This window comes from Strongylocentrotus purpuratus, unplaced genomic scaffold (assembly GCF_000002235.5).
Source record: "Strongylocentrotus purpuratus isolate Spur 01 unplaced genomic scaffold, Spur_5.0 spur5_scaffold_1, whole genome shotgun sequence".
Classification (NCBI taxonomy): Eukaryota; Metazoa; Echinodermata; class Echinoidea; order Camarodonta; family Strongylocentrotidae; genus Strongylocentrotus; species Strongylocentrotus purpuratus.
Window position 1 is genome coordinate 32,792,196 of NW_022145594.1, and position 111,097 is coordinate 32,903,292.

Sequence of the window (111,097 nt, forward strand, 5' to 3'; positions counted from 1 at the left end):
TCTTGGTATTTTTTGAAATACCTCTTCTTTTAAAATTCACCCTCCCACCATAGCCCAATACACACACACAACCTTCACACTTCACTGAGTTACACTTCCATAAATTGTTGAAATAAGAATGAGATGTTGTTGAAAATTCCAGAAGGGTAAGAACAAAGACAAAGATATAAATGAGATATTATTTAAATGAGATAAAAACAATTTCATATGATTAAAATGTGCATCTTACATTCTGATATAAGTATTGAAAACGAATAGTGCTACATGGACATCGAGACTTAATAAATAATTAATAATTATTTCATCATCAATGTGTGTCCGTTAAAATTGATGACTAGTAGATTGACTGTTACTTTATATGCAGGAATGCAAGAACTGTGTTCGTAAAATATCTATCTAAAACATTTCCGACATATAGGTTCTTCTTTGAAGTACGTTTTCTGCAATACATTAATGATGGTAATAATAATACTAATAACAATATGAGTAATGATAAAATTTGTTAAACACGTCAGTTCAATATTCATAACATATGTATTTACAAGGTGCAAAGGAAAAAATACAATATTTGTAGTTTTCTCTATTTCTGCTTCTTTCCTAAATACATGGATATAATTCACTGAATTTTTTTGTTGCTAAAATTCTTGTGGAAAACAATTAAATAATGCCAGACAACATTAAGCAATTAATCTAATGGAAGTTTCCTTATTTCAAACAGACGTAAAAAGCATTACAGCACTTATTCCCCGAATAACCCTAGAAAATGTAGGATTATTATCTCTTTAAGTGAATATTTGTGAACACTTATTACAGCAACGCGGCATCACTCCCTTCATGTTAAACCGATACTAAAAAAAGTAACACTGTTTTGAGGGTGTTGTCTTTATCAAAGGGAAAAAAAGCTGAGAGTCTATTTTTGATAAGATAAAAAACAAAAAAAAGAGGGTGCTCTAAGGTGTGTTCTACAAAACGCCGCGGTAAACCGGCACCTTTATGACAGGCGTTCGTTATTTACGTCGGGCGAAGCTTCATCTCCGTCTTCTTGAGGGAGTATGTATTATCGCGCCATTCAACCCAGACCACACCCTTGGCGTACGTCCCTGTTAGACCATTCAGGTATTGGCCGTTGAGGTTAGCACGATGGCAGATATTGTACCACCAGCCTCCTTTGTACTTGTCGGCGCAGTTTCCCCCAGAACCATCATGATCGCGGTCCAGTGTACTGAACGGATTATCCGCATGATACGACATACTGTCACCTGCATAGAAATGAGAAATTGATATATGGTATACACATGATATAAATCAGTTCAATATACACACGATCTCTCCGTACTCGACTTGAGGCTGCGTGTATGTATTATAAGCCGTCCGTTCGTCCGTCCATCGATGAATGTTGTGTCTTCTGTATTTCAATGTAACAGACAGATGCGTTTGGGAGCATTCGTTATTACGCATTGATACTTTTTCGGGTTAAAGGAAAAAACAAACAAGCAAACAAAAACAATCAACAACGAACCCCCTCCCCCCCAAAAAAAAAAAACCCGCTGTTGTTTACCTCGTCACTGTAAGAGAGCGTTTGATGGTTAATACCGTTTTACCGTCATACCGTATATTAACTGTATAAATGAATTACTGTATTACCCCCATGACACTATTTAACGTATAACCGTTTTATCGTTTAACCGTATAAATGTATGATTATATTACCACCGGGCCTTTAACCGTATCACAATGAACCATATCAAGAAATTACAGTATACAGAATTACCCCTTTTTGTTTTGTTTACTGTTTTACCGAATTAGCCTCCCGTATTAACACACACTGTCGCTCATAAAGTTGGAATATTTTTGTTTTACTCCAATTTATGGAATTATTTTAAGAATAATTTAAAAATAATAGATCTAGATAATTGTATACATTCCCAGATTTTATTGAATAATAAGTTAACAATGTGTGTTTTGCGTGACTGCTAAATCATGCGTATGCTACTATGCTTATCAAATAGGGGACCTACGCCCTTAATTCATAAATGACAGTAATGAGGATTAATGCCCCACAAAAGGGCACTAATATAGCACATCGACACGGTTTTGATCATGGGGCCTCATAGTTACGAGGCCATTGCTTGGCCACTGAACACTTAAACAAATCCTCTGTATGGCCATGCATTATGTCTCAAGGCATGGGCACACAGAGGATTTTTTAATGTTGGATACCGGGGTAAAATGCAATAAATTATTGGAAAATTATTGCATTTTCTTTTCTTTTTTTAAATTTATGGAAACTGCCCCCTACCCTAGCCCCCGCTGCGTACAGTCATGGTTCAGTGACAAAGCAATGGCCTCGTAACTGTGAAACCCCAGGATCAAAACCGTGTCGATGTGCTATACTACTTGCCTTTTTGTGGGGTATTAATCCTCATTACTGTCATTTATGACTTAAGGGCGTAGGTCCCCTATTTCATGAGCATAAAAGCAACCACATGCTTTAGCAGTCACGCAAAACACACATTTGCAAATTATTATTCAATAAAATCTGAGAATGTATACTTTTATCTAGATCTAATATTTTTAAATTATTTTAAAAATAATTCCATAAATTGTGGTAAAACAAATATATTTCACCTATATGAGCGACAGTGTATTACCGTATAGCATATCATATAGTACCATATTACTGTACCTTTGGACGATTCCGCGATTCCGCATTGGTCCAAAACGACATACCCCCATTTATTCCATATAGAGAAAAAGAAAAACAGACACCTTAATTGATTTGGCCATTTAATAATATTAGTGATACCAAGAGGAACCATATTTGTGATGAATTAAAATGAATAACATCATGTACAGGACACATTGCATGGGATCGCCCTATTACATACCTGCGTCTCCGGAGTAGCTGCCAAGGGACAGGATGTACTTTGCGACCTCGTCCGCGATACTGAAATTGCTGTAGGTAGCATAGCGCGTTTGTCCATCGAAGTCTTTGAGGTCGATCCGTAGCTCGTAGGTCTTATTACGGGAAAGACGGTGGATGTTGTCGTTACCGAGCCAGTGCTCGGAGGAAACGTTTCCAAAACCGTTTTTGTACACGGACCAGTAAAGAGAGAAGTCAACAGATCCATCTTGTCTACGCTGGAATACCTACAGAGACAGTGGGTGAGAGGGAAAGGGGGAGAAGGAAAGAAAGATATATATATATATATAGAGAGAGAGAGAGAGAGAGAGAGAGAGAGGCACAGATATAGAAAGAGAGAGAAAGAAAGAAAGAGAGAGGAAGAGAAAGATATCGAGATAGAGGGAGAGAGAGAGAGAGAGAGAGACAAAGAGACAAAGAGAGAGAGAGAGAGAGAGAGAGTGTGTGTGTGTTTGTGTATTAATTACCAATTCAGAACATTAATAACACTTGCGATGATTGAATATGCGATGTGTGTAATATCAAAGTTTATGTAATTACTTTTGAACAGTGTAGCAACACGGAGAAGAGTGGCTGTTATCACACTTCGCTCCAATCATAAGGATACGCAGTCTAGATTTTGGGCCAAGAAGAATGCGATGGCAAAGACTTTAAACAAATCAACCAAATCAATATCAATAACCAATATCGATTCTTTTTATCATGAGGGCCCAGCAATCAGCAGGTACCTGTTGACACCAGGGCGGAGAGTGGGAAAATGTTGATGGATGAAATAGGATACAGGGTATAATATATAGCCCTAAAATTGATTCTTAACACGATCCATTTTCGAAAAATCATCTTAAAGGAAATTGTAATACCCTATGGTATGTCTTATAGATTTTTGTTTATTGTAATTTTCAAAAATATTTAAATGGATGACGCACAAGGCAAGGTTAATTATTCGAAGATACTTGCTATCGTGTTTCTTGAAAATCTTTGCGATCATTTTAAAAGCGGACGGGGCTGATGATTTGAAATTTGAGCTATCTTCATTTCTCACCGTCCACCGGCCACCGTCCGTTTCCATATCACAGTAAACGAAGAGAGGATCATCACCTAATCCACCGGGATAGATGGGATACACCCCACTGAGATGGGATAGTCCACCAGTCTGAATCTCAGCGCAGTCACGTGGGAGTCTAGGAACTGATAGGAAACACAAAGGTGGTGTAGTTGAGAGAATTGAATTTCAGAGGACCGGCCTGTCATAGAAAAAAGGGTCACGGATTGGTTCCTTGCTCGGTATTTGGTGTTATGCTAAAACAATACAGTGTAAAGCTGTACAAAACTTATTAAAGAAAATGACAAGTAAGAGGAGGAGTGATCATACCAAGAGGCGCACTAGGAGGAATTAAAAAAAAAACTTTACATTTCATTAAGTCGATTTTGATCCTGAATGATTGAATGAAACATTTCATTGAGAGAAATAACACGTTTAGAATATAATGGCCTGATAATCTCAATTTTATTATGAACAATAATTGCTGCTATATATAGTGCAACAAAAGATGAGGACTAAAGAGTGTGAGTCAGTAATTCCAAAGGACCCTTGTACTGTTCATATCTTATTCGTTTTGTTGACATTTCCTGAAAGTCAATCTCCCATGGTGCGTCAAACACCGCACAAATCACTGATTCGGCCATGCGTCACAAGAATGACGCTCCGTTTGCAAGAGGCATATAGCGGTTATAACGCCGTCATTCACCTGACGTAGGACTGAGTTAGCGACCTGTGTCGTCTTTGACGCGTCGTATGAATGTGACACCGTATAGACAATAAAAATTATATATTAATAGCCATCATAGAATTGATTTTTTAAAACACAGTCCTACATCAGCAAGATGAAACCTTGCGTGCAACGGGAATGATATGAAATGCTCACCAGCCGTGGCGGTGACTTGCGTCATTTTGGGCGGTATGATCGTAGACATGTCAGTAAAGTTAGTCATAGTTGATGGTGATTCTGCCGTAACATAGGATTCATACAAAGCATTGGAAAATAATGAAGATGATAATGGTGATAATGATGATCACAATAATAATACTACTACACATAATCATGATACCCACAATAACAATTATGATGATAATAAGGATAATAACAACAATAATAATAACTGTCATGATGATGATGATGATGATACAAATCATCATCATAATACGAAGAAGAAGGAGAACAAAAACAAGAACAAGAACGAGAAGGATGAGAAAAATGATAACAACAAAAATATGGCTTTTGATAAAGGATATTTAGGGGGACGAGGGGTCACCTATCGTATTAGGTCCATGAAATGTGAATTAAAAATGCCGCTTGCTGGCAATGATTAATCTGAAATGCACGAAGTGTGATTTCTCCACGACTGTATAAAATATATGGGATATTCGGTTTTATTTGAACCATGATGTAATTCTGAAATCATCTACAGGCCTAACAAATAACCCCACTAGGGGTCACATGAGATTTACAGTTCTAATATAAACATTGTTCCGCCCCTTTGGGTTTCAGCCGCCAGAATTGTGGAAAGATGTATCAAAAGAACAACTTTTACCAAACCAATATCGAAACTTGTATAATGCTGGAACATTTCTGGGGCGGTATACCCCCTTCCCCCGACAAATTATTCAAGTACTAATCCCCATGATCTCAAAACCTCCTCCCGAATGCAAAGGATTGAGGCCCGCTTGGAATGTTTTGATTCCCTTATCGCTTTAAAAATATTGTAAATAGACTGGATCAACCCTCTCATAGTGTTTTACTCGTGATGCCTCGTTGCAATAAACAAAATGTCAACTTGGTGATGAAGTTCATATTTGCCAATTTTGTCTCGTCAAACTTTGTTTCTGATAAATAAAAAAATTTAAAAATCTGTTTGTATTTGTATCGGCAAGTCTACAGGAGATAGAGGCATTTGCCTCCCTCCCTCCCTATCTCCCCTCTCTCCCTCTCTCTTTTCTCTCTCTATCTGTTCCTCTCTCTCCCTATGCCTCCTTCACCTGTGACTGAAGATCACTCAACAACAAAAACGGCTTTTAAAATATCAATTATTCTTTAGCTAATACGCTTTCAGCAGAATAGTTGATAAGTAGCACCGTGCCATTTTCACGAATTACGAGTTTTTAATATTTTGATTAAACGATTATGATGAAGAAGAATATTTTGTTTGACGAATATATCTGTGGTACTGACGCAAACTGTGGGGCGTGGAATCATCGAAAAGAAAGAAATAGTGATAATGATAATAATAATGATAATAGTAATAATAATACTTATACTAATAATGGTAATATTAATAGTAGTAATAAAAATACCTATAGTATGAATATTAATGATATTAATAAAAAGCTCGAATTAGTTCAGCTATTTATAGTTACATGATGAATATGAGGTCAATATAATTATTTTTCATTTATCTTTTTCCGAATCAACATGAAAAGCATGAGAAAGCTTGGATTTTTTGTTATCTCTACAAGAACACGGCAGTCTTGTCTTTAAGAAATGAAATGGAATTCTGGTAATAAAATGGCTCATTAGTAAGCCTTTTGTTTAGGCAGCAGAATGTGATCTAACAAACGAAAACGTACTGGTAGGGCCTAAAAGTTTACATATTCTCAATGCGCGTTTATCTCTTATATGCATGAGCAGTTCGCCACTAATAGCACATAAGGGTGTGTGCGTATGTGCATGTGTGTGTGTGTGTGAGAGAGAGGTGTGGTTGCGTGTATTGTGCGTGTATTGGGATAGGGGTGGGTGGGTGCGTGTGCATGCGTGAAATGGAGTATGTATATGGGAGTGTGCGTGTTTGCGGATTGGTGTTGGTGAAGACAATCATAACAAAGGAAATTTGAGCTAAGTTAGAATTTGAGTTTGAATTACATTCCAATAAATTCCATTAAACTGGACTGAACTTAAGACATAAGTTATGTTTTCTATTCGCAAAAACAAGTAATACATTACTATTCAAGACAGAAAAGTACAACAGAAACACGCTTTATTTCTTGTCAACAGAAAGAAAGGCTGTAGACATTGTTTGATCTGTTCGTTTGTTTTTCCTTATTCATCTTCTTAAACTTGTCTCCTCAAAAATCTATTATTCCGCTACCATTTTATTTTCTGTTTATTCAATTTTATTTAATTGTCCTATTCCTAAGTCCCCTTTTGCTCTTCCCTGCATCTATTTCTACCGTACCAGAAATAATTTCAATAGAAATCCGCAAATTATAATTAAAATCACTTCACTATTAAGCTAAGCTTTGTTTCTCCCCAGCATTTCACACATAGACTTGTAAATTATGTATGTAATTAGACCACAGCCCCATCTACTGACATTTTATGAAACCTTCGACTTTTGGATTTCATATGATAGACAAAACGTTGAATCGTGCCAATTTCCATGATGTTTGAAGAAAACAAATATTAAAAAGGGATACACTCTCTTTATACAAGGGATTTGGCAAGGGAGAGGGGGGGGGGTGGGACAAAGCGAGAAGGCGGAACGAAATTGCCAGTATTAAGAAAAATAAAATCTAAAACCAGGTAAATGACCTAAACTTTCCTTGAGTTCACTAATGTTCTTTCTATCAGACAACAACTCCGAGCCCCAAAATTTCTGAACCATTTACCATCGCTACTATTGGGCCTACTGCTATGATATTAATCAAAACACACATGACATTAAAATAATAGGAAAGGTCACAAAATATTCTTATTATGTTTCCTTTTCAAACCTTTATCAGAACTCCATTTTTTTAATATTATTGTTCTTACGCTCATTGCAATGTTTCCCTTGAAATCCAGCTGAACAGTGGCACAGATAACTTTCCATAGTCTCCTCGCACCAGCTGTTTATACAGAGCTTCTTGTCGCAATCTATTAAAAATAAAGGAAAGAAACTTCGTTTGTGTGTGTGTGTGTGTGTGTGTGTGTTTATGCGTATGTCTGTGAAACGGGTAAGCATGTTTTGGTCTTGCTTTTTGATTGCATGCTCAATCAAACAAAAAAAACCTACGACTTTATATGAACTAACGGAAATGGAAATATGAAACTGCCAGCTTTTACCAGCACAAATTTGTAAAGGGAAAAGAGGGAAATTAACCAGACTTTAACAAAAAAGTCTAACAACTCCTACCAAGGCCTTGGCATCAGGAGGGGCATAATATTTGTTTTCCCGCAACCCAGTACAGACAAATTAGGAAATCACTTATTGAGGGCTATCGGATTATTAAAGGGGAGACTGACTATTTATATAAGGAAGGGTCTTTTGAGACCTTCGGGCGTTTCACAAAATATCGACTTAAGTTGGACTTGAAATATGGCAGGCGTTTCGAGGGACGTAGAAATCGTGGTCACAAATTTATAGAATTGGTTGTAGTTAATTGTTAAAGCTATACAATTATCGATAAATCATAACTTATTGGGTATTTTTCCTCAAATTGTACATCTGGTGCAAGATCTTTTAGGGGCATATACTTCCTATCATCATAAAATAGTATCAGTCCAAATCTTATGTAGAACTTGAAATTACATTAATTTTTTCAATGGACGGTAAAATAAATGTCAATTCTGTAGATTTGTGAGGACGATTTGCACATCCCTTGAGAGACCTATGGTGAGAGCAACCAGTGCATGAACGGCCTGTCATTGTACGATTCCATCTTAAGTTGATTTTTAGTCTTTGTGAAACATCCCCCTCCAAGATCTGTCTTCATTTCATGCCTTTACATGTGCAATCTTACAAGAGCTAACAGAATTATTCCACACCCGGTTAGCTACTAGTATACACAGCATGCTGATTTTTTTCCCATGGTCGAAAATTGTAAGGAGTGACTAAATAATATTATTCTCTATGCTCCTCCTTCACGCTCGCCGATACATACTTTTTGTATTGGTAAGAGGTACAGCAAAGAGAAAGGCTATTATATTAATTTTCTTCCGAGTGCAGTTTGTTTTAATCCTCTTTGTGGCCATGCCTTGAACCATAATGCAAGGCCTTACAATGGAGTTTTTGCTGTTGGGGACCGGGAGAAAATGCAATGATATGTTGGTAATTCATTGTATTTTCTATGTTTTTTGTTTGTGGGGGATGCCTTCTATCCTAGCCCTAACTGCGTACAGTCATGATTCAGTGGCAAAACAATGGCCTCGTAACTGTGAGACCCCAGAATCAAAACCGTGTCGATGTGGTATATTAGTGCCCTTTTGTGAGGCATTAATCCTCAGTTCTGTCAATTACGACTTAAGGACGCAGGTCCCCTTGTTGATAAGCATAGTAGCATACACATGCTTTAGCAGTCACGCAAAACAAACACTAGAAAATTTGTATTCTATAAAATCTAAGAGTGTAAACTATCATTTAGACGTATGTCAAAATCGCTCCATAAATTGGGATGAAAGACAATATTCCACCTTTATGACCAACAGTGTACAATAGTCATCCAATCTATTTGTTAGTAGGTATAGTGTATTTTGTCTTATAAATGCATTTTGGCCGTAAACAAGGCCGTAAACCGTAAACATGAGGTTTGCAAGGTAACGGGGGTTATTCAAAGTTAATATGTTGTTTGATGGTGATGGTAATGAAGTTTTGACTCAAACTTTTATGCAACCCGAGGCCCTTTATTTGCTCTGTACTATACGAAAAAAAAATCTGATATTTTTTATTTTCCCTCAAAGAAATTGTCAATCACACAGACACCCTAAAAACAACTATTGCACATATGTTTCTATTCAACCCCTGTATGGAAAAATATATCCCGTCATCGACAACCAAAAAAGGTTTTTAACATATACCGTGTTCAAAAAGTTTTTTCCGCCCCTATCTGCCAACTCAACTGCTCATATGACTACTTTAGTAATAGCGCAGTCTGTTACCAACTAAATGTACATGTACTGGATGTGTACTAATGCATCCAGCCTGCAGAAATTGACCACACCTTTTGCTGGGCTGAGATACGAGGTCAAACATTGAAAAGGTGGAATTTAAATTGTTTCACAGGTGATCGACCACCAAGGAGAAATACATTTTTTTAATAAATTGGAAAGTGACATCTCTAATAATGCTTAGAAATGAGAAAATTAACAAAATAACCTGAAATGCATGGTGCAAATTGAAATGCTTTGAAATGCTTTTCTGTAAGGGGAGGAACGAACTTATTGAACACCGTATAATATGTGCAGAGCATATTGGTGACCGTGTTTCCTATTTGTGATTGATTTATCGCATCTTCAAAAACCCATAACTTTCTTATGTTTAATCAAACTTTGCTCTAAATATCACTGACCGGTTCATTTCAATGCTGTGCTTTCATTAAAGCCCGTCTGCACTAGTTTGGCTAGGGGATTAGACCTCCCTGCAAGGTCACTGACAGGTGGTTATCTCATCAAATAAGCTCTCAATTAACATAAGAAAAAGGGGATCATGGGGCACCAACCGGCACCGAGTACGCATTGTTTGCTATATAGAGGGCGCAAGTAAGCTATAAGTAGTATAGTCAGGCTTTAAACAAACTTAATACCAGTATTTAGTAGTTGGAGAAAGGTGTATTGTATTGGCGCGGGAGCTTAGAGGAAGAACACCCCCCCCCCGTCATTGTACATGCCGTTTTTCCCAGGCTTCATTAAACCAAGGAGTTTTAAGAGCTTGAGTCCAAACTGGCAACAATTTATTACAAGCAGCTGCTGTTTTCTAAGGTTGCACAATGGAATCTACAGATGTTCCAGGGGCGGCCAAGCGACTTCCAAAGTGTGTGTGTGTGGGGGGGGGGGGCACCAACAAAAGGGCACTTTCTGGAGAAAAAGGGGGCACCTACAAATGGATATCTCAAAGCGAAAATATACCATTTTTTAGACAGTGGTATATATACATTGTGATTACATTACAAAAAACAATATCATCCTTGGAATTATGGATCTTTGAAATTATGAACCCTATTTTATTTCGGAATAATGAAACCTTTCATTTTATCATTTGCGAAATTATGGACCTTCGAAAGAACAAAACATGCGTGGACAACCAAAATGTTTGCGGGAGTTGTGAACCCTATTTTTGTTTTTGGAATAATAAACCACCGGGCCTGGAATTTGTATTCCGGAAATATGAACCTTCTTAGAGTAACATAACTTGGGAAAACAAGTGCCCTTGTAATTATAGCCTAGTAACGAAAAAAAAAGAAAAGGGTCTAAATGATTACCAGGAAATTTGCATATTCTGTATCCGGGAGGAATTCCTAACTTTCCTTTCTGTCTAGGGCAACCGTTAGCCGCCGGCGGAACAGGGATGAGTTTCGGAATCATCTGTACCATACTGCCGTTGGTGTGTTGCTTCTGCAGACACTCGTTGAACATTGGTAAGGTGTAATTGAGTCAAAACACGTTCTTGTGGCAGGTTTGTGTCCTTTCCGTTGCATCTAATGGCACGGGTAAACCTGTGTGCCAGAATGATGATGAAGATAATAATGATATTAAAAATAAAGAAATATCTTTAACGTTGGTTTAAAACTACACGCTACTCATATAGAAATACAGTTTACGGTGTATTTTAGGTGATTAGTGTGAGATAATAAACAAAAAGAAGGCAAAAGGATTTCTTTATGCAAAGGAAAATGATGAAATCCGTTGAAGAAATAATCATCACAAATTGATAATGAGCATATTACAACATTCGGTAAAAACATAAATAACAATTATTTAAATAGGGTTACAAACGGGTTTTAATTTTTATGTTTGAGGAGTAGGGTACATACCAACCGAAAGGAAGATCACCGTGCCATATATGCACTTCCAATGAAGCTTTAGTTTACTGGTCTGTAATTAGAAACAGGTTCACAAAATAAATGTCATGAATTTAAAGTCTTGATGTAAATGTATGAATAATAAATTATCTATGTGGCTTATCCTATCATAGATCATCTCGACTAGTATCCAGATATCGGAAGGTACGTGGCTCCCAAATAACCTAAGTGGGAGGGGCCTACCTTAATTACACAACTTCGAGAATGTGCCATCCTCCCCCCCCCCCCACCGCCCCTTGAGGTGATCATCATTTTACTGTACTTTATTTGTCTTTTGTCAGACGATACTGGGCTGCAGCCCACGGCAAGGCGGTTCCAGTATTAAGGCATACACTCTAATTTGACACTTTACCACGATTCCTTAAGCCTTGGGCAGAGCCTGGTACTACCAGTCTCTGGATGTGTCGAATAAAGAGCAGTCTACTATGCAAACTGCCGTCAGAATAGTCTCAGAGTGCGGACACTGTTAGGCACGGTGACTAACAAGACTTTGCGACTGTAAACTACGGCAGTTCTGTGGCCAGTTTAATAACTAACTGACTATTGATAAAAGTGGTATTCTGAACTCATGTTAAGTTTAAGAGAATAAAAGCATTGGTTTTTCATAGGTTGTAAGCCTTCCAATCGTGAAATCTAGGATTCAAGCTTTTTCTGCAAGATGGACACAACTTCAGCGACTTTTACACTGTAACCCTTTCTTATAGAATAAAAGCAACCTTTAGAATCATCATTGTGATTATTAATCACAAACAAATAGATCATAAGGTCATGTATACAAACATTTTTTCTTTTGTCGTCAGTTCTTACCATTTTTATGAATCCTCAATCATGAAGTCCTTGACGTTAGGATGATTATGCGTAATGGAACTCTGTTCTATCCAAGTGTGACTTATTCTCACGTTTAAATCCAGTCCAGGAATCAGCTAGGTTGCGAACACAAAGCAATGTATGCATTACGTTTTGCGTCGCGTAGCAGCAGTAGGCACGGATCAAATGCACCCCTCACGATGGTCTTACTTGCATGTTCTCTCACATTTCAGAGTAAGAAGGTGTTTCTACCCCCTTCACCCCCCCCCCCCCCCACCACAGTGCCCCCTAAATTCCTGGGACCATGAGACTACGCTATTGCAGTGTTGCATAGCAATTACACGCGCAAGTGCAAGTCGAGGCGCCGCTCATATAATTGCAAAATAAAGTTTAACATAAATTCAATGCAAGGCGCCGCTCATATAATTGCAAAATAAAGTTTAACATAAATTCAATGCAAGAGTCATTGTGAAGAGCTGCAGTACAAATAAGTTCATTTACCTGTTTTACAAATAAATGTATGTTAATATTGAGAATGCGAATTGCATATATCACGTGTTGTTAGGTAAGGTAACCCATACCTTTTCTACCACCTATTAACTTCACTGCCTAGTAGTTTATCTTCTTCGATTGATCTTTCTCGCTCCCCAGATTGTCTGAAGAGTTGAAGCAGCATTTCAATCTTGAACCGGGTCATTGTTTTGTGCTTCATTACAATGATTTCTTTACCAGTTTTACGAATAAATGTTTTTCCTAATATTCAGAATGCGAATTGCACACATTTCGTGTTGTTAGGTAAGGTAACCCATACTGTTTCTCCAACCTAGCAACATGACTGATATGATTGTTAATAATGCTTAGCAGACATCTAACTCTTATACCTTAGGGCCTTGTTAGATGAGGTGAGTTTATAAATACTGTTTCCAATTTATTATTTAAAAAAGAAGAAATAAAAACAATGTACCGATCAAACCAGTTGCAGCATTGTTACTATACCAGTCACTGATTTCAATTACGGTTCTGCGCTTTAAAGGTACCTTCCCCCGAAAAATATATTTTAGCCAGAGCGTGCACATGGTAATCCAATTATATCGAGTCTGAATTTCGGTTTGAGTATCCTTTTTTTTTTATAGCTGAGACTGTGTGAATGAGAACTTAGTTTCACCAATGCAAGTTCTAAATGAGTGGATCTGATGATCAGATCAGATGGATGACAATTCTTTTCTTTTTTTTTCTTACCAGTTCAAGAATAAATGATCTGTATGATCAGCTATCGCGTGACTGGATGATGTGAGAAGTTGTAGTATGATCTATTCATATAATTGTACTATCATTTTATGAAGAATTCCTGCTATCCTTTTTTTCTTTCTAACCACCCCCTTGCCATTAAGGAAGGAGGTACTGTAGTTACGTCCTTAACAAACTGAATCCAGAACACCTTAGACAATTGTCTTCAAGATTACAGTGCAAGAGCTAGTTCTCGTGGCAGATTTGTATAGGTCTCTCCGTTGTTACAGGGGTTCCCCATCAATAAGAGAAGGTCGGCTCCGTTGATAGTTGACAGATATATAGAGACATATCGTGGTTGTGTTGATAACTCACCGAGCTATGTACTACAATGCTCAGATCCATGCCACATAACACTGTTGCCATTTGGGAAGACACCAATCTTCATTTGCGTTTCTCCAACGCAGTGAAAAGTTGAATCCAGAAAACCTTAGACAATCGTGTTCAAGATTACATAAGCCATGTTCAGACGGGGTTTTGCTAGTCGGCGTAAGTTAATCCCTGCAGCAGACCAAACGGCGATTCACCTCTTAGACTTAGGGCTAGTCACATGTGGGATGTGTGTCGTAGTCGAGTGGTTTAAGTACTTGACTGGATATTCGAAGGTTGCGATTTCAAGCCCTGCTTGAACATTATAGTGTACTTTAGTAAGACATTAATATACTTTTGCCTCTCTTTACCCGGATGTTAAATGGGTTCCGGTAGAAAGGAATTCAAGCAATCATGTATAAAGCACCTATAATCGGTAGTCAGGCTCCATCAGCCGGGATAATATAATTCATAATTTGTAGTGATATTTAATAACACAAATTCAAGTTGTAAGAGTACTTTATGAGTGAAACTATTGAAGTATACGGCATTTCCTATACTTGTCTAGTTAATCCACACATTTGTCTATTTATCTTTCTCCGCTATGTAACGGCAAACCGGTGTTTTGTTTTTATTTTATCATCAGGTAATCTCTCTACTTCTCCTTTCATCTCTCTATACTTCATCTAAAATAATGAAGTTGGTAGTTGAAGAAAGTCTCCCAAAAGATGTTTATATAAACATTTAAGGCAATTTTTAGTCCTTTAATTGACACCGAGTAGGTTGATGCTTTTGAAATATACATTTGGAGACTTTGTGAACAGTCCATTTTTCAAGGATAGCTGTATATCTCAGATTTACATACCCATTCAATCTCTCGACTTGATCCCTTTCTTTACATGTATTCACACACACACACACGCGTGCAAACGCAAAAACACACACACCCACCATATCTTGTCTTCCCCTCTCTCAGATTGTCTGATCAAAAACAAAAAGTTTTTGAATCGTTCTACTTCTTTTCCAGAGTCAATCTCGCAGCCTTTTTCTACAATAATAAGCTGTAGAAGTGTTTACTTTACCCCCTTGATCTCTCTCTCTCTCTCTCCTTCTCATTGATATTTTGCTACTTGTTTTTATTGCTTTGATTATCCAGAATCAATCTCGCAGCCTACTTCTTCAATGCTAAGCTGTATAAGTATTCCATTTACCAGTACAAGGGAGCTTTCGAGGTCTTTAAGGTTTTTCTCGGTCCCCTTCATCCGAAATCACAGGAGGCTCGGCAAGGCCAAAACATGCAGAGACCATTCACTTTGGTGCAATGAACATCTTTTCATGCTGACGTCAAAGACGTTGTAGCATTTCAATTGGCCATTGGACGTTTTATAAAGTTCTACCGGAGACGTTTATTCATTGCACGTTTTGTTTTACTTCTGATGTTTTTCGAATGAATTTAAATTTATATTGGACAAAGTGAAACAAGACAATACTATAAAAGGGGGTATTATAATAACTTATCTGATTGGTGCACGTCTATAAAACCCTAATTAAAAAACACACGCACACACACACACACAAACACGCGCGCACACACACACACACACACGTGCACAACACATGGGCTAGGATTGTGTACTTGTCTATATTGGTTTCATTCCATAGCTTGTTTTTCTCTTGGTATTTTTTTTTAATTCCTCTTGCCATTATCGCCGAATACACAAACGATTTTCACACTTTTATTGAGTTACCTTAAGAATTACATGATGAGAACTACAGAAGAGTAGCAACAAAGACGAAAATATAAACGAGAGATTGTTTATGTGAGATAAAAACAATTTAATATGAATAAGATGTGCTTCTTATACTACGTTAAAAGAATTGAAAACGAATGGGGCTGAATGCAAATCGATACTTAATATTAATTCAAGATTCATCATCAATTTGTGTCTGTTTACAATTGATGACTAGCAGATTGACTGTTACTGATATGCAAGAATGCAAGAACTGTGTTCGTAAGATATCTATCTATATATTTCCCTACATATACTCTCTTCTCTGAAATACGTTTTCTACAATACATCAATGATGGTGATATATAATAATTCTAATAACAATATGAGCAATGATAATGTTTGTGAAACACATCAGTTCAATAATAATATGTACAAGGCGGCAACGGAAAAAAGCTGTATTTGTCTCTTTTTCTGCCTCTTTCCTAAATGCATGAATACAATTCACTGCATCAATCTTGCAGCCTACTTCTTCAATGCTAAACTGTACAGGTAGTCCCTCTACCAGTAGAAGAGAGATTTCGAGAAATTCAAGGTTTATTTCGGCCCCCGTTATCCAAAATCATAGGAGACTCGGCAAGGCTAAAAAGAGCTGAGAACATTCACTTTGGTGCAATGAACAACTTTCCATGCTGACGTCAGAGACGTTGTAGCATTTTAATTGGCCATTCGAAGTTTTATAAAGTTCTACGAGAGACTTTACATGCATTCACTTAATTATCGTTTTGTTTTATCTCTCATTTTTTCGAATGAATACAAATTAATATTGGAAAAAGTGAAACAAGAAAATACTGTGAAAAGGAGGGATTTGATTTATTTCCACAACTTGTCCTAGTATTGGGTGCTTGTATTTAACTCTCTATTGGTTTTCTTTCCCTAGCCTTTTTTCTCTTGGTATTTTTTAAAATACCTATTCTTTTAAAATTCACCATCCCACCATAGCCCGATACACACACAACCTTCACACTTCACTGAGTTACCCTTCCATAAATGGGTGAAATAAGAATGAGATGTTGTTGAAAATTCCAGAAGTCTATGAACAAAGACAAAGATTTAAACGAGATATTATTTAAATGAGATTTAAAAAAAAATTGCATCTTACATTTTGATATAAGTATTGAAAACGAAAAGTGCTACATGGACATCGAGGCTTAATAATATTTAACGATTATTTCATCATCAATGTGTGTCCGTTTAAAATGGATGACTAGTAGATTGACTGTTACTTTATACGCAGGAATGCAAGAACTGTGATCGTAAAATATCTATCTCTAAAATTCCCTACATATAGGTTCTTCTTTGAAGTACGTTTTCTACAATACATTTATGATGGTAATAATAATACTAATAACAATATGAGCAATGATAAAGTTTATTAAACACGTTAGTTCAATATTTAAAACTTATGTATTTACAAGGTGCAAAGGAAAAAATACAATATTTGTAGTTTTCTCTATTTCTGCTTCTTTTCTAAATACATGGATACAATTCACACGAGCGGATCTAGTTTTTTTCTAAAGGGGTGTTTGACCAAGTGGCGGATTCAGGATTTTCCAAAAATTGCACTGCTTTACTTTTTTCTTCTTTTTTCCTTCTTTTTTCCTTCTCTTTTCCTTCTTTTTCTCCCCTTTTCCCCCCCCCCTTTTTTCTCCTCTTTTCCCTTCTTTTTCTCCCTTTTTTTTTCTCGTTTGGCCGCCCAAGGGGGGGGGGGGGGGGTTAAACTGCCGAACCCCCTAGATCCGCCCTTGATTCACCGCATCTTTTTTGTTGCTGACATTCTTGTGGGAAATAATTAAATAATGCCAGACAACATTTAGCAAATAATCTAATTGAAGTTTCCTTATGTTCAAACATACGTAAAAAATATTACAGTACTTATTTTCCAAATAACCCTCGAAAATTTAGGATTATTATCTATTTAAGTGAATACTTATTACAGCAACCCGGCATAACTTCCTTCATGTTCAGCCGATACTAAAATGAGTAACACTGTTTTGAGGAAGTTGTTATATGTTTCGTTATCAAAGTGAAAAAGCTGAGAAGCTGTGTGTGATAAAATACAAAATGTAAATTCCGGTGTTTTTAAATGTGCTTACGAAACCCCACGGTAAACCGGCACGTTCTTATGACAGGCGTTCGTTAATTACGTCGGACGAAGCTTCATCTCCGTCTTCTTGAGGGAGTATGTATAACCGAGCCAGTGATACCATACCACACCCTTGGCCGCGTTCTCCGCTTGTGTGGTTGGACCGTTCAGGTATAGGCCGTTTAGGTTGGCATGATGGCAATCATTGTACCACCAGCCTCCTTTTAACAGGTCGGCGCAGTGTCCCCCTAAACCATCATGATCACGGTCCAGTGTACTGAACGGATAACCTTCATGATACGACATACTGTCACCTGCATAGAAATGAGAAATTGATTTATGGTTTACACATGATATAAATCAATTCAAAATAGATACGATCTCCCCGTACTCGATTTGAGGCTGCGTGTATGTATTGTACGAAGCCGTCCGTTTGTCTGTCCATCGGTGAATGCTGTGTCTTCTGTATTTCGATATAACAGACAGATGCGTTTGGGAGTATTCGTTATTATTCATTGATACTTTTTTCAACCCCTCATTTCTCGACTTGATATCCTATTACGAGTTAAATAAAACAAAAACAAGCAAACAAAAACTCTCAACCACAAATCCCCTCCTCTCCCCCCCCCCCCCCAAAAAAAAATACTGCTGTCGTTTACCTCGTCACTGTGAGAGAGCGTTTGATAGTTAATACCGTTTTACCTTAATATCGTATATTAACTGTAAAAATAGATTTTCCCCCATGACACTATTAACGATAACCGTTTTATCGTTTAACCGTATAAATGTATGATTGTATTACCACAGGGCCTTTAACCGTATTACAATGAACAATATTAAGAAATTACAGTATACAGAATTCCTTTTTTTAATTTAAAAAAAAAAACTGTTTTACCGAATTAGCCTCCCGTATTAACATATTACCGTATAGCATATCATGTAGTACCATATTACTGTACCTTTGGACGATTCCGCGATTCCGCATTGGTCCAATACGACATACCCCCATTTATTCCATATAGAAAAAAGAAAAACAGACACCTTAATTGATTGTGCCAGTTAATAATATCAGTGATACCAAGAGGAACCACATTTGTGATGACTTAAAATGAATAATATTATGTACAGGCCACATTGCAGGGGATCGCCCTATTACATACCTGCGTCTCCGGAGTAGCTGCCAAGGGCCAGGATGTACTTTGCGACCTCGTCCGTAATACTGAAATTGCTGTAGGCGGCATAGCGCGTTTGTCCCTCGAAGTCTTGTAGGTCGATCCGTAGCTCGTAGGTCTTATTACGGGAAAGACGGTGGATGTTGTCGTTACCGAGCCAGTGCTCGGAGGAAACGTTTCCAAAACCGTGTTTGTACTCGGACCAGTTAAGAAAGAAGTCAACAGATCCATCTTGTCTACGCTGGAATACCTACAGAGAGAGTGGGAGGGAGGGATAGGGGGTGGGGGCGAAAAAAAGAAAAAAAAGAGATAGAGAACGAGAGAGGGAGAAAGAGAGAGAGAAAAAAAGAGGCATAGAGAGAGAGAGAAAGAGGGAGAGACAAAGAGAGAGGGAGAGACAAAGAAAGAGAGAGAGAGAGAGAGAGAGAGAGAGTGTGTGTGTGTGTATTAATTATTAATTCAGAACATTAATAACACTTGCGATGATTGAAGATGCGATGTGTGTTATCAAAGTTTATGTAATTACTTTTGAACAGTGTAGCAACACGAAGAAGAGTGGCTGTTATCACGTTTCGCTCCAATAATAATAATGCGATGGCAAAGACTTTTAAAAGATCAACCAAATCAATATCAATAAGCAATATCGATTCTATTTATCATGAGGGCCCAGCAATTAGCAGGTACCTGTTGACACCAGGGCGGAGAGTGGGAAAATGTTGATGGATGAAATAGGATACAGGGTATATATTACCCAAAATTTGATTCTTAATACGATCCATTTTCGAAAAATCATCTAAAAGGAAATTGTAATACCCTATTGTATTCCCTAAAGAATTTTTTTTTCTATTGAAATGTTTACATACATTTAAATGGATGACGCACAAGGCAAGGTTAATTTTTCGAAGATACTTGCTTTAGTGTTTTTTGAAAATCTATGCGATCATTTTAAAAGTGGACGGGGTTGATGAAGTTGAAATTCGAGCTATCATCATTTCTCACCGTCCAGCGACCTCCGTCCGTTTCCATATCACAGTAAACGAAGAGAGGATCATCCCCAACTCCATCGGGATAGATGGGATACACCCCACTGAGATGGGATAGTCCACCAGTCTGAATCTCAGCGCAGTCACGTGGGAGTCTAGGAACTGATAGGAAAAACAAAGGTGGTGTAGGTCAGAGGACCAGCCTCTCATAGAAAAAGATCTATCCTTGCTTGGTACTTGGTGTTGTGCTGAAACAATACAGTGTAAAGCTGTACACATAGAAAATGTCAAGTTGACAAGTAACAGGAGGGGTGATTATACCAAAAGGCGCACTAGGAGGATTAAAATAACTTTACATTTCATTAAGTCGCTTTAGATCCTGAATGATTGAATAAAACATCTCATTGAGAGAAATAACACGTTTAGACTCTAATGGCCTGATAATCTAAATTTTATTATGAACAATAATTGCTGCTATATAGTGCAACAAAAGATGAGGACTAAAGAGTGCGAGTCAGTAATTCAAAATGACCCTTGTACTGTTCATATTTTATTCATTTTGTTGACAATCCCTGAATGCTACTGTCCAATGGTGCGTCAAACACCACACAAATCACGAATTCAGCCATGCGTCACAAGAATGACGCTCCGTTTGCAAGAGACATATAGCGGTTATAACGCCGGACGTTGAGCGGAAGGTGTCATTCGCCTGACGTAGGACTGCGTTAGCGACCTGTGTCGTCTTTGACGCATCGTATGAATGTGACACCGTATAGACAATAATACTTATAGATTACTAGCCATCATAGAATTGATTTTTACATACACAGTCCTACATCAGCTAAATGAAACCTTGCGTGCAACGGGAATGATATGAAATGCTCACCGGCCGTGGCGGTGACTTGCGTCATTTCGGGCGGTATGATCGTAGACATGTCAGTGAAGTGAGTCATGGCTGATGGTGCTTCTGTCGAAACACAGGATTCATACAAAGCATTGAATGATAATAAAGATGATAATGGTGATAATGATGATCACAATAATAATACTATAATAATGATACCGACAATAACATTTATGATGATAATAACAATAATAATAATCATCATGATGAAAATGATAATAATAATAATGATAAAAAAATCATCATCATGAAACGAAGAAGAAGGAGAATAAAAACAAGAACAAGAGCAGGAAGAACGAGAAAAATGGCTTTTGATAAAGGATATTTAGGGGGTCTAGGGGTCACCTATCGTAATAGGTTCGTGAAATGTGAATTAAAAATGCCGCTTGCTGGCAATGATTAATCTGAAATGCACGAAGTGTGATTTCTCCACGACTGTATAAAATATATGTGGATATTCGGTTTCATTTGAACCATGATGTAATTCTGAAATCATCTACAGGCCTAACAAATAACCCCACGAGGGATCACATGAGATCTACAGTTCAAATTTAAACATTGTTCTGCCCCTTTGCGTTTCGGCAGTCAGAATTGTGGAAAGATGTATCAAAAGAACAACTTTTACCAAACCAATATCAAAACTTGTATAATGCTGGTACATTTCTGGGGCGGTATACCCCCTCCCCCGACAAATTAATTAAGTATTAATCCCCATGATCTCAAATCCCCCTCCCGAATGCAAAGGATTGTGGCCCTCTTTTACTGTTATGATTACTTTATCTCTTTAAAATATTGTAAATAGACTGGATCAACTTTCTCATAGTGTTTTACTCATTATGCCTAGTTGCCTTGGCGACAATAAACAAAATGTCAACTTGGTGATGGAGTTCATATTTGCCAATTTTGTCTAGTCAAACTTTGTTTCTGATAAATAAAAAATTCATTTTGTATTTTATTGGCAAGACTACAGGAGATAGAAGCATTTGCCCCCCCCCCAGTCCCTCTATCCCCCCTCTCTCTCTCTCTTTTGTTTTTTTCTCTCTCTCCCTATGTCTCTTTCACCTGTGTGACTGAAGATCGCTCAACAACAAAAACGGCTTTTAACAAATCAATTATTTGTTAGCTAATACGCTTTCAACACAATAGTTGATTAGTAATCAGTAGCACCGTGCCATTTCCACGAATTACTATTTTTTTTTTAAATTTGATTCAACGATTATTATGAAGAAAGAAATTTTGTTTGGCGAATGTATGTGGTACTGCTGCAAACTGTGAGGCGTGGAATCATCGAAAAAAAAAGAAATAGTAATAATGATAATAATAATGATAATAGTAATGATAATACATATACTAATAATGGTAAAATGAATAGTAGTAATAGAAATAGTTATAATATAAATATTAATCATATTAATTATAAGCTCGATTTTTTTTTCAGCTATCTATAGTTACATGATAAATATGAGGTCAATATTATTATTTTTCATTTATCTTTTTCCGAATCAACATAAAAAGTATGAGAAAGTTTGGAATTTGTTTGTTATCTCTACCAGAACACAGCAGTCTTGTCTTTAAGAAATGATATGGAATTCTGGTAATAAAATGGTTCCTGAAGATGGAGTATCTTTGAATGGCTTACCATCCATTAGTAAGCATTTTGTTTGGACAGCAGAATGTGATCAAACAAACGAAAACGTACTGGGAGGGCCTAAAAGTTCACATATTCTCAATGCACGTTTATCACTTATATGCATGAGTCGTTCGCCACTAATAGCACATGAGGGTGTGTACGTATGTGCATTTGTGTGTGTGTGTGTGTGTGTGAGGTGTGGTTGCGTGTATTGTGCGTGTATGTGTATTGGGGGTAGGGATGGGTGGGTGCGTGTACATGCGTGAAATGGAGTATGTATATGGGAGTGTGCGTGTTTGCGGATTGGTGTTGGTGAAGACAATCATAACAAAGGAAATTTGAGCAAAGTTAGAATTTGAATTTGAATTACATTCTAATAAATTTCATTCAACTGGACTGAACTTAAGACATAAATTATGTTTTCTATTAGCAAAAAACAAGTAAAACATTACTATTCAAGACAGAAAAGTACAACAGAAACACGCATTATTTCTTGTTAACAGAAATAAAGGCTGTAGACATTGTTTGATTTGTTCGTTTTTTTTTCCCTTATTCATCTTCTTAAAGGTACTATGTCCCTTTTGCAGCCAACCTCAAATTCTGTAGAACTTTGCAGGAATTATGAATATGTCATGTATGTCCTATCTGTGAAATTTAAACGTTAGCAGTGTCCTCATATTCAAATTTTGCAAGGAAACCCGTTTACTTGCTAGACTTCACTGTCAGACACTATTGAGTGACTGACTGGCTTTTTTCTTCTTTGGTAATAACATACATGAAAAGAGTTGTAAAGGGTACATGAGCATTTGTCTACATCAATAACCCACTTCTTGTGATGGCAAGATTAAACTGATTGAATCTTTGCGCAGCATAAAACGTATGACCATTCGGTACAATTGTCTGAAAATCAAGACTATTACTTTTGGGCTCTATAGCCCTAAACTAATAGTCGTTATTTTCCCACTTGAAGACATTTTCAAGCCCCATTTTTTTTAGGGAAGTTCTAAATTAGTATTATCTTTTAAATGCAGTTGGAATTTAACTTTTTTATTTTTTTGGCCTGCAAATGGGACATAGTACCTTTAAACTTGTCTCCTCAAAAATCTATTATTCCGCTACCATTTTATTTTCTGTTCATTCAATTTTATTTAATTGTCCTATTCCTAAGTCCCCTATTGCTCTTCCATACATCTATTTCTAACGTAACAGAAATAAATAAATTTAAAATTTAAAATTTAAAAAAAAAATAAAGATCTCTTCACTATTAAGCTAAGCTTTGTTTCTCCCCAGCATTTCACACATACTTGTAAATTATGTATGTGATTAGACCACAGCCCCATCTACTGACATTTTATGAAACCTTCGACTTTGGGATTTCATATGATAGACAAAACGTTGAATCGTGCCAATTTCCATGATGTTTGAAGAAAACAAATTTTAAAAAGGGATATACTCTCTTTATATAAGGGATTTGGCAAGGGAAAGGGGGGGGGGGGGACAAAGCGAGAAGGCGGAACAAAATTGCCAGTATTAAGAAAAATAAAATCTAAAACCAGGTAAATGACCTAAACTTTCCTTGAGTTCACTAATGTTCTTTCTATCAGAAAAAACTCCGAGCCACGCATCTTCCTAATCAGGGCTCTTTCTTTTCTCCTCAATATACCTTCTTCTACTTTCTGCACATTCAAACTTTCTTTAACCATTTACCATCGCTACTATTAGGTCTACTGCTATGATATTCATCAAAACTCACATGACATGAAAAGAATAGGAAATGTCACAAAATATCCTTATTATGTTTCCTTTTCAAACCTTTATCAGAACTCCATTTTTTGTAATATTATTGTTCTTACGCTCATCGCAATGTTTCCCTTGAAATCCAGCTGAACAGTGGCACAGATAACTTTCCATAGTCTCCTCGCACCAGCTGTTTTCACAGAGCTTCTTGTCACAATCTATTAAAAATAAAGGAAAGAAACTTCGTTTGTGTGTGTGTGTGTGTGTGTGTGTGTGTATTTATGCGTATGTCTGTGAAACGGGTGAGCATGTTTTGGTCTTGCTTTTTGATTGCATGCTCAATCAAACAAAAAAACCTACGACTTTATATGAACTAACGGAAATGGAAATATGAAACTGCCAGCTTTTACCAGCACAAATTTGTAGTTTTTTCTTTACCTTTTCATTCTGTGAATAATTGTGCATCTACTTATTCTTTGATAACAAAAAGAGGGAAATTAACCAGACTTTAACAAAAAGGTCTAACAACTCCTACCAAGGCCTTGGCATCAGGAGGAGCATAATATTTGTTTTCCCGCAACCCAGTACAGACAAATTAGGAAATCACTTATTGAGGGCTATCGGATTATTTAAAGGGGAGACTGACTATTTATATAAGGAAGGGTCTTTTGAGACCTTCGGGCGTTTCACAAAATATCGACTTAAGTTGGACTTGAAATATGGCAGGCGTTTCGAGGGACGTAGAAATCGTGGTCACAAATTTATAGAATTTGTTGTAGTTAATTGTTAAAGCTATACAATTATCGATAAATCATAACTTATTGGGTATTTTTCCTCAAATTGTACATCTGGTGCAAGATATTTTAGGGGCATATACTTCCTATCATCATAAAATAGTATCAGTCCAAATCTTTTGTAGAACTTGAAATTACATTCATTTTTTCAATGAACTGTAAAATAAATGTCAATTCTTGTAGATTTGTGACGATGATTTGCACATCCCTTGAGAGACCTATGGTGAGAGCAACCAGTGCATGAACGGCCTGTCATTGTACGATTCCATCTTAAGTTGATTTTTAGTCTTTGTGAAACATCCCCCTCCAAGATCTGTCTTCATTTAATGCCTTTCCATGTGCAATCTTATGAGCTAACAGAATTATTCCACACCCGGTTAGCTGCTAGTATACACAGCATGCTGAATTGTTTTCTCATGGTCGAAAAATTGTAAGGAGGGACTTAATAATATTACTCCCTTTGCTCTTCCTTCACAAACGCCGGTACATACTTTTCGTATTGGTAACAGGTACAGCAAAGAGAAAAGCTATAGTAATATTTTTTTTCCGATTGCAGTTTGTGGCCATGCCTTGAACCATAATGCATGGCCGTAAAGAGGAATTTTTGCTGTTGGGAACGATTTATTGCATTTTCTATGTTGTTTTTTATTTGTGGGAGATGCCGTACGGTCACGATTCAGTGGCAAAGCAATGGCCTCGTAACTGTGAGGACCCAGGATCAAAACCGTGTCGATGTGCTATATAAATGCCCTTTTGTGAGGCATTAATCCTCAGTTCTGTCAATTACGACTTAAGGACGCAGGTCCCCTTGTTGATAAGCATAGTAGCATACACATGCTTTGGCAGTCACGCAAGACAAACACTAGCAAATTTTTATCCAATACAATCTGAGAGTGTATACTATTATTCAGAGGTATTAGAAATAAATCATTGTATAAATCGTTCCATAACTTGGGGTAAAAGAAAATATTCCACCTTTATGACAAACAGTGTACAAGAATCATCCAATCTATTTTTAGTAGGTATTGTGTATTTTGTATCATAAATGCATTTTGGCCACGTGTTATGAAGGAAAACACTCATCTGACAGAACCGTAAACGTGAGGTTTGCAAGGTAACGGGGTAATTCATTGTAAATATGTTGTTTGATGGTGATGGTAATTAAGTTTTGACTGAAACCTATATGAAACCCGAGGCCCTTTATTTGCTCTGTACTATACGAAAAAAGTCAGATATTTTTTATTTTCCCTCAAAGAAATTTTCAATCACACAGACACCCTAAAAAACAACTATTGCAAAGATGTTTCTATTTAACCGCTGTATGGAAAAAACTATCCTGTCATCAACAACAAAAAAGGTTTTTGAAATGTTATGTGCAGAGCATATTGGTGACCGTGTTTCCTATTTGTGATTGATTTATCACAACCTCAAAAACCCATAACTTTCTTATGTTTAATCGGACTTTGCTCTAAATATCACTGACCGGTTCATTTCAATGCTGTGCTTTCATTAAAGCACGTCTGCACTAGTTTGGCCAGGGGATTAGACCTCCCTGCAAGGTCACTGACAGGTGGTTATCTCATCAAATAAGCTCTCAATTAACATAAGAAAAAGGAGATCATGGGGCACCAACCGGCACCGAGTACGCATTGTTTGCTATATAGAGGGCGTAAGTAGCTATAAGTAGTACAGTCAGGCTTTAAACAAACTTAATACCAGTATTTAGTAGTTGGAGAAAGGTGTATTGTATTGGCGCGGGAGCTTAGAGGAAGAACACCCCCCCCCCCCCCGTCATTGTACATGCCGTTTTTCCCAGGCTTCATTAAACCAAGGAGTTTTAAGAGCTTGAGTCCAAACTGGCAACAAATTATTACAAGCAGCTGCTGTTTTCTAAGGTTGCACAATGGAATCTACAGATGTTCCAGGGGCGGCCAAGCGACTTCCAAAGTGTTTGTGTGTGTGTGTGTGTGTGTGTGTGTTAGGGGGGGCATCAACAAAAGGGCACTTTCTGGAGAAAAAAGGGGGCACCTACAAATGGATATCTCAAAGCGAAAATATACCATTTTTTAGACAGTGGTATATATACATTGTGATTACATTACAAAAAACAATATCATTCTTGGAATTATGGATCTTTGAAATTATGAACCCTATTTTATTTTCGGAATAATCAAACCTTTCATTTCATCATTTGCGAAATTATGGACCTTCGAAAGAACAAAACATGCGTGGACAACCAAAATATTTGCGGGAGTTGTAAACCCTATTTTTGTTTTTGGAATATTAAACCACCGGGCCTGGAATTTGTATTCCGGAAATATGAACCTTCTTAGAGTAACATAACTTGGGAAAACAAGTGCCCTTGTAATTATAGCCTAGTAACGAAAAAAGAGAAAGGGTCTAAATGATTACCAGGAAATTTGCATATTCTGTATCCGGGAGGAATTCCTAACTTTCCTTTCCGTCTAGGGCAACCGTTAGCCGCCGGCGGAACAGGGATGAGTTTCGGAATCATCTGTACCATACTGCCGTTGGTGTGTTGCTTCTGCAGACACTCGTTGAACATTGGTAAGGTGTAATTGAGTCCAAATACGTTCTTTTGGCAGGTTTGTGTCCTTTCCGTTGCATCTAATGGCACGGGTAAACCTGTGTGCCAGAATGATGATGAAGATAATAATAATTAATAAAATGATAATTATATTACACTACGGAGAAGATGAAGAATGATAACAAAAAGGAAGTGTGATTTTTGGAATGGGGTCTTGAGGGGGCACTGACATTATGGGAGCTAGGGGCAACAATCGTATTATGTTCATGAAATGCGAATTAACAACAACACCTTTTGGGGATGGAAGTTGTAATTTCAACTTCTTTTCACGTTTTTCCTCCCTCCCTTCCTTTTTCTTTTCGCCTTTTACGGGCGAAGGGGATGTGGCGCATGTGCCCCTTAGACAGTTAAACCACTGCACGCTACAACGCTCTTTTTCATCTACAATCTTATTTATCTACGCTGCCAGATAAATTTCATACTTCAATAAAAAAAAAATAAAAAAAAACATCTAACGTTGGTTTTAAAACTACAGCTACTCATAAGGTGATTAGTCTGAGGTAATTAAACAAAAGAAGTCAAAAAGATTTCAGAAAACAAAGGAAAATAATGAATTCCGTTAAAGAAATAATCATAACAAATATTAAATACGAGTATAATAATATTACACTACGGAGAAGATGAAGAATGATAACAAAACGAAAGTGTGGTTTTTGGCAATGGGGTCTTGAGGAGGCACTGACATTTTGGGAGCTAGGGGTAACACTCGTATTATGTTCATGAAATGCGAATAAACAACACCACATTTTGGGGATAAAAGTTGTAATTTCACCTTTTTTTCACGTTCTTCCTCTCTCCCTCCTTTTTTCTTTTTTCTTTTCGCCTTCTGTGGGCGACGGGGAGGGGGGGGGGTACGGAGCATGTGCCCCTTTGATAGTTTAGCCACTGCACGCTACAATGCTCTTCTTTCATCTACAATTTTATTTATCTACGCCGCCAGATAAATTTCATACTTCAATAAAAAAAAATAAAAAAATATCTTTAACGTTGGTTTAAAACTACACGCTACTCATATAGAAATACAGTTTACGGTGTATTTTAGGTGATTAGTGTGAGATAATAAACAAAAAGAAGGCAAAAAGATTTCTTTATGCAAAGGAAAATGATGAAATCCGTTGAAGAAATAATCATCACAAATTAAGAATGAGCATATTACAACATTCGGTAAAAACATAAATAACAATTATTTAAATAGGGTTGCAAACGGGTTTTAATTTTTATGTTTGAGGAGTAGGGTACATACCAACCGAAAGGAAGATCACCGTGCCATATATGCACTTCCAATGAAGCTTTAGTTTACTGGTCTGTAATTAGAAACAGGTTTACAAAATAAATGTCATGAATTTAAAGTTTTGATGTAAATTTATGAATAATAAATTATCTATGTGGCTTATCTTATCATAGATCATCTCGACTAGTATACAGATATCGGAAGGTACGTGCCTCCCAAATAACCCAAGTGGGAGAGGCCTACCTTAATTACACAACTTCGAGAATGTGCCACCCCCCCCCCCCCCCCGCCCCTTGAGGTGATCATCATTTTACTGTACTTTATTTGTCTTTTGTCAGACGATATTGGGCTGCAGCCCACGGCAAGGCGGTTCCAGTATTAAGGCATACACTCTAATTTGACAGTTTACCACGATTCCTTAAGCCTTGGGCAGAGCCTGGTACTACCAGTCTCTGGATGTGTCGAATAAAGAGCAGCCTACTATGCAAACTGCCGTCAGAATAGTCTCAGAGTGCGGACACTGTTAGGCACGGTGACTAACAAGACTTTGCGACTGTAAACTACGGCAGTTCTGTGGCCAGTTTAATAACTAACTGACTATTGATAAAAGTGGTATTCTGAACTCATGTTAAGTTTAAAAGAATAAAAGCATTGGCTTTTCAAAGGTTGTAAGCCTTCCAGTCGTGAAATCTAGGATTCAAGCTTTTTCTGCAAGATGGACACAACTTCAGCGACTTTTACACTGTAACCCTTTCTTATAGAATAAAAACAACCTTTAGAATCATCATTGTGATTATTAATCACAAACAAATAGATCATAAGGTCATGTATACAAACATTTGTTTCTTTTGTCGTCAGTTCTTACCATTTTTATGAATCCTCAATCATGAAGTCCTTGACGTTAGGATGATTATGCGTAATGGAACTCTGTTCTATCCAAGTGTGACTTATTCTCACATTTAAATCGAGTCCAGGAATCAGCTAGGTTGCGAACACAAAGCAATGTATGCATTACGTTTTGCGTCGCGTAGCAGCAGTAGGCACAGATCAAATGCACCCCTCACGATGATCCTACTTGCATGTTCTCTCACATTTCAGAGTAAGAAGATGTTTCTACCCCCTTCACCCCCCCCCCCCACCACAGTGCCCCCTAAATTCATGGGACCATGAGACTACGCTATTGCACTATTGCATAGCAATTACACGCGCAAGTGCAAGTCGAGGCGCCGCTCATATAATTGCAAAATAAAGTTAAACATAAATTCAATGCAAGGCGCCGCTCATATAATTGCAAAATAAAGTTTAACATAAATTTAATGCAAGGCGCCACTGATATAATTTCAAAATAAAGTTAAACATAAATTCGATGCGAGGCGCCGCTCATAAAATTTCGAAATAAAGTTTAACATAAATTCAATGCAAGGCGCCGCTCATAAAATTGCAAAATAAAGTTAAACATAAATTCAATGCAAGAGTCATTGTGAAGAGCTGCAGTACAAATAAGTTCATTTACCTGTTTTACGAATAAATGTATTTTAATATTGAGAATGCGAATTGCATATATCACGTGTTGTTAGGTAAGGTAACCCATACTTTTTCTACCATCTATTAACTTCACTGCCTAGTAGTTTATCTTCTTCGATTGATCTTTCTCGCTCCCCAGATTGTCTGAAGACTTAAAGCAGCATTTCAATCTTGAACCGGGTCATTGTTTTGTGCTTCATTACAATGATTTCTTCACCAGTTTTACGAGTAAATGTTTTTCTTAATATTCAGAATGCGAATTGCACACATTTTGTGTTGTTAGGTAAGGTAACCCATACTGTTTCTCCAACCTAGTAACATGACTGATATGATTGTTAATAATGCTTAGCAGACATCTAACTCTTATACCTTAGGGCCTTGTTAGATGAGGTGAGTTTATAAATACTGTTTCCAATTTATTATTTAAAAAAGAAGAAATAAAAACAATGAACCGATCAAACCAGTTGCAGCATTGTTACTATACCAGTCACTGATTTCAATTACGGTTCTGCGCTTTAAAGGTACCTTCTCTCCACTTCCCCGAAAAATATATTTTAGCCAGAGCGTGCACATGGTAATCCAATTATATCGAGTCTGAATTTCGGTTTGAGTATCCTGTTTTTTTTAGCTGAGACTGTGTGAATGAGAACTTAGTTTCACCAATGCAAGTTCTAAATGAGTGGATCTGATGATCAGATCAGATGGATGACAATTCTTTTCTTTCTTTTTTTCTTACCAGTTCAAGAATAAATGATCTGTATGATCAGCTATCGCGTGACTGGATGATGTGAGAAGTTGTAGTATGATCTATTCATATAATTGTACTATCATTTTATGAAGAATTCCTGCTATCCCTTTTTTCTTTCTAACCACCCCCTTGCCATTAAGGAAGGAGTTACTGTAGTTACGTCCTTAACAAACTGAATCCAGAACACCTTAGACAATTGTCTTCAAGATTACAGTGCAAGAGCTAGTTCTCGTGGCAGATTTGTATAGGTCTCTCCGTTGTTACAGGGGTTCCCCATCAATAAGAGAAGGTCGGCTCCGTTGATAGTTGACAGATATATAGAGACATATCGTGGTTGTGTTGATAACTCACCGAGCTATGTACTACAATGCTCAGAGTTCAAATCCATGCCACATAACACTGTTGCCATTGGGAAGACACCAATCTTCATTTGCGTTTCTCCAACGCAGTGCAAAGTTGAATCCAGAAAACCTTAGACAATTACATAAGCCATGTTCAGACGGGGTTTTGCTAGTCGGCGTAAGTTAATCCCTGCAGCAGACCAAACGGCGATTCATCCCTTAGACTTAGGGCTAGTCACATGTGGGGTGTGTGTCGTAGTCGAGTGGTTTAAGCACTTGACTGGATATTCGAAGGTTGTGATTTCAAGCCCTGCTTGAACATTATAGTGTCCTTTAGTAAGACATTAATATACTTTTGCCTCTCTTTACCCGGATGTTAAATGGGTTCCGTTAGAAAGGAATTCAAGCAATCATGTATAAAGCACCTATAATCGGTAGTCAGGCTCTATTAGCCGGGATAATATATTTCATAATTTGTAGTGATATTTAATAACACAAATTCAAGTTGTAAGAGTACTTTATGAGTGAAACTATTGAAATGTACGGCATTTCCTATACTTGTCTAGTTAATCCACACATTTGTCTATTTATCTTTCTCCGCTATGTAACGGCAAACCGGTGTTTTGTTTTTATTTTATCATCCGGTAATCTTTCTACTTCTCCTTTCATCTCTCTATACTTCATCTAAAATAATGAAGTTGGTAGTTGAAGAAAGTCTCCCAAAAGATGTTTATCTAAACATTTTAGGCAATTTTTAGTCCTTTAATTGACACCGAATAGGCTGATGCTTTTGAAATATACATTTTGGAGACTTTGCGAGCAGTCCATTTTTAAGGATAGCTGTATATCTCAGATTTACATACCCATTCAATCTCTCGACTTGATCCTTTTTTTTACGTGTATTCACACACACACACACACACGCGCGCGCAAAAACACACCCACGCTATCTTGTCTTCCCCTCTCTCAGATTGTCTGATCAAAAACAAAAAGTTTTTGAATCGTTCTACTTCATTTCCAGAGTCAATCTCGCAGCCTTTTTCTTCAATAATAAGCTGTACAAGTGTTTACTTTACCCCTTGATCTCTCTCTCTCTCTCTCTCTCTCTCTCTCCTTCTCATTGATATTTTGCTACTTATTTTATTGCTTTGATTATCCAGAATCAATCCCGCAGCCTACTTCTTCAATGGTAAGCTGTACAAGTATTCCCTCTACCAGTACAACAGAAGTTTCGAGTCCTTCAAGGTTTATCTCAGTCCCCTTCATCCAAAATCACAGGAGGCTCGGCAAGGCCAACATGATCTGAGACCATTTATTTTGGTGCAATGGTAATCTTTCCCGGCTGACGTCAGAGACGTTATTGCATTTCAATTGGCTATGCGACGTTTTTTAAAAGTTATGCCGTAGACGTTTTATCTATGTATTCATAATTCATATGTTTTCGAATAAAATAAAATAAATATTGGAGACAATAAAACGAGTCAATACTCTGAAAAGGAGGGATTAGAATTACTTGCACAACATGTCCTAGGATTGTGTACTTGTTTCTCTTGATTTCCGTCCCATAGCCATGTCTTCTCTTGGTATTATTTGAAATACCTCAGAGTTTGTATTTAAAATTCATCTTCCCATTAACACCCAATACATCAAAAAACCTGTACACTTCTTTGAGTTGCCTTTTCATAAATTATTTAAATGAGAATGATATGATGAGAAGTACAGAAGGGTAGCAACAAAGACGAAAATATTAACGAGAGATTGTTTATATGAGATCAAAACAATTTAATATTAATAAGATGTGCTTCTTACACTACGTTATAATTATTGAACACGAATGGGGCTGCATGAAAATCGATACCTGATAATAATCAATGACTATTTCATCATCAATGTGTGTCTGTTTAAAATTGATGACTATTATATTGACTGTTACATTATATGCAAGAATGCAAGAACTGTGTTCGTAAGATATCTATCTCTATATTTCCCTACATATACTTTCTACTCTTAAATACGTTTTTTACAATACATGAATGATGGTGATAATAATTCTAATAACAACATATGAGCAATGATAATGTTTGTGAAACACGTCAGTTCAATAATTATATGTACAAGGCGCAAAGGACAAACATTTGTTATATTTGTCTCCTTTTCTGCTTCTTTCCTAAATACATGAATAAAATTTACTGCATCAATCTTGCAGCCTACTTCTTCAATGCTAAACTGTACAAGTATTCCCTCTACCAGAACAAGAGAGCTTTCGAGGTCTTCAAGGTTTATCTCGGTCCCCTTCATCCGAAATCACAGGAGGCTCGGCAAGGCCAAAAAGAGCCGAGACCATTCACTTTGGTGCAATGAACTTCTTTCCATGTTGAAGTCAGAGACGTTGGAGCATTTCAATTGGCCATTGGACGTTTTATAGAGTTCTACCGGAGACGTTTATTCATTGCACGTTTTGTTTTACTTCTGATGTTTTTCGAATGAATTTGAATTAATATCGGACAAACTGAAACAAGACAATACTGAAAAAGGAGGTATTAGAATTACTTGCACAACATGTTCTAGGATTGTGTACTTAATTTTTTTGGTTTCCTTCCCATAGCCTATTTTTCTCATGGTATTTTTGGAAATACCTCTTCTTTTAGAATTCATCTTCCCGTTATCGCCCAATTCACAAAAAAAATTCACACTTCATTGAGTTACCCTTTCATAAATGATTGAAATAAGAATGACATGATGAGAAGTACAGAAGAGTAGCAACAAAGACGAACATATAAACGAGAGATTGTTTATATGAGATCAAAACAATTTAATATGAAGAAGATGTGCTTCTTACACTACGTTAAAAGAATTGAAAACGAACGGGGCTGAATGAAAATCGATACTTAATATTAATTCAAGATTATTTCATCATCAATTTGTGTCTGTTTACAATTAATGACTAGGGCCATTCCATGAGAAGAAGGACATGACATCAAAAAAAGAAATGTACCTCTCATGTTAATTCTTTGATTTATCACTAACCTTATGCCATGGATGTTCATAAAACATTAGGGCCTTTCAAATTCAATACAATTTTTTTTCCATTTTTGTTGATTTCCTAAGATCTCAAACTATCATCAAAAACGTACATGTGGGACTGTAGCTGAAAAAAACCCAATTTATTGCAGATTACACAGGATTCTTGTAATATTTTTTCCTGAAAATTTCGCTAAATGGAAAAAGATGAATATATTTCCATATTCTAAGGGGTCCTGTGATATTTAATCTATTACATAGGGGTGAAAATGGCCTCCGGACAAAATGTAACGCGAGTTACCGTAACGTGAGTTACCGACATATTTGCTTCCTGCATTTTACTAGTCCATTGTTTCTTATCTTTAATATTGTGATCTTATACTAGTAAGTCACAACCTACTATCAAATTAAAATAGGAAAGATTTTGTCAAGATTGTCTAGTATGAGGAGAAAAGAGGGTCTCGTAGAATTGACCATGTCCTTTCTTTGTAACGCGAGTTACCGAAATTCAATAATCCAAGAATCTAAAAATGTTTGTTCTTCAATTTTCTTTTTTGTTTCATTCAGTTGTTCTATATCTACCCTGTCCATGTTTGAAAAAAGTATCTTGTAGATCCTAGCAGTTCTAAAGATATAGGCACATTATCGTGTCAATGTACCCATTAAGTGTAACGCGAGTTACCATGGAATGGCCCACTAGCAGATTGACTGTTACTGATATGCAAGAATGCAAGAACTGTGTTCGTAAGATATCTATCTCTATATTTCCCTACATATACTCTCTTCTCTGAAATACGTTTTCTACAATACATCAATGATGGTAATATATAATAATTCTAATAACAATATGAGCAATGATAATTTTTAATGATAATGTTTGTGAAACACATGAGTTCAATATTAATATGTACAAGGCGCAAAGGAAAAAAAATAGCTGTATTTCTTTTTCTGCCTCTTTCCTAAATACATGAATAAAATTCACTGCATCAATCTTGCAGCCAACTTCTTCAATGCTAAACTGTACAAGTATTCCCTCTACCAGAACAAGAGAGCTTTCGAGTTCGACAAACATATAAACGAGAGATTGTTTATATGAGATAAAAACAATTCAATGTGAATAAGATGTGCTTCTTACACTACGTTATAAGATTTGAAAACGAATGGGGTTAAATGAAAATCGATACTTAATATGGATTCAAGATTATTTCATCATCAATGTATGTCTGTTTACAATTGGTGACTAGTAGATTGACTGTTACTGTATATGCAATAATGCGAGAACTGTTTTGGAAAGATTTGATTTTATACCTTCCTACATATACTCTCTTCTCTGAAGTACGTGTTCTACAAAACATTATTGATGGTCATAATAACACTAATAACAGTACGAGCGAATGAGTTTGAAAGTATTGCACACTATCCTTCCATCCAAACATGACCTATGCAGATGGAGTATAATGGACAATGACCAGTGTGATATATGTTAAGAATCAGAAACAACTTTTCATGTTTTGATGAAATGTAATAAGGTTCGATTTTGGGGAAAATTATTGATTAAAAAAAAATCACTTTCATGAGAAAATAAATATCAATGAAAAAGAATTAGTTATAGGTTATTATATTGAAGAAAAATATTTTTTTTTAAATAAACTTGATGTAAACTTTAGGCCACTATATTAAAATACATACTGTATATCCCAAATCACTGTGATGGTAGAGAGTATAATAGTAAAAGTCTCTTTATTAATTTTAAATAAAAACTAAGATTTTACATAGTAAATAAGCATAGTTTTCTTTATTGACGAAACACATCAAAATTATTTAAGAAATGTTAAGGATATAACCATCCATTTAATTACCCTTGTTTTTTAAATATATATATGCGTAGAATTTATGTATGTGAAATGTAAGTTTTAAACAGACGTAAGAAAAAGCAAAGTACTTATTCCCCGAATAACCCTCGAAAATGTAGGATCATTTTCTATTTAAAGGTAATACAAAGTTTTGGTATGGGGTCATGAATTTGGTTCAAATGAACATATTGGAAGCATGTGCGATCCTACAATATTCAGTGATTGTTGTCGCGGTTGAAATTGAGTGTACACTTATGAAATTGTAAATAATAAACTCTTTATGTTGTATAGCTCCCTCTCAAGGTCAAGATATTAATTAAACATTTTATTTTCTATTGTACAAAATACGACAAAGATAGACGTCTCTTAAAAGAAAGGATTAAATTGAACAACCCCAATCTGAAACAATTATTGATGTCTAACCCAATTTTTACTCGTGAATTATTGGGTTACATATACGATACTAATCGTTTTAGATAGCTTTTAAAGCTATCAGGGATCCCCTTAACTTATGTCGATCCTGTAATAATATATAAAATGAAGTATTTGCGGTTTTTTCCATGAACAATTGCAACTAACTCCCATCTCGCCTTTTATGTGCATTTTATGCAATTTTAATATTGCAGCTTTTTTTTTATTTTTTATTTTTTATTTTTTTTATAAAACCATATCACTATTAATTTCATTTCACCAAGGAAAGTCGCTCGTGGGCTTGATTTCCGAAGCCCACGCCAAAGCTATACACGAAATTGACTGGCGCAAATAATCTTTGAGATTGAAGAGCGCCATCTAAACGAAGAACCAACCAACCAACTATAAAACAATGTTTCTTGGCTAAAATCGACCGATTAGCTATTCCCGTTTGGAAATGATATATCACAACTACATTTTCTGAGATTTTCATGGTCGCACCTACCATTGTACGGCCATAGGCGCTATTTGAAATTTATCAAAATTTACCGGGAGCACCGGTAAATTTTTATATTCCATTTTTCTCGAAAGCAGAAGTGTTTTAGGGGCTAAATTTTCTAGTGTTTATAATACATCCACAGGGGCATCCAAACATATCAAAATTGTAAAGAATCACTCTCCACCCAATTTTCAAAACTTCCAAAAACTTTGTAATACCTTTAAGTGAATATGTGTGAACACTTATTACAGCAACATGGCGTAACTCCCTCAATATTAAACTGATACTGAAATGAGAAACACTGTTTTGAGGGAGCTGTAATTTGTGTCCTTATCAAAGTGAAAAAAAGCTCAGAAGCTGTGTGTGATAAGATACAAAATGTAATGTGCGGTGCTCTTAAGTGTGCTTTACGAAACCCCGCGGTAAACCGGCACCTTCCTATCACAGGCCTTTGTTATTTACGTCGGGCGAAGCTTCATCTCCGTCTTCTTGAGGGAGTATAAATTACCGAGCCAATCATACCATACCACACCCTTGCCGTACTCTGTGTTTTGACCGTTCAGGTATAGGCCGTTGTACCACCAGCCTCCTTTGTAAACACCGGCGCAGCTTCCCCTTCTACCATCATGATCGCGGTCCCGTGTACTGAACGGACAACCCGCATGATACGACATACTGTCACCTGCATAGAAATGAGAAATGGATTTACACATGATATGAATTAGTTCAATATACGATCTCTCCGTACTCGACTTGAGGCTGTATGTTCGTATTGTAACGTAGCCGTCCGTCGGGGACTGCTGTGTCTTCTGTATATTGATGTAACAGACTTAGGAGCATTCGTTAGTAAGTATGAATACTTTTCTCACCCCTCCTTTTCCCCACTTGCTATCCATTTACGGATTAAATAAAATAAATAAACAATACAAAAAACACCAATAATAAACACCACTATTGTTTACCGCGTCATAATGTGCAAAAGCATTTTATAATAACGTATTTTACTGTACAAACGAATTACAGTATTACCCTATGACGCAATTATACGTGTAACCGTTTTTATCGTATGATTGTAATACCATGCAATGTGGTCTTTGACAGTATTACAATGAACCATATTACCAAATTACGGTATTACTGAATTTGCCGTTTTACTGCATTACCGTATAACTAGCCTACTGTAGGCGTATTACCCTCTTACCGTAAAACGTATCCTGCGGTAGGCCTACCCCCCCCCCGCCCCCCCCCCCCCCCCACTCCTGGGTCGGAATGGCCGCATGCGTGTTACCAAAATGTCCGGTAAAGGGGTACTTTTCACGCACCAAAGTCCGGCTTTTACCCGGCCCGTATTGACTTTACACACCGGACTTAGGGGGTGTTTTCAAAAGGAGGGAACACGCATATGCGTACCCTAAATAACACTGAGTGAGGGGGGGGGACGGGGTGGTTCCTTGCATTGCAATGTGTCCCAAAACGACAACCCCCCCCCCCCCCCATTTATTTCATGTACACAAAAGAAGAAGGAAAAAAACGCCTTAATTGATTTAACTCTTTAATAACGTTAGTGATTCCACGAGGATCATATTTTTGGAAAATATCATGTACACGACACATTGCAGGGGATCTCCCTATTACCTGCGCCTCCGAAATAGTTGCCAAGGGCCAGGGTGGAATTTGCGACCTCGTCTGCAATACTGAAATTGCTGTAGGTGGCATAGCGTGTTTGTCCATCGAAGTCTTCGAGGTCGATCCGTAGCTCGTAGGTCTTATTACGGGAAAGGCGGTGGATGTTGTCGTTACCAAGCCAGTGCTCGGAGGAAACGTTACCAAAACCGTATTTGTATTCGGACCAGGAGAGAAAGAAGTCAACAGAACCATCCTGTCTTCGCTGGAAGACCTAAAGAGGGAGAGTGGGAGGGAGAGGGGGGGGGGAGATAAAGAAAGAAAGATTAGGAAAGAGAGACAGCTAGAGAGAAAGGAAGAGAGAGAGAGAGAAAGAGAGGGAAAGAAAGAGAGAGATAGAGGAAGACGTCGAGATAGAGGGAGAGAGGGAGAGAGAGAAAAGGAGACAGAGAGATAAAGAAAGACGGATGTCGATAGAAAGGGAGAAGGGAGAGAGAGAGAGAGAGAGAGAGAGAGAGGAGAGAGAGAGAGGGGGGGGGGAGAGAAAGAGTAAACGAGTGTGCGGGTGTGTATTCATAAATTTTCATAACATTAATAATACTTAAGAGAGGAAGGATGGAAGATGAAATGTTTATGGGAATTACTTTTGAAAAGTGTACCAACACGAAGAAGAGTGGCTGTTTATATCACATTTCGCTCCAATCATAAGGATGCGCAGTCTTAATTGTGGGCTAAGAAGAATGCGAAGGCAAAGACTTTTAAAAGATCAACCAAATCAATATCATTAAGCAATATCGATTCTGTTTATCATGAGGGCCCAGCAATTATAATAATAATATGGTTATTTATATAGCGCCGGTATCCACCAGGGCGGAGAGTTGGGAAATGTTGATGGATGAAATAGGATATAGGATATATATTGCCCTTAAGTTGATTCTTAACACGATCCATTTTCGAAAAAATCATCTAAAAGGACATTGTAATACCCTATTGTATGTCCTATAGATTTTTTTGTTGATTGTCATGTTTAAAAATATTTGAAATGGATGACGCACAAGGCAAGGTTAACTTTCCGAAGATATTTGACATAGTGTTTCTTGAAAATCATTTTAAAAGTGGACGGGGTTGATAAAGTTGAAATTTGAGCTATCATCATTTCTCACCGTCCAGCGACCTCCGTCCGTTTCCATATCACAGTCAACGAAGAGAGGATCATCACCATCTCCATCGGGATAGATGGGATATACTCCACTGAGAAGGGATAGTCCACCAGTCTGTATCTCAGCGCAGTCACGCGGGAGTCTAGGAACTGATATAGGAAACACAAAGGTGGTGTAGTTGAGAGAATTGAATTTCAGAGGACCGGCCTCTCATGGAAAAAGGGTCACGGATTGGATCCTTGCTTGGTATTTGGTGTTATGTTAAAACAATACAGTGTAAAGCTATACAAAACTTAGCAAAGAAAATGTCAAGTTGACAAGTAAAGCAGGGCTCCCACTTAGCCGAGTTGTATCAGCGAGTTATGGCGAGTTGTGGTGAGTTGCCTCAAAGAGGCACTCGCAATAACTCGCTAACAATTTGGTATGGGTTAGCGTAACTCGTTACAACATTCTAAGACTCTCCTCGAAGTCGCGAGCAGTTCCAAAATTTTGAACATGTTCACAAATTTTCCCCGATTCGTTTTAATTCGAGGTGAACTCGCCTACACTCGTATTATTCTCGCATTAATCGTAAGAAGCTCGCGCTGCACTCGTAGCAACTAGCCACCTTATGAAGAGTGCAGCGCAAGCTTGTAACGAGTAATGCGAGTATCTTACGAGTGTAAGCCAGTTCACCTCGAGTAACAACGAATTCACCTCGAGTTACAACGAATAAGTGAACATTTTGAACATGTTCAACATTTTCGCTGATTCGTTGTAGCTCGAGGTAAAATTGCTTAACACTCGTAATATACTCGTAGCAACTCGCCACCTTATGAAGAGTGCAGCGCGAGCTTGTTACAAGTAATACGTGTATATTACGAGTGTAGGCGAGTTCACCTCGAATTACAATGAATCGGGGAAAATTTGTGAACATTTTCAAAATTTTGGAACTGCTCGCGACTTCGAGGAGAGTCGTGGAATGTTGTAAAGAGTTACGCTAAGCCATACCGAATTGTTCGCGAGTTATTGCGAGTGCCTCTTTGAGGCAACTCACCACACCTCGCCATAACTCGCTAATAAAATTTGGCTAAGTGGGAGCCCTGCTAGAGGAGGAGTGATCATACCAAGAGTCGCACTAGGAGGATTAAACAAAAATACATTTCATTAAGTCGTTTTTTATCCTGAATGATTGAATAAAACATCTCATTGAGAGAGAAAAAAAACGTTTAGACCCTAATGGCCTTATAATCTCAATTTTATTATGAACAGTAATTGCTGCTATATAGTGCAACAAAAGATGAGGACTAAAGAGTGCGAGTTAGTAATTCAAAAGGACCCTTGTACTGTTCATATTTTATTCATTTTGTTGGCAATCCCTGAATGTGAATGTCCAATGGTGCGTCAAACATCACACAAATCACTGACGCACCTATGCGTCAGCAAAATTACGCCCCGTTTGCAAGAGGCATTAAGTTGTTATAACGCCGGACGTCGAGCTGGAGTTGCCATTCGCCTGACGTAGGACTGGGTTAGCGACCTGTGTCGTCTTTGACGCGTCGTATGAATGTGACACCGCAGAGACAATAATACTTATAGATTAATAGCCATCATAGAATTGATTTTTAAAAACACAGTCCTACATCAGCAAAATGAAACCTTGCGTGCAATGGGAATGATATGATATGCTCACCAGCCGTGGCGGTGACTTGCGTCATTTTGGCCGGTACGATCGTAGAAGTGTCAGTGAAGTTAGTCATGGCTGATGGTGCTTCTGCCGAAACACAAGATTCATGCAAAACATTAAATAATAATGAAGATGATAATGGTGATAATGATGATCACAATAATAATACTACTACTAATAATAATGATACCAACAATAACAATTATGATGATAATGATAATAACAATGATAATAACAATTATCATGATGATGATGATAATAATAATGATAATGATACAAATCATCATCATAAAACGAAGAAGAAGGAGAACATGAACAAGAATAAGAACAAGAATATGAAAAACGAGAAAAATGGCTTTTGATAAAGGATATGTAGGGGATCTAGGGGTCGCCCTTCGTATTAGGTTCATGAAATAAGAATTAAAAAGGCCGCTTACTGGCAATGATTAATCTGAAATGCACGAAGTGTGATTTCTCCATGACTGTATAGAATATAATGTTGATATTCGGTTTCATTTGAACCATTGGGGTCACATGAAATTTACAGTTTTAATATAAACATTGATCCGCCCCTTTGCGTTTCAGCCGTCAGAATTGTGGAAAGATGTATCAAAAGAACAACTTTTACCAAACCAAAATCGAAACTTGTATAATGCTGGTACATTTCTGGGGGCGGAATACCCGCTCCCCCCGAAAAAATACTCAAGTACTATTCCCCATTATCTCAAATCCCCCCCCCCCCAAGGATTGAGGCCCACTTCGATTGTTTTGATTCCCTTATCGCTTTAAAACTATTTTAAATAGACTGGATCAACTCGTAGAGGTGTTATGGTCGAGTGGATACGTCGCCGGACTGTCGATCACAAGGTCCGCGGTTCGAGTCCCGCCGCCGCACTAATGTCCTTTGGCAAGATATTGATCTACATTTGCCACACTCCACCCAGGTGAAGTAAATGGGTACCTGGTAGGAATTTATTCCTTGAAATGCTAGAGCGCTATAATGGCAGCATAGATAAAGCCGGGGTAATAATATCCAAGTTTGGAAGCGCTTAGAGAATTATTGTGATTTGTGCTATATAAAAGCTGAATATTATTAAAATATTATTTTTAACTCTCTCATAGTGTTTTACTCATTATGCCTAGTTGCCTTGCCGACAATAAACACAATGGCCAACTTGGTGATTGAGTTCATATTTGCCAATTTTGTCTCGTCAACCCTTGGTTCTGATAAATAAAAATAAACAAAAATTTGTTTGTATTTTTATTGGCAAGGCTCTCTCTCTCTCTCTTTCTCTCTCTCTCTCTCTCTCTCTCCCTCTCTCTCCCTATGCCTCTTTCACCTGTGTGACTGAAGATCACTCAACAACAAAAACGGCTTTTAAACAAATCTTTTTTTTTGTGTGTGTGTAGCTTATACGCTTTCAGCAGAATAGTTTATTATTAATGAGTAGCACCGTGACATTTTCACGAATTACGATTTTTTATATAATTTGGTTAAAGATAAACTTGAGTTCTGGTAAAAAAAAGAAAATTAATTGTCACAGAATCAAACGAAACTTACACTGAATGTTCAAGATTACAAATAAATGACATGTGCCAAACAATTTTGGAAGAAAATGTATACTGGCTGAGTAATGAGCATAAGAAGACAAGGAAATCAAGGTAGTACCAGCCCCGACACCAATTAATGTTGTCCCATATATAGCTTTCTGTGTAAGTGCTTGTTACTTTACCAAGACTCGGTCAAATTTATTATGATTTTGATGAATCCAGAACCTTGCAGTCCACACCAATACTTACATGCTACATGATCAACTGTTTCTGATCCTTTCCACACCTTTTCTTTCACAATGCAAACGCATTACCAGTACTAAAGTTTATCTTTAAACGGTTATTATGAAGAAGAATTTTTTTGGGGAAATGTCTGTGGTACTGATGCAAACTGTGGGGCGTGGAATCATCGGAAAGAAAAAAATAGTGATAACGATAATAATAATGATAATAGTAATAATAATACTAATACTAATAATAGTAATATTAATAGTAGCAATAACAATAGTTATAGTATGAACATTAATGATATTAATAATAAGCTCGATTTTTGTTCAGCTATCTTTTTCCGAATCAACATAAAAAGCATGAGAAAGCTTAGAAATTATTTTCCATCTCTACCAGAACACAGCAGACTTCTCTTTAACAAATGAAATGTAATTCTGGTAAAAAAATGGCTCATGAAGATGGAGTATCTTTGAATGGCTTACCATCTATTAGTAAGCCTTTTGTTTGGACAGCAGGATGTGATCGAACAAACGAAAACGTACTGGTTGGGCTTAAAGTTCACATATTCTCAATGCGCGTTTATCTCTTATATGCATGAGTCGTTCGCCACTAATAGCACATGGGGGTGTGTGCGTGTGTGTGTGTGTGTGTGTGAGGTGTCGTTGCGTGTATTGTGCGTGTATTCGGGGTAGGGGTGGATGGGTGCGTGTGCATGCGTGAAAGGGAGCATGTATATGGGAGTGTGCGTGTTTGCGGATTGGTGTTGGTGAAGACAATCATAACAAAAGAAATTTGAGCAAAGTTAGAATTTGAATTTGAATTAAATTCCAATAAATTCCAATCAGCTAGACTGGACCTAGACTTAAGTTATGTTTTCTATTAGCAAAAACAAGTAATACATTACTATTCAAGACAGAAAAGTACAACAGAAACACGCATTATTTCTTGTCAACAGAAAGAAAGGCTGTAGACATTGTTTGATCTGTTCGTTTTTTCCTTATTCATCTTCTTCAACTTGTCTCTTCAAAAATCTAATATTCCGCTACCATTTTATCTTCTGTTCCTTCAATTTTATTTCTTTGTCCTATTCCTAAGTATTTAAAAAAATAATCGTCATCCCTTATTGCTTTTCCATACATCCGCAAATTATATTGCATGAGGTTTTTTAATCGAAAATATCTCTTCACTATAAAGCTAGGCTTTGTTTCTTACCAGCATTTCAAATTATATTGCGTGAGGTTTTTTAATCGAAAATATCTCTTCACTATAAAGCTAGGCTTTGTTTCTCACCAGCATTTCACTTGTAATTATGTATGTAATTAGACCACAACTCCTCTTCTGACATTTTATGAAACCTTCGACTTTGGGATTTCATATGATAGACAAAACGTTGAATCGTGCCAATTTCCATGATGTTTGAAGAAAACAAATTTTAAAAAGGGATACATTCTCTTTATGTAAAGGATTTGGCAAGGGAAAAGGGGGGACAAAGCGAGAAGGCGAAACCAAATTGCCAGTATTAAGAACAATAAAATCGAAAACCAGGTAAATGACCTAAACTTTCCTTGAGTTCACTAATGTTCTCTTATCAGACAACAACTCCGAGCCACGCATCTTCCTTATCAGGGCTCTTTCTTTTCTCCTCAACATACCCTCTTCTACTTTCTGCACATTCAAACTTTCTGAACCATATACCATCGCTACTATTAGGTCTACTGCTATGATATTCATCAAAACTCACATGACATGAAAAGAATAGGAAATGTCACAAAATATCCTTATTATGTTTCCTTTTTAAACCTTTATCAGAACTGATTTTTGTTGATATATTGTTCTTACGTTCATTGCAGTGTTTCCCTTGAAATCCAGCTGAACAGAGGCACAGATAACTTCCCATAGTCTCCTCGCACCAGCTGTTTTCACAGAGCTTCTTGTCACAATCTATCAAAGATAAAGGAAAGAAACTTAGTTTGTGTGTGTGGGTGGGTGTTTGTATGTGTGCGTTTATGCGAATGTCTGTGAGACGGTTGAGCATGTTTTAGCCTTGCTTTTTTATTGCATGCTCAATCAAACAGAAAACCTACGACTTTATATGAACTTACGGAAATGGAAATAAGAAACTGCCAGCTTTTACCGGTAAAAATATGTATATTTTTCTCTTTTCATTATCATTCTGTGAATAATTGTATATGCACTTATACTTTGATAAAAAAAAAAGGGAGAAATTAACCAGACTTTTAAGAAAGTCTAACAACTCCTTCCCGAGTAGAATTTTGCGATGTTTTGCGATGTTCTGACATGTTACCTGTTGCATATATATTTACTATACGAGAGCTTTTAGACAGTGTTGTTTACATATGACGTCATGTGTCTCGTGCCAGTAAAGTGCGCGCTGGCTAAAAGCTTTATTTCACATTGTTATGTTTAGAAACAGGTTCCTTGAAACTAACATGCAATTGAAATTAACATGCCACTTAGAAATGCAGTGCTGCTGTTCAGGCACAGCTCATTGTTATTCATATTAGATGCATACACACAATGCAAGTATATGCAAGGGTCTTCTGTTGACTACACAGATTGATACATATGTAAAAGCACATGGACATTGAGTCTGGATTAAACTACCAAAGCAACCACACGTGTTTCTGCAGGCTCCATATTGTTTGTCTCTATACTTACATTTATTTAGCTTAATAGTTTTTACTTTCCAACCCACAACACAACACACATCATGGCCGACCAAGCTACCGACGCGCTTCTAAGTGACTGGGGATTCAATGTCTTAATTGAAATCACTTTTCTATTAACCAATTTGAAGTTTTTAACTTATAGCGTAAGTTCACAGTTACAATTTTCAGTATCTGTACGCAAATGTCAGAATAAAGGTAGACTTAAAATCGTCGCGTCATGCAGTGCGGCACTGATCGCGCACTCGTTTATAACGTGTGCTAAATTCCTTGCCATATAGATTGCATGTATCCCTATATATGCAGTTTATACGTGCGTGCATGCGCGCTCATGCAAAATGGGCACTGTTTTGGCGCTAATTCATTAATTGCAGAATTACCCTACCATATTGTAGTCTTGTAGTCTTCATATACCTATATAGAGACCCAGAAGTAGTGGTGCACTTATTCAGAGTATCAAACCCAAATTATACCCCATTATACAACCCTTTTGTTGTAAACAACCCCCACTGAACAACAGCTCCTTTTTAAACAACTTTCTTTAAACAACCCAGTTGGTGTAAACAACCCCCACTGAACAACAGCTCCTTTTTAAACAACTTTCTTTAAACAACCCAGTTGGTGTAAACAATCCCCACTGAACAACAGCTCCTTTTTAAACAACTTTCTTTAAACAACCCAGTTGGTGTAAACAACCCCCACTGAACAACAGCTCCTTTTTAAACAACTTTCTTTAAACAACCCAGTTGGTGTAAACAATCCCCACTGAACAACACCTCCTTTTTAAACAACTTTCTTTAAACAACCCAGTTGGTGTAAACAATCCCCACTGAACAACAGCTCCTTTTTAAACAACCGTCTTTAAACAACACCAGTTGTTTAAATTGTGATTTTAAACAAGTTGTTCAAAATGTTGATCAACTAAGTGTTTAAACTTTAAACAACTCGAGTTGCTTAACATTTTAAACAACTCTTAGATCAGGTCACCCGTTAATCAAGAGTTGTTTAAACTTTTAAACAACTTGTTCACAAAAATTTTAACTGTGTATCAAGGCCTTGGCATCAATGGGGCGTAGTATTGGTTTTCCTGCAACACAGTATAGTTCACTTTATAGGAAATCTCTTTTTGAGGATAATTGAAGGTGACACCGACTATTCACTTAATAAGGAGGGTCTTTTGAGACCTTCGGGCGTTTCACAAAATATCGACTTAAGTTGGACTTGACATATGGCAGGCGTTTCGAGGGACGTGGAAATCATGGTCACAAATTTATAGAATTTAATTTTGTTCGTAGTTAATTGTTAAAGAAATAAAATTATCGAAAAATCTTAACTTATTGGGCAATTTTCCTCAAATTGTACATCTGGTGCAGGTTCCTTTAGGGGCATATAATGCCTATCATAATAAATCATAGTCCAAGTCTTATGTAGAACTTGAAATTACATTAATTTTTTCTTCAACAATGAACTGTAAACAAATGTCAATTCTGTATATTTGTGACGACGATTTGCACATTCCTTGAGAGTCCAATGGTGAGAGCAACCAGTGGCATGAACGGCCTGACATTGTTCGATTCCATCTGAAGTTAATTTTAGTCTTTGTGAAACAGCCCCCTCCAAGATCTGTCTTCATTTCATGCCTTTCCATGTGCAATCTTACGAGCTAACAGAATTATTCCACACCCGGTTAGCTACTAGTTTACACAGCATGCTTTTCCCATGGTCGAAAACTGTAAGGAGGGACGAAATAATATTACTCCCTTTGCTCCTCCTTCACAAACGCCGATACATACTTTTTGTATTGGTAAGGCCCGGTCACACAGATGGGACGCATGGGGGACGCACGGCCAGCGCATTGGAAATTTGCAATTTGGGCCAGTGCGTTGTCGTTCGCTAGGCGTGCGTCATCATTCGTTACTCGTTCGTCGAGCGCGCTGGACCCACGCTATGCATTCGTCGTTATTCGCTGTGTGCGTCGGGATTTTTGAGTATGCTCAAAAGTGTGCGTGGAGCTCGACGCATGAATGTACACGCCAAAGGCACGCCAGACATGCGTGGAGCGCGCTAGACCAGCGCCAGACATACGCGGAGCACACGCCCTGTATACGCACAGCGCGCTAGCTACACGCTGTGCATTTTGTGTCAGCTCGCTAGCTTTTCCAAAATCATGACAAAAGTTAGTCACACGGCTTTTTCCGATTTCCAAGGCGCGGGCCGTGCGTCGTCTATGTGTGACCACCTCTGTTGAGAACGCGGTGCATGCGTGGACCATTTGTCCAGCGCGATAGCAACACGCTGTTCATTCGTGGAAGTTGTTATCATGTGCGCTCTGTGTGCGCCCTGTATGCGCCCTGTATGCGTCCAGCGCGCTAGCAACACGCTATGCATTTGGTGTCAGCTAGCTGTAGCTTCGACAAAAGTTGGGCGCACGACAACGCACTGGCCAAAATTGTAAATTTCCAATGCGCTGGCCGTGCGTTCCCCATGCGTCCCCTCTGTGTGACCGGGCCTTTAGAGGAAGGAGCCAACTGTTTTTGTTGGTGCTTTGAGGAACACCAAAGAAGCCAGGACAGTGTTATGTAGTCCTCGAGAGAAGCACCTATTCATGCTCTTCATTGACAACAGCAGTTGAATACTGCTACAAGATGTTTCAAGTACTACAGCTGGATTACCCTGCCCATGCAGCTGTCATATGGGACTTCTTTGATCGTCTCATTTATGGAATTCGTACCAAGGATTTTATTAAACCATGGACCCTAGTACAGATGGACTAATAATGAGAGTCTTTCTTTGATCACATCATTAACACCGCCACCTGATAATGTGTATGTTGATGAGGACATTTATTTGACGCGACAATGTTTATTATGTGATCACGCATCATAACAGACAAAAGAACTTTTACATTTCTTCAGATTCTTTTCGCTAGTCCAGGGCCCAGAGTGTAGTTTCAGGATAAGTATCGTGATTTAAGACCAGTTAGAGGAGCAGTGAACCCCAAATTATGACAATTAATTTGTGTGATATTAGATTGATTATTAAAGAAGTGGACACTGCATGGTGGACATACATCTGGACTTCCAAAACTTTGAAAAATACATATTCTTTACTGTCCCATTACCTTCTATTCCTTGAAAATTGATAGGATAAGTTTTAAAATGAAGTTTAAAATCATTGTGTTACATCCAAATTTACAGGTTTCTCTTGTAAACTACTTCTAATTTTCTATTGAAGATGTAAAGTAACATTGTTTTAAAATTGAAATTTTTAAACTACATACTTTTTAATATAATGTATGATGAGAGAACTCTGAGTTTGCACTGTCATTCAAACTGATTTTGGAAAATAAAGTCAACAAATTATGTTACTGAATATAAAATGTCGTGGACTTTATATGATTTGCATAGTGTGTGAGTGAAGAACTTCAAATCAATGCTAAATTTAGAAATCAGCCAAAATTATGGTTTATATTCTCTATTGACAAATAATGATTACTTAACAGCTATTATAAACACAATATTAATCAGCGGTTTAGTTAAACCCTTAGTCGAATCCACCTTTGTTTTTAATCAGTATTGAGTAAAAACATGTACTTAAACATGTACTTAATAACTTAGTACATGTTTTTACTCAATATTGATTAAGCAACTAAGCGTTACCCGGAAAACATCATACTCAATATTTGAGCAAAAAATTGCTCAAAAAATTTGAGTCAATACATGTACTCGTTAATTGAGTAAAATTTGGCTCAACTCATGAGCAGTTTCTTACTCGACATGAATTGATTACGTTTCTACCCAGATACTGAGTAAAAAAGGGAACCGCTCAACAAAGGAGTAAATATTGAGTAAAGGTTGACTTATTCAAACAGAGTAGATATTTAGTCTTTTATTGAGTAATATTTTTACTCAACAGATGAGTAGATTTGTTACTCAACACATGCTGAGTAAAGTTTACTCAAAATTGGGTGGTTCCCTTTTGACTACTTAAAAGAGTAAAATTTTTACTCAAATTGAGCAGTTTTTATTTAGAGTGTACGAAAATGGGGATCATAGGGCACGAACCGGCACCGAGTACGCATAGTTTGCTATATAGAGGGCGCAAGTAGCTATAAGTAATACAGTGGGGCTTTAAACAAACTCAATACCAGTAAGTAGTGGTTGGAGAAAGGTGTATTGTATTGGTGCGGGAGCTTAGAGGAAATTCCCCCCCCCCCCCCCCCCCCCATCATTGTACATGCCGTTTTGCCCATGCTTCATTTAACCAAGGAGTTTTAAGAGCTGGAGTCCCAACTGGCAACAAATTATTTCAAGCAGCTGCTGTTTTCTAAGGTTGCACAATCGAATCTACAGGTGTTTCAGGGGCGGCCGAGCGACTTCCAAAGTATGGGGGGGGGGGAACACCAGCAAAGAAAGACACTTTCTGGAAAAAAAGGGCACTTACAAATGGATATCTCAAAGCGAAAATATACCATTTTTTAGACAGTGGTAAATATACATTGTGATTACATTACAAAAAACTATATCATTCTTGGAATTATGAATCTTTGAAATTATGAACCCTATTTTATTTTCGGAATAATAAACCACCGGGCCTGGCATTTGACATTTGTATTCCGGAATTATGAACCTTCTTAGAATAAGATAACTTCGGAAAACAAGTGCCCTTGTAGTTATAGCCTACTTCTGTTTAACGAAAAAAAGAGAAGGGGTCTAAATGATTACCAGGAAATTTGCATATTCCGTATCCGGGAGGAATTCCTAACTTTCCTTTCCGTCTAGGGCAACCGTTAGCCGCCGGCGGAACAGGGATGAGTTTCGGAATCATCTGTACCATACTGCCGTTGGTGTGTTGCTTCTGCAGACACTCGTTGAACATTGGTAAGGTGTAATTGAGTCCAAACACGTTCTTGTGGCAGGTTTGTGTCCTTTTCGTTGCATCTAATGGCAAGGGTAAACCTGTGTGCCAGAATGATGATGAAGATAATAATAATATTAATAAAATGATGATAATATTACACTACGGAGAAGATAAAGAATGATAACGAAAAGAAAGTTTTTTTTTTTATTGAGGTCATGAGGGGGCACTGACATTATGGCAGCTAGGGGCAACAATCGTATTATGTTCATGAAATGTGAACCACCTTTTTATGATGAAAGTTGAAATTTCACCTTCTTTTCACGTTCTTCCTCTCTCCTTCCCTTTTTCATTTTGCCTTCTTTGGGCGAAGAGGATTCGGCGCATGTGCCTGAATAGTTTAGCTACTGCACGCTACAATGCTCTTTTTCATCTACAATTTTATGTATCTACGCCGCCAGATAAATTTCATACTTCAATAAAAGAAAAAAAAATCTTTAACGTTGGTTTAAAGCTACACGCTACTCATATAGAAATACAGTTTACGGTGTATTTTAGGTGATAAGTCTGAGATAATTAAAAAAAAAAAAGGCAAAAAGATTTCTGAATACAAAGGAAAATAATGAATTCCGTTGAAGAAATATTCATAACATATTAAGAATGAGCATATTACAACATTCGGTAAAAACATAGATAACAATTATTTAAATAGGGTTGCAAACGGGTTTTAATCTTGTCTGAGGAGTAGGGTACATACCAACTGAAAGGAAGATCACCGTGCCATATATGCACTTCCAATGAAGCTTTAGTTTACTGGTCTGTAATTGGAAACAGGTTTACACAATAAATGTCATGAATTTAAAGTTTTGATGTAAATTTAAGAATAATAAATAATCTAATTATCTATGTGGCTTATCTTATCATAGATCATCTCGACTAGCATACAGATATCGGACGGTACGTGCCTCCCTAGTAACCCAAGTGGGAGGGGCCTACTTAATTACACAACTTCGAGAATGTGCCACCCCTCCCCCCCCCCCCCCTGCCCCGTGAGGTGATCATCATTTTACTGTACTTTATTTGTCTTTTGTCAGGCGATATTGGGCTGCAGCCCACGGCAAGGCGATTCCAGTATAAAGGCATATACTCTAATTTGACACTTTACCACAATTCCTAAAGCCTTGGGCAGAGCCTAGTTCTTCCAGTGTTTGGCTGTGTCGAATAAAGAGCAGCATATGCAATAAACCGTCAGAATAGTCTCAGAGTGCAGCCATTGTTAGGCACGGTGACTGACAAGACGTTGCGCCTGTAAACTACGGCAGTTCTGTGGCCAGTTTAATAACTAACTGACTATTGATAAAAGTGGTATTCTGAACTCATGTTAAGTTTAAAAGAATAAAAGCATTAACTTTTCATAGGTTGTAAGCCTTCCAATCGTGAAATCTAGGATTCAAGCTTTTCCTGCAAGATGGACACAACTTCAGCGACTTAATACACTGTACCTCTTTCTTATAGAATAAAATCAACCTTTAGAATCATCATTGTGATTATTAATCACAAAAAATAGATCATAAGGTCATGTATACAAACATTTTTTTTTACCGTCAGTTCTTACCATTTTTGTGAATCCTCAGTCATGGAGTCCTTTACGTCAGGATGATGATGCGCAATTGAACACTGTTCTATCCAAGTGTGACTTATTCTCACATTTGAATTCAGTCCAGGAATCAGCTAGGTTGCAAACACAAAGCAACGTACGCATTACATTTTGCGTCGCGTAGCTGCAGTAGGCACGGATCAAATGCACCCCTCACGATGGTCTTAACTGCATGTTCTCTCACATTTAAGAGTAAGAAGATGTTTCTACCCCCTTCACCCCCCCCCCACCACAGTGCCCCCTAAATTCCTGGGACCATGAGACTACGCTATTGCAGTGTTGCATAGCAATTACACGCGCGTGGGGCGGGATGAAAAATTAAAAGGAAAGATATGTATGCAACCTTTTACTGAGTTTAGTATTGGCTTCATGGAGACGAAAGTATATGACCTTGACTAAGCTAGACAACGTATTGCAAAGAATGAAATATCTAAGGAGATTTAAAATGATGTCGTTTACTACTCGAGACGTAGCATAAGTACTTCAAATAACATTTAATGATTATTGCTTTGACATAATAACATTCTTAATAAAATGTTTGCAAGTCGAGGCGCCGCTCATACAATTGCAAAATAAAGTTAAACATAAATTCAATGCAAGGCGCCGCTCATATAATTGCAAAATAAAGTTAAACATAAATTCAATGCAAGGCACCGCTCATATAATTGCAAAATAAAGTTAAACATAAATTCAATGCAAGGCGCCGCTCATATAATTGCAAAATAAAGTTAAACATAAATTCAATGCAAGGCGCCGCTCATATAATTGCAAAATAAAGTTAAACATAAATTCGATGCGAGGCGCCGCTCATAAAATTTCAAAATAAAGTTAAACATAAATTCAATGCAAGAGTCATTGTTAAGTGCTTCAGTATAAATGATTTCATTCACCTGTTTTACGAATAACTGACAGTGGTTTAATATTGAGAATGCGAATTGCATATATATAGGTAACCCATACTTTTTCTACCACCTACTAGCATCACTGTCTAGCAGTTAATCTATTTCGACTTGTCTTTCCCGCTCCCCAGATTGTTTGAAGAGTTGAAGCAGCATTTGCTGTTAATTTGTTATGTTTTTTTATTTATTTTTTATTTTAATGGAAAATAAATGAAATGAAATGAAAATTTCAATCTTGAACTGGGTCGTTGTTAAGTGCTTCATTAAAAATTATTTCCTTCACCTGTTTTACGAATAAATGTTTTTTAATATTTAGGACCCCAACATAACCAAATCTTCTGTGTGCCCATGCCTTGAGCCATAATGCATGGACGTACACAGGTTTTTTGTGTTGGGGACCGGGGGAAAATTAAATGAATTTTTTATAATTTATTGCATTTTCTTTGTTTGTTTTTTATTTGTGGGAACTACCCCCTACCCTAGTCCCCGCTGCGTACAGCCATGGTTCAGTGGCAAAGCAATGGCCTCGTAACTGTGAGGCCCCAGGATGAAAACCGTGTCGATGTGCTATATTAGCGCCCTTTTGTGGGGCATAGTAGCATACACTTGCTTTAGCAGTCACGCAAAACAAACACTGGCAAATTAGTATTCAATAAAATATGATAATGTATACTATTATCTAGATCTATTAGGAATATATCACTGTCAAAATAATTCCATAAATTTGGGTAAAAAAAAAAATTCCAACTATATGAGCGACAGTGTATATGAGTGAAACTACTGAACTATACGGCATTTCCTATACTTGTCTAGTTAATCCACATATTTGTCTATTTTATCTTTCTCTACTATGTAACGGCAAAACGGTGTTTTGTTTTCATTTTTATCATCGGGTAATCTCTCTACTTCTCCTTCCATCTCTCTATACTTCATCTAAGATAATGAAGTTGGTAGGTTGGAGAAAGTATCCCAAAAGATGTATATCTAAACATTTTAGGCAATTTTCATTCCTATGTAGAGTAGAGACTATCGTCCTTTAATTGACACCGAATAATCTGATGCTTTTGAAATATACGTTTTGGGGACTTTGCGAGCAGTCCATCTTTTTTGAGGATAGTTGTATACCTCAGATTCACATACCAATTCAATCTCTCGACTTGATCCCTTTCTTTATCCATGTTTGTTTTTTTCCTGACACACATGCATTCACAAACACCCACACACGCACACGCACACACGCACACACACACGCACACACACACACACACACACACACACTTGTACAACATGTGCTATGATTGTGTACATGTCTATTTTGGTTTCCTTCCCCTAGCCTTTTTTATCTTGGTATTTTTTGAAATACCTCTCCTTTTAAAATCACCCTCCCATTATTGTCCAACACACACAAAACCTTCACACCTCATTTATATGCCTTTTCATAAATGATTGAAATAAGAATAACATGATAAGAACCACAGAGAGATTGTTTTTATGAGATCAAAACCGTTTAATGTTAATAGATGTGCTTCTTACACTGTGTTATAATTATTGAACACGAATGGGGCTGCATGAAAACCGATACTCGATAATAATCAATGATTATTCTATCATCAATGTGTGTCTGTTTAAAATTGATGACTAGAAGATTGACTGTTACTTCATATCCAAGATGCAAGAACTGTGTTGGTAAGATATCTATCTCTATTTCTCCCTACACAATATACTCTCTTCTCTGAATTACGTTTTCTACAATACATCAGTGATGGTAATAATCATTCTAATAACAATATGAGCAATGATAATGTTTGTGAAACACGTCAGTTTAATATTAATATGTACAAGGCGCAAAGGGAACAAAAATTGTTGTATTTGCTCTTTTTCTGCCGCTTTCCTAAATGCATGAATAAAATTCACTGCATCAATACTGCAGCCTACTTCTTCAATGCTTAGCTGTACAAGTATTCCCTCCACCAATAGGCAGTGATGCTAGTAGGTGGTAGAAATAGTACGGGTTACCTTACCTAACAACACGTAATATATGCAATTCGCATTCTCAATATTAAAATACATTTATTCGTAAAACAGGTGAATTAAATAATTTGTACTGAAGCACTTAACAATGACTCTTGCATTGATTTTATGTTTAACTTTTGTTTGCAATTTCATGAGCAGCGCCTCAACTTGTAACATTTGATAAAGAATGTTATAATGTCAAAGCAATAATAATTAATTTTTATTTAATTTAAGAACTGATAATACGTCGCGAATGGTAAACGACATCATTTTACCTCCTTAGATATTTCATCTAGCTTAGTCAAGGTCATATATTTTCGTCTCCATTTAGTCAATACTAAACTCAGAATAAGGTTGCATACATATCTTTCTTTTCAATTTTTCATCCTACCGCACGCGTGTAATTGCTACGCAACACTGCAATGGCGTAGCATGGGCCCATGAATTTAGGGGGCACAGTGGTGGGGGGAAGGGAGTAGAAACCACGTCTTACACTGAAATGTGAGAGAACATGCAATAAAGGCCATCGTGAGGGGTACAGGTAACCCGTGCCTACTGCAGCTACGCGACGCAAAACGTAATGTGTACGCTGCTTTGTGTTCCCAACCTAGCTGATTCCTGGACTGAGTTCGCATTTGAGAATAGTCACACTTGGGTAGAACAGTGTTCCAGTGCGCTTCATTATCCTGACCTGAAAGACTCCATTACTGAGGATTCACAAAAATGGTAAGAACTGAGGGCAAAAGAAGAAAATGTTTGTATACATGACAATATGATCTATTTTTTGTGATTAATAATCACAATGATGATTCTAACAGTTGTTTTTATTCTATAGGAAAGGGTTACAATGTAACAGTCGCTCAAGTAGTGTCCATCTTGCAGGAAAAACTTGAATCCTAGATTTCACGATTGGAAGGCTTACAGCCTATGAAAAGCTAATGCTTTTATTCTTTTAATTTTAACATGAGTTCAGAATACCACTTTTATCAGCAGTCAGTTATTTAACTGGCCACATAACTGCCGTAGTTTACAGGTGCAAAGTCTTGTCAGTCACCGTGCCTAACAATGGCTGCACTCTGAGACAATTCTGACGGCAGTTTGCCTAGGCTGCTCTTTATTCGACAAATCAAGAGACTGGTAGTACCAGGCTCTGCCCAAGGCTTTAGGAATCGTGGCAAAGTGTCAATTTAGAGTATGCACCTGTATAGTGGAACCGCCTTGCTGTGGGCTGCAGCCCAATATCATCTGACAAAAGACAAATAAAATACAGTAAAATGATGATTACCTCAAAGGGCGGAAGGGGGGCACATTCTCGAAGTTGTGTAATTAAGTAGGCCCCTCCCACTTGGGTTATTAGGGAGGCACGTACCGTCCGATATCTGCATGCTAGTCGAGATGATCTATGATAAGATAAGCCACATAGATACTTAGATAATGTATTATTCATAAATTTACATCAAAACTTTAAATTCATGACATTTATTGTGTAAACCTGTTTCTAATTACAGACCAGTAAACTAAAGCTTCATTGGAAGTGCATATATGGCACGGGGATCTTCCTTTTGGTTGGTATGTACCCTACTTCTCAAACATAAAAATTAAACCGCATTTGCAACCCTATTTAAATAAGTGTTATCTATGTTTTTACCGAATTTTGTAATATACTCGTACTTAATATTTGTTATGATTATTTCTTCAACGGAATTCATTATTTATCTTTGTTTTCAGAAATCTTTTTGACTTCTTTTGTTTAATTATCTCAGACTAATCACCATTTATGAGTAGCTGTAGTTTTAAAACCAACGTTAAAGATGTTTCTTTCTTTCTTATTGATGTATGAAATTATCTGGCGGCGTTGATAAAAAAGATTGTAGATGAAAAAGAGCGTTGTAGCATGTTAACTATTCAAGGGGCACATGCGCTGCATCCCATTCGCCCTCAAAAGGCGAAAATAAAAAGGGAGGGAGAGAGGAGGAACGTGAAAAGAAGTTGAAATTACAACTTTAATCCCCAAAAGGTGGTGTTGTTTATTCATTTTCATAAATATAATACGATTGTTGCCCCTAGCTTCCATAATGTCAGTGCCCCCTCAAGACTCCATTCCATAAATATCCACTTTCTTTTTGTTATCATTCTTCATCTTCTCCGTAGTGTAATATAATTATCATTTTATTAATATTATTATTATCTTCATCCTCATTCTGGCACACAGGTTTACCCGTGCCATTAGATGCAACGGAAAGGACACAAAACTGCCAAAAGAACGTGTTTGGACTCAATTACACCTTACCAATGTTCAACGAGTGTCTGCAGAAGCAACACACCAATGGCAGTATGGTACAGATGATTCCGAAACTCATCCTTGTTCCGCCGGCGGCTAACGGTTGCCCTAGACGGAAAGGAAAGTTAGGAATTCCTCCCGGATACAGAATATGCAAATTTCCTGGTAATCATTTAGACCCCTCCCTTTTTTTTCGTTACACAAAAGTAGGCTATAATTACAAGGGCACTTGTTTTCATAAGTTATCTTATTCTAAGAAGGTTCATAATTCCGGAATACAAATGTCAAATTCCAGGCCCGGTGGTTTATTATTCCAAACATAAAATAGGGTTCACAACTCCCGCAAACATTTTGGCTGTCCACTCATGTTTTGTTCTTCCGAAGGTCCATAATTTCGCAAATGATATAAGGATTCATTATTCCGAAAATAAAATAGGGTTCATAAATTTTAAATATTCATAATTCCAAGAATGATATATTTTTTTGTAATGTTATCACAATGTATATACCACTGTCTAAAAAATGGTATATTTTCGCTTTGAGATATCCATTTGTAGGTGCCCCTTTTTTTCTCCAGAAATTGCCCTTTTGTTGGTGTCCCCCCCCCCCCACACACACACACTTTGGAAGTCGCTCGGCCGCCCCTGGAACACCTGTAGATTCGATTGGGCAACCTTAGAAAACAGCAGCTGCTTAAAATAATTTGTTGCCAGTTTGGACTCAAGCTCTTAAAACTCCTTGGTTTAATGAAGCCTGGGAAAAACGGCATGTACAATGACGGGGGGGGGGGCTGGTCTTCCTCTAAGCTCCCGCGCCAATACAATACACCTTTCTCCAACTACTAAATACTGGTATTAAGTTTGTTTAAAGCCCGACTGTACTACTTATAGCTACTTGCACCCTCTATATAGCAAACAATGCGTACTCGGTGCCGGTTGGTGCCCCATGATCCCCTTTTTCTTATGTTAATTGAGAGCTTATTTGATGAGATAACCACTGTCAGTGACCTTGCAGGGAGGTCTAATCCCCTGGCCAAACTAGTGCAGACGGGCTTTAATGAAAGCACAGCATTGAAATGAACCGGTCAGTGATATTTAGAGCAAAGTCCGATTAAACATAAGAAAGTTATGGGTTTTTGAGGTTGTGATAAATCAATTACAAATAGGAAACACGGTCACCAATATGCTCTGCACATAACATTTCAAAAACCTTTTTTTGTTGTTGATGACGGGGTAGTTTTTTGCCATACAGCGGTTGAATAGAAACATCTGTGCAATAGTTGTTTTTTAGGGTGTCTGTGTGATTGAAAATTTCTTTGAGGGAAAATAAAAAATATCTGACTTTTTTCGTATAGTACAGAGCAAATAAAGGGCCTCGAGTTTCATATAGGCTTGAGTCAAAACTTCATTACCATCACCATCAAACAACATATTAACAATGAATTACCCCCGTTACCTTGCTAACCTCACGTTTACGGTTCTGTCAGATGTGTGTTTTCCTCTCATCACACGTGGCCAAAATGCATTTATGATACAAAGTACACTGTACCTACTAAAAATAGATTGGATGACTCTTGTACACTGTTTGTCATAAAGGTGGAATATTTTCTTTTACCCAAAGTTATGGAACGATTTATACAATGATTTATTTCTAATACCTCTAAATAATAGTGTACACTCTCAGATTGTATTGGATAAAGATTTGCTAGTGTTTGTCTTGCTTGACTGCTAAAGCATGTGTATGCTACTATGCTTATCAACAAGGGGACCTGCGTCCTTAAGTCATAACTGACAGAAATGAGGATTAATGCCTCACAAAAGGGCATTTATATAGCACATCGACACGGTTTTGATTCTGGGGCCTCACAGTTACGAGGCCATTGCTTTGCCACTGAATCGTGACCGTACGGCATCTCCCACAAATAAAAAACAACATAGAAAATGCAATAAATCGTTCCCAACAGCAAAAAATCCTCTTTACGGCCATGCATTATGGTTCAAGGCATGGCCACAAACTGCAATCGGAAAAAAATATTACTATAGCTTTTCTCTTTGCTGTACCTCTTACCAATACAAAAAGTATGTACCGGCATTTGTGAAGGAGGAGCAAAGGGAGTAATATTATTTCGTCCCTCCTTACAATTTTTCGACCATGAGAAAACAATTCTGCATGCTGTGTATACTAGCAGCTAACCGGGTGTGGAATAATTCTGTTAGCTCATAAGATTGCACATGGAAAGGCATTAAATGAAGACAGATCTTGGAGGGGGGCTGTTTCACAAAGACTAAAAATCAACTTAAGATGGAATCGTACAATGACAGGCCGTTCATGCACTGGTTGCTCTCACCATAGGTCTCTCAAGGGATGTGCAAATCGTCGTCACAAATCTACAGAATTGACATTTATTTTACAGTTCATTGAAAAAAATTAATGTAATTTCAAGTTCTACATAAGATTTGGACTGATACTATTTGATGATGATAGGAAGTATATGCCCCTTAAAGATCTTGCACCAGATGCACAATTTGAGGAAAAATACCCAATAAGTTATGATTTATCGATAATTGTATTGCTTTAACAATTAACTACAACAAATTCTCCATATTTCAAGTCCAACTTAAGTCGATATTTTGTGAAACGCCCGAAGGTCTCAAAAGACCCTTCCTTATATAAATAGTCTCCCCTTTAATAATCCGATAGCCCTCAAGAAGTGATTTCCTAATTTGCTGTACTGGGTTGCGGGAAAACAAATATTATGCCCCTCCTGATGCCAAGGCCTTGATAGGAGTTGTTAGATTTTTTTGTTAGTCTGGTTAATTTCCCTCTTTTTGTTATCAAAGAATAAGTACATGTACAATTATTCACAGAATGAAAAGCTAAAGAGAAAAACTACAAATTTGTGCTGGTAAAAGCTGGCAGTTTCATATTTCCATTTCCGTTAGTTCATATAAAGTCGTAGGTTTTTTGTTTGATTTAGCTTGAAATCAAAAAGCAAGACCAAAACATGCTCACCTGTTTCACAGACATAGGCATAAACACACACACACACTCACACACACACACAAACGAAGTTTCTTTCCTTTATTTTTAATAGATTGCGACAAGAAGCTCTGTATAAACAGCTGGTGCGAGGAGACTATGGAAAGTTATCTTTGCCACTGTTCAGCTGGATTTCAAGGGAAACATTGCAATGAGCGTAAGAACAATAATATTTAAAAAAATGGACTTCTGATAAAGGTTTGAAAAGGAAACATAATAAGAATATTTTGTGACCTTTCCTATTCTTTTAATGTCATGTGTGTTTTGATGAATATCATAGCAGTAGGCCTAATAGTAGCGATGGTAAATGGTTCAGAAAGTTTGGGGTTCGGAGTTGTATTATTATTACTATTATCATTATTATTATCATTATCACTATTTCTTTCTTTTCGATGATTCCACGCCCCACAGTTTGCGTCAGTACCACAGATATTCGCCAAACAAAATATTCTTCTTCATAATAATCGTTTAATCAAAATATTAAAAAATTCGTAATTCGTGAAAATGGCACGGTGCTACTTATCAACTATTCTGCTGAAAGCGTATTAGCTAAAGAATAATTGATATTTTGAAAGCCGTTTTTGTTGTTGAGTGATCTTCAGTCACAGGTGAAGGAGGCATAGGGAGAGAGAGAGGAACAGATAGAGAGAGAAAAGAGAGAGGGAGAAAGGGGAGAGAGGGAGGGAGGGAGGCAAATGCCTCTATCTCCTGTAGACTTGCCGATACAAATACAAACATATTTTTAATTTTTTTTATTCATCAGAAACAAAGTTTGACGAGACAAAATTGGCAAATATGAACTTCATCACCAAGTTGACATTTTGTTTATTGTCGTCAAGGCAACGAGGCATCATGAGTAAAACACTATGAGAGGGTTGATCCAGTCTATTTACAATATGAGCCACCGGGTATGGTGGCTCAATGGTTAGAGCGTCCGCCTCATGAACGGGAGGTCGTGGGTTCGATCCCCGGCCGAGTCATACCAAAGACTTATAACAATGGGACCTTCTGCCTTCTAGCTAGGCGCTCAGCATATTAGATTGGAGAAGGGTAATAGTAACATGTTATGTTATGCAGGGCCCGCTGGGAGAGCATTTTTATAACTGAAGTGGCTACCCTGGGTAAATAAAACGTTATTATTATATTATTATTATTATAATATTGTTAAAGCGATAAGGGAATCAAAACATTCCAAGTGGGCCTCAATCCTTTGCATTCGGGAGGAGGTTTTGAGATCATGGGGATTAGTACTTGAATAATTTGTCGGGGGAAGGGGGTATACCGCCCCAGAAATGTTCCAGCATTATACAAGTTTCGATATTGGTTTGGTAAAAGTTGTTCTTTTGATACATCTTTCCACAATTCTGACGGCTGAAACGCAAAGGGGCGGAACAATGTTTATATTAGAACTGTAAATCTCATGTGACCCCTAGTGGGGTTATTTGTTAGGCCTGTAGATGATTTCAGAATTACATCATGGTTCAAATGAAACCGAATATCCCATATATTTTATACAGTCGTGGAGAAATCACACTTCGTGCATTTCAGATTAATCATTGCCAGCAAGCGGCCTTTTTAATTCACATTTCATGGACCTAATACGATAGGTGACCCCTCGACCCCATTAATATCCTTTATCAAAAGCCATATTTTTGTTGTTATCATTTTTCTCATCCTTCTCGTTCTTGTTCTTGTTCTTCTTCTTGTTCTCCTTCTTCTTCGTATTATGATGATGATTTGTATCATCATCATCATCATGACAGTTATTATTATTGTTGTTATTATCCTTATTATCATCATAATTGTTATTGTGGGTATCATGATTATTTCGTCCTTGTTTTCACGAAGTGACGGTAGTGAGGAAAATCGTAACGCAAAGTGAATGCAATTTTTTTCACTATACCGTCACTTCGTGAAAACAGCGACGATTTGTAGTAGTATTATTATTGTGATCATCATTATCACCATTATCATCTTCATTATTTTCCAATGCTTTGTATGAATCCTGTGTCACGGCAGAATCACCATCAACTATGACTAACTTTACTGACATGTCTACGATCATACCGCCCGAAATGACGCAAGTCACCGCCACGGCTGGTGAGCATTTCATATCATTCCCGTTGCACGCAAGGTGTCATCTTGCTGATGTAGGACTGTGTTTTAAAAAATCAATTCTATGATGGCTATTAATATATAATTTGTATTGTCTATACGGTGTCACATTCATACGACGCGTCAAAGACGACACAGGTCGCTAACGCAGTCCTACGTCAGGTGAATGACGGTGTTATAACCGCTATATGCCTCTTGCAAACGGAGCGTCATTCTTGTGACGCATGAACAGTACAAGGGTCCTTTGGAATTACTGACTCACACTCTTTAGTCCTCATCTTTTGTTGCACTATTTAGCAGCAATTATTGTTCATAATAAAATTGAGATTATCAGGCCATTATATTCTAAACGTGTTATTTCTCTCAATGAGATGTTTCATTCAATCATTCAGGATCAAAATCGACTTAATGAAATGTAAAGTTGTTTTTTTAATTCCTCCTAGTGCGCCTCTTGGTATGATCATTCCTCCTCTTACTTGTCATTTTCTTTAATAAGTTTTGTACAGCTTTACACTGTATTGTTTTAGCATAACACCAAATACCGAGCAAGGAACCAATCCGTGACCCTTTTTTCTATGACAGGCCGGTCCTCTGAAATTCAATTCTCTCAACTACACCACCTTTGTGTTTCCTATCAGTTCCTACACTCCCACGTGACTGCGCTGAGATTCAGACTGGTGGACTATCCCATCTCAGTGGAGTGTATCCCATCTATCCCGATGGAGATGGTGATGATCCTCTCTTTGTTTACTGTGATATGGAAACGGACGGAGGTCGCTGGACGGTGAGAAATGATGATAGCTCAAATTTCAACTTTATCAACCCCGTCCACTTTAAAAATGATCGCAAAAATTTTCAAGAAACACTATAGCAAGTATCTTCGAATAATTTACCTTGCCTTGTGTGTCATCCATTTAAATATTTTTAAAAATTACAATAACAAAAAAAATCTATGGGACATACAATAGGGTATTACAATTTCCTTTAAGATGATTGTTCGAAAATGGATCGTGTTAAGAATCAACTTTAGGGCTATATATACCCTGTATCCTATTTCATCCATCAACATTTTCCCACTCTCCGCCCTGGTGTCAACAGGTACCTGCTGATTGCTGGGCCCTCATGATAAAAAGAATCGATATTGGTTATTGATATTGATTTGGTTGATTTGTTTAAAGTCTTTGCCATCGCATTCTTCTTGGTCCACAATCTAAACTGCGTATCCTTATGATTGGAGCGAAATGTGATAACAACCACTCTTCTTCGTGTTGATACACTGTTCAAAAGTAATTACATACACTTTGATAATACACATCTCATCTTCAATCATCGCAAGTGTTATTAATGTTCTGAAATAATAATTAATACACAAACACACACACACACTCTCTCTCTCTCTCTCTCTCTTTGTCTCTCCCTCTCTCTTTGTCTCTCTCTTTCTCTCTCTCTCTTCTCTCTCTCTCTCTCTCTCTCTCTATATATATATATATATATCTGTCTTTCCTTCTCCCCCTTTCCCTCTCACCCACTGTCTCTGTAGGTATTCCAGCGTAGACAAGATGGATCCGTTGACTTCTCTCTTTACTGGTCCGAGTACAAAAACGGTTTTGGAAACGTTTCCTCCGAGCACTGGCTCGGTAACGACAACATCCACCGTCTTTCCCGTCAGAAGACCTACGAGCTACGGATCGACCTCGAAGACTTCGATGGACAAACGCGCTATGCCACCTACAGCAATTTCAGTATTGCGGACGAGGTCGCAAAGTACATCCTGGCCCTTGGCAACTACTCCGGAGACGCAGGTATGTAATAGGGGGATACCCTGCAATGTGTCCTGTACATGATATTATTCACCTTAATTCATCAACAATATGTTTCCTCTTGGTATCACTAATATTAATAACTGTTCAAATCAATTAAGGTGTTTATTTTTCTTTTTTCGACATGAAATACATGGGGGTATGTCGTATTGGACCAATGTGGAATCGTGGAATAACCCAAAGGTTCGGTAATATGGTACTACATGATACGTTATACGGTAATATGTTAATAAGGTAGCTAATACGGTAATACAGTAAAAAGGTCATTTCTGTAATCCTGTAATTTGTTAATATGGTTCATTGTAATGTGGTTAAAGGCCCTATGGTAATAAAATCATACGTTTTTACGGTTAAACGATAAAACGGTTATACGTTGATAGTGCCTTGGGGTAATACCGTAATTCATTTATACAGTTAATATACGGTATTACGGCAAAACTGTTTTTAACATCAAACGCTCTCTCACATGGGACGAGGTAAACAACAGCGGTCTGTTTTTTTTTGGGGGGGGGGAGGAGGGGATTTGTTGTTGATTGTTTTTGTTTTCTTTAACTCATAAAAGGATATCAAGTCGAGAAGTGAGGGGTTGAAAAAAGTATCCATGAATAATAACGAATGCTCCCAAACGTATCTGTCTGTTACATCGAAATACAGAAGACACATCATTCACCGATGGACGGACGAACGAACTAACGTACAATACAAACACGCATGCAGCCTCAAGTTGAGTAAGGAGAGATCGTATCTATTTTGAACTGATTTATATCATGTGTATGCCATAATTAAATTTCTCATTTCTATGCAGGTGACAGTATGTCGTCTCATGAAGGTTATCCGTTCAGTACACGGGACCGCGATCATGATGGTTTAGCGGGACACTGCGCCGGTTATTACAAAGGAGGCTGGTGGTACAATGACTGCCTTAGTGCTTACCTCAACGGCCTATATCTGAAAGGTCCAACCACGATGAGAGAGAACGCCATGAGTGTGTTCTGGGGTAAATGGCGCGGTCCTTACTACTCCCTCAAGACGACGGAGATGAAGCTTCGCTCGACGTAAATAACAAACGCCTGTGACAAGAAGGTGCCGGTTACCGCGGGGATTCGTAAAACACACCTTAAAGCACCTCACTTTATGTTTTTTATCTTATCAAAAATAGGTTCTCAGCTTTTTTTTTCATTTGATAAAGACAACACCCTCAAAACAGTGTTACTCATTTTAGTATCGGTTTAACATGAATGGAGTTATGCCGTGTTGCTGTAATAAGTGTTCAAAAATATTCAGATAATAATTCTACATTTTCGACGGTTATTCGAGGAATAAGTGCTGTAATGTTTTTTACGTCTGTTAGAAATAAGGAAACTTCAATTAGATTAATTGCTAAATGTTGTCTGGCATTATTTAATTATTTTCTATAAGAATTTCAGCAACAAAAAAGATGCAGTGAATTATATCCATGTTCTAAGGAAAGAAGCAGAAGTAGAGAAAACTACAAATATTCCAGTTTTTCCTTTATACCTTGTAAGTACATATGTTATGAATATTGAACTGACGTGTTTAACAAACTTTACCATTGCTCATATTGTTATTAGTATTATTATTATTACCATCATAAATGTATTGAAGGTATTAAAGGCTCCACTATACCACACAGAGCTACGTGCACTTCCACTATTGGTTACAAACACATACAAACACGCACGCTCGCGTGCACATGTACACACACGCACACACACGCACACACACGCACACAATATATATATATATATATATATACACTATATATACATACACTTGCACAACACACTCACCAACTCATACACAAAGATCGTTTAAACACTTTTACATTTTAAGGTTTACCTTAAGATTTTTTTGGTGTGTGTTTTTTAAGGCCGCCATCCTTGTCGAGCTTTGCTTAATATGATTGCGGTCTCCTGCACTTTTCCAACAGAATAGTTTGGATAATACTTTAAATTCATGATTATATGTTATGGAAATATTAAGTGTCGTTATTATATGTATATATATATTATGTAAAAAAAAAATGTTTGACATGAAGAAATTATTGTTTGTTTATGTTGTATTATTACCTTACATTTATAGGTTCTTTGTTATTCAGTTATATTTTATATGGAAAAAATGCAGAAATAAAATCAAATAAAAAATCAATTGTAGAAAACGTACTTCAAAGAAGAACCTATATGTAGGGAATTTTAGAGATAGATATTTTACGATCACAATTCTTGCATTCCTGCGTATAAAGTAACAGTCAATCTACTAGTCATCAATTTTAAACAGACATACATTGATGATGAAATAATCGTTAATTATTATTAAGTCTCGATGTCCATGTAGCACTATTCGTTTTCAATACTTATATCAGAATGTAAGATGCACATTTTAATCATATGAAATTGTTTTTATCTCATTTAAATAATATCTCATTTATATCTTTGTCTTTGTTCTTACCATTCTGGAATTTTCAACAACATCTCATTCTTATTTCAACCATTTATGGAAGTGTAACTCAGTGAAGTGTGAAGGTTGTGTGTGTGTATTGGGCTATGGTGGGAGGGTGAAATTTAAAAGAAGAGGTATTTCAAAAAATGCCAAGAGAAAAATGACTAGGGGAAGAAAACCAATAGAGACAAGCACCCAATACTAGGACTTGTTGTGCAAGTAATTATAATACCTTTTTTCCATAATAGTGTCTTGTTTAAGTTTGTCCAATATTAATTTAAATTCATTCGAAAAACATCATAAGTAAAACAAAACAAGCATTTAATGAAAAAATATAACGTCTCCTCCAAAACTTTATAAAACGTCCCATTGAAATGCAGCAATTTATCTGACGTTAGCATGGAAAGATGTTTGTTGTATTACACTGAATGGTCACAGCTCTTTTTGGCCTTGTCGAGCCCCCTGTGATTCTAGATGAAGGGTACCGTGATAAACTTTGAAGTTCTCGAAATCTCTGTTTTACTGGTAGAGGGAATACTTGTACAGCTTAGCATTGAAGAAGTAGGCTGCAAGATTGATGCAGTGAATTTAATTCATGCATTTAGTAAAGAGGCGGAAAAAGAGAAAAATACAACAATTTATTTTCCCTTTGCGCCTTGCACATATTAATATTGAACTGACGTGTTTCAAAAACATTATCATTGCTCATATTGTTACTAGAATTATTATTACCATCATTGATGTATTGTAGAAAACGGATTTCAGAGAAGAGGGTATATGTAAAGAAATATAGAGATAGATATCTTACGAACACAGTTCTTGCATTTTTGCATATAAAGTACCAGTCAACCTACTAGTCACCAATTTCATACAGATACACATTAAAGATGAAATAATCATTCATTATTATCAAATATCGATTTTCATGCAGCCCCATTCGTGTTCAATAATTATAACATAGTGTAAGAAGCACATCTTCTTCATATTAAATTGTTTTGATCTGATATAAACATTCTCTCGTTTAAAGTTTCGTCTTTGTTGCTACTCCTCTGTACATCTCATTATGTCATTCTCATTTAAATCATTGATGATAACGTATTGGGTGTTAATGGGAAGATGAATTTTAAATAAAAACTCTGAGGTATTTCAGATAATACCAAGAGAAGAAATGGCTATGGGAAGGAAACCAAAATAAACAAGTACACAATCCTAGGACATGTTGTGCAAGTAATTCTAATCCCTTCTTATCAGAGTATTGACTTGTTTTATTGTCTCCAATATTTATTTTATTTCATTCGAAAACATACGAATTATAAATAAATAAATGTAACATCTCCGGCATTACTTTATAAAACATCGCAGGGCAAATTGAAATGCAATAACGTCTCTGACGTCAGCCGGGAAGGATGACCATTGCACCGAAATACATGGTCTCAGCTCTTTTTGGCCTTGCCGAGCCTCCTGTGATTTCGGATAAAGGGGACCGAGATAAACCTTGAAGACCTCGAAAGCTCTCTTGTACTGGTATAGGGAATACTTGTACAGCTTAGCATTGAAGAAGTAGGCTGCGAGATCGATTCTTGATAATCAAAGCAATAAAACAAGTAGCAAAATATCAATGAGAAGGAGAGAGAGAGAGAGAGAGAGAGATCAAGGGGTAAAGTAAACACTAAAAAACTTTTTGTTTTTGATCAGACAATCTGAGAGAGGGGAAGACAAGATATGGTGGGTGTGTGTGTGTGTGTGTGTTTTTGCGTTTGCACGCGTGTGTGTGTGTGAATACATGTAAAGAAAGGGATCAAGTCGAGAGATTGAATGGGTATGTAAATCTGAGATATACAGCTATCCTTAAAAAATGGACTGTCGCAAAGTCTCTAAAATGTATATTTCAAAAGCATCAGCCTATTCGGTGTCAATTAAAGGACTAAAAATTGCCTAAAATGTTTAGATAAACATCTTTTGGGAGACTTTCTTCAACTACCAACTTCATTATTTTAGATGAAGTATAGAGAGATGAAAGGAGAAGTAGAGAGATTACCCGATGATAAAATAAAAACAAAACACCGGTTTGCCGTTACATAGCGGAGAAAGATAAATAGACAAATGTGTGGATTAACTAGACAAGTATAGGAAATGCCGTACATTTCAATAGTTTCACTCATAAAGTACTCTTACAACTTGAATTTGTGTTATTAAATATCACTACAAATTATGAATTATATTATCCCGGCTGATGGAGCCTGACTACCGATTAAAGGTGCTTTATACATGATTTCCTGAATTCCTTTCTACCAGAACCAATTTAACATCCGGGTAAAGAGAGGCAAAAGTATATTAATGTCTTACTAAAGGACACTATAATGTTGAAGCAGGGCTTGAAATCACAACCTTTGAATCTCCAGTTAAGAGCTTAAACCACTCGACTACGACACACACCCCACATGTGACTAGCCCTAAGTCTAAGAGGTGAATCGCGGTTTGGTCTGCTGCAGGGATTAACTTACGCCGACTAGCAAAACCCCGTCTGAACATGGCTTATGTAATCTTGAAGACGATGGTCTAAGGTTTTCTGGATTCAACTTTTCACTGCGTTGGAGAAACGCAAATGAAGATTGGTGTCTTCCCAAATGGCAACAGTGTTATGTGGCATGGATTTGAACTCTGAGCATTGTAGTACATAGCTCGGTGAGTTATCAACACAACCACGATATGTCTCTATATATCTGTCAACTATCAACAGAGCCGACCTTCTCTCGTTGATGGGGAACCCCTGTAATAAAGGAGAGACTTATAACAAATCTACCACGAGTACTTGCACTCCGTGTAGATATTCCTGTTATTCATAACGTGTTAACTCTCTTATGTAATCTTGAAGACGATTGTCTAAGGATGTCTAGATTCCGCTTTTTAAGGACGTAACTACAGTACCTCCTGCCATAATGGCAAGGGGTGGTTAGAAATAAGTCGATAGCAGGAATTGTTGATAAAAGGATAATACAATTACATGAATAAATCATACTACCACTTCTCACATCATCCAGTCACGCGATAGCTGATCATACAAATCATTTATTCTCGAACTGGTAAAATCATTTAAAACAGTTTATCATCCATCTGATCTGATCATCAGAATCAGTCATCAAAACTTGCATTGGTGAAACTCAACTCTCATTCACACAGCCTGAGCTAAGAAAACAGGAATCTCAAACTGAAATTCAGAGTCAATGTAATTGAATATCATGTGCACGCTGTGACTGGAATATTTTTCGGCGGAGTGGAGAGAAGGCATCGTTAAGCGCAGAACCGTAGTTGAAACTAGTGACTGGTACAGTAAAAATGCTGCAAATGCTTTGATCGGTTAATTGTTTTTATTTCTTCGTTTTTTAAGTAATAAATTGGAAACAGTAATTATAAACTCAACTCATCTAACAAGGCCCTAAGGTATAAAGAGTTATATGTCTGCTAAGCGTTAACAATCATATCAGTTATGTTGCTAGGTTGGAGAAAAAGTATGGGTTACCTTACCTAACAACACGTAATGTGTGCATTCGCACTCTCAATATTAAAAAAACATTATTCGTAGAACTGGTGAATGAAATAATTTGTAATGAAGCAAATAACAATGACCCAGTTCAAGATTGAAATGCTGCTTCAACTCTTCAAACAATCTGGGGATCGAGAAAGATAAACCGAAGAAGATAAACTTCTTGGCAGTGATGTTAATAGGTTGTAGAAAAAGTATGGGCTACCTTAACTAACAACACGTAATATATGCAATTCGCATTCTCAATATTAAAATACATTTATTCGTAAAACAGGTGAATGAAATCATTTGTACTGAAGCACTTAACAATGACTCTTGCATTGAATATATGTTTAACTTTATTTTTGCTATTTTATGAGCGGCGCCTCGACTTGTAATTTTTTTATTAAGAATGTGATAATGTCAAAGCAATAATCATTACATTTTTGTTTGAAGTACTGATACTAATACGTCTCGAGTGGTAAACGATCTCATTTCAAACCTCCTTAGATATTACATCTAGCCTAGTCAAGGTCATATACTTTCGTCTTCATGAAGCCAATACTAAACTCAGAAAAGGTTGCATACATATCTTTCCTTTCAACTTTTCATCCCGCCCCACACGTGTAATTGCTACGCAACACTGCAATGGAATAGCATGGGCCCATGAATTTAGGGGGCACTGTGGTGGGGGAAAGGGAGTAGAAACCAAGTCTTAAACTGAAATGTGAGAGAACATGCAATTAAGGCCATCGTGAGGGGTACAGGTAACCCGTGCCTACTGCAGCTACGCGACGCAAAACGTAATGCGTACGTTGCTTTGTGTTCGCAACCTAGCTGATTCCTGGACTGAATTCAAATGTGAGAATAAGTCACACTTGGATAGAACAGTGTTCAATTGCGCATCATCATCCTGACGTAAAGGACTCCATGACTGAGGATTCACAAAAATGGTAAGAACTGACGGTAAAATAAGAAAATGTTTGCCGCATGCCTATATGATCTATTTCGTGTGAATAATAATCACAATGATTATTCTGAAAGTTGTTTTCATTCTATACAAACAAGTTTTACAGTGTAAAAGTCGATGAAGTGGCGTCTATCTTGCAGAAAAAGCTTGACTGTGGTAAAGTGTCAAATTAGAGTCTATGCATGTATACTAGGGAGGCATGTGACCGCCTACCTCTGCGTGCTAGTCGAGATAATCTATGATAAGATAAGTGACATAGATGCATAGATAATTTATTAGGAAAGAGTTTCATCAGAACTCTATCATCATGATGATTTATTTTGTAAACCTGTTTCTAATTATACAGACCAGTGTACTAAAGCTTCATTGGAAGTGCGTATATGGCACGGTGATCTTCCTTTCTGTTGGTATGTACCCTATTTCTCAAACATAACATTTCAAAACCATATTACAACCCTATTTGAATGATTGTTATCTATGTTTTCCCAAATTAATCCATATGCTCATGCTTAATATTCGTCATTATTTTTCTTAAACGGTGGTCATTATTTTCCTTTGTATTCAGAAATCTTTGTGCCATATTGTATTGTCTATTCATCTCAGACTTATCACCTCAAATCTTATTTCTATATGTCTGGTGTGTATGATTTAAAAATAAATTACAGATGATTGTTTGTATTTACTTAAGCATAAACGTTATCTGGCGGAGTAGATAAATAAGATCCTAGATTAAAAAAAGCATTGTAGCATGCAGTTTTTTGTAATTATCCAAGGGGCAAATGTGCCGCATCCGGGAAATAAAAAGGGAGGAGAGGGGAAGAATGTAAAAAAGGTTATATAACCACTTTCATCAAAAAAAAAGTGGCCTTGTTTATTTACACTTCATAAACATAATACGATTGGTGCCCCTAGTTTCCTAATGTCAGTGCCCCTCCTAAATACCCATGTGCAAAAATCCACAATTTTGGTTAATAATCATTCTTTGTTTTCTTATTGTTATCATGATAATTTCATTATTATTATCATAATTATCATCATTATTAATATTAGGTTTATGATATTGTTGGTGGTGCTGTTCGTATTGTCATAATCATCACCACCATCAACGTCATCACCATCATCACTATCATCATACCACTATCATGGTCAACATCATTATCATCATCATCTTTCCGGCACACAGGTTTACCCGCGCCATTAGATGCAATTGAAATGACACAAACCTGCCACAAGAACGCATTTGGACTCAACTACACCTTACCAATGTTCAACGAGTGTCTGCAGAAGCAACACACCAACGGCAGTATGGTACAGACGATTCCGAAGCTTATCCCTGTTCCGACGGTGGCTAACGGTTGCCCTAGACGGAATGGAAAGTTAGGAATTCCTCCGGGATACAGAGCATGCAATTTTCCTGGTAATCATTTAGACCCCACCCTTTTTCATAACACAAATGTAGGCGTTAGTTATGAGGGCACTCGTTTTCCCAAGTTAAATTCTACGAAGGTTCATAATTCTGGAATAGGAATGTCAAATTCCATTCCTGGTGGTTTATTATCCCAACAATGAAATAGGGTATACAACTCCCAAAAGTTTGGGCTGTCCAGTCCTATGGTTCTTTCTACCAAAGTCCCATAATTTCGAAAATTATGTAAGGTTTCATAATTCCTCAAATGGAATAGGGCTCATAATAATTATTCTAAACTTTCTTAAATCCAAAAATAATATAGCTTTCAAAGGCGTTCTATTGAATTTTCGGATGATGAACATTTGATACTACAAACTCATGCATTTTTAAAATTACGAACATTCTTGTTAACGAAGCTTGGGGAAAACGGCATGTACGATGGGGGGGGGGCCTTCTCTTAGCCCCCCCCCCCCCCGCGCTCACATAAGTAAACCTCACATAGAAATCAAACATGCATCTCTCTCCATCTACAGGTACATTAACAAAAAACTGTCATTTTCTTCTTTGTTGATAGCGGGATAAACTTTTCCATACAGAGGTAGAAAAGGAAAATATTTGCAAATCTTTATATTTAGGGTGCTTTTATCATTGAGAATTTCTAGTACAGAGCAAATGGTGGGCCTCGACTTTCATAAAAGTTTGAGAAGCGCCGGCTTACGTTAGTCTGCAAGCACAGACCCTAATTTGACACTTTATCAAAAAATCATTGTGCCTTAAAAGAAGCCTAGCCCAGTGTGTAAGGAGCAGCTATAGTACATGGCATATGGTAGTCTTATAGTGCAGACTCTCTTTTACGACTAGCCAGGGTTTGTGCCTGCAAACTAGACTTACGTGGTCATAACTCCATTTGCATATCGATCAAACGCCATATTCTCAATAAGATACCCCGTTACCTTGCAAACCTCACGTATAGGGTTCTGGAAGATTTTTGTTTGCCTCTCACTACGGGGCCAAAGTGCATTTAAAATACAAAGTACCTACTCAAAAGAGAATGGATGGCCTTTTTATTAGAACAAACCGGTAATTGACCTTTTTCTTTGTTGTACCTCTTGCCAATACAAAGTGTTATGTACCGGCGTTTTTGTAGGAGGAGAAAGGGGGTGTTTCACGAAGACAAAAAGGGACTTTTAGATTTGCGTGGACTGATACGTGTGACGTCCATTCAAGGCAGTGCATTAAAAGGACGTCGATCTTAGCAATCCACGTTGTCGTTGTGCTATGTTATGTAGCGGCGTTTTGTAGGAGGAGCAAGGGGGGGGGGGATGTTTAACGGAGACAAATATCAACTTAAGTTGGACTTGAACTATGACAGGCCGTTCATGCCACTGGTTGATCTCACCATTTGTCTCTAAAGCGATGTGCATATCTTGGTCACAAATCTACATAATTGATATTTTTGATGATTCATGGTAGATCCAAAAATTACTTAAATTTCAGTTCTACTTAAGATTTGGACTTATACTATGATGGGCAGTTTATGCGCATAAAAGTTAATGAACCAGATATGAAATTAGAGGAAAATCCCCCCCCCCCCCAAAAAAAAAGGATATAAATAAATATGTTTTTTAGATAAACTTTTTCTTCTTCAACAATGAAATATACAAAAGTGTCAATTTTGTAGATTTATGACCACAATTTCAACGTCCTTTGAAAGACCAACTCCAGGAATGATGAGAGCACACAGTGGCACTAACAGCCTGCCACAGTCCAAATCCAACCTAAGTCGACCTCAGTCTTTGTGAAAGGTCTGAAAAGACCCTTACTTTTGAAAATAGTCAGCCACCCTTCCATAACCATGCATGACCCTCAGAGCGTAGGTTCCTAACGGAAACATACTGGATCACGGTAAAAACAGATATAATGCCCCTCTTGCTGCAAAGGCCTTGATACGCCACTGGTAGCATGTCAGAACATTTAAATACAAAACCGTAAAAAAAAACACAGCTTCTCTCCGTCAGTCGTTCATAGACGTCTAATCAATTTCCCTTTAAGCCGATGGAACGAACTTTTAAATAACTAATGCATGTGGCTCTATATTAAAATGAATATAAAACTGATACAACTTTTTGTCAGGAAGGGGTTGGCATAATACCTCTGCAAAAACAATAAATGTTCCCTCCAATTTCGCTCGGAAAACGATCTAGGTGTATCACCATTACGGTGTTCACCAGTAATTTAACTTATTTTAGATTTTCATATCCACAATAAATAGTCATGCAAAACAGTGAACTATATGGGTTCCGGGAAAACTAACCCCTAGGACAACCACCCCGAGAACAATACCCCCCCCCTGGGAAATTGTCCTTGGAGGGGTGGTTTTCCTTTTGGGGTACATTTCCGGTGGGTAATTTTCCGGGGGATGATTGCACAGGGGGTAAGTGTCCTGATATGAACTATAAGGCCTAGGCCTGAACTTCATGGACACGAAAATTAAATGAATGAATGAATGAATGAATGATACATTGATTTAATTCAAGTATTAGTCATGTGCATTTACTGATGGAATTATAATGAGAAAGAGAAAATAAAAAGATGCTTATACCGTTGAAAGTTTACAGTTTCTTTTTTCCATTTCTGTATAGTTCATAATTATGAAGTCATATTTTTTCCGTTTTATTGAGTATGCAATCAAAAAACCAAGACATGCTCACCCGTCTCATAGACATACGCATGAACACACACACACGCACACACACATATACACAGACACACAAACTAAGTTTCTTTCCTTTATCTTTCATAGATTGTGACAAGAAGCTCTGTGAAAACGGCTGGTGCGAGGAGACTATAGAAAGCTATCTATGCCACTGCTCGCCTGGTTTTCAAGGGCAACATTGCAATGAGCGTAAGAACAATAAACCAAAGCATTTGAGTTCTGCTAAAGGTTTTAAAAACATATTAAGAATATTTTGTAACTTTCCTATTTTGTGGGTTTTGAGGAATATCATAGCAGTAGACCTAATAGTAGCGATGGTATATGGTTCAGAAAGTTTGAATGTGCAGAAAGTAGAAGAAGGTATCTTGAGGTTAAAAGAAAGAGCCCTAATTAGGAAGATGCGTGGTATGAAACTGTTGTCAGATAGAAAGAACATACGTGAACGCAAGTAAAGATTAGGGCATTTCCCTGGTTTTCGATTATTTTTTCTCCCGCCTTCCCGCTTTATCCCCCTTTTCCCTTGATAAATCCCTTACATAAAGAGAGTGTATCTTTTTTTAATTATTTTTCTCCAAACATCATGGAATTGGCACGGATCAACGTTTTTGAAAGTCTTGTTCAGGCGGATGCAATTTACCTCGGGGTAAAGGTCGTGTTGAAAGCTATTCGGGTAAATATGGTAAGGTAGGTGTAAAGGTCGGAGTAGCACCGTCTAAACGATGGTCGTGTTAGCTACGCCTACCTTTACCCCGACCTATTTACTCCTGGATTTATTCAGGAGTAACTCGCTTATACCACTAGAGGGTAGCGTAAGTTGAACGTGTGGATGCTCTCACTTACACTCGGGGGGTATCTGTGACCTTTCAGTAGAATTGTTTGTTTCAATCGAAAATAAAAAAATTAGATTTCGCACGGTTTATGCGGAAGGCGACATTACACTGGTTGATGGAAGGTCGTGTTAACTTAATTATGGCAAGTTAAATTAATTGAGGTATTTACTGCTGTAGGGATTAACTTACACCGACTCGCAAAACCGCGTCTGAACATGGCTAATATCATATCATATATCCACAAAATGTCAGTAGAGGTGTTGTGGTTTTATTACATACATACTTTATACGTCTAGATGTGAAATGCTGTGGAGAAATAAAGCATGGGTTAGTAGTGAAGAGATCTTTTTAATTCAAAACCTCATTCATGTCATTTAAAATGCGGACTTCTATTGAAATTATCTCATCTTGAGTAATTTTTGGAAGGGGTATAGTATATTTGTAAAGCGCTTAGAGACATTTGTATTTAGCGCTATATAAAAGCAAAATATTATATATTATTAGAATACAGCCCCTAAAATGTACCAGCATTAGACAAATTTCGATATTTGCTTTGTTAAAGTTGTTTGTTTGATACATCTTTCCAGAATTCTGAAAGCTGAAATGTTAACACTGTGAATCTCATGTTACCCCTAGTGGGGGTATTTGTTAGCCCTGTAGACCATTTCGGAATCAAAATATGATTTTCAAATGAACGTGATTATCCACATATATTTTTATACATGGAGAAATCGCACGTTTTTCATTTCAGAAAATCACTGCTAACAGGCGGCCTTTTTTATTTACATTTGTTGAACCTAATACGTTAGGTGCCCCCCCCCCCCTGGGTACCCTCAATACCCCCACACCTAAAGGCCATAATTGGTTTCTTATCATTCGTCTCTTTCTTCTTGTTTTTGCTCTTGTTTTCCTTATTATGATCGTGATTTATACTATTATTATCATTATGATCATCATCATTGTTATTATTAAATGCTTTCTATGAATCTTGTGTCACGGCAGAAGCACCCTCAGTTATGGCTGACTTCACGGAAACGTCTACGATCATACCGGCCGAAATGACGCAAGTCACCGCCACGGACGGTGAGCATTTCATAGCATTCCCGGTGTACACGGGGTTTCAATTCCCTGGCGTAGGGTTGTGTTATTTTTATCAAATCTATGATGGCTATTAATCTATAAGTATTATTGTCTATACGGTGTCTCCCTCATACTACGCGTCGAAGACGACAAAGGTCGCTAACGCAGTCCTACGTCAGGCCAATGACACCTCCCGCTCAACGTCCGGCGTTATAACCGCTACATGCCTCTTGTACACGAAGCGTCATTCTTGTGACGCATCGCTGAATTAGTGATTTGTGCGGTGTTTGACGCACCATGGGAGATTGACATTCAGGAATTGTCGACAAAATTAATAAAATATGAACAATACAAGAATCCTTTGGAATTACTGACTCACACTCTTTAGTCCTTAACTTTTGTGGCACTAAATAGCAGCATTTGTTGATCATGATTAAATGTAGACTATAAGGAAATTTTAGTCTAAACGTGTTTTTTCTCACAATGAGATGTTTTATTCAATACCCTCCAAGTCCGCATTGTGGTATGATCACCTCTCCTGTTACTTGTCAACTTGACATTTTCTTTATTAAGTTTTCTTTACACTATATTTTTTATTATAAACCCATCCTTATACTACGTCGCTGATATTGGATTCCTGTCCTGGGCTCTCATCCAACACGTAAGGTGCTCAAAAAACTCCGATATTACCTTATTATCTCTATTTGCTAAGCTATCGATTCCGGAGCTCACGACATTGCAGAAGGTCTCTTCTTACAACCAGTCAGGTGCCCATATATTACACCTTGTAGAATACATGGCCAATTTAACATATAAGACATGTATATATATCTCCCTGGGTCGGAAATAAACCTTGTCCAAGGATGTAAGTACCAAGCAAGGACGGAACCGGGACCTTTTCCTATGAGAGGCCGGTCCTCTGAAATTCAATTCTCTCAACTACGACACCTTTGTATTTTTTATCAGTTCCTAGACTCCCACGTGACTGCGCTGAGATTCAGACTGGTGGCCTATCCCATCTCAGTGGAGTGTATCCCATCTATCCCGATAGAGAGGGTGGTGATTCTATCTTCGTTTACTGTGATATGGAAACGGACGGTGGGCGCTGGACGGTGAGAAATGATGATAGCTCGAATTTTCACTTTATCAACCCCGTCCACTTTAAAAATGATCGCAAAGATTTTCAAGAAACACGATATCAAGTATCTTCGAAAAATTAACCTTGCCTTGTGCGTCATCCATTGAAATATGTTTAAATTTGAAAAAATTACAATCCGAAAAAAATTAGGACATACAATAAGGTATTAATTTCCTTTTAGATGATTTTTCGAAAATGGATCGTGTTAAAAATCAACTTAAGGGCAATATATACCCTATATCCTATTTCATTCATCAACATTTTTCCACTCTCCGCCCTGGTGTCAACAGGTACCTGATAATTGCTGGGCCCTCATGATAAACAGAATCGATATTGGTAATATTGATATTGATTTGGTTAATCTTTTAAAGTCTTTGCCATCGCATTCTTCGTGTTGCTACACTGTTCAAAAGTAATTATATAATCTTTGACACACATCGCATCTTCAACCATCGCAAGTATTATTAATGTTCTGAATTAATAATTAATACACAAACACACACACTCTCTCTCTCTCTTTGTCTCCCCCTTTCTCTTTGTCTCTCCCTCTCTCTCTCTCTCTCTCTCTCTCTATCTTTCTTTCCTTCTCCTCCTTTCCCTCTCACCCACTGTCTCTGTAGGTATTCCAGCGTAGACAAGATGGATCTGTTGACTTCTCTCTTTACTGGTCCGAGTACAAAAACGGTTTTGGAAACGTTTCCTCCGAGCACTGGCTCGGTAACGACAACATCCACCGTCTTTCCCGTCAGAAGACCTACGAGCTACGGATCGACCTCGAAGACTTCGATGGACAAACGCGCTATGCCACCTACAGCAATTTCAGTATTGCAGACGAGGTCGCAGAGTACATCCTGGCCCTTGGCAGCTACTCCGGAGACGCAGGTATGTAATAGGGCGATCCCCTGCAATGTGGCCTGTACATAATATTATTCATTTTAATTAATCACAAATGTGGTTCCTCTTGGTATCACTAATATTATTAAATGGCCAAATCAATTAAGGTGTCTGTTTTTCTGTCTTATATATGGAATAAATGGGGGTATGTCGTATTGGACCAATGCAGAATCGCGGAATCGTCCGAAGGTACGAGTCACCGGATTACTAGACCACTGCTCTACCGACTAGCTATCGCGTCTCCTCTATAATATGGTACTACATGATATGCTATACGGTAATGTGTAAATACGGTAGGCTAATACGGTATTACAGTAAAACAAAATTTAAAAAAGCAATTCTGTATACTGTAATTTCTTAATATACGGTAGTTCATTGTAATACGGTTAAAGGCCCTATGGTAATACAATCATACATTGATACGGTAAAACGAAAAAACGCTTTTACATTAATAGTGTCATTGGGGTAATACTGTAATTCATTTATACAGTTAATATACGGTATTACGGTAAAACGGTATTAACTATCAAACGCTATCTCACATATATGACGAGGTAAACAACAGCGGTGTTTTTTATGGGGGGAGGAGGGGATTTGTTGTTGATTGTTTCTGTTTTCTTTAACCCATAAAAGGATATCACGTCGAGAAGTGAGGGGTTGAAAAAAGTATCCATGAATAATAACGAATGCTCCCAAACGCATCTGTCTATTACATCGAAATACAAAAGACAGAGCATTCACCAAACGGACGGCTTCGTAAAATACATATACGCAGCCTGAAGTCGAGTACGGAGAGATCGTATCTATATTGAACTGATTTTTATCATGTGTACCATTAATCAATTTCTCATTTCTATGCAGGTGACAGTATGTCGTTTCATGCAGGTTACCCGTTCAGTACACTGGACCGCGATAATGACGGTGCAAGGGGATACTGCGTCAGATCTTACAAAGTAGGCTGGTGGTACAATAGGTGCCTTCGTGCTAACCTCAACGGCCAATACCTGAATGCGGTTCTAACAGGGACGTACTCCACGGGTGTGTTCTGGGTTGAATGGCGCGGTTCTAAATACTCCCTCAAGAAGACGGAGATGAAGCTTCGCCCGACGTAAATAAGAAACGCCTGTCATAAGAAGGTGCCGGTTTGCCGCGGGTTTCGTAGAACACACCTTAGAGCACCACATTTAATGTTCTGTATCTTATCACACATAGCTTCTCAGGCATTTTTTCCTTTGATAAAGACACCAATTACAACACCCTCAAAACAGTGTTACTCATTTTAGTATCGGTTTAACGTGAAGGGAGTTATGCCGCGTTGCTGTAACAAGTGTTCAAAAATAATCACTTAAATAGATATATAATCCTACATTTTCGAGGGTAATTCAGGGAAAAAGCACTGTAATGTTTCTTACGGCTGTTTGAAAGAAGGAAACCTCGATTAGATCATTGCATGATTTAATTATTTTCTCCAAGAATTTTAACAAAAAGGATGCAGTGAATTGTATACATGTAAATATGTTGTAATTCTGTAATATTGTAATTCTATTATTGCAAAATTGTGTCCTGAAGTATGTTAAACTTTAACTTATGTCAGTGTATTTTACTTGATGGTCGGATGCCCACAATTATACAATTTTTCACACAACTGCGCCAGGAGTGACAATTTTGACAGACATGGCGCATTATAAATGTTCACTGCTAGTATTATTATTTAGGAAAGAAGCAGAAAAAGAGAAAACTACCACTATTGCGTGTTTGCACCTTGTACATACATTTATTATTAATATTGAACTGACGTGTTTCACAAACTTCATCATTGCTCATATTGTTATTAGTATTATAATTACCATAATTATATTGTAGAAAGCATATTTTAGAGAAGAGACTATATGATTCTGGATGACGGGTACCGTGATAAAACGTGAAGTTCTCGAAATCTCTCTTCTACTGGTAGAGGGACTACCTCTACTGTTTGGCATTGAAGAAGTAGGCTGCAAGATTGATGCAGTGAATTTTATTCATGCTTTTAGGAAAGAGGCAGAAAAAGAGACAAATACAACTATTTTGTTGTTTTCCTTTGCGCCTTGTATATATTAATATTGAACTGACATGTTTCACAAACATTATCATTGCTCATATTGTTATTAGAATTAGTATGACCATCATTAGTGTATTGTGGAAAGCGTAATTAAGAGAAGAGACTAAATATAGGGAATTGTGGAGATAGATATTTTACGGACATTCTTGCATTCTTGCATATCAGTAAAGTACCAGTCAATCTACTAGTCCTCAATTTTAAAAAAGACACATATTTATGATGAAATAATAATCATTGATTATTATGAAGTACCGATTTTCATGCAGCCCCATTCGTGTTCAATAATTATAACGTAGTGTAAGAAGCACATCTTCTTCATATTAAATTGTTTTGATCTCATATAAACAATCTCTCGTTTATATGTTCGTCTTTGTTGCTACTCTTCTGTACTTCTCATCATATCATTCTCATTTGAATAATTTATGAAAAGGCAACTCGAAGAAGTGTACAGGTTTTTTAATGTATTGGGTGTTAATGGGAAGATGAATTTTAAATACAAACTCTGAGGTTTTTCAAATAATACCAAGAGAAGACATGGCTATGGGAAGTAAACCAAAAGAAACAAGTACACAATCCTAGGACATGTTGTGCAAGTGATTCTAATCCCTCCTTTTCAGAGTATTGACTCGTTTTATTGTCTCCAATATTTATTTTATTTTATTCGAAAACATATGAATTATGAATACATAGATAAAACGTCTACGGCATAACTTTTAAAAAACGTCGCATAGCCAATTGAAATGCAATAACGTCTCTGACGTCAGCCGGGAAAGATGACCATTGCACCAAAATAAATGGTCTCAGATCATGTTGGCCTTGCCGAGCCTCCTGTGATTTTGGATGAAGGGGACCGAGATAAACCTTGAAGGACTCGAAACTTCTGTTGTACTGGTAGAGGGAATACTTATACAGCTTACCATTGAAGAAGTAGGCTGCGGGATCGATTCTGGATAATCAAAGCAATAAAATAAGTAGCAAAATATCAATGAATGAGAGAGATAGAGAGAACGAGAGAGAGAGAGAGAGAGAGAGATTAAGTGGTAGAGTAAATACTTGTGAAGCTTATTATTGAAGAAGAATGCTGCGAGATCGACTCTGGAAATGAAGTAGAATGATTAAACAAATAGAACTTTTTGCTTTTGATCTGACAATCTAAGAGAGGTGAAGACAAGATGTGTGTGTGAGATGTGTGTGTGAGAGAGTGCGTGCGTGTGCGTATGCATGTGTGTCAGAACAAAACAGAGAGGGATATGTAGAAAGGGATCAAGTCGAGAGATTGAATTGGTATGTGAATTTAAGATATACAGCGAGTCTCAAAAAAGGTGGACTGCTCGCAAAGTCTCTAAAATGTATATTGCAAAAACATCAGATTGTTTAGTGTCAATTAAAGGACGATAGTCTCTACTATTCATTGGAATGAAAATTGTCTCTGATTATTTTGATATATATCGTTTGGGAGACTTTTTTCCAAATTCTTTTATTTTCACAGCGCTCATATCCTCCAATATCACCCGGCTGATGGAGTGTAACCACCGGTTATAGGTGCTTTATATAGAATTGCATGAATTCCTATCTACCGGAACCCATTTAAGATCCTAGTAAAGAGTGGCAAAAGTATATTAATGCCTTACTAAAGGATACTATGATGTCGGATCAGGGCTTGAAATCACAACCTTTGAATCTCCAGTTAAGTGCTTAAACCACTCGACTACGACACATGCCCCACATGTGCCTAGCCCTATAAAGTCTAAGAGGTGAACCGCCGTTTGGTCTGCTGCAGGGATTAACTTACGCCGAATAGCAAAACCCCGTCTGAACATGGCTTATGTAAGCTTGAACACGATTGTCTAAGGTTTTCTGGATTCAGCTTTTCACTGTGTTGGAGATACGCAAATGAAGATTGGTGTCTTCTCAAAGAACAACAGTGTTATGTGGCATGGATTTGAACTCTGAGCATTGTAGTACATAGCTCGGTGAGTTATCAACACGACCACGATATCTCTCTATATATTTCTCAACTATCAACAGAGCCGACCTCCTCTCACTGATTGGGAACCCCTGTAACAATGAACAGACTTATAACAAATCTGCCACGAGAACTTGCACTCCGTGTAGATATTCCTGTTATTCATAACGTGTTAACTCTCTTATGTAATCTTGAAGATGATTGTCTAAGGATGTCTAGATTCCGCTTTTTAAGGACGTAACTACAGTACCTCCTGCCATAATGGCAAGGGGTGGTTAGAAATAAGTCGATAGCAGGAATTGTTGATAAAAGGATAATACAATTACATGAATAAATCATACTACCACTTCTCACATCATCCAGTCACGCGATAGATGATCATACAAATCATTTATTCTCGAACTGGTAAAATCATTTAAAACAGTTTATCATCCATCTGATCTGATCATCAGAATCAGTCATCAAAACTTGCATTGGTGAAACTCAACTCTCATTCACACAGCCTGAGCTAAGAAAACAGGAAACTCAAACCGAAATTCAGAGTCAATGTAATTGAATATCATGTGCACGCTGTGACTGGAATATTTTTCGGCGGAGTGGAGAGAAGGCATCGTTAAGTGCAGAACCGTAGTTGAAACCAGTGAATGGTACAGTAACAATGCTGCAAATGCTTTGATCGGTTAATTGTTTTTTTATTTCTTCGTTTTTCAAGCAATAAATTGGAAACAGTAATTATAAACTCACCTCCTCTAACAAGGCCCTAAGGTATAAAGAGTTATATGTCTGCTAAGCCTTAACAATCATTTCAGTTATGTTGCTAGGTTGGAGAAAAAGTATGGGTTACCTTACCTAACAACACGTAATGTGTGCAATTCGCACTCTCAATATTAAAAAAACATTATTCGTAGAACTGGTGAATGAAATAATTTGTAATGAAGCAAATAACAATGACCCAGTTCAAGATTGAAATGCTGCTTCAACTCTTCAAACAATCTGGGGATCGAGAAAGATAAACCGAAGAAGATAAACTACTTGGCAGTGATGTTAATAGGTTGTAGAAAAAGTATGGGCTACCTTCCCTAACAACACGTAATATATGCAATTCGCATTTTCAATATTAAAATACATTCATTCGTAAAACAGGTGAATGAAATCATTTGTACTGAAGCACTTAACAATGACTCTTGGATTGAATATATGTTTAACTTTATTTTTGCTATTTTATGAGCGGCGCCTCGACTTGTAATTTTTTTATTAAGAATGTGATAATGTCAAAGCAATAATCATTACATTTTTGTTTGAAGTACTGATACTAATACGTCTCGAGTGGTAAACGATCTCATTTCAAACCTCCTTAGATATTACATCTAGCCTAGTCAAGGTCATATACTTTCGTCTTCATGAAGCCAATACTAAACTCAGAAAAAGGTTGCATACATATCTTTCCTTTCAACTTTTTATCCCGCCCCACACGTGTAATTGCTATGCAACACTGCAATGGAATAGCATGGGCCCATGAATTTAGGGGCACTGTGGTGGGGGAAAGGGAGTACATACCAAGTCTTAAACTGAAATGTGAGAGAACATGCAATAAAGGCCATCGTGAGGGGTACAGGTGACCCGTGCCTACTGCTGCTACGCGACGCAAAACGTAATGCGTACGTTGCTTTGTGTTCGCAACCTAGCTGATACCTGGACTGAATTCAAATGTGAGAATAAGTCACACTTGGATAGAACAGTGTTCAATTGCGCATCATCATCCTGACGTAAAGGACTCCATGACTGAGGATTCACAAAAATGGTAAGAACTGACGGTAAAATAAGAAAATGTTTGCCGCATGCCTATATGATCTATTTCGTGTGAATAATAATCACAATGATGATTCTGAAAGTTGTTTTCATTCTATACAAACAAGTTTTACAGTGTAAAAGTCGATGAAGTGGCGTCTATCTTGCAGAAAAAGCTTGACTGTGGTAAAGTGTCAAATTAGAGTCTATGCATGTATACTAGGGAGGCATGTGACCGCCTACCTCTGCGTGCTAGTCGAGATAATCTATGATAAGATAAGTGACATAGATGCATAGATAATTTATTAGGAAAGAGTTTCATCAGAACTCTATCATCATGATGATTTATTTTGTAAACCTGTTTCTAATTATACAGACCAGTGTACTAAAGCTTCATTGGAAGTGCGTATACGGCACGGTGATCTTCCTTTCTGTTGGTATGTACCCTACTCCTCAAACATAACATTTCAAAACCATATTGCAACCCTATTTGAATGATTGTTATCTATGTTTTCCCAAATTAATCCATATGCTCATGCTTAATATTCGTCATTATTATTCTTAAACGGTGGTCATTATTTTTCTTTGTATTCAGAAATCTTTGTGCCACATTTTATTGTCTATTCATCTCAGACTTATCACCTCAAATCTTATTTCTATATGTCTGGTGTGTATGATTTAAAAATAAATTACAGATGATTGTTTTTATTTACTTAAGCATAAACGTTATCTGGCGGAGTAGATAAATAAGATCCTAGATTAAAAAAAGCATTGTAGCATGCAGTTTTTTTTAATTATCCAAGGGGCACATGTGCCGCATCCGTGAAATAAAAAGGGAGGGAGAGGGGAAGAATGTAAAAAAGGTTATATAACCACTTTCATCAAAAAGAAGGTGACCTTGTTTATTTACACTTCATAAAAATAATACGATTGGTGCCCTTAGTTTTATAATGTCAGTGCCCCTCCTAAATACCCATGTGCAAAAATCCACATTTTTTGTTAATAATCATTCTTTGTTTTCTTATTGTTATCATGATAATTTCATTATTATTATCATAATTATCATCATTATTAATATTAGGTTTATGATATTGTTGGTGGTGTTGTTCGTATTGTCATAATCATCACCACCATCAACGTCATCATCATCATCACTATCATCATACCACTATCATGGTCAACATCATTATCATCATCATCTTTCCGGCACACAGGTTTACCCGCGCCATTAGATGCAATTGAAATGACACAAACCTGCCACAAGAACGCGTTTGGGCTCAACTACACCTTACCAATGTTCAACGAGTGTCTGCAGAAGCAACACACCAACGGCAGTATGGTACAGACGATTCCGAAGCTTATCCCTGTTCCGACGGTGGCTAACGGTTGCCCTAGACGGAATGGAAAGTTAGGAATTCCTCCGGGATACAGAGCATGCAATTTTCATGGTAATCATTTAGACCCCACCCTTTTTCATAACACAAATGTAGGCGTTAGTTATGAGGGCACTCGTTTTCCCAAGTTAAATTCTACGTTTAACAAACTTTACCATTGCTCATATTGTTATTAGTATTATTATTATTACCATCATAAATGTATTGAAGGTATTAAAGGCTCCACTATACCACACAGAGCTACGTGCACTTCCACTATTGGTTACAAACACATACAAACACGCACGCTCGCGTGCACATGTACACACACGCACACACACGCACACAAACGCACACAATATATATATATATATATATATATACACTATATATACATACACTTGCACAACACACTCACCAACTCATACACAAAGATCGTTTAAACACTTTTACATTTTAAGGTTTACCTTAAGATTTTTTTGGTGTGTGTTTTTTAAGGCCGCCATCCTTGTCGAGCTTTGCTTATGATTGCGGTCTCCTGCACTTTTCCAACAGAATAGTTTGGATAATACTTTAAATTCATGATTATATGTTATGGAAATATTAAGTGTCGTTATTATATGTATATATATATTATGTAAAAAAAAAATTTGACATGAAGAAATTATTGTTTGTTTATGTTGTATTATTACCTTACATTTATAGGTTCTTTGTTATTCAGTTATATTTTATATGGAAAAAATGCAGAAATAAAATCAAATAAAAAATCAATTGTAGAAAACGTACTTCAAAGAAGAACCTATATGTAGGGAATTTTAGAGATAGATATTTTACGATCACAGTTCTTGCATTCCTGCGTATAAAGTAACAGTCAATCTACTAGTCATCAATTTTAAACAGACATACATTGATGATGAAATAATCGTTAATTATTATTAAGTCTCGATGTCCATGTAGCACTATTCGTTTTCAATACTTATATCAGAATGTAAGATGCACATTTTAGTCATATGAAATTGTTTTTATCTCATTTAAATAATATCTCATTTATATCTTTGTCTTTGTTCTTACCATTCTGGAATTTTCAACAACATCTCATTCTTATTTCAACCATTTATGGAAGTGTAACTCAGTGAAGTGTGAAGGTTGTGTGTGTACAGAGCACAATTTTTTTTTTTGCTCCCGAAAATTTGAAAAACGCGCCGGCCAAAAATTCGCTCAGTGGGGGGGGGGGGGGGGGGGGGGGGGGGGGGGGGGGGGTGGGGGGGTGAGCACTTTTTTTTTTTTTTTTGTGACTCAAAAAAATTTCAATTTGCACCCCCCCCCCCCCTTGAGCGCCAGGGGGGGGCCCAACCCCCCAAAAAGGTAAAAATCACGTGATTTTACATGATTTTTTCTCAAGGGGGGGGGGGCCGGGCCCCCCGGGCCCCCCCCCCCCTGGATCCGCCACTGTTAGCATGGAAAGATGTTTGTTGTATCACACTGAATGGTCACAGCTCTTTTTGGCCTTGTCGAGCCCCTGTGATTCTAGATGAAGGGTACCGTGATAAACTTTGAAGTTCTCGAAATCTCTGTTTTACTGGTAGAGGGAATACTTGTACAGCTTAGCATTGAAGAAGTAGGCTGCAAGATTGATGCAGTGAATTTTATTCATGCATTAGTAAAGAGGCGGAAAAAGAGAAAAATACAATTTATTTCCCTTTGCGCCTTGCACATATTAATATTGAACTGACGTGTTTCAAAAACATTATCATTGCTCATATTGTTACTAGAATTATTATTACCATCATTGATGTATTGTAGAAAACGGATTTCAGAGAAGAGGGTATATGTAAAGAAATATAGAGATAGATATCTTACGAACACAGTTCTTGCATTTTTGCATATAAAGTACCAGTCAACCTACTAGTCACCAATTTCATACAGATACACATTAAAGATGAAATAATCATTCATTATTATCAAATATCGATTTCATGCAGCCCCATTCGTGTTCAATAATTATAACATAGTGTAAGAAGCACATCTTCTTCATATTAAATTGTTTTGATCTCATATAAACATTCTCTCGTTTAAAGTTTCGTCTTTGTTGCTACTCTTCTGTACATCTCATCATGTCATTCTCATTTAAATCATTGATGATAACGTATTGGGTGTTAATGGGAAGATGAATTTTAAATAAAAACTCTGAGGTATTTCAGATAATACCAAGAGAAGAAATGGCTATGGGAAGGAAACCAAAAGAGACAAGTACACAATCCTAGGACATGTTGTGCAAGTAATTCTAATCCCTTCTTATCAGAGTATTGACTTGTTTTATTGTCTCCAATATTTATTTTATTTCATTCGAAAACATACGAATTATAAAAAAATAAATGTAACATCTCCGGCATTACTTTATAAAACATCGCAGGGCAAATTGAAATGCAATAACGTCTCTGACGTCAGCCGGGAAGGATGACCATTGCACCGAAATACATGGTCTCAGCTCTTTTTGGCCTTGCCGAGCCTCCTGTGATTTCGGATAAAGGGGACCGAGATAAACCTTGAAGACCTCGAAAGCTCTCTTGTACTGGTATAGGGAATACTTGTACAGCTTAGCATTGAAGAAGTAGGCTGCGAGATCGATTCTTGATAATCAAAGCAATAAAACAAGTAGCAAAATATCAATGAGAAGGAGAGAGAGGGATACAGAGCATGCAATTTTCCTGGTAATCATTTAGACCCCACCCTTTTTCATAACACAAATGTAGGCGTTAGTTATGAGGGCACTCGTTTTCCCAAGTTAAATTCTACGAAGGTTCATAATTCTGGAATAGGAATGTCAAATTACATTCCTGGTGGTTTATTATCCCAACAATGAAATAGGGTATACAACTCCCAACAGTTTGGGCTGTCCAGTCCTATGGTTCTTTCTACCAAAGTCCCATAATTTCGAAAATTATGTAAGGTTTCATAATTCCTTAAATGGAATAGGGCTCATAATATTTATTCTAAACTTTCTTAAATCCAAAAATAATATAGCTTTCAAAGGCGTTCTATTGAATTTTCGGATGATGAACATTTGATACTACAAACTCATGCATTTTCAAAATTACGAACATTCTTGTTAACGAAGCTTGGGGAAAACGGCATGTACGATGGGGGGGGGGGGCTTCTCTTAGCCCCCCCCCCCCCCCCCCGCGCTCACATAAGTAAACCTCACATAGAAATCAAACATGCATCTCTCTCCATCTACAGGTACATTAACAAAAAACTGTCATTTTCTTCTTTGTTGATAGCGGGATAAACTTTTCCATACAGAGGTAGAAAAGGAAAATTTTTGCAAATCTTTATATTTAGGGTGCTTTTATCATTGAGAATTTCTAGTACAGAGCAAATGGTGGGCCTCGACTTTCATAAAAGTTTGAGAAGCGCCGGCTTACGTTAGTCTGCAAGCACAGACCCTAATTTGACACTTTATCAAAAAATCATTGTGCCTTGAAAGAAGCCTAGCCCAGTGTGTAAGGAGCAGCTATAGTACATGGCATATGGTAGTCTTATAGTGCAGACTCTCTTTTACGACTAGCCAGGGTTTGTGCCTGCAAACTAGACTTACGTGGTCATAACTCCATTTGCATATCGATCAAACGCCATATTCTCAATAAGATACCCCGTTACCTTGCAAACCTCACGTATAGGGTTCTGGAAGATTTTTGTTTGCCTCTCACTACGGGGCCAAAGTGCATTTAAAATACAAAGTACCTACTCAAAAGAGAATGGATGGCCTTTTATTAGAACAAACCGGTAATTGACCTTTTTCTTTGTTGTACCTCTTGCCAATACAAAGTGTTATGTACCGGCGTTTTTGTAGGAGGAGAAAGGGAGTGTTTCACGAAGACAAAAAGGGACTTTTAGATTTGCGTGGACTGATACGTGTGACGTCCATTCAAGGCAGTGCATTAAAAGGACGTCGATCTTAGCAATCCACGTTGTCGTTGTGCTATGTTATGTAGCGGCGTTTTGTAGGAGGAGCAAGGGGGGGGATGTTTAACGGAGACAAATATCAACTAAAGTTGGACTTGAACTATGACAGGCCGTTCATGCCAATGGTTGATCTCACCATTTGTCTCTAAAGCGATGTGCATATCTTGGTCACAAATCTACGTAATTGATATTTTTGATGATTCATGGTAGAACCAAAAATTACTTAAATTTCAGTTCTACTTAAGATTTGGACTTATGCTATAATGGGCAGTTTATGCGCATAAAAGTTAATGAACCAGATATGAAATTAGAGGAAAATCCCCCCCCCCCCAAAAAAAGGATATAAATAAATATGTTTTTTAGATAAACTTTTTCTTCTTCAACAGTGAAATATACAAAAGTGTCAATTTTGTAGATTTATGACCACAATTTCAACGTCCTTTGAAAGACCAACTCCAGGAATGATGAGAGCACACAGTGGCACTAACAGCCTGCCACAGTCCAAATCCAACCTAAGTCGACCTCAGTCTTTGTGAAAGGTCTGAAAAGACCCTTACTTTTGAAAATAGTCAGCCACCCTTCCATAACCATGCATGACCCTCAGAGCGTAGGTTCCTAACGGAAACATACTGGATCACGGTAAAAACAGATATAATGCCCCTCTTGCTGCAAAGGCCTTGATACGCCACTGGTAGCATGTCAGAACATTTAAATACAAAACCGTAAAAAAAAAAAAAAACAGCTTCTCTCCGTCAGTCGTTCATAGACGTCTAATCAATTTCCCTTTGAGCCGATGGAACGAACTTTTAAATAACTAATGCATGTGGCTCTATATTAAAATGAATATAAAACTGATACAACTTTTTGTCAGGAAGGGGTTGGCATAATACCTCTGCAAAAAACATGAATGTTCCCTCCAATTTCGCTCGGAAAACGATCTAGGTGTATCACCATTACGGTGTTCACCAGTAATTTAACTTATTTTAGATTTTCATATCCACAATAAATAGTCATGCAAAACAGTGAACTATATGGGTTCCGGGAAAACTAACCCCTAGGACAACCACCCCGAGAACAATACCCCCCCCCCCCCCCCCCTGGGAAATTGTCCTTGGAGGGGTGGTTTTCCTTTTTGGGTACTTTTCCGGTGGGTAATTTTCCGGGGGATGATTGCACAGGGGGTAAGTGTCCTGATATGAACTATAAGGCCTAGGCCTGAACTTCATGGACACGAAAATTAAATGAATGAATGAATGAATGAATGATACATTGATTTAATTCAAGTATTAGTCATGTGCATTTACTGATGGAATTATAATGAGAAAGAGAAAATAAAAAGATGCTTATACCGTTGAAAGTTTACAGTTTCTTTTTTCCATTTCTGTATAGTTCATATGAAGTCATATGTTTTCCGTTTTATTGAGTATGCAATCAAAAAACCAAGACATGCTCACCCGTCTCATAGACATACGCATGAACACACACACACACACGCACGCACACACATATACACAGACACACAAACTAAGTTTCTTTCCTTTATCTTTCATAGATTGTGACAAGAAGCTCTGTGAAAACGGCTGGTGCGAGGAGACTATGGAAAGCTATCTGTGCCACTGCTCACCTGGTTTCCAAGGGAAACATTGCAATGAGCGTAAGAACAATAAACCAAAGCATTTGAGTTCTGATAAAGGTTTTAAAAACATATTAAGAATATTTTGTAACTTTCCTATTTTGTGGGTTTTGATGAATATCATAGCAGTAGACCTAATAGTAGCGATGGTATATGGTTCAGAAAGTTTGAATGTGCAGAAAGTAGAAGAAGGTATCTTGAGGTTAAAAGAAAGAGCCCTGATTAGGAAGATGCGTGGTATGAAACTGTTGTCAGATAGAAAGAACATACGTGAACGCAAGTAAAGATTAGGGCATTTCCCTGGTTTTCGATTATTTTTTCTCCCGCCTTCCCGCTTTATCCCCCTTTTCCCTTGATAAATCCCTTACATAAAGAGAGTGTATCTTTTTTTAATTATTTTTCTCCAAACATCATGGAATTGGCACGGATCAACGATTTTGAAAGTCTTGTTCAGGCGGATGCAATTTACCTCGGGGTAAAGGTCGTGTTGAAAGCTATTCGGGTAAATATGGTAAGGTAGGTGTAAAGGTCGTAGTAGCACCGTCTAAACGATGGTCGTGTTAGCTACGCCTACCTTTACCCCGACCTATTTACTCCTGGATTTATTCAGGAGTAACTCGCTTATACCACTAGAGGGTAGCGTAAGTTGAACGTGTGGATGCTCTCACTTACACTCGGGGGTATCTGTGACCTTTCAGTAGAATTGTTTGTTACAATCGAAAATAAAAAATTAGATTTCGCACGGTTTATGCGGAAGGCGCCATTACACTTGTTGATGGAAGGTCGTGTTAACTTAATTATGGCAAGTTAAATTAAATGAGGTATTTACTGATGTAGGGATTAACTTACACCGACTCGCAAAACCCCGTTGAACATGGCTAATATTATATAAAATCCCACAGTCGAAGGTTCCACAAAATGTCAGTAGAGGTGTTTTGTTTTTTTTACATACATACTTTATACGTCTAGATGTGAAATGCTGTGGAGAAATAAAGCATAGGTTAGTAGTGAAGAGATCTTTTTAATTCAAAACCTCATCCATGTCATTTAAAATGCGGAATTCTATTGAAATTATCTCATCTTGAGTAATTTTTGGAAGGGGTATAGTATATCTGTAAAGCGCTTAGAGACATTTGTATTTAGCGCTATATAAAAGCAGAATATTATATATTATTAGAATACAGCCCCTAAAACGAATCTCTTTGATTTGCAAAACACCCGTGTCAGTCACGCGATTCGTATATGATTGGCTTATTAAAATGTAACAAATACATGGACTTATCGTTCGCATGTGTCTAACGTTTGGGCGTGGCTTCTCCGCGCCACGGCTGACCAATCTTCATGTTGGTCCGCAGTGGTGCTCTATCTCAGAAATACTCGACGCATGGGTGCGATGGGTCCATTGTTTGACCAGCCTAACTTTCTTTTCAAAACCACATTAAATGTGTAAAGCTTTTGAATCTTGAGAGAATTGTATTGTTGTCACTAATCTCAAATTGTCATGACCTTTCGGGGGTCATGCAGCTCCATTTTGTATCATGCAGGAATGTATAGCTTACCCTCCACTGGCCTCGGGGTCGTAGACAAATTTGTATTAACCTTTGATCTTGATCACTGGGATTGTCAAGAACGAATTCCTCACCCTTTATCAATAATTATTTGTATAGCGTTCAACTGTTTTGGATCCATCTGTTTTATTGTGGTTGACTGAAATTGTTTTGATGACCGGGAATTCATGTCAAAACCCTCTTTGCCACTTAATAATTGTACTCCGAATTGTCATGCTATCAAACATTATGTCATGGTCTGCTTTAGCATGCATGAATATTTCTCATCTGCACAACGAATCTCTTTGATTTGCAAAACACCCGTGTCAGTCACGCGATTCGTATATGATGGGCTTATTAAAATGTAACAAATACATGGACTTATCGTTCACATGTGTCTAACGTTTGGGCGTGGCTTCTCCGCGCCACGGCTGACCAATCTTCATGTTGGTCCGCAGTGGTGCTCTATCTCAGAAATACTCGACGCATGGGTGCGATGGGTCCATTGTTTGACAAGCCTAACTTTCTTCTCAAAACTCAATTTATTTGTTTATTTTTATTTTTTTGGTTTTTGTATGTGACAATTATCATGATGGAAAATTCGATTGTCCAAATGGGTAAAGCATTTGAATCTTGAAAGAATTGTACGGTTGTCACTAATCCTAAATTGTCATGATTGTATTCCTTCCAGGGGACATGCAGTAGAACTTTGTATCATGCAGGAATGTATTCTTTACCCTCAAATGGGCTTGAGACAAGTATTCGTTATCCTTTGATCTTGACGACTGGTATTATCAAGACCGAAGTCCTCACTCTTTATCAATAATTATTATCTGTATAGCATTCCAAAAATTTGAGTCTATCTGTTATATTGTAATTGACTGAACTTTTTTTGTTTTTTGAGCGGGAATGTCAAAACCCTCTTTGCCATTTAATATTATTGTACTCCGAAATGACGTTATTGCTATTAAGCATCATCTCAGAGTCTGCTTTAACATGCATACATTTTTCTCCTCCGCACAACAAATCTCTTTGTTTTGCAAAACTCCTGTGTCAATCACAAAATCCATTGTTATAGACTGAACTAGTTTTGATGAGCGGGAATGTCAAATCCCTCTTTGCCATTTAATAATCGTACTCCGATTTGTCATTATTGTTATCAAGCATTTTGTTTCTTCCCAGCCCCTCTATTTTGCGTGTCAAAAATACACCCTTTACTCGGGCGGTCGGGCTCCGCTCTGTTGCTCCTAAGCAATTATTGTAACTGTGACCAAGATGGGTCTTATTGTATTTTTATTTGTGTTATATTTTGAAGTTACCCGCACACTTGCACTTCGTACACACACAAACGCACCAGCATCACACATGCAGTTGTTCATCCTCCAAATTTTCGGTACTTTACATAATACGTATCGTTAAATGAATTCGCACGCGCACACTCCCGATATTCTTGTCGACGATATAAACGAGAGCAAATACTACACACCCCAAGAATTCAAAAATTCATTTTCTTACAAACCAGACAATATTTCACTTTTACATATAAACTCCAGAAGTCTGAACAAAAATTTCGAATACGTTGAAAACCTTTTACACTCTTTAAATAATTTTGCATTTTCCGTCATTGGAATAAGTGAGACTTGGTTACATCAGAATTCTCCAGATATGTTCAATTTGCCTAATTATAAGTTGATTAGGGCGGACCGCAAAGGAAGAAGAGGTGGCGGTGTTGCGTTTTATATTACACAAAACATAAACTTCAAAATCCGTTCAGATATTAAACTAACACAAGCTGAATCTTTATTTATCGAAATTAATAACTCAAATGCCAAAAACGTCATCATAGGTTTGATTTATAGACCCCCTGATTCTAATTGTGATTTATTCTGTGACGAACTGGATTTTTATCTTCATAAAATAGGGGATGAAAATAAACACAATTTTATCCTTGGTGACTTTAATATCAACTTCTCACCCTCATCTGATAACAGTAACTCAACCAATTGTATGCAGTTGATGCATTCATACGGCTTTTTTTCGATTATTAATAAACCCACCAGAATAAATCCACATTCATCAACTCAGATTGACAATATTTTTTCAAACGTACATAACAACAAAACCATCGGTGGAATATTGTGTTCTGAAGTGTCGGATCACCTACCCATATTTTTAACTTGTGAATGCAAACTATCTGGCCGTAAATCATTTGATGAGCTTATATATCGCAAAGAATCCAAACGTAATATAGAATTGCTGAAACAGGATTTATTTTTCGAGGGATGGGCTGAGGTATATAGTGTAAATGATGTCAATACTGCATATAAACATTTTAGTAACAAATTGCAATATTATTATGAAAAGAATATTCCTTTAGGCAAAATGAGTAATAAGCGAAATAAACCCAGGAATCCTTGGATAACTAAAGGTTTATTGAAATCAATACAAACACGCAATCGCCTCTACAAATTACATTTACACAATCCAACTGACACTAACCTAAACACATATAAAATTTATCGAAACAAATTAACAAAACTTATCCGTACATCCCGTAGATTGCATTTTTCTAATAAAATAAAAAAGGCCAGTTCAAACACAACTGCAACTTGGAAAATTATCAAAGAGGTAATGGGAAAAAAACGAATCCCCCACCCACGGATAATATCACATTAAATGGCACTAAAATACATGATCCTAGTCTTCATGCAAATTCATTTAATTCATTTTTTACGAATATCGGCCCAGAACTCGCCAGCAAAATTAATAGAACTCACGCACACTTTAAAGACTATCTTTCCAATCAAAACCAAGAGTCCCTCTTTTTAAATCCGACAAATCCTAGCGAAATTATTAACATTACCCAATCTCTTAACAACTCAAAATCGCACGGTTTTGATAAAATAAGTATGTCTCTCCTAAAAGAAATAATGTATCCACTTGCAAAGCCTTTAACTCACATATTTAATCACTCGTTATCGCAAGGTGTTTTCCCTGATTTATTAAAACTAGCTAAAGTCAACCCCATTCTCAAAAAAGATGATCCTCACGAAATTAGTAACTATCGTCCAATTTCCCTACTCCCAAGTATATCTAAAGTCTTAGAAAAGATCGTTCATAATAGGCTACACAAATTTATCACTAAACACAAAATACTCAATTCAAATCAATATGGCTTCAGAAAAAATTACTCAACTGACTTAGCATTAATTCAAATTTATGACAAAATTACAAGTGCCATAGCTAACAAAGAGCATGTTATAGGTATATTCTGTGACTTGAGTAAAGCATTTGATACGCTCAATCACGCTATTCTACTCTCCAAACTCAGTCATTACGGAATTCGGGGTCAGCCACTCTTATGGTTTAAAGATTATTTAACAAACAGAAGACAATATGTTACATTTAATAGTTATGATTCTGATCCTCTTTTAATTCAATGCGGTGTTCCTCAAGGCTCCATCTTAGGTCCACTGTTATTTCTTCTTTATGTAAATGATATTATCAATACATCCCCCCTTCTTTCTTTTATCTTATTTGCCGATGATACAAATATCTTTTATTCCCATAAAGACCTTAATTCGTTAAACAATACTTTGAATTATGAAATTAACAAAGTATCAGATTGGTTTAAATCCAATAAACTTTCACTTAATACAAAAAAGACTCATTTCATGTATTTTAAACATCATTCTCATAATACAGAAACACCTATATATATTAAAATCGATGGTATGCTACTAGAGAAGAAAACTAATTCCAAGTTTTTGGGTGTTCTTATAGATGAAACCTTGACTTGGAATGATCATTTACACCAAGTTACAATGTGCATTTCCAAAAGTATTGGAATAATCTCCAAGTTAAAGTTTCTTCTACCCCATGCAACCTTATTCCTACTATATAATTCGCTAGTTCTCCCGTATATAACATATTGTAATAGTGTATGGGCAAATTGTGGTTCGACAAAAATCAATTCTATTTTCAAACTGCAAAAGAAAGCCATACGTATTTGTACAGGTTCGCATTTCTTAGCTCACACTGATCCTTTATTCTATAAACTTAAAACACTAAAAATTTTCGATCTGAACACTACTCAAGTAGCAGTTATTATGTTTAAGTACATTAATAATCTGCTTCCACCATCCTTTGATAACATGTTTAGGTTTAATAATTCCGTTCATTCATACTCTACTCGCATATCTGGAAACTTCCATCTTACAAACCCCAAATTATCAATAACACACAAATCTGTTAGACATTCTGGCCCGGACATTTGGAATGATTTACCCGACAACATAAAGTCTTGTTCAACCATCTACTCCTTAAAAGCTACACTTAAACGACAAATAATACAATCATACGCTCCCCCTCTCTAAATTAGTATAACAAAACCGTGACTTATTTATTCTTTATCATGCAACTGCTCACTGCACCTGCACTTGCACCGCACCCTCTTGGTCACTCAGTTTTTCGAAGAGAGTTATGTCGCCAATTCTTTTTACGAGGCCGCCATCCATCTCCAGCCTAACCGCTCACGATGGCGGTCTCCTGCGTTCCAAATTACCTCTCTAATTTATTGAAAATATTTCATATTTCTTATGTTATTGTATGCTTCGTACATGTTTATCGAATGATATAATTGAACATGATTTTTCATTTAATTACTTTTGTAAACATTGTATTCATTGTATTTGTTATTGTTCGAAATTTTGTACTTTGAATTTGAATTTGTATATTTTTGAACGCAGAAATAAAATCAATCAAACAAACAAACAAAATGTACCAGCATTAGACAAATTTCGATATTTGCTTTGTTAAAGTTGTTTGTTTGATACATCTTTCCAGAATTCTGAGAGCTGAAATATTAACACTGTGAATCTCATGTTACCACTAGTGGGGGTATTTGTTGGCCCTGTAGATCATTTCGGAATCAAAATATGATTTTCAAATGAACGTGAATATCCACATATATTTTTATACATAGAGAAATCGCACGTTTCTCGTTTCAGAAAATCACTGGCAACAGGTGGCCTTCTTTATTTACATTTGTTGAACGTAATACATTAGGTGCCCCCCCCCCCCTGGTACCCTCAATACCCCCACACCTAAAGGCCATAATTGGTTTCTTATCATTCTTCTCTTTCTTCTTGTTTTTGTTCTTGTTTTCCTTCTTCTTATTATGATCGTGATTTATATTATTATTATCATTATGATCATTATTATTATCATCATCATAACTGTTATTATTAAATGCTTTCTATGAATCTTGTGTCACGGCAGAAGCACCCTCAGTTATGGCTGACCTCACGGAAATGTCTACGATCATACCGGCCGAAATGACGCAAGTCACCGCCACGGACGGTGAGCATTTCATAGCATTCCCGGTGTACACGGGGTTTCAATTCCCTGGCGTAGGATTGTGCTATTTTTATCAAATCTATGATGGCTATTAATTTATAAGTATTATTGTCTATACGGTGTCTCCCTCATACTACGCGTCGAAGACGACAAAGGTCGCTAACGCAGTCCTACGTCAGGCGAATGACACCTCCCGCTCAACGTCCGGCGTTATAACCGTTACATGCCTCTTGTACACGAAGCGCCATTCTTGTGACGCATGGCTGAATCAGTGATTTGTGCGGTGTTTGGCGCACCATGGAAGATTAACATTCAGGAATTGTCGACAAAATTAATAAAATATGAACAGTACAAGGGTCCTTTGGAATAACTGATTCACACGCTGTAGTCCTCATCTTTTGAGGCACTAAATAGCAGCAATTGTTGATCACGATTAAATGGAGATTCATAAGGCCATTTTAGTCTAAACGTATTTTTTCTTACAATGAGATATTTAATTCAATGCCCTCCAAGTCCGCATTGTGGTATGATCACTCCTCCTGTTACTTGTCAACTTGAAATTTTCTTTATTACGTTTTCTTTAAACTATATTTTTGTTATAACACCATCCCTATACTACGTCGCTGATATTGAATTCCTGTCCAGGGCTCTCATCCACCACGTAAGGTGCTCAAAAAACTCCAATATTTTCTAAGTTATTGTCTCTATTTGCTAGGCTACCGATTCCGGAGCTCTCGACATTAAGAAGGTCTCTCTGTAGAACCAGTCAGGTGCCCATTTATTACACCTTGTAGCAAAATTAAACAGACAAGACATGTATATATATCTCCCTGGGTCGGAAGTAAACCTTGTCCAAGGATGTAAGTACCAAGCAAGGATCGAATCCGAGACCTTCTCCTATGAGAGGCCGGTCCAAAGAAATTCAATTCTCTCTAACTACGACACCTTTGTATTTCCTATTGAATTGAATTGAATTGATATCTTTATTTATACACGGTTAAAAAAGCCCAAACAGTTACAAGACTGATTTCCATTGGGGCCGTGTGACACAATGTAAATACATCGAATTAACATAAAAATGATAATGGTACATCAATGACATATTTAAAACAAACAATAAATGATCAAGATAAATATCTAAAAATGTAACAATAGAATAGTACTGCCGAAAAAGTATATGTATATGGATAACAATAAGTATGAGTGTCAAAACAAGAGTACTATAAATATACTTCAAATTAAAATAGGAAATACAAATTGTTACTAGTGCATATAAACTGCCAGAAATGATATATTAAAAAAATAAAATCAAATGTGGCCGGTCAAGATACTGCATTATTACAATTAAGGATATGATTACAATTTTATTTTATTCAAGTCAGTAAAAGAACACTTAAAAATGAATTAGAATAACAAGCACAGCAGATAAAACTATATTATTTAATCATTTTCGGATAAAATGAAACTATATTACATCATATGGAAATTTAAAAATACCCGAGCAGATGCATACACAACAATATAAATTCAAACAACACAAAATGGATACATCAAAAATAAAAAGGAAACATTCGAAAGTTCATAGACATATTTGAGCATAGTATATTGTATATAATTATAAATTGGTTATTCTTTTAAGACCTGTTGTAAAACTGTACTTGGTTTGTGCAGCTTGCACTTCGTGTGGTAGTGAGTTCCATAGGCAAGCGCCTCTGTACACAAATGTGCGTTTGGTACTATCCGTTTTAGGCTGGATTGTCTTAATACATAGATTGCCACTTCTCGTATTATGTGGTCTTTCTCTGAACGAAAATTTATCAATTAAATAAGAAGGGGCTTTTTTATTAAGTATATTGAAAGTCATTAAAGCGATATTTTCCTTCCTTTTCTGTTCAAGCGTATCTCATCCAAGTTTATTAAGGTTGTAGCTTCCCGATGAATCCCAAGGGGTATCATTTATTATTCGAGCTGCCCGATTTTGAAGTTTCTGGAGATCATTTTGAAGGCACTTTCCACAGTTTCCCCATATTACATCACAATAGGAGAGGTGGGATACAATCAATGCATTATATACTAATTTCAATGTATCTTTACCAACAATATTACGTATTGATTTTAACATATACAATCCACTACTACATTTCTTTTGTACAGATTTAATATGGTCTGTCCATGATAAAGTTTCATCCACAATCACTCCCAAATGCTTGCATGTAGTAACTCTTTTCAGAGGGGTTCCATCTATGTTAATATTCAAATTTGTATTACGTGCTAGTTTAAGACGATTTTTTGTTCCTAGTACAATGTATTCTGTTTTATTTATATTTAAACTTAACTTATTGACATCAAGCCATTTTTTCACATTTACTAAATCTTCGTTTACTTTGTTTTCCAGTTCAGAAAAGTCATTACTAGCATAATATAAAATAGTGTCATCAGCATACATATTTATTTTACAATTTTTTAGTACTAAGGGTAAATCGTTGATGTGCATAATAAAGAGAAGAGGTCCAAGGATGGACCCTTGTGGAATTCCAGATTGAATAGGTAAAAACTCAGATGATATACCATGGACTGTGGTTTTTTGGTATCTCTCATACTATCAGTTTGGTATCTCTCATACTATCTAGTAGTTCCTAGACTCCCACGTGACTGCGCTGAGATTCAGACTGGTGGACTATCCCATCTCAGCGGAGTGCATCCCATCTATCCCCATGGGGATGGTGGTGATCCTCTCTCTGTGTACTGCGATACGGAAACGGACGGTGGCCGCTGGACGGTGAGAAATGACGGTGATAGCTAGAATGGCATCTTAATCAACCCCATCTACTTTTAACATGATCGCAAAGATTAAAAAATTACTCTTGCCTTGTGCATCATCTATTGAAGTATGCGAACATTACGATGAAGTATTACGTAATCCGGGAAAGGAATTATATGGGACAATTGTCCTCTGGTTGACTTTTCGAAAATGGATCGTGGTAAAGGTAAAGACCAGTATTGGAAACGCCCCAATTTCAAAAAATTAAATGGAAGTTCTCATTACCAATCATGTGAAAGAATATGTTTTGACTAGTACATGATGATAAAAAATTTGCCGGGAAACCGCCTACTAATTCATATATTTGGTAAATTTGTGTCTGTCATGGTCTGTGAGAGATATAGGGTAGTCCCATATACATCTTTCTGTGTATAGTGCTTGTAACTTTACGAAGAATGGGCCAAATTTCATATCATTTTGATGATTCCAGAACCTTGCAGATGCTAGATGCTAGATGATCAACCTTTTCTGATCGATTCCACAACGTTTCTTTCACAATGCAATTGCATGACCATAACTGGTCTTTACCTTTAAGAATCAACTTAAGGGCATTATATACCCTATGTCCTATTTCATTCATCAACATTGTCCACTCTTCACCCTGGTGTTAACGGGTATTTTATAATTGCTGGGGTGAATTGAAGGGCCCTCATGAAGAACAGAATCGATATTGGTTATTTATATTGATTTGGTTAATTTTTTAAAAGTCTTTGCCATCGCATTCTTCTTAGCTCACAATCTAGACTCCGTATCCTTATGATTGGAGCGAAATGTGATAACAGCCACTCTTCTTCGTGTTGCTACACTTTTCGAAACTAATTCCATAAACTTTGATAACACACATCGCATCTTAAATCATCAGAAGTGCAATAAGTGTTCTTAATTATTTTTCAATACACACACACAATCTCTCTCTCTCTCTCTCTCCATTTCTTTCTACATCTTTCTTCATCTTTCTCTCTTTTATTTTTTCTCGATATCTCGATATCTGTCCCTCTCTTTCTTTCTTTCTTTCTCTTTCTCTCTCTCTCTCTCTCTCTGCTTCTTTTTTTCTCTCTCTCTCTCTATCTGTCTCTATCTGTTTTTCTCTCTCCCCTATTCCTCCCACCCGCTTTCTTTGTAGGTCTTCCAGCGTAGACAAGATGGTTCTGTTGACTTCTCTCTTTACTGGTCCGATTACAAATACGGTTTTGGAAACGTTTCCTCCGAGCACTGGCTCGGTAACGACAACATCCATCGTCTTTCCCATGATAAGACGTACGAGCTACGGATCGACCTCGAAGACTTCGATGGACAAACGCGCTATGCCACCTACAACCATTTCAGTCTTGCAGATGAGGTCGCAAATTACACCCTGGCCCTTGGCAGCTACTTCGGAGACGCAGGTAGGTAATAGGACGATCCCCTGCAATGTGTCGTGTGCATGGCTTTATTCAAAAATATAGTTCCTCGTAGTATCACTTACGTTATTACGAGCTACGGATCGACCTCGAAGACTTCGATGAACAAACGCGCTATGCCACTTACAGCAATTTCAGTATTGCGGGGGAGGTCGCAAAGTACATTCTGGCCCTTGGTAACTACTCCGGAGACGCAGGTATCAAATAGGGCGATCCCATGCAATGTGTCCTGTACATTATATTATTCATTTTAATTCATAAAAAATATGGTTCCTCTTGGTATCACTAATATTATTAAACCGTAAAATCAATTAAGGTGTTTCTTTTTCTTTTTCCGACATGAAATAAATGGGGGTTTGTCATATTGGACCAATGTGAAATCGCAGAATCCCCAAAGGTACGGTAATATGGTACTTAATGATATGTTATACGGTAATATGTTAATAAGGTAGCTAATACGGTAATACAGTAAAAAGGCATTTCTGTAATACTGTAATTTGTCAGTATGGTTCATTGTAATACGGTTAAAGCCCCTACGGTAATACAATCATACAGTTACGCGGTTTAACGATTAAGCGGTTATACGTTAATAGTGTCATAGGGTAATACCGTAATTCATGTATATGTAGTAAATATACTGTGTTACGGTGAAACGTTATTAACCATCAAACGTTCTCTCACATATGACGAGGTAAACAACAGGCGGTGTTTTGGGCGAGGGGAGGGGGTAGGAAGGGGTGTGTTGTTGATTGTTTTTGCTTGCTTTTTTTCTTTAACCCGTAAAGGGATATCAGGTCGGGGAGTAAGGGGTTGAGAAAAGTATCCATGACTAATAACGAATGCTCCCAAACGCATCCGTCTGTTACAGCGGAATACAGAAGAAACATCATTCATTAATGGACGGACGGACGAACGGACAGCTTTGTACAATACATACACGCCGCATCAAGTCGAGTACGGAGAGATCAAATATATATTTAACTAATTTATATAATGTGTATACCATAAATCAATTTCTCATTTCTGTGCAGGTGACAGTATGTGGCATCATGCAGGTTATCCGTTCAGTACACGGGACCGCGATCATGATGGTTTACCGGAACACTGCGCTGACAAGTACAAAGGAGGCTGGTGGTACAATGACTGCCATCGTGCGAACCTCAACGGCCTATATTTGAAAGGTCCAACCACGGTGAGAGAGCACGCCATGGGTGTGGTCTGGAGTAAATGGCTCGGTAATTTATACTCCCTCAAGAAGACGGAGATGAAGCTTCGCCCGACGTAAATAACAAAGGCCTGTGATAAGAAGGTGCCGGTTTACCGCGGGGTTTCGTAAAGCACACTTAAAGGTAAAGACCAGTATTGGAAACGCCCCATCAAAAAGTGAAATGGAAGTTCTCATTACCAATCATGTGAAAGAATATGTTTTGACTAATACATGATGATACAAAATTTGCCGGGAAACCGCCTACTAATTCATATATTTGGTAAATTTGTTTCTCTCATGGTCCGTGAGAGATATAGGGTAGTCCCATATACATCTTTCTGTGTATAGTGCTTGTAACTTTACGAAGAATGGGCCGAATTTCTTATCATTTTGATGATTCCAGAACCTTGCAGATGCTAAATGCAGATGATTAACCTTTTCTGATCGATTCCACAACGTTTCGTTCACAATGCAATCGCATGACCATAACTGGTCTTTACCTTTAAGAGCACCGCACATTACATTTTGTATCTTATCACACACAGCTTCTGAGCTTTTTTTCACTTTGGACACAAATTTGGACACAAATTACAGCTCCCTCAAAACAGTGTTACTCATTTTAGTATCAGTTTAATATTAGGGGGGTTACGCCGTGTTGTTGTAATAAGTGTTCACACATATTTACTTAAATAGAAAATGATCCTAAATTTTCGAGGGGTATTCGGGGAATAAGTACTTTGCTCTTTCTTACGTCTGTTTAAAACTTACATTTCACATACTGATCATCATATATATATCCTTATCAATTTACAATTTACATGATATAATATAAAAGACAAAAGTGATTAAATGAATAGTTATATCCTTAAAATTTCTTAAATAATCTTTTGTGTTTCGTCAAGAAGAAAAAAAATTGCTCATTTACTCTGTAATATCGTAGTTTTTTTTAAAATTAATAAACAGACTTTTACTATTATACTCTTTACCATCACAGAGATTTAGGATATACATTATGTATATTATGCATTGGCCTAAATTTTACATTAAATTTAATTAAAAAAAAGTTTTCCTTTTCTTTAATATAATAACCTATAACTTATGCTTTTATATTCATATTTATTTTCTCAGGAAAGTAATTATAAAATTACTTTTCAATAATTTTCCAAAAAAATCGAACCTTATTACATTTCATCAAAACATGGAAAGTTGTTTCTGATTCTTTACATATATCACACTGGTCATTGTCCATTATACGCCATCTGCATAGGTCATGTTTGGATGGGAAGATAGTGTGCAATACTTTCAAACTCATTCGCTCATACTGTTATTAGTATTATTATGACCATCAATAATATTTTGTAGAACACGTACTTCAGAGAAGAGAGTATATGTAGGAAGATATAAAATCAAATCTTTCTAAAACAGTTCTCGCATTATTGCATATACAGTAACAGCCAATCTACTAGTCATCAATTGTTAACACATACATTGATGATGAAATAATCTTCAATTCAATTCAATTCAATTCAAATTTATTGGTCCAGAAGGAAATTCGTTTCGTTTACATGCATTGTTCACAGAGACAAATAAATAAAATGTACATGTGACATGATATATACAACATAAAACGAGTATATAGAGAGAATAAACATATAGCACATTATATAGATATTTTCTCTGAATTTATATTATATTCAATATTTGTTCATGTATTTAGAGTAATTACCAAAACAATATAACATTGTAAATATTATTATTATTATCATTATCAATATTATTACTATTATTATTTGTATTGTTATTATTATTAATTTGACTCATTATATCATTATGATAATAGAATATAAAAAGGCCTAGTCGACCTTTTTGTGATTTCGGATGAAGGGGACCGAGATAAACCTTGAAGACCTCGAAAGCTCTCTTGTACTGGTATAGGGAATACTTGTACAGCTTAGCATTGAAGCAGTAGGCTGCAAGATTGATTCTGGATAAACACAGCAATAAAACGAGCAGAAAAAATCAATGAGAGAGAGAGAGAGAGATAGAGAGAGAGAGAGAGAGAGAGAGAGAACAAGGAGTAGAGTGAATACTTGTTCAGCTTATTATTGAAGAAGTAAGCTGCGAGATTGATTCTGGAAATGAAGTTGAACGATTAAAGAAATAGCACTTTTTATTTTTGATCAGACAATCTGAGAGAAGGAAAGACAAGATGTGTGTGTGAGATGTGTGTGTGAGAGAGTGCGTGCGTGTGCGTATGCATGTGTGTCAAAACAAAACAGAGAGGGATATGTAGAAAGGAATCAAGTCGAGAGATTGAATGGGTATGTGAATCTGAGAAATATAGCGAGTCTCAAAAAGTCTCCAAAATGTATATTACAAAAGCATCAGATTGTTTGGTGTCAATAAAGGACAATTGTATAGTATTAATGACTGCTTTGAGAGAAATAGTTGTTTTTATACGCTCAAGGGAAGGTTAGAATTGTGCTATTGCCCCGAGGCGTGCCGAGGGCAATAGCCCAATTGTAACCATCCCGAGAGCGTATAAAAACAACTATTTCTCGAATATTAAAGCAGTCATTAATACTTTTATATGCCGAAAACAAAAGAAGCAACTAATGACACCACCTTGGCCTTCCTGTAGTTTATCTGCACGGTTGTTTTTTATGAGTGTATCTTTGAGAGTAGACTAGATCTAGATTCTAGTGTAAGCAAGATGTTTTTACAATTTTGGGGGTGGACCGGCCCTGTGGGGAATAGAGAGAAGAACCTGCGCTTTCATATGACACCTCACTTATTGAGTATCACCTTCAGGATCACAACAGATAAAGGTTTGAATATCGAATTGAACAAAAAAAACTTGACTTTTTTTGCATGGTCGCGCAATGCACGTAGACTGCATAGAGACTGCATTGCGTGTAATCTCTATGGAAAGAATATAGCACACAACATCGGGTGCGCGATCAGACACCCTGACAACTAGATCTATTTTCGTCTACGTCTATGCTGGTACTCCATTTTCAGCAACTAAACTAACATGTTTATGGATAATTTCACGTACCCTTTTTGTTGTTCTTGCTGTCAGCGAGTCTTGCATTTGATAAGTTGAAATCTTGAGACAGTTTCTTATGCCATTTTTGTCTTGTTTGGAATTGTCTTGTCTTTTATGAAAATACCGACCAATTCTTCGCATACGTACGGTATCCTCGATCGCTCAAACCATTTTTTAACATGTAAACCTATGGGGTAACCATGGAGACTGAACTATTTTCCCGGTAACCATGGTTACTGGGATTTTAGAACTGTTTAACCATGGTTACTGGGAATTTTACAGAAATAGTTAAAGTTTATGAATGCAATTTCGACCAATCAGATGGCTGGATTTCTTAAGTGAGGTATATAATCCCTACTAATCTATAGGAATGCAAATTGCCTAAGATTATTGTGATACGAGACTTTTTCGTTATTTTAGATAGAGTATAGAGTATAGTTCTTTTCACAGCGCTCATATCCTCCAATATCACCCGGCTGATGGAGCGTGACCACCGATTATAGGTGCTTTATATAGAATTGCATGAATTCATTTCTACCGGAACCCATTTAACATCCGGATAAAGAGTGGCAAAAGTATATTAATGTCTTACCAAAGGACACTATAATGTCGGATCAGGGCTCGAAATCACAACCTTCGAATCTCCAATCAAGTGCTTAAACCACTCGACTACGACACACATGTGACTATCCGTAAGTCTAAGAGGTGAATCGCCGTTTGGTATGCTGCAGGGATTAACTTACGCCGACAAGCAAAACCCCGTCTGAACATGGCTTATGTAATCTTGAAGACGATTGTCTAAGGTTTCTGGATTCAGCTTTTCACTGTGTTGAAGATACGCAAATGAAAATTAGTGTCTTTCCAAAGGACAATAGTGTTTATATGTGGCATGGATTTAAACACCGAGCATTGTAGTACATAGCTCGGTGACTTGGACAAATCTGCCACGAGAACTTGCACTCCGTGTGGATATTCCTGTTATTCATAACGTGTTAACTTTTTCATGTAATCTTGAAGAGGATTGTCTAAGGTGTTCTGGATTCAGTTCGTTAAGCACGTAACTACAGTACCTCCTGCCCTAATGGCAAGGGGGAAGGGGGTTAGAAAAAAAGAGATAGCAGGAATAGCTGATCATACAAATCATTTATTCTTGAGCTGGTAAAATCATTTAAAACAATTTGTCATCCATCTGGTCCAATAGGAGTATCATGTGCACGTTCTGCCGGGTAGGAATATTTTCAGCGGAGTGTAGAGAAGCCACCGTTAAGTGTAGAACCGTAATTGCAACTAATACTAGAATAGTATTGATGCTGCAAATGCTTCTTTTGCATAATAAATTGGAAACAGTAATTATAAGCTCACCTCATCTAACAAGGCCCTAAGGTATAGACAGTTTAATAGATGTCTGCTTAGCGTTAACAATCATATCAGTTATGTTGCTAAGTGGGAGAAAGAGTATGGGTTACCTCACCTAACAACACGTTATATATGCAATTCGCAATCTCAATATTAAATACATTTATTCGTAAAACAAGTGAATGAAATAAGTTGTACTGAAGCACTTAAAAATGACCCTTGCATTGAAGTTATGTTTAACTTTATTTGCAATTTTATGAGCGAGGCCTCGACTTGTAAACATTTTATTAAGAATCTTTTAATGTCAAAGCAATAATCATTAAATTTCATTTGAAGTACTGATACCACGTCTCGAGTGGGAAACGACATCATTTTAAACCTCCTTAGATATTTTATTTGTTTACGTAGTCATAGTTATATCACTTTCGTCTTCATGAAGCCAATACTAAACACGCCAATACACTGCTATGCAACACTGCAATGGCGTAGCATGGGCCAATGAATTTAGGGGGCACTGTGGTGGGGGAAGGGAGTGGAAACCACGTCTTGCATTGAAATGTAATTAGTAAACATGCCATTATGGCCATCGTGAGGGGTGCAGGTGATCCGTGCCTACTGCAGCTACGCGACGCAAAACGTAATGCGTACGTTGCTATGTGTTCGCAACCTAGCTGATTCCTGGACTGAATTCAAATGTGAGAATAGTCACGCTTGGATAGAACAGTGTTCCATTGCGCATCATCATCCTGACGTGAAGGACTCCATGACTGAGGATTCACAAAAAATGGTAAGAACTGACGGCCAAAAAAGAAAATGTTTGTATAGATGACCATATGATTTATTTCGTGTGAATAATAATCACAATGATAATTGTAACAGTTGTTTTCATTCTATACAAAAAGGGTTACTGTGTAAAAGTCGCTAAAATAGTGTCCTTCTTGCAGTAAAAGCTTGAAGTCTAGATTTCACAATTGTTAGGCGTACAATTTAGGAAAAGCTAATGCTTTTATTCTTTTAAACTTAATATTAGTTCAGAATACCACTTTTATCAGTAGTCAGTCATTTAACTGGCCACAGAACTGCCGTAATTAACAGGCGCAACGTCTTGGCAGACACTCTGCCTAACAGTGTCTGCACTCTGAGACTATTCTGACGGCATTTTGCAAAGACTGCTCCTTATTTGACACAGCCAGAGTCTCAGAGCACTAGATTCTGCTTAAGGCTTTATGGGCTGTGGCAAAGTGTCAAATTTGGGTGTGTGCCTGTATACTAGACCCGCCTTGCTGAGGGCCGCAGCCTATTATCGTCTGACGAAGGCAAAATAAAAAAAAACCTTAAAAGTATGATCCCTTCAAGGGGGCATATTCTCGAAGTTGTTTACTTAAAGGTAATATGTCCCATTTGCAGGCTAACAAATGAAAAGGTTAAATTC

General features: G+C 37.2%; 5 protein-coding genes and 1 pseudogene across 5 annotated transcripts; 3 read left to right on the forward strand and 3 right to left on the reverse strand.

Moving 5' to 3' along the window:
• Positions 1–347: 347 nt before the first annotated feature.
• On the reverse strand, positions 348–3,992 carry LOC752435 (ficolin-2-like). The gene is made up of 3 exons (XM_030978698.1): positions 3,966–3,992; positions 2,889–3,150; positions 348–1,259 (listed from the first exon to the last, which is right to left on the reverse strand). Exons 1-3 carry the CDS (start codon positions 3,990–3,992, stop codon positions 1,012–1,014), a joined length of 537 nt encoding a protein of 178 aa, XP_030834558.1. The 3' UTR covers positions 348–1,011.
• Positions 3,993–17,916: 13,924 nt separating this feature from the next.
• Positions 17,917–20,342, reverse strand: LOC755215 (ryncolin-1-like). The gene is made up of 3 exons (XM_030978985.1): positions 20,204–20,342; positions 19,193–19,454; positions 17,917–18,346 (listed from the first exon to the last, which is right to left on the reverse strand). Exons 1-3 carry the CDS (start codon positions 20,228–20,230, stop codon positions 18,090–18,092), a joined length of 546 nt encoding a protein of 181 aa, XP_030834845.1. The 5' UTR covers positions 20,231–20,342; the 3' UTR covers positions 17,917–18,089.
• Positions 20,343–37,946: 17,604 nt separating this feature from the next.
• On the reverse strand, positions 37,947–51,281 carry LOC586736 (annotated as a pseudogene).
• Positions 51,282–63,224: 11,943 nt separating this feature from the next.
• LOC105436720 (ficolin-2-like) lies at positions 63,225–66,143 on the forward strand. The gene is made up of 4 exons (XM_030978699.1): positions 63,225–63,249; positions 63,903–64,048; positions 64,805–65,066; positions 65,890–66,143. The coding sequence occupies exons 1-4, from the start codon at positions 63,225–63,227 to the stop codon at positions 66,141–66,143; spliced, it is 687 nt and encodes a 228-aa protein (XP_030834559.1).
• Positions 66,144–78,033: 11,890 nt separating this feature from the next.
• On the forward strand, positions 78,034–81,769 carry LOC588756 (ryncolin-1-like). Its single transcript, XM_030978700.1, has 4 exons — positions 78,034–78,074; positions 79,038–79,183; positions 79,830–80,091; positions 80,965–81,769. The coding sequence occupies exons 1-4, from the start codon at positions 78,050–78,052 to the stop codon at positions 81,213–81,215; spliced, it is 684 nt and encodes a 227-aa protein (XP_030834560.1). The 5' UTR covers positions 78,034–78,049; the 3' UTR covers positions 81,216–81,769.
• A 5,429-nt stretch (positions 81,770–87,198) lies between these two features.
• Positions 87,199–105,387, forward strand: LOC577186 (ficolin-2-like). Its single transcript, XM_030978702.1, has 5 exons — positions 87,199–87,403; positions 99,755–99,835; positions 102,466–102,611; positions 103,777–104,038; positions 105,085–105,387. Exons 1-5 carry the CDS (start codon positions 87,199–87,201, stop codon positions 105,336–105,338), a joined length of 948 nt encoding a protein of 315 aa, XP_030834562.1. The 3' UTR covers positions 105,339–105,387.
• The last annotated feature ends 5,710 nt before the right edge of the window (positions 105,388–111,097 follow it).

Excerpts from the sequence above, each read along its gene's own strand:
- LOC588756 (XM_030978700.1), top strand. The coding sequence starts at position 78,050 with ATGACGCAAGTCACCGCCACGGACG. Across the intron at positions 79,184-79,829 it reads CGGACGGTGGGCGCTGGACG|GTATTCCAGCGTAGACAAGA; the intron begins GTGAGAAATGAT and ends CTGTCTCTGTAG. Across the intron at positions 80,092-80,964 it reads CAGCTACTCCGGAGACGCAG|GTGACAGTATGTCGTTTCAT; the intron begins GTATGTAATAGG and ends ATTTCTATGCAG.
- LOC752435 (XM_030978698.1), bottom strand. The coding sequence starts at position 3,992 with ATGGAAACGGACGGTGGCCGGTGGACG. Across the intron at positions 3,151-3,965 it reads CGGACGGTGGCCGGTGGACG|GTATTCCAGCGTAGACAAGA; the intron begins GTGAGAAATGAA and ends CTGTCTCTGTAG. Across the intron at positions 1,260-2,888 it reads CAGCTACTCCGGAGACGCAG|GTGACAGTATGTCGTATCAT; the intron begins GTATGTAATAGG and ends ATTTCTATGCAG.
- LOC755215 (XM_030978985.1), bottom strand. The coding sequence starts at position 20,230 with ATGGAAACGGACGGAGGTCGCTGGACG. Across the intron at positions 19,455-20,203 it reads CGGACGGAGGTCGCTGGACG|GTATTCCAGCGTAGACAAGA; the intron begins GTGAGAAATGAT and ends CTCTCTCTGTAG. Across the intron at positions 18,347-19,192 it reads CAGCTACTCCGGAGACGCAG|GTGACAGTATGTCGTATCAT; the intron begins GTATGTAATAGG and ends ATTTCTATGCAG.
- LOC105436720 (XM_030978699.1), top strand. The coding sequence starts at position 63,225 with ATGACGCAAGTCACCGCCACGGCTG. Across the intron at positions 64,049-64,804 it reads CGGACGGAGGTCGCTGGACG|GTATTCCAGCGTAGACAAGA; the intron begins GTGAGAAATGAT and ends CTGTCTCTGTAG. Across the intron at positions 65,067-65,889 it reads CAACTACTCCGGAGACGCAG|GTGACAGTATGTCGTCTCAT; the intron begins GTATGTAATAGG and ends ATTTCTATGCAG.
- LOC577186 (XM_030978702.1), top strand. The coding sequence starts at position 87,199 with ATGACACAAACCTGCCACAAGAACGCGTTTGGGCTCAACTACACCTTA. Across the intron at positions 102,612-103,776 it reads CGGACGGTGGCCGCTGGACG|GTCTTCCAGCGTAGACAAGA; the intron begins GTGAGAAATGAC and ends CTTTCTTTGTAG. Across the intron at positions 104,039-105,084 it reads CAGCTACTTCGGAGACGCAG|GTGACAGTATGTGGCATCAT; the intron begins GTAGGTAATAGG and ends ATTTCTGTGCAG.